This window comes from Leucopleurus acutus, assembly GCF_964270905.1.
Source record: "Leucopleurus acutus genome assembly, chromosome: 4".
NCBI lineage: Eukaryota > Metazoa > Chordata > Mammalia > Artiodactyla > Delphinidae > Leucopleurus > Leucopleurus acutus.
The window spans coordinates 149,705,371-149,849,549 of NC_139146.1; the positions used below are offsets into that span (position 1 = coordinate 149,705,371).

At 41.7% G+C, this 144,179-nt stretch overlaps 3 protein-coding genes and 1 pseudogene across 6 annotated transcripts; 2 read left to right on the forward strand and 2 right to left on the reverse strand.

Annotated features, from left to right (window-relative positions):
- Positions 1-1,250: 1,250 nt before the first annotated feature.
- On the forward strand, positions 1,251-3,012 carry PYURF (PIGY upstream open reading frame; the record flags this gene model as incomplete). The annotated part of the gene is made up of 2 exons (XM_082838092.1): positions 1,251-1,507; positions 2,871-3,012. Exons 1-2 carry the CDS (start codon positions 1,305-1,307, stop codon positions 3,010-3,012), a joined length of 345 nt encoding a protein of 114 aa, XP_082694218.1. The 5' UTR covers positions 1,251-1,304.
- A 96-nt stretch (positions 3,013-3,108) lies between these two features.
- Positions 3,109-5,160, forward strand: PIGY (phosphatidylinositol glycan anchor biosynthesis class Y; the record flags this gene model as incomplete). The annotated part of the gene is made up of 1 exon (XM_082838093.1): positions 3,109-5,160. The coding sequence occupies one exon, from the start codon at positions 3,109-3,111 to the stop codon at positions 3,322-3,324; it is 216 nt and encodes a 71-aa protein (XP_082694219.1). The 3' UTR covers positions 3,325-5,160.
- Positions 5,161-7,651: 2,491 nt separating this feature from the next.
- LOC309961434 (E3 ISG15--protein ligase HERC5-like) lies at positions 7,652-48,576 on the reverse strand. Of its 3 annotated transcripts, none has more exons than XM_082838682.1 (23): positions 48,123-48,576; positions 45,748-45,868; positions 44,997-45,076; positions 42,359-42,580; positions 41,045-41,136; positions 40,653-40,783; positions 39,030-39,175; positions 37,831-37,907; positions 37,001-37,104; positions 35,715-35,774; positions 34,265-34,358; positions 31,351-31,540; positions 29,927-30,081; positions 24,100-24,213; positions 23,044-23,154; positions 21,130-21,300; positions 18,298-18,441; positions 17,216-17,382; positions 12,238-12,304; positions 11,325-11,395; positions 9,156-9,339; positions 8,967-9,069; positions 7,652-7,909 (listed from the first exon to the last, which is right to left on the reverse strand). In XM_082838682.1, the coding sequence occupies exons 1-23, from the start codon at positions 48,388-48,390 to the stop codon at positions 7,704-7,706; spliced, it is 3,078 nt and encodes a 1,025-aa protein (XP_082694808.1). In that variant the 5' UTR covers positions 48,391-48,576; the 3' UTR covers positions 7,652-7,703. The 3 variants fall into 3 exon arrangements, with proteins under 3 accessions (XP_082694808.1, XP_082694807.1, XP_082694809.1); XM_082838681.1 differs by having other exon boundaries at positions 34,262-34,358; XM_082838683.1 differs by lacking the exon at positions 23,044-23,154 and having other exon boundaries at positions 34,262-34,358.
- A 4,433-nt stretch (positions 48,577-53,009) lies between these two features.
- On the reverse strand, positions 53,010-105,469 carry LOC309961166 (putative E3 ubiquitin-protein ligase HERC6; annotated as a pseudogene). The gene is made up of 15 exons (XR_014327193.1): positions 105,398-105,469; positions 103,725-103,800; positions 102,871-103,030; positions 100,995-101,112; positions 91,705-91,818; positions 91,334-91,374; positions 90,922-90,980; positions 88,114-88,156; positions 76,501-76,690; positions 72,713-72,865; positions 68,166-68,277; positions 59,816-59,974; positions 57,596-57,739; positions 55,945-56,110; positions 53,010-53,522 (listed from the first exon to the last, which is right to left on the reverse strand). The product of XR_014327193.1 is annotated as a putative E3 ubiquitin-protein ligase HERC6 (transcript).
- Positions 105,470-144,179: the final 38,710 nt, after the last annotated feature.

Genomic DNA, 144,179 nt, shown 5'->3' on the forward strand with positions numbered 1-144,179 from the left:
CTTTTCAGCATTAGTAAACAAAAAGCATCAAATAACGTAGTGGATTTTTTTTAATAGAGCGAACAAATAAAATAAAAGTTTCTCTACTTTTACACTGCTGAGTGCAAGAGAAATTTGAATATATAATCTTGTATTTGTACCTCTATATTCCTCACTCCCATCCCTATCTCCGAGGAACACAAAGTGTGAAATGATAAAGACCAACAACACAAGAAAAGGTTCAATATTTAGGGAAACAAAGGGAAAAGAATGATGACTAACAAAGAATCTCCTAGTATACTGAACTAGGAAGAACAGAGAAAATAAAAGTAGATAACATTAACAGCATTAATTTGTCCCAGGCACTTTTCTAAATGCTCTTTGCATGCATTAGCACATTTTAATCCCCAGGAGGGAATTTCATGAGGTAGGTACAATTATTAATCTTATTACACAGATAAGGAAACTGAGTAGTTAGGTCATTTGCTGGAGTTATGGAACTAGTAAACTACACACCCCAGAGCCCTAGCACTTATTTACTATACTATAATAAAGAGATAAAACGTGCATCATTTTCTTGGAGAGTCAGAGGCAAACCTGGGGCGAAAAACCCATTGAATGCATCACTCATTTAACTAATAGACGCAGTTATTGAGAGTCCTTGCTGTTTCCAAGCTCATTTATAAAAGCAAATTAGGTGTGCTATTATTATTACGCCATCGAGTTCACGATGAGTCCCACAGGGTAAGAATCTGCACATCTTAGAGGTAAAGAGAACTAAGTCATGCTTTTCAGGTCCTTAAATGTTTTTAAATGAAAGGAGAAGAAGAAAAAAGAAAAAGTCCAAACGATGCTACAGGAACTGTGGTATAGTAAAGATTTACATAAAACAAAGTAATGTTTTTAACATACCCAACAGGACAGTGTGTTTGAAACCTCATTTTGGTGATAACCACGTAGGTCCAAGTGTAACACTGTGTGACTCTGAAGTAGGCCACTGGCTTCCTGGCAACCCTGCGATAGGCTCTGGTGAAAACTCAAGACACCCTGCCCCCCTCCCCGCCTTAAGCACCGGTTTTGTTTGAAACGCAAACGCGCAGGAGAAGCTGCACGCCGCGCTCTCAACTACCGAGCGGTGTCGCAGCAAAAGCAGTCGGGTCCGGAGGGTCCTCGGAACCAAAGCGCTGGCCTCCACCTGTCGGGGGCAGCGTTTCCGGAGCACCGGGGAGGCGGGGCCTGGCCGCTGGGGCCGGACTCCCGGGCAGCGCCTGCAGCGGCGCGGGTGGTCACGGGCGCGCAGTGGCCCGGTCGCGGGCTGCCAGGCCATGCCGCGCGCAGTTTGCGGCCGGCTCGCCTCAGCGCTGCGGGGGACACGCGCACAGCCGCCCGCGGTCGCCCGGAGGTGTGTGCACGCGTCGGTGTCGCGGCCGTCCCCAGACCAGAGCGAGCGGACGCGGAAACCGCCCCGCGCCTTCGACCCAGCGCTGCTGGAGTTCCTGGTGTGCCCGCTCTCCAAGAAGCCGCTCCGGTGAGGTTCGCCCGCGGCGGGTTTTCCGTCGCGGCCTCCCGTCGCGGGGAGGGGGGGCGGGTGGACCGCCGCCGAGCAGCCCTGGCAGGTCACTCCGGGCATGTTCTTGGCTGCCATTCCTTGGCCCCGGGGTCTCCCGCGGCGTGGGGAGGGGAGGCGGGAGGCCGGCGGCGCGCCGAGCCCCAGGCCTCCCAGTCCGAACCGCCGACTCGCCGGCGCGGGCCAGAGCGCGTGTCGGTTCTCCCCTGGCCGCGCCTTAGAATCGCCAGGGCACCTTTTTAAAAATGCAGATTTCCAGGCACCCCAGGGCGGGTCGAATCGTTCGGAAGGCCCGTGGGCGGGGCTTGAGCAATGGCGCATTTTCTTAAAAGGACGCGAAGGGTTTCCCACGGAGAGCCGGGTTTATGAGCTCGTAGGACTCAAGACTAGTCCACGGCGTTCCGATTTTTAAGCCAAGGCGATGAAAAATGCAGTGGCCCCCAGAGTCTTGTGAAAACGCCGTGTACGGCCTTAAGCATGTAAGCGAGGGGTGCCGCCTTTTTTTTGGCTTTCAGTTCTTGACTAGATGGCTTTTGTAAAGGCCTTCTTGACCTTTAAGGTAGAGTCGTTAGGGTGAACACTCTACCGTGCCAGGCTGCTGACTCGGAACCCTGACACCAGGAAACACCGAAATGGCATCAGCCGTAGTCTTGGGGTGGCAGATTGCTAGTAATCTTTATCTTCATCTTTTAAAATTTCTCTTTCAGGGTTTTTCTCATAACGAACATATGACTCACTCAGTTTCCTTAAACCTTGAAATTACCATTTGATCTCCCTTTTAGCTAATTGTGTAAACAGCTCGCTTGCAGATAACGCTGCGTTCCGGAGTTTCCTCATTTCTGCACTCTCATCTCTCTCACACTTCTGTGTGTTTCGAGTTTTCAGTGGTTTCCTTTTAATGGATCAATAAGGCTGCTCTATTAAGCATGTACTATAAAATGAAGAAGTTGCAATTTCCTCTAGGGTCTGTTCCAGTAGTAAATGAAGGGGGATTGTTTGGGAGTTGAAAAAAGTAATGAAGGAAGATTTGGATGGAAAGGGCAAATCTTTTCTGACTGGTATTTTTAAAAACTGGGGCATGGCTTGGGAATAAAATGAAAATGAGAGAAACTGACTAAAATGGGAACAATTAAGAGATTCATTTTCTAAGAGAAATGGTTCGATGACCTATTACTGCTTTTAGAATGAAAAGCAGTCTAATTCTGCTTTTCTGGGATTAACTCTTATGTTAAGAACTGGATAAACGTTACTGTTTATTGAACATCAAGCTCTTCCAAGCATTTTGTTCTCCACGATTCATTTTGTTTTTCTTTCTCCCCCTCAGATATGAAGCATCGACAAATGAATTGATTAACGAAGAGTTAGGAATAGCCTATCCAATTATTGATGGGATTCCTAATATGATACCACAGGCAGCTAGGATGACACGTCAAAGTAAGAAGCAAGAAGAAATGGAGCAGCAGTAGATCATACTTAAAAACGACCACACACACAACTAACTTTTCTAAATACCACCCACCTTTTAAGAAGTCAGAGTGGCGGGTAATAAGTGGAGGAGAAGAATGTTTCTGTCTCTTCCTACGTTGACTGTCCTTATTCCACTGGTCTCGTTAGCAGGGCTGTTATACTCGGCCTCCGTGGAAGACAACTTCCCACAGGGCTGCACTAGCACAGCCAGCCTGTGCTTCTACAGTCTGCTCTTGCCGATCACCATACCCGTTTATGTGTTCTTCCACCTGTGGACTTGGATGGGTATTAAACTCTTCAGGCATAATTAATACAACCAGAACCAAGATGGTATATCCTCGTGATATGCTTGAGTGTCTGCCTCTGAAAGCCCGACTACATGGAAATACTGGACACCCACTGAATTTGCACGAAAGATGCTTTGCCTGGCTTCTGCCAGGGGTTTAGGACTAGGGAGGCTTAAGCTGCAGAGGCTTCTTGATTGTACTTTGGTGCTGCCCTTGTTCTTTGAAGGTTCTTATTTATACTTGGGGTATCAGGAGAAACATTTCAGCAAAGTGTCTCGTTGGAAATTAATAGCCCCAGCCGTCATCTGATGACTTTATTTCTTATCCCATTCATAATTAAAAGTTACTAATTTGAAACCTTATACGTTTATTTTACATTCAGAGTCTGGTAAAGTCACATGTTAAGGATGACTGAAATAATTCCAGAGGCGCTCTGTTGGGGCAGCTGTAGAGAAATGCATTTGAACTAATGTGGTATAAAACTGTAATAAATTGGAAACCACGTCTTTGCCAAAATTCGGAGTTTGTAAAATTACCTTCATTTCTTTGGCATCACATGCTTACATTAATAATAATATATTGGCATTTCCCATAAAACAATTTGTAGTTTTGTGGGGGTTTTATCCCCTTTGGTCACTAGAGTGTGAGTCTAAGGAAGAGAAAATGTAAAATATTCTAAATTTTAAACTTAGAATTTTAGAGAGACACATAATAGCCAAAATAGAATAATTTCCCAGGAAAGTATGTGCCCCTGGAGGTAGAGGTGGGGTTGAAAGATGTGCAAATAGCTGATTATGTCCTATTGAGTTGAGGGCTACGTTTTGAGGTACATTTCAGTTTATTTTCCTGCCACAGGAGACCTATTTATATAGCACTACTGAAGGCATGAGCATTTTACACATTAATAGTTCCTGATTTTCCAGAACTTTCAACAAGATTGATTAGTACAATAACTCTTTCAGAAGTGTAACATAAATATTTCAGTAGTTACCCTTAAGAAACCTCAGAACTGAATATAACCTTAACTGATTCTTAATAGAACCTTAAAGTAGTTTAACAGAACCTTTAGATAGTGATTCTTCCCTTTCAAAAGACAATTAAAACAAGAGGTTGGATGTGTTTCCTGTTGCATTAATTCAATGTATACACTGTAGTACAAGTCATGTTTTAAAAACTATGGCAAGGACTTCCCTGGTGGCACAGTGGTTAAGAATCCGCCGGCCAACGCAGGGGACACGGGTTCGAGCCCTGGTCCGGGAAGATCCCACATGCCGCGGGGCAACTAAACCCGTGCGCCACAACTACTGAAGCCCACCCACTCTAGGGCCTGCGTGCCACAACTACTGAGCCCACGTGCTGCAACTACTGAAGCCTGCATGCCTAGAGGCCGTGCTCCACAAGAGAAGCCACCGCAATGAGACGCCTACGCACCACAACGAAGAGTAGCCCCCGCTCGCTGCAACTAGAGAAGGCCAGTGCGCAGCAATAAAGACCCAATGCAGCCAGAAAAAAAAAAAAAAACCTCCTCTATGGCAATATACAAATAACAAGGAAGACAACAGAGGTATGCATCATTTCCTGAAATGGCATTGTTTTTCTTTTTAATTTGCCCTAAATCTCACTATGGTCAGTGTAAATGAAAGAATTTTGCTGATAAAACAAGCACTGTATTCTGAAATCGACTGTGGCAATGACTGCACGATTCTGTGACTATACTAAATCCATTGAGTTGTACAATGTACATGGCTGAATTATATGTTATGAGACTTGTATATCAATAAAGCTGTTACCAAAAAAACCCCCAGAAAAACAGTATCTGTATGTTCGGCATAAGGTTCAGTGGTTCCAAGTCACTTGCTGGAGTCAAGTGTTAGTCAGAGACACGGACCATAATGGAATACAGGTCTGCTGAATTTTGTCTACCACACGATGCTGCTTCTAGTGGCCCCCTGAGATACGACACGCTTTCTTGGGAATTCTCCAGCAGTTTTCTCACGTTCCTTTCCTAAGTTCCTCACAAGCACATCATCCTCACTTTCTGTCCATTATGGGGATTCCTGCACCAGCTTCCCGTTACAGAATGCCACGCACATCACGACACTGACCTCACCACCTACAGCTGTCGCAGTGTAAACCCACCGTGAGAAATACGGCCTGATTCTTTCACTAACTGGGACTTCTCCCCACTCTTCCTCCCCAATAATTAGCCGACTCCACAGTGGCAGGGACCTCCTGCCTCCCCAGAGCCTCTCAGCAAGACTACCTTGCCTACTGTCCTCACCGCATCACTGTCGGGGACCATCTTTAGCCACCTTGTGAATAAACTCCTTCCCACCAGCTTTCTAAGTGGGGGTTTTCCACCCTGAGGGAGCAAGAAAGGACTGGTCACGACCTACTTTCCCTCTTCATTTTCTTCCATTCCTGCAGAGTGGGCTTTTAAGTAAGGCTCTTTGAACTTCAGACTCTGCATCTGTGACATGGAAGTTGTCACAGACCTGGTGGGAGTTTTACGTGAGGCAGGAAATAAGAAATTACATGGTACAGCCAAGAGCCACAGTAGAGTCTCACTGTGTGTGGAAAGGGGACGGGCGTTTTGTGCCACTTACTGGAATGCTCCATTTGGAAGTGACTGCTATCTTCTGCACCAGCCACTAGGTGGCACTTCCAGCTAACTCCTGGGACCACGGGCAGCTAAGCTCTGGGAAGGAAACTGAAAGAAGACTGTAGTTGGGGAATTCTGAGCTAGGTAGCCATATTCCACAAACTTATTAATTCACTCTCATGGCATCTACTAGACAGGCCTGACAGCTGCAGCGAATCCTGAGAAACGACTGGGAATAACCCAGACAGAGGAGGAGGTGGAACTGAAGACAGGAGGTGAGGAAGCAGGAGGGGTGCAGGTGGGGTGAGCAGAGGGTTCCAGGCAGAAAAAAAAACATGTGTGAAAACACAGGAAGGAGACTGCAGCCTGTTCAGGAAACTGAGCTGGTTGCAAACGACAAGAATGGGGTACACTGTGTATGCAGGGCCGTGGTGGGAGACCAGGAGGCACGTCGGGATGGATTTGGGAACTAGAATAACAGTGTTAATGAGATTGGACGTTATTGCTTGATTTGAAAATTGTTTTGATATATGCAGCTGATACGGCTCTTCTTCCCAGAAAAAGGGAAAGAAAAAGCACATGCAAACTTGCAGAGGTTTCGTGTGTCGTGGACCCCCGGGGTGACACGTGCTCAAATCTGCACCAATACAGTAGCCACCAGTCACACGTAGATACTCAGCACTTGAATTTTCAATCTCATTTTAGCTAAATAGCCATACATTGGACAGCACAGTTCTACACTTTTTCTGCCACTACTACCAACAAAAGTTTTCCCTCTTCAAAATTCTTCAACAGCTAAACCTTAACTACAGCAGGGGTCCATCTTATTCAACGGCGCAGATCTAGATTTCTAGCCTCACGGAAAGTTCTACTGGACAGTGTTGGTCTAGATACAAGGAGACCAGTTGAGAGACAACCGCAGCGATGGGAGAGATGGTGAGAGCCTGAACTAAAGCACTGGCAGTGGGCTTAGAGGGAGATGAGGATTAGAATTGTCAAAACCTGACTGATACTTTTAACGTAGGGAGGGAAGGAGAGGGTGGAAAGGAAGATGGCGGTAGGAGGGATCGGTGGTACCATTCCAAGCTGAGTACAGGAAGATGGCCATCTTCTTCTTGAACATGCTGCGATGAAGGAGCTGAGAGGCATGCAGGTAAACACAGGCCACGCAGAACGATGGCTGCAGTGCTGGACTCTTATCAGTTCCTGTCAGGCAAAGAGAGAGAGAGATCTGGGTACCATCAGCACGGAAGTCATAACTGACTCCATGGCGACGACGAGTACGTGCAGACTGGGAAAAGACGCCCACGCTAGCACTTCAGGCTTTAGGTCGAGGGAGTGTAAGAGAAACATGCAAAGGAAATGAGGAAGCAGCGAAGAAAAAAGAAAGCCTAGCATAGCAGTTCATGAGAGTTTTGAGGAGAAAACAGTTTCAAATGCAATAAATACCTTTAAGATGGAAATGGGCAAGTTTCCATTGAAATTTGCAACAAGGAAGTCATTTGTGACTTTTACTAGAGCAGTGTGAGAGGGAGAGCCACCACGTCAGCCCCTGGACGCACCACCCGGACGTTTATGAGGTAAAAAAATCCCTTCCGTCTCACCTGATGCACTGGGGTTCAGGGTCACCTTGTTTTAACAGCCTAATCTGTATCACTACTAATACATCTTACATGCAAAAACAGCCATTCTAAAAAGGCAGGTAAACACACTGAACAGTCGGCAAGACTTTTATGTTCACTTCTGAGTTAACTTTATTTTTGAAAATATCTCCCGAAAGGGGGAAGCGTGAGAGGTACAGTCAGCCGAACCCTCTGTTGCTGTTGATGGCTACTTGCAGCGCTTCTTCTACTCTTTCCATTGTAGAGTATTTAGGGAGGTAGAGGACACTGAAACACGTCTGTGCCCTTATGGGATCTTTCTCATTCAAATCTTCAGGACAGCGAAATGTTATTTTCATGTTCTTCAAGCCTATTAATTGAATTCTGTCCGTTCCTGTAAGAAACGCTAAAAAAGAAGAATCAAAATGAGTGATCTGCTTCACAGAGACCAAAATTTACAGAGAGAAAAATGTGTTTGTTCAGAGACACTAATTGAGGGCCCCTGTGCAGAGTCCTACATGGGACTGCATTGGGGACCACTGTTAGCACAAAGTCTGACACAGTCACCGCCCTCAAGGAGCTTACAGTCTGGCTGGGAATATCAGATTCTTGAGCAGGAAAAGACAAACAGCAAGAGAGAAATAAAAGGGTGTAAGACAGCAAACAAGGTGGCATGGAGTTAAGTACCTTCTGAGTGTAAATGCTGTGGTTCAGAGCAGGGAGAGAGAATCAGGCTGGGATGACCGGGAAGGCTTCCGAGAGTTCGGAATGAAGTTGAACCTTTAAAGGAGGGAAAGGTTCAGAGAGGCCACAAGGAGGCAGGTGAAGGTTCAAGGAACGGAAGAAGAAAGCTGGAGGTGGGAGGTGCAGAGTAGGCTCCGGAATGTACAGACAAGGGGACTGTTTGGCTGGAACAAAGATCTCCTATAAGCGTTAAGACTGGAGAGTAAGGTTGGGCTTCTGGAGAAGTCTGAATACTTTCCAACACCCATGTTATCCACAGAAGAAAGAATGAGCAGATAAACGTTTCTCAAAAATAAGCTAAGGAAGTCGAGTAAGAAAATGAGAGAGGAAGTCTTTAGACAGGTCTCAGGAAAAGCACCGAGTAGGCATAAAACTGAGCTCAAAGTCTGAAGCTGAGGTAAAGGAGTGGACACAAATGACGGTACACAGCCTGGCTCATCCCACAGGGCCTCGGTAACTGAATGGTGACTCAACTACAGGAGAAGCCTCAATATTTAGCTCAAAGAAAAGAAGAAAAATTTAGAAGCAAGGCAGAATTGAAAATGACAGGAGAAAGACCTATATTCACATTTGTTTTTTGATGTTGGGACAACCTGGCATAAAGGACCTTCCACCGGGCTAGGAGTAGCTCTGACAGCATGATTTGTTGCAAATGGCGCCCATGACACACAAGATTTCCTCACCTCACAGAAAAGACCTCCTCCTGATGCAGTACTCACCAAGGAATTTTTTCTTTTCCTCCGAAGTCAATTTGTGTAAAGCCTTCCAAAACATCACTATGGTGGGATGTGAACTGTCATATCCTTGTTCGTAACGTGCATTCTAGAGAAAATGCAAAAAAAAAAAAAAAAATTCAGGAAACAAACAAACAAAATTGTAATTCAAACCACTTGGCCTTTAAGAGGTACCTTTTCAAATGTTTCCCAGTCGTAATCTGTATTTCCAATAATCACATCCTTGAGTTCTTCCGGATGGAAAAATTCAATAATCTCCTTGTCGCACACTTTGTAAAATCCTCTTTGAAACTCTTCATAAACCGCCTTTACAGAGATGTTGAAGATGTAACTGACATACTTAGAAACATAGTCTCTCCTTTAATGAAACGAAAGATGATTTCAGGTTACTGCACTATCCTGAACAAAACTGGGGGAGGGGGTGAAAAGGATGATAGAAATAAAGTAAGAGACAGTGGCCTTGGGGTCCTCCTGGCAGCTGCTGCAAAACCTTCCCCAAACAAGGGGAAGGCGGCCACCTGTGTTGCCGGTGTGCAGCCCCCTGATTCTCGAAGGAGGGTCTGCAGCGCCACGAGGGGGCTTGAGACATCCACCGGCGTGTTAGTCTTGAATAAAGCACGAGAGCTTTGCAAGTCCAGCTGGGGCGGTGCCCCTTCACAGAGATTCAGGGCTAGCCTGGTGACTGAAGGCCTAAGGTCTGGAATTCTCCTCTTGGAGAAGTGCTGTTGGGATGGCTGGTGTGCCCGGGTAATGGTTCCTGCCACTGCAACAACCGGCTGGGACAAGAAGTGGAGAGCAGCGTGCCTTCTACCCGGGGACTCTGAATTCTGCTGACACAAAGGATGTCCTCCATCTGGTGCTGGACAGATCCTAGGAACTTTACATCTCTCCTGCATGAACCCATGTGAGCAGCTGTCAACCTCTGGGGGATGGGGGGGGGGACTGCCTAGAAATTTGGGGGCCAAAATGAATTAGGCGGCCTTTACTTGGTCTTATCAAAAGGATACCAATAAAATATTCTAAAGCAGAAAAAAAAAAAGAGCTAGAACATCTAATAATGGGGTGCTTACCATGTGCCATGAACTGTTAGAGCTGTTTTTTTCATGTATTGTCTTATTTAATCTTCGTAAAACTCTGCAAGGCAGGTTCTTATGGCATTTTGGTAAAGAGGAAAAGAAACTGAGACACAGTGAAGGTACGAGATTGCTCAAAGTCACACAGTTAAGAGAACTGACAGATAAGAAGAGAAAAATTTTGGAAGAATAAAACCGTCCCTGTTATCTCTGGAGAATGGGCTAGGGAGACAGGGGAAACTTCCTATTTTATACTCTTTTGTATTGTCTGAATCTGTCAGAGTGAGTAATTATTTGTGCTTAAACACAAACAAAGAGGAGATTTATACATCTAGCTATGATGGAGTAGCTTGTAGCAAATGTTCCCAGCGATAAGAACTAGAAAAACCCAGGTAATATACAAAAGCACATCTAGCTCCAGGTTTCCAAATCTAAGTCAAGATTCAAGAGGGCCTTTGGACTAAGAGACAAGGGAAGCTCCCCGAGGCGAGCCCAGCACTTAGCTTGCAGTTTCTGCCTTTGGGCACATTTGCCAATTCTTTCAGGGAAAGGGGCCAGGCATTCAATAATACTATGGACAAATTGGGGTATCGTCATAAAATACACCACAGAGCTAGAAATGTTCCATTTCTTGATCTGAATGCTTCTAATTTTGAACTTGTCTGTATGTTATAATACCAAGTTTTTTAAAATAAAGAATGCTCACTAGATATTTCTTTGCCACTCTGACCAACTATCAGGGGAGCGTTCTATAATCGCAAACTCTATGGCTCTAAATGGCATCCCATAAAGTATTGGGAAGTCAAGATACCACAGTAACATCTAATAATATTAACAAAACTAAGCTCCTGCTGTGGACCAGACACCACTGTGGACAACTCCAGGCACTGGATAAACAACGGTGAGCAAGACAGACCAAGACCCTGCCGTCACGCAGCTCCTCAGAGCTGCGGAAACACCGATAAGGAAACAAGCAAAAATCCTAAAGGTAGGTAACGTGTGACGTGAAAAGGTAAGGGGATAAAGAGAGAGAGCTCAGTGGTATAATCCTAGACAGGAAGATGAGGGAAGGCCTCTCCAAGAAAGCCATTTCCTTCCCAGCCAGCATACGAACCCTAGGAGACACACACATACATACAACATGAACTGACTCTCCGCCTTTTCGTAAAATGATTGAGAAAGGAAAATAATAATTACAAGGAATTTTTAGAGCCCAGTGAAATAAATGCAGTGTATAAACAAAACAAATCCTTCACTTCTTTGTACCTACTTGTTAGCGTGGTCGACAGTTATGTGACTTCCGTTAGGAATTAAGTCTACGTCATTTTTGTCCCAATGCACCTGTAACCACAAATGAACTCAGTATCTCCGAGACAGTCCCGAACAATATACTATCAACAAAAACACTCTGGAGCATACCTCTTTTCCTCAAACCAGCAAGGTGGTAAAAAATTACCACCTTTACCATGCAGAACGAAAGCTAAGTTTCTAAAAGAACTTGAATTATCTATTTTAACTGATCATATTGAATAAATTAATCGGACAGTTGCCATAGCTCAGCATTCACTTTACACACTACAGACCTAGTATGGTAGATTTGCAAAACGTGGCCAGATTCCTCCCATCCTGCTATTTACGCAACGTGATTGTGCAACACCTCCCATCAAGAGGGCGAGTCTATTCGGCTCCCGAGTCCGAGCGTGGCCACGTGAAGTACTTTAGTCCACGGGACCTGACAGGAGCAAAAGCTTGAAGGGCAGCTGGTGTGCCGGGGCTTGCCATCTCCTACTCGCCATGACCCTGCGACCACTCGTGAAGAAGCCTCAGCTAGCCTACTGGAGGATAAAAGGCCACTAGAACAGAGACAGCTGTTCCAGCTGACACCCCCTCAGCCAACCGGCCTGCTAGCCACCAGGTGTGTAAGCAAGGCCACTGTGGGCGAGGCAGCCCGCCAAGTCAGCCCAGCCCAGACACCCACAGGATCGTGTCTGCTGCTTTAACCCACTAAGCTTAGGCGTTGTCTGTTACTTGGTAAGATCTAACTGATACACCCAGCTCATGAAAAATGAGGAAGAACACCTTCTGTACTAGCTTAATTCAGTGTGGTTTTTTATTAAAGGTAAGTATAAAAAAGGTTCATCAGATGAAATAGGAGCTGTGATTTGATTTTTACTGTTACTCACGTTAAAATGGATGTGGAATACTTCTCCAAGGTCATCGCCTTCATCATCCAGAAGGGTCTGCAAGCTCCTGAAGAACAAATGATTTTATTCTTCAGATGTCAATAATCATGATGGCTAGAAACATCATCTAAAACAAATGTCAAGGGCACGCTTATTCCCAAGGTGGGAGGTCAGGTTCAGTTCACAGAACCTGCTTCTGTGTACTGAGACTCTAACTCGGGTCTGACCTCAGCCGAAAGTGTGACATTTGGAGGTTTCTTTGCAATTCTGCAGGCTCCTCACACAATTCCCAGCTCTCTTCCCTCCACCCTACCCGGCTCACCCAGTGACAGCAGGTTCCTAATTCAGAGAAGGATCACTAACATGCTTATTGATTCTGAAATTCATTCACACTGGTGTTACCTTTCTTTAAGCTTTTAATAAACATTACTTACAGAATAATAGATTTCCTTTTAATTATCAGGTATCACTTGAAATTTTTAGGAGTGGGTGGGTCAAAGGGCCTTCTCTATACCTCCTGTCCCAATATCTTCAAGCTTAAGACAGACCTGAAATTTGACCACCTTAACTGTGTCAAGGCATCTGTGAGAACAGAGGTTACATCAGAATGGAGAGCAGCCTGTCTTTATATTTCCACCTTTATAAATACTTTTATTTTTCTTAATTTTTTATTTTTTAGCCAGGCCACGCAGCATGCGGGATCTTAGTTTCCCCGACCAGGGATCGAACCTGAGTGCCCTGCACTGGAAGCGCGGAGTCTTAGCCACTGGACTGCCAGAGAAGTCCCTATAAATACTTTTAAAGTAATACAAGGCATACTATATTATGTGCTCCCTCACTCATTTATTCATTCAACAAACATTTATTAAGTATCTGGTATGGCAGGGATAAGGGACGTAAAGCTGAGAGTAAGACATTATTATTGATTAAATCCTGAGACTTACAGGTAAGATATGCTGATAAAAATCTTACTACAGTGCTGTCAGCTATGTGCAGCTAGGAACGATGTAAATGGTACAGGTACAACTTGGGAGAGCTTGGTTAACTCCTTCTGAAGGGATGCGTGTCATCGGGGAAGACCTCTGGGAGAAGGTGGAATCCAAGTTGATTCCTTTTCCCTGCTGGATTTTTTATTACCATATTGTGCCAAAATGTTGGATCCTTTTTTCTTTTTTTTTTTTGGCCATGCCACGTGCCACATGGCTTGTGAGATCTCAGTTCCCCGACCACGGACTGAACCCAGGCCACGGTGGTGCAAGTGCCAAGTCCTAACCACTGGACCGCCAAGGAATTCTCTAAAATGCTGGATCTTTTATTATGGTATCACGATAAAAACAGACCATGTTTAACTGTGCTTTGGGGGGGTTGAGGGAAAGTAATGGGAACCCAGCTGACAAAACTGGATTCATCATAAACTTGGCTCAAGATACTTTGTCTTTATATGTCCCTGTACAGCTCGTTTGCTTATTTATGGGTATGTTTATGAAGAACACCTGTGAACCTGACTCCCCAAACAAGAACTAAAACATTGCCAGGATCTTATACCTACCTACAGGGGGTACCTCCCTTATCCCATTTTTCTACCACCCCCAAAATGTTATACATGTATCTACAGTTTGAAGAGTATCTTTTCTCTTTGCTAAGGTATCTCTTGATGAACAGAGAACTTCTTTCATCTTATTGCACTTAAATTTATCAATCTTTCCTTTAACGTTGGTATTTTTATGTCTTGCTTGAGAAATCCCAGTGGTGAGAAAGATAACTGTCCATATTTTCATCATCGTTGCATTCAGTATTCAAGTCCCTTATCCACACAGGGTTGATTCTATTATGTGATGTACGGTATCTGTTCTCCTTTTTTTCCCAGGTGCATTAATTGAACAGTACTTCTGTTCCCACTGATCTAATATACTACCTCTAACAAACTTCCATGTGTATAGGGGTCAGGTTCTATGCTCTCCTGTACCATTGGAAAGCTTGCACCAATATCATACTGCCCTAATTAATACAGCTTTCTAATGACTCTTGATATCTGCTAGGCCAAGCTCCCCATCCTTATTCACCTTGCAAATTATTTTTGGCTATTCCTGGCCCCTTGTTCATCCATATACATTTTAAATCAGCCTTTTTTTTTTTTTTTTAAGCCTGCTGGGATTAAAATAGGAGTTTTGTTGAATATAGAGATCAGGGATTCTCAAAGCATAACCAAGACCAACAATTTCTGGGAATCCCTGAGGCCTTTACAGGGGGGGTCCACAAGGTCAAAACTAATTTCATACTACTACTGAGACGTTACTTGTCTCCTTCACATTCTGTCATGAGTACAGAACAGAGTTTTCCAGAGGCTATGTGACAGCTAACAGAATGAGCATGTATTCCTGTATTTAAAACATTTATCACTTTTAATTTCTAATATTATAAATACTGACAAATGTCACCGATATAAGTAAAAGCTCTTTGGGGTCCTCTCTTAATTTTTAAGAGAGTCTTAAGACCTAGAAGTTTGAGAAATGCTAATATGGATTTAGTGGTCTTTATTCAGTTTATGTATATTAAGTTATTTAGTTTATTAAATCTTCTTAGGCATGAGCATTATTTATGTCATTTTCAATGTTTTCAGCAAAACATGACAATCTTATCTACTCCTTTCCAAATTTGGTGCTTTCAATATTTTTGTCCTTATCTTACTAGTTAATAAGTGTAACGATTACTAGTTGGATTCCGGAGCCAGTGTCTGTGTTCCAACCATAGTTCTGTCACTATGGGATCTGGGGCAAGTTACCTAACTTTCTTCCCTTTCAGTTTCCTCATCTGTAAAATAGGGATAATAATAATAACAGAATCATACTACTGTTCTCATTCTTTTAGAAATCCCACAGTATTCCATTGCATAAATATACCAAAAACATTAATTCCCTCACTGAAGAGCATTTAGGTAGTCTACATATTATAAACTATCTAATACAATGTGCGTTAGGAGACATATTTGCACGATTGCCTATTTCTAAATGTGAAATGTCTAGAGGTAGAATTGCTGGGTCAAAGCAGCAAACATGTTTTTTTTTATTCTAAGCACAGTAGTCCCCTCTTAGCCATGGTTTTGCTTTCCAAAGTTTCAGTTATCTGTGGTCTACTGCAGTTTGAAAACATTAAATGGAAAACTGCAGAATAATTCATCAGTTTTAAATTGCAGGCCGTACTGAGTAGTATGATGCAATCTCACACCATCCCTCTTTGTGCGGTAAATCACCCCTCTGTCCAGCGTATCCCACCTGTTGGGCATTCAGTAGCTGCCTCGTGACCACTGTGGCATCACAGTGCTTGCATCCACGCAACCCTTATTTTACTTAATGACGGCCCCAAAGAGCAAGAGTAGTGATGCTGGCAATTCGGATGGGCCCAAGAGAAGCCGTAAACTGTATGTTTTAAGTGAAAAGGTGAAAGTTCTCAACTTAATGAGGAAAGAAAAAATCAGACGCTGAGGTGGCTAGGATCTACAGTATGAAAGAATCTTCTATCTGGGAAACTGTAAAGAAGAAAAAAGAAATCCATGCTGGTTTGCTCTTGCACCTCCAACTGCAAAAGTTATGGCCACAGTGCATGGTAAGTGCTTAGTTAGGATGGAAAAGGCATTAGATTTCCTCAGTAAGACATTCTGAGAGAGGGAAACCACATTCACATAACTTTTATTACAGTATATTATTATAATTGTCCTATTTTATTATTAGTTATTGTTAATCTCACAGTGTGCCAAATTTATAAATAAAGTTTTATCCTAAGTATGTACGTATAGGAAAAGACATGGCATATATAGCATTCGGTACTATCTACGGTTTCAGGCATCCACTGGAGGGCTTGGAACGCATCTCCTGCAGATAAGGGGGAATACTGTACTGCCATACTGCTCTCTGACAAGGAGTTACCAATTTACAATTAATTCCACTCACAATTCTTGATATCAGAGTGAACCTTTTCCCAAATCCTTACTGACACTACGCAGCATCAGTATTTCCAACCACTGTCAATTTGAAGCCCATATTAGCCTCTCACTTTAATATGCATTCCATGATCACTTAATTTATGATTATCCATGATCATCTTAATTTACGAACCATTTCTATTGCTTCTTTTGTAGGTTACTTTCTTGTATCCTCTGTCAATTTTTCTTATGGATGTGCAGGAACACTTTATTCAGCAGGGGTATTAACCCTTTCTATTATATGTTACCAATATGTTTTGTGAGGTGGTGGCTTGTCTTTTAACTTAGAAATAAGTTTTCATTTTAACGATGATGACATAAAACAACTTTTAAAATAAACATCAGGACTTCCCTGGTGGCACAGTGGTTAAGAATCCGCCTGCCAATGCAGGGGACACGGGTTCAAGCCCTGGTCTGGGAAGATCCCACATGCCATGGAGCAACTAAGCCCGTGTGCCACAACTACTGAGCCTGCGTGCCTAGAGCCCGTGCTCTGCAACAAGAGAAGCCGCCATAGTGAGAAGCCCGCACACCGCAACGAAGAGTAGCCCCTGCTCGCTGCAACTAGAGTAAGCCCACGCACAGGGATGAAGACCCAACACAGCCAAAAGTAAATAAATTTAAAAAAAAAAAAAAAAAAAAAACAACTTTGGAAAACATGTCTCTTTAAAATAAATAAGTAAATAAATAAATAAAACAAAATAAATTAAGCATCACTTGCAGGTTTTGCACCAAGGTGTAACCTGTGCTGTCATGACTGTCTCTACTCAAATAAACCAAAGGTTAATGAAAACAGTGAGGACCGACTATACGAAAAACCAACTTTTCTTAATTTGAGAAAGTTAAATTATTATCTAACAATTTGACAAAGTCAGAATCAGTTTAAAACACCCAGAATGCTACTACTGAACACGAAAATACTACTGGAATGTGTGTGTTTAATTATTTATCTAAATATATGTTAGACAGGGTTCTGGAAAAGGAACGACGTTAACTTACTGTCCCAGAACAGGACTGAGTTCTTTCAAGTCTTCTAACGATGGCACTTGGTCCAAAAGTTTCTTAAACAGAGCCAGTGGGAAAGGGATGTTGGCAACATTGCGACTGAACAGGCAGAGTCCACACAGAACCCCAAAGAAGAAATAACTCTTCTTCTCAAATTTAGGCTGAAAAGAGGAAAAAAAAAAACCCTTAACGTATTATGAATTTTTACCAGTACAATGGAATATTTACATTAGGTAAACCATTTCTCCCCTTTCACAAAATCAAATCACAAATTAAAACGAAAAATCTTGAGATAAGAATACTTAGGGTTTATAGTCAATTATTAAGTCAATTTAAATCCCTGCCACAGTTTTGGTTACTGAAAGCATCAATAGTATGGGGGTGAGGAGACAGGAGAGATGTTGTTTAGGCGGAAAAGCTGCAATGAGTAGCAAATGAATCCTAGAGTTCAAATGCACAGCACAGTGAGTATGGATAACAATACTGTATTACAATCATCAAATCTGCTATGGTACTAGATCTTAATTAACCACCACTAAAAAGAAATAATTATGAGATGTGATAAAGGTGCTAATTACCACTACAATGGCAATCATACTATAATATAAATATATCAAATCAACATGTGGTACACCTTAAATTTATACAATGCTATATGTCAAATATATTTCAATAAAAAATAAAAGTATTAACAGGAATAGAAACACATTAGGCTCAGTAATCCTTATAAACAAAGTTTTTGCAATTTCTTTTCATAGGCTGTATCTTCAAATTCATTGGGGAAACAGAACAAAGAATGAGTGCCTAAGAAAGGAAGGGTTCATTTTACCTATACATTCTAGAAATGGTCAATACATACATATCACTTAAATTCTCTTGTGTGGACTTGGGAACCCAGGGCAAGAGGACCCCCATTTTAGAGAAAATAATCACTTTTTTAGAATTAAAAGTTATCTCCACAATTACATCAATAATTCCTCTCCCATAATACAACAGTCTAGACAACCTAATTTCCTATGGTAAATCCCCATACCTTTTCTCTCAGGAAATACCTACACCAAGAAAAGAGGACTTACCTTGACAGGAAACCACATGTAGGAAGCCTCTTCAGGATATGTGAACATCCCATATTCTGGCCGGGTCATTTCTTCAAAGAGACAATGGAAAAACTCTGCTCTGACTCCTCCAGCGTCATATCCAATTTCTCCACTAAATGAAACCTAAAGAAACAGAGCAAATAATGCATCACTTCCAGAGCTCTGTACTGCTACGCATTAAATCTCATTTAATAACTATTTGTGGACCCAAGTATTTGGGAGGTAGTGGGGTAAGCAAATTACTTGTGTTAGCGCATTGAATTTTCTTACTAATTCTAGGAGGCTCATGAGGCTTCAAGAATTTAAATAACTTTCCCAAGGTTATACAGCTGCTAAGACTTTTTTAAAAAATAAATTTATTTATTTTTATTTTTGGCTGTGTTGGGTCTTCGTTGCTGCACACGGGCTTTCTCTAGTTGCGGCGAGTGGGTGCTACTCTTCGTCGTGCTGCGTGGGCCTCTCATTGCGGTGGCTTCTCTTGTTGCGGAGCACGGGCTCTAGAGCGCAGGCTCAGTAGCTGTGGCTCGCGGGCTTAGTTGCTCCACGGCATGTGGGATCTTCCTGCACCAGGGCTTGAACCCGTGTCCCCTGCATCGGCAGGCGGATTCTTAACCACGGCACCACCAGGGAAGTCCCCAGCTGCTGAGACTTAATCCTATGGGTGACAAACCTGAGAGCCTGAAGTCTTCACCACTGAACTGACCTCAACTGGCCTCATTTTTATAATCATCAGGTACATTAAGTATAATGAAAATAAACATAAAGAAATCATAAATATCAGAATTTTCAAAAAAACTGAAAAACCAGAGCACATGTATTTACTGGCTTGGCTGTTGATTCCATAAGGAGGCAGCAATCCCACCTGTTGACACCAATCCCTCCTCAAGATGATTCTATTATAACCCATCTTTGCTCCTTCAATTACTTGCTCTGTTCTCCTTTCTGCCTTTCCTTCTTGGAATCCTTCACTTCAGTTTACAAATATGTTAAGGTCTCCCTTATCCTTAAAAGAGAAAAAAATCTCAACACCACTGTTTCCAGTACAGACAATACTGGCTTCCTCTAATCTAGATTGCCTAATTTTGGGGATTAATGTACACCAACTTCTAAACTCTTTTCTCTACTTAAATGCTTCTCTCCAAGAGGACCAAGAATCTGTGAATCCCCAATTCCAAGGACTTGAGTTTCTCACGTCTCATCCTAATTTCACCCACTCATTTTACACTTCTGGCCACTTCCTCTTTCTTCACACTCTTTTCTCCCTTGCTTTCTCTTATGAAGCACTATTCAAGCTTTCATCTCTCTCTTCTTTTTCGTGCTGCGTTAATACCAGAAATTCCTGCGGCTCTATGCTGGTGCTTCTATCCTTCCTCTTACCCTGCCCCTTTATGTGGGCAAGCTCCTTAACCTCACGAAGTGTGTTTTCCCACGGGATCATCAGAAAGATTAAATGGGATAACGCAGGTAAAGTGTCTCACACAGTCTGGAAAATAGTAGCTGCTTATTCAAATGTTACCTAAATTTTTTAAATGGATGAATGAAATATAAAAGTGGAACTAAAATAACTGAGTGGACTGGCTGGCTGACACAGTTTAGAGTCAAAATGAGTTCACCAGATTTTTTTTTTTTTTTTTTTTTTTTTGCGGTACGCGGGCCTCTCTCTCACTGTTGTGGCCTCTCCCGTTGCGGAGCACAGGCTCCGGACACGCAGGCTCAGCGGCCATGGTTCACGGGCCCAGCCGCTCCGCGGCACGTGGGATCCTCCCGGACCAGGGCACGAACCCGCGTCCCCTGCATCGGCAGGCGGACTCTCAACCACTGCGCCACCAGGGAAGCCTGAGTTCACTAGATTTTTAAAAATTATCTATGTGCAAAAATACACAGAAATGCCAACTCTAACTGCAAACTCCATACTTTTAAAATAGTATCTTGAGTTTGGTCAAGTCAATCATTCTTTAATCTGAGTAGGACAAGTGATAAACTAACGCCTCGAATCAAAAACACTCTAATAAATATTATCAGGAAAATCCTGACTTGTCTTGAGTAATTGGAGAGTCTAGAGCCTGATGGCTGGGCTGAAATCCTGGCTCTGATACTTATCAGTTGTGTCACCCTGGGATAAGTTACCTCATGGTTCTGCACCTCAGTTTCCCCATGTGTAAAAGGAGGGAAAAACAGAACCTTCTACACAGTGTGGGTCAAAGGGTTACAAAAGTGGAAAGCTTTTACAGTAGTTCCTGGCATAAGGAAAACATTCATTAGATCTTCTAGTCATTATTATTCTGTGTCAAATATCTATTAGTAAGACAATTTATATAGTAGCTAAACCGAAGATCGTTATTAATGAATACTCAGGACATGGTGATATCTACAATTATACCCTCAAAAAACTATGTAGTCAATAAAGAGAATGTTCTCTCTTCAACAAAGCAATCTGGGTTCCTGCAGAAGAGCAGAAACAAACTCTCAATTCTCCTCTGGGTCAACCCCATCTCCCTGGAACCTTTAAAAGGTGAGGACCAGCCGGCTTGGTCAAGCCTCATGAGGGGATGCACCTCTTAGGGCTAGTACTGGGCTATCTACCTGATCAGGTTGGGGGGAGGATGACCATTCCACCTGCTGCTCGTTAGCCAGACTGTACTGACAGCTCTCACCTGGAATGCACAGGCAACTGGGGAAAACTAGGGGAACTCCGATACAGATAACCCCAGCGGAAAAGGGCGGTAATTCCCTCTCTGTAAGGCCCCTTATTACATCCTTTTATGTTTTCTGTCTTAGCGGCAAAAACATTAAGTAAGAATTATATTTTACCCATAACTCCCTCCTCAGATCTTCATTCTCAAACTGATTTAGCTGATTCAAAACATCCTCAATCAAGTGACTCCTTCTGACTGTTAGATTAACGGTGGGCAGTAAAGCAAATTCAGACCTTTCTTGTTCCACAATGCCAGCCAAACTCACGAAAGCTCGCCATCTCTTCTCCTGGGAAAAGAAAAATGTTTCACTCCATTTCACCGTTTGCTCTAAGTAGAAATTTACAAAGTAGAATAAACCGGTTCAGTTTACTATCCGCGCGTGCCACAAACATTTATGAAAAGGGCCCTACATACACCCCTGGAGACAGGCTATATATTCAGTATTCACCCCCAGTGAGCAGAAGATACTTGAGACATAGGAAATGAAAAGCTCTGTGGGGCTGATTTGGGTGAGCAGGAAGGTGACCAACCGCGGGCTCCTCTGGACCACTGTATCCTGTAAACACAGCTGTGAACACTTCAGGGACCGAAGCAGTGAGCTGAAACCTAGTATTCTCATCAGGAAGAGAAGTCCAGACGTTTAGAAAAGAAGCCTGCTGCAGGAAAAGCGCAGGATGAAAGACCTCTCTAAAGATATCCTTTTCTAGGAGGAAAACTCAGACAAGAGATTTTAGGGGACAGATAATCTACGAAGTTACCAGGAGAGAGACAGACCCACAGACTGACAGACACACAGACCGTCCACCTGGAACCAAATGGCCATATGGGATCATTAACGTCTATGTCTCTTAGCAAAACAGAGAGAAATCAAATGCCATTTCTATAAAAAAGTTACCGGAAGCTTGTTTAGAATCAAGAGAGAATAGTTACAGGGTTGAAGCAAAGTCAAGTTCTCGGATCTTTTTTCTTTCCATTTTCCTTTGTTGAATAGTTCATTAATGGTCTTACTTGGAACTTATAAATCCATTTCCTAGTTTGTTTTGTTATGGCAACTGCATTAGGTAAAGGTATCTACTTTTATGACATAGATTTGAATATTATTCATGCATATAGATATACAGATGCATGTATCAGCATAGACGTGACAGCAAGCGCTAACGCTTTCGGGCACTTTGGGAGAGGCACTGTTCTAAATGCTTTACCTGTATCAACAAATTTAATCCTTATAATAATGCAGTGAGGTGCATTTTCTGAGGCATTTTGAAGCGTACAGTTTTAAGTTCAAAACCCCTTGCTGGATACGCTGACAAACAGCACCAAGTCAGCTGATGACAGTAAGTACATCTGCAAGGGAAATACTTTTCACAAACCTTTATTATGGCATGATCACAGCCAGCCGTTTCTTTGGCTCTGAATTTCAAGAATCCTCTGTCACCTCTATTCCCACTACTATGTTTTCCCATTAGATTAGACCTTCTTATGTACTGGTGCTAATCCCAGTCAAGCCCACGTCTGCCACGCGTCTTTGAGTACCGTTCAGAAGACTACCGGCGCCAACCTCAAGGCAAAAGCCCTACAGCTAGGCCCAAGCTCTGGCCTTTGCTACTGAGGCCCTAATATGCCTCAAGGCCAACCCAACTCAAATTGTGACAGCCTCTCTAGCCTTCTTTTTTTTTTTTTTTTTGCGGTACGCGGGTCTCCCACTGTTGTGGCCTCTCCCGTTGCGGAGCACAGGCTCCGGACGCGCGGGCCCAGCAGCCATGGCTCACGGGCCCAGCCGCTCCGCGGCATGTGGGATCTTCCCAGACCGGGGCACGAACCCGCGTCCCCTGCATCGGCAGGCGGACTCTCAACCGCTGTACCACCAGGGAAGCCCATAGCCTTCTTCACTAGAGTATAAGCTTCTTGAATGCTATGACCACCACTGGTTTCACCAGTGGGTGGCTCCCTTACCACTCCTCTATTATACACTGGAAAAGGTACTCATCATTTGATTTGCTAATGAAAACAAAGAAATAGGCATGCATACCTGTATTTTTAAAAGTGAGTCTGCATACAGTAGTTTAACTTTCGACAGAATATTAAAGATAAATGGAAAATGACTGAATATGACAGGATAGTGGATGTCCACTGAAGTGTCCTAAAAATGGAAATGACAACAATTTTGATAAATGAAAGGACAGAGAAATCTTACGCCTTACTTCCTAGCCTTAAAGCCCTGATGGTTTCAGGTCTCAGTACTTATAGCCAAAGCAATCCAAAATGCTGGTCAGTAGGGCTCAGATATATAAAATTCTAAGGAAATGTTTTATATCTATCAGTGAAAGGTATATACACCTAGTGTTTTCAGTACTCATTTAATTTCACCATTAATTATAAACTCTGGACATTTTCCCAAAGAGTCTGTTCTGCTGCCACCTGCACTTCTGAAACGTGAAATTAGTTCAGATGCATTCGGTAAGCAGGGGACTGACAGAATGCAGGTGGCTGGTTAGCTCAGACAAGATTCTTCCCAGGCAAAGGATGACGTGCTAGGAGTAGAATTAGAACCTTCAGAGAAAAGGTGAAAAAAATCTCAGATTAGCTGCTGAACTGGCAGCAAGAGCCCTTTAGCTTTATTTTAAGAAAATGAAAAAGGAGTACTTATACCCAGGGAACCCTCCCCAAAGTTACAGCCCTATCCTGCTGGCTCCTGGTGAGTTACCGAGCCTCCTATACCTACCTTAAGAGCAAAGCTCCACTCCCGTAAGTGTTATCTCAGTACCACCGGTCCTCTAATCAGGGTGTGGAGAGATTTCTACCCTTCGGTTTTTGTGCATTTTTCATCTCGCGGCACTGTCCACAGCCGCTTGCCTGGTTGATCTGAGCTATCCCCCCAGGTAGGAAGCACTTTTCTGTCAGTGTTCTGGCTACAAAACTGCATCGGTTTTGAGGGGTCTGCCTTGCTTTTCCCATAAACCCTGCTATTTCTATTGGGCAGCTCTGCAGAGTACAGGAAGTTTTGGAAATTCGTACAAAGTTACAGAACAAGTGCCTGTATTAACTTACCGACGATCAATACCCTCTTTAAATATGCCATACTTACTGCGCCCATTTTCCAGACGGTCCTTCTGTATGCATCTTCATAAAAATTAAGCAAGTGTGTGAGTTCATTTACTTTGAAGATATTTTCAGGCAGCTGACATTTAGTCTGGTTTACCTTAAATAAAACACCACCTGTGAGAAAGTTCTTTATATAAAGACAATTTTGCTTAATGGCTATAAATTAGATTATCAGAATAAACAGCAAGTTAAACATACTTTTAATGACCAGAATTAAGTTCTATCCAATTCCCCCACTGCCAAAGCCCCAAACTTTCAGGAGCATAAAGAATACCTAAGATTTAATAATAGAAATTGATGGTATGATGAAAAACTTCTACTTTTAATCCATAAAGAAGTTTTAAAGAAACTCAAGTGCAAAGAAAAATACAGTGTAATATGAATCCAAACTACTCTGGGGCCCAATACTTCATGTCACGTTCTTTCTTTCTCTCAATTTGCGGGGGGCGGTTGCCGCACTGTGCAGCTTGCAGGATCTTAGTTCCCCGACCAGTGCCACTGCACGGGGATGCTGTTTCATCCCTGTGACTAGGACCCCGCTGATCTCAGCCTTGCACTGTCAAGAGCCTCAGAAGCCTCAGAGTCATGGAGAAAGAGGTGCGTCGTCTTCGTGGATTCTGCTGGAGGTGTGGGGGGGGGGAGCTTGACAAACATTCTGACGCTGCCTGTTAGAGTCCAAGGGCAAAGCAGGATCCCTTCAAGATTTCTTCTGTTGCTGCTTCAGTATTTCTAGGAATTCTCTTTGTAAGTGGCAAGCTCATCACAATACACTTTCCCTGAGCTCTTCAGTAAACTGCTCAATTTTTCAAGACCTGGAATTATTTTTTTGATTGATCTTTCACTTTTATATAAAACCTTTAAAAACAGCCAGGAACAGGCATCACTTTTCAGCAGTAGGGCAGACCTTTTTTTTAAGCAGTTTGATAGATTAGGCACTTTGATTCACTGAAAACAACCATAAATACAGGATAAACTGTAAACCAACATTTTTGGATGGAATAATCAGGTCAAGAACTAAGGGAAGGTGGTACTTCCCTCGAGAGTATCTGCCAAACCTGGTGAACCTGAACTTCAGTTTCAATGGCTGAGGCTGAGAAAAGGAGACAAAGCCCAGACTCTGTTCAAATTAGGGAACCTTGCTTCATAAATCTGGGACCCAAAAGGGCTACCATTAGAGTGAACCAGGGTAACCTAGAAATGAACAAGCTCTTTCCTCCACTCCTGCATCAACCCATCCCCACCCTAACTCCAAGACCATGAGGCAAACTGTAGTTAAAATGGTGCGCGCGCGCGCGCGCGCACACACACACACACACACACACACACACACACACACACACACACACACAGAGTCACAAAATACATGATAATGAAGGAGCCGTGAGGAAGATTCAGCAGAAACTAAAGACAGCAAAAACTGACCTGCAAAGACTTCAGGTACCCAGAAATTATAAATAATGACCAAGAAAAAAAATTTAAAGAACCAATGAGAACTTCCAGAAGTGAAAAACATACTACTAGAAATAAAACTCAAAAGACAGTTTATGTTCTTTTTTTTTTTTTTTTTTTTTGCGGTACGTGGGCCTCTCACTGTTGTGGCCTCTCCCGTTGCCGAGCACAGGCTCCAGATGCGCAGGCTCAGCGGCCATGGCTCACGGGCCCAGCCGCTCCGCGGCATGTGGGATCTTTCCAGACCGGGGCACGAACCCGCGTCCCCTGCATTGGCAGGCGGACTCTCAACCGCTGCGCCACCAGGGAAGCCCAAAATACAGTTTTAATAGCAGACAAAAATCACTGAAAAGCTAATTCATGAACAGGAAGATAGGGCTGAAGAAATCATCCAGAATGGGGTAAAAAGAGACAAACAGATGGAAATTATGACAGGACGATTAAGAGACATGGATGACAGAGCGAGAAGATCTAACATACAAAATAAGTAGAATTTCAGGAGGAGAGAGTCAATACTTGTTTTGAATTAAAACGTGTAACAACTTAGAAATGGAGGGAACATCCTTTTACCTAGAAAGATTATTTTACAAAACCCCATAGTAAAAATGTTATTTAATAGTGATATTCAGAATTTTCCTTTAAAATCACCAACAAGATTAGGCACCTACTATCACTATGACTTCTATTCAACATTCCTCTTGAACAACTAGGGGTAGGAAGGCCTAGCCAGTGCAACAAGGCAAAGGAAAATAATAAAATGCCTAAGAATTGGGAAGAAAAAAACATTATGTTTTTCAAAGATATGATTGTCTGCACAGAAAACACAAAAGTATCTACAGTTAAATTACTAGATATAATGCGAGAATTTAGCAAATTCACTGGCTATTAAAAAAATCAACATTCAGGGACTTCCCTGGCGGTCCAGTGGTTTAAGACTCCGAGCTTCCACTGCATGGGGCCTGGGTTCGATCCCTGGGTGGGGAACTAAGATCCCACACGCTGCACAGTACGGCCAAAAAAAAAAGGAAAAAGAAAACAAATCAATATTCAAAAATCAATGCATTCTTACAATGCATTCCTATAATCAATGCATTTATCTGCTGTTAAACCAACAAGAGATAATATAGTTTTTAAAAGATACCATTTACAAAAACTTAAAAAAAGTTAAATACCCTGGAATAGATTTGACTAAAGATATCCAAGACTTTCATAGTAAAATAACAAAAACTCATTGAAAAACTTAAAAGATAATCTCATAAGTAGAAGAAATAGATACCATGAAGATTCACAACAGTAAAGATATCAATTCTCCCCAAAGTGAAGTACAGATTAAATGCAATTTCAATCAAATTCCCAGTAAGATCTGTGTATGTGTGTGTAGAACCTGAAAAGCCAATTCCAAAATTTATAGGGAAGAACCAAATGCCAAAAAATATCCAAGATTCACTTCAAGAACAAGACAGGAGTGTTTCTTTTAGCAAGTAGAAACAATATAGAGCCACATAAAATGATTAACAGTACAGAAAAGAGCCTGTACGTGAACCCCGCATACAGAAACTTGTTTTATGACAGTTCACATTACCTATCAGTGCAGAAAGGCCAGAATTTCAGTTAAGCGGTGCTAGGTAATTGTTTTCATATGGAAAATAATAAAAATAAATTTTCAGTTGGATTAAACACCAACGTGTGAAAGGCAAAGCTAACCTCAATACTCCCTTTAGACCTTGGCAGGAGTGACCTCTGCCCTCTGACTTAAAGGTCTTTGCTCTGGGCTTCCTCCAGCCAAGCCCCTTCCCACAAGGGGTCTGCAGGGTCAACGGGGCCTGCCTATATGGAGCCCACTCATCACACATCCCCATCTAGACTGAGCTCCAGAACCCAAGACCCGCAGGTCCCTGCCCAGACGGCTCCAAGCCAGCCCCAGGAGCTCCACAGGTTTCTCCCTCCACTTGCCCATTGGGGAGTGGAAGTGTCACAGGTGACACACCCCAAGGCTCCAGGGCCCCAGGGTTGGCTAAGGAATGGCTATTGTGGGAGGTGGGATGCAACACAGAGACGTGGGCTGAGGTGTCCACACACGGCCACGTGACAGCCCTGGTGTGGGAGAAAACCAAGGAAGGAAGAGAAGCGCAGAGGACCTGGGGTGGGAGCGGGGAGGGTCCGTCGGAGCCTCCCCTTTCGCTGCAGAACTCTGTAAGGAGCCAAGGTTTCGAAATTCAAACCTGGCTTCCCCTGTCATGAGGAAGGTTTATTTGTCAAGGTGGGAAGATAGAGTATATTTTATTTCATTTAACACGTTGTTAGCTAGATTTCTAACCTTTTAAACATTAGACATATGGTGTATAAGCCTCTGTTTGAACTCCTCCTCCGGTCCCAGCTATCATCTCTGTTAGAAGACTATCTAGACTATCTAGAGCAGCCCTCGAGGCCAAATCAGGCCCCCTGCTTATTCTGTAAAGTCTCACAGATGCCGGAAATATTTACCATCTGGTCCTTTCCAAAAAGAAGCCCTCCAGATCCCTGATCCGGGTAACAATTTAAAACCTTGAAGGAAAAAAAAGTTTAAAACAAAACACATGGAGTAAAGATCATAAAGGAATAGACTGACAAAATTTTTTTTTTTTTTTTTGGCCATGCCGTGTGGCATGCGCAATCTTAGTTCCCTGACTGGGGATCTAACCCGTGCCCCCTGCATTGGCAGCTGGGAGTCTTAACCCCTGGACCGCCAGGGAAGTCCCCAAATTTTATCTACATTAAAATTAAGAACCTGAATTTCGGACTTCCCTGGCGGTCCAGGGGTTAAGACTCCCCGCTTCCAGTGCAGGGGGCCCAATTCAATCCCTGGTCGGGGCACTAAGATCCCACATGCTGAGGAGTGTGGCCAACAAGTTAAAAAAAAAAAGAAGTGAGTTCATCAAAAACCACCAAGACAAGCTATAAACTGGGACTTGATATTTGCAACACATATAATTGACAAAGGACTAGTATCCAAACTAAAAAGTACTCCTATAACCAATAAGAAAAAATTAAATACATTTAAATTGAGCAAAAGGACAGGTATTCTATAGAAGAGGAAACAAGTATTGCAATTATAGACATGAAAATATGCTCTAATGCATTAGAACCAGGGAAATACAATTAAAATCATAATTTGGGGCTTCCCTGGTGGCCCAGTGGTTAAGAATCCGCCTGCCAATTCAGGGGACACGGGTTTGAGCCCTGGTCCGGGAAGATCCCACATGCCGCGGAGCAGCTAAGCCCATGCGCCACGACTACTGAGCCTGTGCTCTAGAGCCCGTGAGCCACAACTACTGAGCCCACGAGCCACAACTACTGAGCTCGTGTTCCGCAACAAGAGAAGCCACCGCAGTGAGAAGCCCACGCACCGCGGCGAAGAGTAGCCCCTGCTTGCTGTAACTAGAGAAAGCCGTGCGCAGCGATAAAAACCCAACTCGGCAGTCAATCAATCAATAAAGTCATAATCTGGCACGATTTCAATATGGCACTAAAAATATTTTCCCAATTTTAAAGTCAGACACGGGGCAACAGAATTCTCATCATTTCCTGGAGAGGATTTAAATTGGTCCAACCACTTCGGAAGACAGTTTGTCACTACCCATAAAGAACAACACAGGCATATCCTCCAACCTATCAATTCCAGAATTAGGGATGGAAACTAAAAACTAACTCTTGACACATGGTCACCGAGAGATAAGTACAAAAATGTTGACAGTAGCATGTTTTTTCATAGAGGAACCCTCCCCCCAAAAAAGAATTGCAAATAGCACATACTGTATATCCATCAATACCGGAATGGATAATTCTGGTAGAGTCACACTATGGTGTGATAGAGAAGCGAAAATGAAGTACAGACATAAGTATTAATCTGGATGAGTCTAAAAAAACAGAACGTTGTGTAAGCAGCATGTATTCAATTCATATGAAATTTTGGAAACAGCAAAATTAAACAGCATAGTGTCAAGAGATACTCATGGTTATAAAAAAATAAAGAAGCGTAAGTGAATGATTGACTGAAAATCCAGGATCCTGGCTACCTCCGCGAGGTGAGGGTGTATAATCTGTGAGAGACACACAGGCATTTCTAAAGCACTAGAAATGTTTTCTTTTTTAACATGGGTGGTAGTTACACTGATGTCTGTTTTACTACTTTTCTTTAAACTGTATACGGATACTAGACACACTCCTTTATATGCATGACTTAATTCACAAAAAACAACATTTTAAAAATAACAGTACCGACCTCATGTTTCGTAAGAGTCTGCTTAAGTTTCAAGCCAGGTGAAACCAAGGGAATTTTTATTGCAAAATAAAGATGTACGGGTTTCTAGAACAGCACTTACCCTGTGCAGCTTTTTCAACATTTCTAGGAGAGTTTTAATGTGATAGTTATTCTCCGTAGTTCCAGCCCAATAATTCAGCTGAGCAATGACGGCTGTTTTAAACATCTGCACCAGTCTGATGAAAGCAGCTTCTTGCAGAGATGCCCAATATTCCTCTGAGGGATACGAAGGTAAGTAACTGTCAGCATGTAATATTTCTTGGATTCTTAAAGGTAAAAAGTAGTCAGTATTTTCTGAAACTGGTGGAATATTTTCATATATATTGTAGTCATAAAGACACATTTGTAATAAATTTTTCAGTAAATACAATCGGAATTGAAAGTGTAGAATTTAATGTTCTCAAAAAAATGCCTTGACAGTAAGAGAGCCACAGATTGGATCTAATTAATTTGTTGGGGGAAAAAAAAACTAGACAAAATTAATCAGTCACATTTTTTGCCCAGATGAAATAGCATACAGTATTAAAAACCAGATTAAGAACTATTTGTGATTACACGACTCTATTTTGCCCTCTTAGCACGAGTTTTTAACTCTTAAAAACCATCTTTCCACATTGTATAAAAGAAAAATGCTTTAAACCAGCTTTTCATCGCTTACAATGTGACAAAACATAAGAAAGAATGGACTTTCTTGGGCTGAATATGCTATTTGTGTCAAAAACCTCATTAGAATATCATCAAGCCCCTAGACCTAATTTCCAGTGTACTGGAAATACAGGGACAGGAGGAAACAATCAGACAAACCTAGATGTGAGACACTGAACAGGACTACTGACCCACGCTCTTTAAAAAAAAAAAAAAAGCCCGTACGATACTTTTCGGGACAAGTGCAGAAATCTGAATATGGCCTAGATGTGAGGTAATATTATGGAATCACGACTAATCTTATTAGCTGTGGTAACCATGTTGAGGTAATACAGGATTCCATATCCTTAGGAGATGCATGCTGAATATTATGGGTAAAATGTCCCGATATCTCCAACTCACTTCCAAATAGTTCAGCAAAAATAAAATGTAAAAAAAATAAAAATAAATAAAAATAAAAAAATAAAATAAAATAAAATGTAATCTGTACACACACGGCAACATGTTAACTGCTGTTGACTCTCAGGTAGAGAGCATCTGGGATTCACTGTACTAGTCTTTCAACGTCTGTGTATGAAGTTCTTCATAATGAAAAGTAGGGGGCAAAGGACCTCATGACCAAGTCACACAGGTATCATTACAAGAACGCTGAAAAGGGACTAGAACAATCTATCTTGGATGAACACAGTGATTATTGCAGCATGTTAGAATACGCTAAGACTAGGAACTAAGAACCATGAATGTGTTCACGATCACCTAAGCTTTGCCGTAACTTCACTAGGCACGTGTTTCCACTGAGAAGACAGTCATGTGTTTTCAAATGTAAACCATCAATCTTACCCAGGACCTCTGACGACTGGCCACGCATTTTATAAAGAGTCTCTGCGAAAGGAACCACCAGGCTCTCCCAGTTGTTACAATCATGCATCACAGGACATTCCGGGAGAAGGAAGAAAACTCCTAAAGCTTCTTGATGTGGAGAATGAAATGGAAGATTTTTCAACAGAGTATCCCTGAGACATGTGGTTATCTGTGGTCAAAAAGGATCCAGGAAAAGACACTCAGAACATAGCAATTACTGTAATAAAATAAAGTGTGGAACCCGGAGTTTCTTCCCACCATGAAATTGGAGCAATCACGTGGTCTCTCTAAAACCCATGTTCACAACCCATCTCATCTAGCTTCCCCAATACCTAGGTGTGTAAACGTGTGACAAGTAACCTCTCCGTCCAATTGTTGGGGTTCATGAAGGAGATCAAGAAGAAATCACATGTGCAAGATTATACTGGATGGACTCAGAACTAAAAGGCAGCCCTCCCAATGATGGTCCACATTCTTCCCTCCAGTTCCACTAGCACACCTCATTTTTTAAAGAGGATGTGTCAGAATCTCCCAAAGCAAAACAAAAATAAAAAACAAACAAAAACAACGAAAATCCGCATGGTCTCCTGTTACCTTCTCACAGAATCACCTGTCTCATCACAAACTCTCTCCACCAAACTCTAGTTTCTAGCCCTTCCAATCTTCTTAGTTTCCCCAATTCAGAATGCACGTGTTGAAGAAAAATTCAAATGGAATTCTGAATGTTTATGTGTTCTGTGGGCTCAGATAATGGTAATAATTTGCCTAAAAGCCCGTTAAGAAGATAATCTAGTGTTTACAGGGTTCTTATTATTTGTCTAAGTAATTCACATATATAAGTTCATTTATCCTTGTCGTTTCTCTGTAACATAGATGGTATTATTAACCCCGATTCATAAATGAGAACTCCGCACGTTAGGGAAATTAACCTGCTGAGGGTCACAGAGCTAAGTGAGAATCTCTCCTGATCTTTCTGACTCCAAAGCTCAAACTCAATCACTAAATTATGAGATACTAGCTAAATGATATCTCTAAATCTACAAAATCTTACAATTATCTATTTTCACATCAAAACATTCTATTGGGCTCCCACCACGAGGTTCAGTCTTCAGAGTCATATGCACAACTGATGCTGCACGTGCCCCCCTCCTTCCTCTGGGCTCTTCACCATCCACAACCCCAAACCTCCCAGCCCTTTAGAACCACTGTACCGCTCTCAAGCCAGTTACACTGTTTCACAGCTTGTGCCTTGGTGCACACCTTCCTGACTGCCTGGAATGTCCTTCCCCTGTAGGTACCTGGTAAACTCCCCTCCCCCTGGGCACCTTGTTTTGAGCACTCTAAACAGAGCTGACCGTTCACTGCCCAGGCAATGAATCAATTCATTCCTCTAAAAATATTTATTAAACACCCAGTATGTTCTAAGCTGGGAACTAGGGAAGACAACTGACAGCTGCACATAGGTATCCGTCTCCTTCACTAAACCAGGAGCCTCTAAAGACAGGGGTCTCACCACAGTTCCCTACGCACAGCAGTATTCAAATATTTGCTGAATAAATGAAGGAAGGCCAAGTCTGTGAGTCCATGTCACAGAAATCGCAAAACAGAAACATTACGGGTCTTCTGATCCAACTGTCCCATCTGAACCACTGGGAGACTGCTCTGTGATTATGTCGCTTGCACTGTATCTGATACTGTTCTGGCACAGCTAAGGATAATCAGCCTTGGTGATGAACTGGTCCAACCTCTTCCCTTCACAGATGCAGACATGGCTTTCTATTCTTGGTGATCTTTCTACTAACTGCTGCAGAGTCCCGATAAAGGTGCATAATTAAGGATCCATTTTACATCAGACTCCTCATTAGGCAATGGTTCTGCCAAAGTTAACAGTTAAATTTTCCATCTTCCCTTGAGAAAAGAGTGCGCGAGAGAGAACCTGCAGCTAAGATACAGAATGCTGAGTGTGACAGACAGAGCAAGAGACCAGGTGAGGGAGCTGAGAGCAGGAAGAGAACAAGCACGAGACACAGAGCGGGAAAGAATAAGAGCCACAGAAGCAGAAGGAAAGACCACATGGGGGCGGGGGGCCAAGAGGGGTGAAGGAGGGGGAGGGAGCGTGCGCAGAAACGAGCCAGAGACCCAGACAGAAACAGACTGAGAGAGCAACACAGACAGTACCACCCCTAGATCAATCAGTACAGTAGAAGAGGGAAGTAAATTAATAAAGGCTACATATAAAGGAAGCATGCCTGAAGCATCCCCGAGAGGGAAGCCTAAAGATAGTAGTAACAGTGCTGAAACAAAGAAGCAACAATCCCAGCAAGAACAAGAATATTCTAGAACCTACAGAAAAGGAAGTGCAGACCAGGCAGTCCTTGGTGAGGGAGACATTCGTATCAGAAAAAGTGTTTTCCTTTCTATACTTATGTTTAAAATAAAATAAAAATAAATAAAATAAAAATAAATAAATAAATAAAATAAATAAATAAAATGAAAATAAATAAATAAAATAAAAATAAAATAAAAATAAAAATAAATAAAATAAAATGTTGTTCTTATTCTAGTGTACCAGTCTCAACAAATATTTTAATCATCTTCCTAAAGCCCTAAATTGAAAACATTCCCTCTAGGGGAGTGCCTGTACATACACGTGTATGTGTGTGTGGGCACCGATGAACTAGTTAGATTATTTGTAACCTAAGTGCCTCCTCTACCAACTATTTCACCCTAAGTGGGGAAACTCCTGAATGGCAGCTGAGTTTAACTTAATCTATATATACCACAGGGTCTCAAAGAGTATCTGAAAACAAGATATTTCTTCTGAAATTTTGAGTTCTTATAAAAATGTTTCAGTGTATTTTCTTTTTCCAAGTAACAATCTGAAGAATACCACCGTGTTAGTAATCCAGTCCTTTTGGGTTAACTCCATAAAGGTGTCCCTTGCTGCATTTAAGTCCAAATGAAGAGACATCGTTTCTTCAGCTATTCTGTGGAAGGAAGGTAAATGAAAAATGGATGAGTAAGTAAATGAAAACGGACACTTCAAAATTAAATATTTTATTAGATTATTTATCCAGATGAAAAGTTTCTTCTCAAGCTTGCTTCATTTTAATAAAATTACTTTTTTCCCACCTTTTCAATAACTATAAAAATTTGACTGAATACAAACACAACTGAAAATATAGTTGACAAAATGTGATTATTTCTGAAATGTCAAAAAGTATCAAGGCCGCATTAACTATACGTACACTATCAGACTTTACATCAGATACTGTCTTATCTTAAATGAGTAATCAATAAATATTTATTTTCCAGTACAAAAAAAAAATAGCCACAGGAAAAAGGTAAAGGTATTTCTTGTTTTCCAGTTACATGAACTACAAGCAGGGACCAAAAAAGGGGTTTCAGAGCAGTAAATTTTTAGTAATCAAAGAGAAAATTACTAATGAAATGTCTATCTTAACTCAAGAACTACATTTATACTGGACTGAATATACTGTCTAAAATTAGACCCATTCTTTGTGAAATAATACATATATTTAGTGTCTGAAAACAGAAAAAGTTCTTTTAAATAAATATTATACCAATATTTAGGAAAAGAAGTACAAAGTCATTCTTTCATAATACTTAAAAATTCAAAGAAACCTTAGTATCTAGTAATAAGGAAGTAATCAAATAAATTAAGGTACGCCCTTCCCATGGAATACCATGCAACCACTAAAATGATGTTATGGGGAAATACTGAATAATATAAAAATGGAATAAAATGGAAAGATGGGCAAATGTATTAAGCGTGAAGAAATGTATAAAACAATATAATCCCCTTTTTTGTAAAACTACAGATTTGCATAAAAAATATTTATACAAACACTAGCTATTACGCTTAAGTGGTGAATTTTGGCTGATTTCCATTTTCTTTTTGTTTCATGTCTTTTTTTTGACATTTTCTACAGCAAGCATATATGTGCTTTTGTAGGAAAAAAAAAAGGTAATTTTTAAAAAGAGATAAAGACACACATAATTATTTTACCCTCAAACCATTTTCTTTATCATCTATCACAGTTTCTTAAATTGAGATATAATGGACACATAACATTATATTCGTTTCAGGTGTATACGACATAATGCACTGACATATGTACAGCATATGCTGTGAAATGATCACAAGTCTAGTTAATATTCATCACCACACACACTCACACATTTTTTTTCTTGTGATGAGAACTTGTAAGATCTATTCTCTCAGCAACTTTCAACCATACAATACAGTATTATTAACATAGTCACCATGCTATCGATACATAGTGTTTTCAACAGAATTTTATATTTATTATATATATTACCTTTCCCTTAAAAAACTTCCAGCCAGACATGCAGGAGATGAAAATATCTCTCTGATTTCCCTATATTAGGAATAAGATGGTGGTTAAAACAAATCAGAATATGCCTCCTTGTAGCAGGAGACATGACAAATTGTCCTTCAAATTCCTCCCTCCATCTCCCAATTTATTTGCATATTGCCATGGGCATCTGAAAGTCTCATTTGCGGAAATCTCAAAGTTTCAGAGGCAAACATGGGAAATAAAAAGATACGTACTCAGGGAAGCCAGAGGGGAAGGGGATAAGGCTTGACCTAGGATATTTTCTTGGACAAATAAAACACTCCCAACCCACCCAGCTTTCCAAGCCCTACTTATTTCTATTCCACTGGAGTAGAAACAAAAAAAATTACCAGAAATGAAAGGTGGGGATGTATGTTCAGTTGTGTCATAGAAGTACTTGCACAAATAGCTCTTGACCACTTGTGCTCTGCACGATGCAGCTATTTGGTATAACTACTTTCCAGAATTAGGAAGCCATACCTAAAAATGTCTCTAAAAGGAAATGCCTGTATAAATGAGTATAATTTGTACAGATGGTAGGAGTTCTATCATTGAGAGTAAGGTTGCCTAAGCTGTTCAGCTGTGAATAACAGCTCAACAAACAAGAGGCCCTAAAGTCAACGAGGGTTGAGAAACTGTAGACTCTATTTCCTGCTCAGTGTCACAATTAAACATATCAAAGGCCCAGAGAAGTCCTGCAGTAAAGAAAGATGCCCCCATGGAGCTTACATGCTAAATTGTATGTGTCAACTTGGCTAGGCCATGGTACCCAGAGATTTGATCAGACACCAATCTAGATGTCGCTATGAAGGTATTTTTTAGATGAGATTAACATTCAAATCAGAAAACTGTGAGAAAAGCAGATTACCCTCCATAATGTGGGTGGGCCTCATCTAATCAGTTGAAGGCCTTAAGAGAAAAAGTCTAAGGTCTCCAGAGGAAGAGGGAATTCTGCCTCCAGACTACCTTGGGACTCAAGCTGCAATATCAACTCTTCCCTGGGTCTCCAGCCTGCTGTCTTGCCTCAGAGATTTTGTACTTGCCACCCCCTACAATTGCATGAGCCAATTCCTTAAAATCTCTCCCCACCACCATCAAACACATGCTATTGGTTCTGTTTCTCTGCAGATCTCTGACTAATGGACCACTAGCGGACCACAAAATCTCACATCTCTGTAGCGTGCAGAACCAGTTGGGGAAACACTGCTTTAGAGAGGTATATGAGCAGACAGACACTTAGGGTGCACCTTTTTGTATTCTGCCACTGTTTAGTCCCCACATCAGCAATCCATCTCTTTACAGTGCCTTCATTCAAGGTAGGAATTCTCCTCCTCAGATTAACATAGGAATTCTGTAAACAAACAAAATAGTAAAATACAGTAACTTAGACACCACAGAAATAGGTATCCAACTCTTAGGCACGTTCTAGGGATAGAGGGTAATACTAAGCATGGAAAACATAGCTCTGCAAAAATCATCAAGTAAGATTCTACCAAGGAACAATCAATCATTTGTCTGGTTGCCAATTTCTTGTCCAAGGGTGCTTAGATCCAAAGTAAGTTTCTCTGAATGCCCCAACACTGAACACTTTATACGGGTATGATCAGATTAAACTGAACATCAGACAGCTTTGAGTGGAGAGATCCTAAAGGACTGGGTACAGAAGTGGCAGGAACTCAGTTTGCCTTGGTGGAGTAGGATATGGAGGTTACAGACTGAGTATTCATAAGACTATAAACCTCGGGTCTTTTTCAGTATTGGCCGGCAAAGTCACTTCAGAATATCAACCTGCTGGTTCACTAGCACCCTGACCAAAATGCTCTTGGCAAGGAGCCTCCCGAAAGGTAAGCAGAGTCTAAGGAAATCACACGTATTTGACATACACTAAGGGCAAATCTGCTGACTTTTGTGAGTAAATACGTATGTAGTTTAGACAATAAAGGATCGATAATGTCTAACCATTCCCCAAACTCAGCCTGGTAACCTGATGATTTTGGAATTCACCAAATCTAGATTCTAGAACCTTCTGTTTTGCTTAAAATACCAAGTTATAAAACTTCTAGAGATCTATTTTTACCTCTTTTTCCACCCAAAGCAAAAGGCTTTGATCTCCTCCAGCAATCATTATTAACTCCTTTTCTGAGGTATGGCTTTCTGAAAGGGATTTACAAAAAATAAGAGTTTAGAAATCTGATCTCATCTGATACAAATATACACACTCGGCCTAAATAATTTTAGATTCCTCTTAAACTGAGTCCTTTTACCTTTCTGACAGACAAAGACTCAGTACATTTCCTACCGATAAAGCAGAAATACATATCTACTTCAGAGTAAAGTCTAGTTAGCAAACATAGATGATTCGCAAGGTCGGCTGCTATCAGTTTAATACACATAATTAACATAAATGCTTATATATACAACACAGTCAAACAAATATTTGATTAGTTAACTGTTCCCTGGTTTAATTCAGCGCCTCTTACTAAAAACCCTATTTATTATTCTACAACTCAAGATTTAATCAACGACTACTGGCTGTGAAGGATGTAAGTACTTCAAAAGCCTATGCAAGTGGTTATAAGAAATCAGATATAATACTTGCTCTGCTTAAGGAAGTAACCCGACTGTTCATTTCCCCAGAAGAACTGAGAGAATTCTGGTACTTCCGGTCACCACTAAGCTTTCAGAAACAAGTGACCCAAGGGCTCTGAGGCACTTCTACAGTGGAACGTCTCAGAGCGAAGGCTCTAGAGTTACACAGGGCACAGTTCACGTGTCCAGCCACAACCCTTCCCGGGCTAACCTTCCGCCCTCCGAGTCTCTGCACCCTCCAGCAGAAGACAACTGAGAGTACACATCTCCTGGATCTGTTTAAGGGCCGGTGAGCTAGGCAGTTTACACTGCCTGGCATATGTCAGCTGCTCATCATTCTGAGGGTTTTATACGATTATGAGTCAATTTAATCAGGTAATAGGTCCCTTGAAAACTGGAATCAGAGGCTGCATAGGCCTCTGAACCCATATAGTCTATTTTATGTTGTATCGTTTTAAATCCACATTAATCGTAACCTGAAGGGCTAAGGGAAAACTAATGGTTATTTCGACTTGATAAATTAGATTGGCTGTGTTACACTGGTTACAAGTAAACGAATGAAAGCAATGTTTAGAAAACCTCCCTTCACCGTCAGACACTTCTTTTCTTGCCCACATTACACACTTAGAACAATCAGTTTCTCAACCAAGGTATTCGTGCCGAATCCTGTGCTCCTCAAGAACTTACCAAATGTGAGTTCTTCCTTTGATGACAATTTCATGGGACACGGTATCAGCTGATTATGTGTTCCACCGTTCCCCAGTTGTCCTTCTTTTCCAGAACCAAAAGAAAAGACCTTCCCCAAATCAGAAACATAGGCAAGTGTGTGCTGCCTATTAAATGAAAACACATATGGTCCGTTCTCAATTATCCACAATGATTAGAGTATGCAGCAATCCGGTAAACTGAGGAAATTACGCTACTCGGTCAGGGAAACAGCTAACCAACTTCCAGTGGATGATATCAGCCACCTAGAAACTAAGAAACCACTCATGTGTGGCTGAGATGATTTTAGAACCCCTAAGCGTGCTGAAGGCCACGAGGCTGCACCCTGGCAAATGACGTTCCCTTCGTCAGAACAAGCACCACCTCTTGCCTTCTACTCCTTCTTTAGGTCCTGGCTTGAGTCCCCACCTTCTGGAAGCCATCTCTGAGTCCCTCCCCTCCCCATCCTAGAAGATAGCATTAGGTGATCCTCCCCGAGCTCCCACTCTATTTCCCAAAGACCTTTATCATGCTGATGTTCTTACTGATTTGCCTGATGGCCTCTCCTACTATACAGATGTATAAGGAAAGAATCTGGCCTTACTCCGAGGTCTGGCTTTTGTCCTCACTTCCTGGGAGGTAATGTCTAAAGCCTTAGAATTTTCCAAGTGACAGGAGTGTCTCTGTTATTCATGGTAGGCCCGCCCCTAAGACCACACCTAATAGTTTATCCAGGTGGCTCATGGAAGCCCCTCCAGCTGTATGTAAGCCCAACCTCTCGATACACAGAGGCTGGAGGCTGAGTTCAACCACATGGGCAAGAATTCAATCAATCATGACTAAGCAATGAAACCCCAATAACAACCCTGGACTTGGGTGAGCGTCCCTGGTTGGCAATATTCTTCAGTCATGCATCAGGCTGGGAGGAGGTAACACGGCCCATGGCTCCAAGGGGAGTGGACACCAGAAGCTCCTCATTTGGACCCCTTCTAGACTCTGTCTTAGGCATCTCTTCCTTTGACTGGTTCTAACTTGTATCCTCCTCTTGTAATAAAAGTGACCATCAGTGTAGGAGCCTTCAGTGAGTCTTGTGTCTTTCCAGTGAATTCTCCTGTGTTAGCAGGGGTACTGCCTGGTTTGCAGTAAGACATTTCTAAGGTGAGGACTCCTTCCGTAACACATGCTACTCGGAGGAATGTATGTTACGAAAAATCCAAAGTGGTGACAATGTTCCTTTGGTCGATGCAGAGATGGAGTGATGATATCAATGGATAAACCTTTCTAACTCATGTTTGTTCATTTTTTTCCAAATAAATAACTTTTTTTTTAAGATAAAAGTGCATTCGAACAGTTACAAAGGTATTTCACTAAAGGACCAACAGAAAGTAAATATATTTACACATTAAAAAAAACAATGAAAGTAAATATCTATAGTAAAATATTTATTATGATTGTCTAATAATGTAAAATTAAGCATCTTCACCTATCTGAAAATGTCTGATACCTTTATTTCAATCAAAGAAACTCGATGGACATTTTATTAAACTACCTATCTAAATTTACTGTGCATATCTTACCAATTTTCATTGACACTTTACAACTCACCTTCCACAGGCTATCTGGGTCACTCTATTCCCCACGAGTCCAGTTACCAAACAGGGTCTTAACTCATTCTGTGTTGAATTGTGACCGAGTTGCCCATACTTTCCAGCACCAAAAGTAAACACCAGCCCACCCTAAAGAAAGGGAACTTCATATCAGATTCTAGAGAAATATGACACAGAAGTAAACACTCACTGATGCAAAGGCGTCAGTGAAAAACCAATAAAATCACCATCGAAGCAAAGCCCCCCAGCGATCAGGACAGTCCTGCGTGTGGGCAGTGGTGACCTTTCTTCCCTGGGAAACACCAGCTGCCCACATCTCCAGGTTCTAGTGGGTTCTCCACTACCAAGTGCTCTCCTGGGATTACAGTCAGAGAGACAAGGGTAACGCACCTTTGTTAGCAGGGCAGTGTGAGAGCCACCACAAGCGAGAAATTCAACTTTCTGACTGTCCGGCATTTCAATAAGGCAAGGAGAATCTTTATCTAGGCAAGGGAAAGAAGAGTTCAAGTGACCCAAAGGAAATGGTGAATTTCACACTAGAGTTCCACCTACTGATAAAATACCCAGACCACTTCCTCTAGGCCCATCACAACAGCTCCTAACACACTGACAAGAAAGGCTCTGTGTTGGTACATTTAGGTCTAAAAGCAGAGGTGCGCAGTGGTCAAAGGGCCACAGTCGGGGGCCCTCACCTGTGAAAGTGTCACTTTCACTTCCCAGAGCCCCTTCTTCTCTTTTGAACCTGACCTGATTAGCCTTCATTGAAGCATACCTGATATTTCCAAGTCCCATCTAGCATTACCCTTTTAATGAACATAAAGCTTCTTTTTTCTTTCAAAGTCTCTACTACACTGTCCTTCCCTTCCACTACCTCTTCTCTCTTTCACGATTATTTTCTCGTCCAAGCACTTAGAGATTCCCCAAAAATAAGTTCAACTGTCCTTTATTCCTTTTCCTCCTCTGAGTATTTTTCTAACACTGACTTACGGGTTCTCCTGAGTAACTAGCATTGGACCATGTGAGGCAGAAATGCAGTTATCTGATCAGTAACTCTGGGGGGAACGTGTTCATCACCACAGCTAATGAAGCAGCTGAGTTTGCCACACCTGAAATCTCTAACAAGGTGTTTGGGGTAATCAGAAATATTGCCATCTGCTTTGTAGGGGTAGCTCAATAATGAGAATTGTTGTGTTTTCGTGTGTGTGTACAGATGTAATGAATACCTTATGAGACTGGGACAGGTGAGTTTCTAAATAGAATTTTAGTATCCTTTTGTCCTAATGTAATTGGAATAATAGACATTTAAGTGCACAAGTACCTTGAAGGTCACTTCATCCAAACTCATCACTTTACAGAAAAAGAAAATAAGACCTAGAGAAAAGTAAGTGACTTGGGTAGGTCCTGAAATTAGTTAACTTCAAGTGGGAATCAAAGCCCAGGTATTCTGATCCCCAGTCCAATGCTCTTTCCCTTTTTCCTACTTGGCCCTGACACACGTCTCAATTACAGCCATGACCGGCACACTGCGCATGCATGTCGTTTAGACCGATTCTGCCCTGAAGACAGAGAGATAACCGGGGAGATCAGTGCTAATGAAAGTGGGGATCTGAATCATTTTTGCCAGGGAAGTCTGTGGTACATTCATCTCTTATATGACAAATATATATTTGTTTAGAATATGAATTTGAAAATATGTTTCCATACTGTCAGTGTGGCCCAGGCCCAGCTGTCCACAATCATTTCTTCCCCATGAGTAAATGTTTCCCGACATGGATAAGGCCATGCTGTGGGCTTCTCCCGCAGAAATCTGAACCAAGGGGACTCCTGAGAGGTGCTCCACGATCTGCGGTGTAGGGACCGAGGCAAATCCTCTTCCAACTCCAAGCTGGCCGTCTGAGTTCTGTCCCCACGCAAAAAGCTCACCACCTTGACGTAAACAGAGAAAACGCTGTCTTAGTTAAGTTTAAAATGCAGCAGACATCACCCTAGGACATTATGTGCTATCCATACTATACCATCATGATCTCCTCCATTCAAACTGACAAGACTGCCCAGATCCTCTCATGTCTGGGTCAGAAAAACCAGAACCTTCACTTTAGCAATGACAGTTACAATTCCTTACCTCTTACCTCAAAGGGTAGTGCTATGAACTGAATGTCTGTGTCCCCCCAAAACTCCTACGTTGAAATCCTAACCCTCAGTGTGACGGTATTAGGAGGTGAGGCCTTTGGGCGGTGACTAGAATTAGATGAGATGGCGAGGTGGGGGGCACTCATGAATGGGGTTAACGCCCTCACAAATGGGTCCCCAGAGAGCTCCCTCATCCTCTCCACCTGTTAGAAAACTGGCCCTCAGTAGACACCGAACCTGCTGGAACCCTTACTTTGCACTTCTACCTCCAGAACCGTGAGAAATAAATTTCTGTTGTTTAAGCCACCCAGTCTATTTTTGTCATAGCAGCCCGAACGGACAAAGAATAAAGCTATCTGAATATATTATAATCAAATTCAAGAACCACTTATGTTAAAAATCCCACAGGATGGGCCCATGAAAGATAGAAACATTCTACATTTGGGAAAATAAAACCTAAAACTACTTTTCTTTCTTTCCCTCTCCCAAGTGCCTTAAGATGCCAAATAAATACCTTAAAAATACATTGAAAACTGCAGCACAGTGTTTTGAAAGAGTGAGCATCTTCTTCCATTAATTGAATATATGGAACATATTTTTATTTTACTTATTTATTTTAAAAATTTTTATTGGAGTATAGTTGATTCACAATGTTGTGCTAGTTTCAGGTGTACAGCAAAGTGAATCAGTCATACCCATACACATTGGATCATGTTTTTAAAGAAAAGTTCTTAGATATTATCAATAGAGACGACAGTATCTAATGGGGTCTAAAAGAATATATCGGAGATTTAATCTTTACTGAGCAGGACCTGGTGGGAGACAGAGGTTTTCCTTCAAACGTAATTATCACATGCCTATCAGCCACCAGGAATATTATGATACCACTAAGAACGATCAGTAGTTCCCTTTCTTGCTTTCCCAACTTTCATTCTTCCTAGATTGTGATTTACCAATTACAAACCCTGAACAACCCCTTCGCTCCACATCCCTAGATCCTGGGCTTCTTGAAGGCACAGTGTGTCTGTCTCATCTTCACAACCTCAACATGGTAGATACTCAAAATGAAAGATCTGTTCATAAATGGATGAACTCAAACAACCAGTTTTTTCCAATACAAGTTTTATACACTCAAACCTTAGCAGGGCCTTCAGTACAGGTCAAATACTTGATTACTTACTTCCCTTGAATTCCAGCTTTCATTTGGTTTATGTTTATATCTGTCCTACGTATTTAAAACATTTCCTTGATCCTGAATTCCCCCCTCTATCGCCTTCCTGTCTTAATTAGGTCAAGTTTCTTCAGGAAATACTCCATATTCACTACTTCCCTTCCCTACCATTATGGAATCTGATAAGAAACAGGAAGTAATAAAGGGCTGGGGAGAATCTCTGAATTCAAAAGGTAATGTTAAAACACGTCAGAGGCCTGCAAACTGGTCATAAAAGCAGACCCAAGGGATTCTGAGCTCCTATCATGGGAGCTAGAAGAGCACTAGGAAAAGGGAAGAAAGTTCTGGAAAAGGGTGGACCATGCCTGGTCCTGCTTCCAGAGAGGAGATTTTGATTATTCAGAATATTTTCACTGTTTCATATTTGAAAAGTAAACAAACATGGAACTTCTGAAATAAAGCTCTAGGCCCAAGAGGTAGCCCAGGTTCCATGTCACCAAACCAAACTTTCATGCCGCTGTAAATGCTCCGCTTGACCAGAAACACAGCATATGCAGTCAGCCAAGCCCCAAACACCAAGTCGACGCTGCGCTCTACACTGATTTCCTTGTTCCTTGATCTTTCTAAATGTCAGCCACGCAACCTCAGCCAGTCACGCCCGGTTTCCGCGTTGAGGCTTCTGACACTAAACTCGCCCTTGCCCGAAACCCCTCGGGAAGACTGTTCCACTGCTTGTGAAGCCCTGTACACTCTCAATCCATGGGTTCTTTTCCCTTAAATAAAGGACATCAAACTCGTTACCAAATTGTTTTAGTTTTGTCATTTGACAGAAGAAAATGTAGGAATAGTAATTATGAAAACCTGAAGATTTTATAGGTTCAAGAATTCTAATTTTGTATCTCCTTTAGTAGTGCTCTAGACCATATCACATTCAAAACCATACTTCTGTCCTCTTACAAAGTGAAGCACATACATTCTACTAGTTCTATACACACACACATTTGCTCCCTCTAAGAAACAATTAATATTCCAGAAAAGTACCTTTTGAGAGTGCAAGCGAATGATAATCTCCGCATGTGATCTGAATTATATTATTTTTTTCTTGTAAAATGCACTGAAACCTGATGAAAGAAAATGTTTTATATTGATCACATAATGGAAGTCACAACATTGATGTAAGAATTATTAATTGTATTTAATTAGGATTGAAGCTCAAAACATTAAATTTACTGCTTCACATTCAGCACATCTAAAATTATTATAATAATAACATGCTTTAATTAGTGGCTTAAAAAGAAAATAATGTGCATTACAAAACTGTGGTAAGATGATTCTAAGACACTTTTGCAAACAATAATTTTATGATGCAGGAATAATACAAGATGAAAATAACTTCTAATTCACATTATCTACTAGTAAAAAGTCTCACAAATCATTCCATGATAATTCATTTTTTCCCAAGGTTGAAAACTATTTCTGTAAATATAACTTATAGTATTATTATGAGGGTTAAATGAGTTAATGAATGTGCAAGTCCAGTTTGGGGCTATGTGGACTAAGCAATCATTTCCTTTAAATGCCAAAGCAACACATGGTGCATGCAATGGGAGACATAAATTGATTTCTAGTTCATTGATAGAATTCACTTGTCCAGAATTCATCATTTACTTAAGATGTCACTGTATAAAGCAGGCGACAAGGATCATATAAAGTAACATCTTCCAACAAAAATTATGATTGCCTTTTGAGTAAAATTTAAATAGTTTTTAATAAAAGAAAAAACCTTCCTTACCTTGCATGTTTTATGCTATAGTTGTACTCAAATGGTTTTCCATCTGAGGAGAGAACCAGCATGTGCTCTGCTCCTTGGTCCATGGAATGTATCTTCATTTTTTTCCCTAACTTAATGCACTCTGCAGAGCAAATCCAACCAGGAGCTGTCACCATTCTGTTACCCACTATTATTATGCATTTCATCATAATACACTTAAAACACCTGGAAAAAGTTTGCTTTTAGATTCCTGTTCAAGAAGTTCAGAAAGAGAAACTAAATTTGAAGAGCTAGAAATGAAAAAGGCTGTAAGAAAATATACCTTAATTTTTGGACAACACAACTCTTTTTTTTTTTTTTTGGTACGCGGGCCTCTCATTGTTGTGACCTCTCCCGTTGCGGAGCACAGGCTCCGGACGCGCAGGCTCAGCGGCCATGGCTCACGGGCCCAGCCACTCCGCGGCATGTGGGATCTTCCCGGACTGGGGCACGAACCCGTGTCCCCTGCATCGGCAGGTGGACTCCCAACCACTGCGCCACCAGGGAAGCCCCCACAACTAATTTAAAAAGTAAAATATTGTGTATTCTGAGATACACTCTTTCCAAAAACAAAACAAATAACAATAATAAACCCCTCCTGACGCTCCATCTAGAAGCCAAGGCCTATATTCTTAAAAGGAGACATTTGGGGTGGGGGGACGATTTTTAAAAAGGATGTTGTTAAAAGAATTGTTATTGGCATTAGTGCACATTTAGCCCTTTATAAAAGTTAAAGATTTAAAATTGTCCACTATGCCATTTACTCTAATTTGTTCACAAAAAGTAGGATAGATTTGGGACCCTGTTTCAGTTTTCAGTTCTAACGAAAAACATTTATTCATGTAAAAATATCAAAGCACAAACGACTTCATAATAAAAATGCTAAGAGAACCAAAACAGTTTGGTAATAAAGAAGAAATCGCCCAACAGACTAAAGTTTTTTAGAGAGCCAGCATTTCAAATCAGTTGAAAAAAAGGAGGGAGGGTTTATTCAAAAAAGGTATTGGGACATCCTGCTAGCCAGTTTGGAGAAACAAATCAATCTAGATCCCCCTACTTCATTCCTTAAGTCAAAATAATTTCCAAGTGTATCAAAAATTTTAGGTTTAAAAGTAAAATCTTAAAATTTGTATAAAGATGAGAACATTAAAAAAAGAAATTGGATTGTGAATAGCTTTCTAACATAACACAAAATGCATAAGCCTCCGTAAAAGATTGATGAAGTAGACAAAATAACCTTAGCTAAAAGCAAGTCGGGGAAAATTTTACAACATATATGACCGACAAAAGGCTCCTCTAACTCAATATTCAAAAACTCTTCGAAATAAATACGAAAAAGATGACAACTCAATATTTTCTTTTTTGTGTGTGTGGTACGCGGGCCTCTCACTGCTGTGGCCTCTCCCGTTGCGGAGCACAGGCTCCGGACGCGCAGGCTCAGTGGCCATGGCTCACGGGCCCAGCCGCTCCGCGGCATGTGGGATCCTCCCGGACCGGGGCACGAACCCGCGTCTCCTACATCGGCAGGCGGACTCTCAACCACTGCGCCACCAGGGAAGCCCAACAACTCAATTTTTTAAAAAGCCAGGCAAAGATATGAATGAACAGGCAGTTCACCAAAAAGAAATGCGAATGACCCACAGAAAAAAAAACTTCGACTCCGCTCAAGTTAAAAGTAAAACGAACAAAAGTAAAATATCATGTTCTTCACTCAACAGAAGGGCAAATTTTTCAGTTAAGTGTGTGGCCATTTGCTTTCCCGCCCACCTGTAGAATGGGAGCTACAGACACCGGACCTAATCTCTACAGAGTTTACCGAGGAGAAGTGCAACTGAAAGCACTCTTTAAAATACCTGCAAACATCGTCACTGAGAACGAGATAACGCGAAAGAGGTTCTCCAAAAACTCCAAATAGGAGCGGACCGAAAAAGGGGTCAGTGAGAAACACACTTGGAACAGAAACCAACGACAGAGGAGGACTGGCTGAGATTAAGATGCTGCCGGTACACTCCCTCCGTGCGGTTGGCGGACGCAGCCGACTACTCCTCGCCACCACCCCGCCAACCTCCACGCCCACCGGGCTCGGGGCGGGGAGAGCTCAGGGATGCTGCACGAGCCAAGCGCGAAAAGCCCCCGGGCCGAAGCGCGTCTGCGGCCTCCGCCGACCGCTGCGGCGTCGGGTCCCCTTCTGAATGTCCTTCGCGGTGAGAGAAGGACTGCACACCCACAAGTCGGGACACTCTTTAGAGAAGCGTCCCTGCTGGCCCCGACCGCGACTCCGACCCCGGCAGCCCACCGCACTCACACCCCCAGCCCGCGGCGGGAGGGCCGAGCGGGCGCTGCGTCGCCCCACTCACTCGGCTTCCTGGCGCCGTCGCTCCCCGCCGGCAGCTGGTGGACCTCGACGCCGGCGCCGCCGCGCTCCAGCACAGCCAGGCGTTCGCGCGTGCAGCACATCTGGCGCGTCGCCTCGGTCCTCCGGGACAGCGCGCTGCGGAGCGGGTCGGCGCTGGGGAAGAGCCAGAGCTTCGCACCCCGCAGCTCCGCGGGCCGGGACGCGGGGACTAGCCCGGGCGCCAAGCGCGCGCCGCCGCCCCGCGACCTCCTCGATGGCCTCCGCTCCATCACCGTTTTCCCGGGCTCCACGGCAGTGCCTCCGCTCTCCAGACCTTCGGAAGAGACCGAGCTGTGGCGAGGCAAGGAATGGGGGAGACGGCCGCTGCGAGAGCGCCCACGGGCCACGAAGCGTCGCGGTGCGGAGGCGGAACGAGCGCAACGCACGACGGCGTCGAGGACCCGCAGCCTCCCTACCCCGCCCCTGCCCCGACGCCGGGCTTCCAATGTGCTGTTTGGGGGCGGAGCCGGCAGTGTCAGAGAGAATCGAAACTGCCTTTTTTTTTTTTAAGTGGGCGGAATCGAAAAGGAAAAGTTAAAGGGAAACTCTATGACTCACGACTGGCTTGGATGGTGGCCAGAGTAAACAGGAAGCTGGCCGGTGAAGAGGTGGGTGGGCAGGGCTGAGAAGGTGTCCTCGGGCGGGCAGTAGCCACCTGAACTGGACAAGGTGGCCTTCGAAGAAACACTGCAATTCCACTAGGAGGAGCCCTGACACAGACGGACGTGCAGAATTTCCAGAAACTATGGTGGCCCGGAGAGCTGAAAGTTGTTAAGCATTCTGTTGGGGGCTCTGCCGCAGTCTTGTGGTGAAACTAGTGCCGTACCGTACCACGGCCCACGCTGCGATCCCTGCAACCACTGTTCTGCTGTCAATAAATCTTTGCCTTTTCTAGAGTTTCTTAGGAATGGACTCAAACTTGTGCAGTCTTTTGTGTCTGACTTTTTTCACTTAGCATAATGCTTTTGAGATTCATCCTGTAGTGTTTCATCAGTAGTTCCCTCTTTGTTATTGAGTGGTATTCTATTATATGGATATACCACAATTTCTTTATCCATTTACCAATAGGCAGACTTTTCAGTCCTTTCCGGTGTGTGCCCACAGAGAATAGAAGTGCTGTGAACACTGTGAACAAGTCTTTGAGTGGATAAATGTTTTCATTTCTTTGGGGTAAATACCTAAAAATGGAATTGCTGTGTCATATGGTAAGTACATGAATATCATTTTAAGAAACTACCAAACTTTTCTAAAGTGCTATACTATTTTGCATTCCATCCAGCAGTTTATGGGAGTCCAGTCCCTCTGTATCCTTGCTGACATTTGGTTTGGTCAGTCTTTTTAATTTTAGCAATTCAGGTAGTCTAGAGTACTATCTTATCGCAGTTTTAATTTCCATTTCCCTAACAATTAATGATATTTAGCATTTTTTCAGGTGCTTATTAGTGCTGATCTCTGTCTCTTATTTGGTGGTCTGTTCATATCTTTTGCCCATTTATTCGATTGCTTATTATCTAAGGGTTTTTTATATGTATAACAGAGTTCTTTTTTAATATTTATTTATTATTTTATTTGGCTGTGCTGGGTCTTAGTTGCTGCACATGGGATCTTCCTTGCAGCTTGCAGGATCTTCAGTTGCAGCATGTGGGATCTAGTTCCCTGACCAGGGATCAAACCAGGGCCCCCTGCATTGGGAGCGTGGAGTCTTAACCACTGGACCATCAGGGAAGTCCCTGTAATATAACTCTTTATGTTACATATAAAGTCCTTTATTAGACATATGTTTTGAAATGTTTCCTACCAGTCTGTGGCTTGCCTTTTGATTTTATTAAAAATGTCATTTGAACTAACACAATATTGTAAAGCAACTATACTTCAATTTAAAAAAAGCTATGATAAAACTAAAACAAAAAAATAAAATTACATGAAAAAATGTCATTTGAAGAGCTTAAGTTTTAATTTTGATGCAGTTTATTCATTTTTTCTTCTTTATCCATTTTTGTTTTTCTCTTACATAGTTCATGCCTTTTTTGTCTTACTTAAGAAACCTTTGCTTGACCCAAGGTAACAAAGATTTTCTTATATGTTATCTTCTAGAAGTTTTATAGCTTTAGGTCTTTGTTACATTTCAAATGAATTATTCTTTATGATGTGAGGTAAGGGAAGAGGTTCATTTTTTTATTCTTATGGATTTCCAACTGTTCCAGTTTGGAACAGTTCCACTGAATTGCCTTGGCGTCTTTGTCAAAACTGTTGGCTATATGTGATTTGATTTACTTCTGGACTTTTTATTGTGTTCCATTATCTGTATGTTCATTTTTAAAAAAAATAAATTTATTTATTTTTGACAGTGTTGGGTCTTTGTTGCTGCATGCAGCCTTTCTCTAGTTGCGACGAGCGGGGGCTACTCTTCGTTGTGGTGTGTGAGCTTCTCATTGCGGTGGCTTCTCTTATTGAGGAGCATGGGCTCTAGGTGCGTGGGCTTCAGTAGTGGTGGCACGCGGGCTTCAGTAGTTGTGGTTTGCGGGCTCTAGAGCGCAGGCTCAGTAGTCGTGGTGCACGGGTTTAGTTGCTCCGTGGCATGTGGGATCTTCCCAGACCAGGGCTCGAACCCATGTACTCCGCATTGGCAGGTGGATTCTTAACCACTGCACCACCAGGGAAGTCCTGTATGTCCATTTTTACTCCAGTACCACACTGCCTTGATTACTGTAGATTCTAATTAAGTCTCAAAATCGGTTCACTCAACTGTTCCACCATGGTCCTTCTTCAATGTTGTTTTGCCTATTTTAGGTCCTTTGCATTTCCATATACACTTTAAGATCAGTTTATCAATTTCTACAAAACAGACTGCAAGGATTTTGAAATTGCACTAAATTAGATCAGTTTCAGAAGAACTGACATGCTGATAATATTGATTCTTCTGTCCATGAGCATGTCTCTCTCCATTAATTTAAAGCTTCTTTAATCTCATTCAGCAATATTTTCAAGTTTTCAGGGAACAGTCGAACATATTTTATTAAATTTATCCTTAGTATTTCTTATTTTTTGATGATATTGCAAATGGTACTTTAAAAAAATTCAGTGTATGATTGTTGTGAGTATATATAAATGCAATTAATTTTTACATTGACCTTGAATCCTGACACCTTTCTATATTTACTTAATAGTTCTAGTAGTTTTTTTGTATGGATCCCTTTGAATAGCCTACGGATACCCATGTAATTTATAAATAAGATAGCTTTACTGTTTCCTTTCTAATCATTATGCCCTTTCTGTTTTTTACTTTGCCTTATTGTATGGACTAAGTACATCTAGTACAATGTTGAACAGAAGCGATGACAAACATCTTGGCCTTGTTCCCAATTTTAGTAGGAAAGCATTTGGTCTTTCACCATTAAGTATGAAGTAATCAGGTTGAGGAAGTTCCTAGTTTTCCAAGAGTATTCATCCTGCATGAGTGGCTATTCATCCTGCACGAGTGGCTGTTGAATTTTGTCAGTATTATTCTACCTCTATTGAGGTAATGATGTGATTGTTTTTTCTATTATAGTGAAATATAATGGATTTTCAAATGCATTTCTGGACTAAATCCCAGTTGGTCACAAGGTAGTATCCTTTTTATATTTTATTGGGTGTTTGACACGTTAAAACTTTGTAGAAGATTTTTGTATCTGTTCATATGAGAGATACATGTAGTTTTCTTTGCCTGTAATGTCTTTATCTGGTTTTGGTATTAGGGTAACGCTGGCAACAGAGAATTAATTGGGAAGTGTTCTCACTACCTTTATTTTCCGAAAGAGTATATAAAGAATTGGTACTATCTCTTCTTCATATGTTTAGTACAGTTCACCCATTTGCACAGAAAAAGTAATGTTGGAGTTGAAAGGCCTGAAAAACACAACCCAAAAGTCAGGGGCCTAAGGATCCCTAAGATTTAGAAGTTACCTTTTCCCTTAAAATTCAAATAGAATACATCTGGGCCTTCATTGCATTTATTGTAGAAACTAGATCTATCCAAAATAGCTATGGGGATTTGCCGGGGGCTTATGTTTCTACTAACCACCTTACCTTCTAGTGTCCTTGGTTCAGTCTCTATGTCTGTTCTGTCTGTCCTCAGATGCCTGCCCTCTTTCCACATCAGCACCCCAGTAGGAACTTCACCCCACAGCTTCCTTTCCCAAAGTACCACTGACACAAGGCTTCTGTGTGTGGTTTGGGATGACAATAGGCATTTATAGAATAGCTTACAGTTTAAAATTTAATATGAGATGGAAATGGCCCACAAAATTCATTTCCACCATACTTATATCTCTCCTTTAATTCATTCTATACCATGATGCTGAAAACATATTTCATGTTCTTCATTTTTGTCCAACTGTAATTCAATGGGAGTTCCTTGTTGGGCTTAGCCTTTAACCAAAATAAAGAATGCTTCTTGGAACACAGCAATGAGCATAAGTCATTATTCATTAAATTAATAAATCCCTTAACATTTAGATTTTTCAAATAGATTGTTTGGCTAAAATCAAAACTCTGGAGACATTCCGGAATATAAAAATATATATCTATGTGCCTCAAAAACATGTTGAATTAGTTTATAGTTTTATTTTTTTGAACTTCAGCATGTCTTTCATATTTGCAGACAGTGTTTATTAGATGTACAATTTTTTTTTTTTTTTTAAGGCGGGCCTCTCACTGTTGTGGCCTCTCCTGCTGCGGATCACAGGCTCCGGACGCGCAGGCTCAGAGGCCATGGGTCACGGGCCCAGCCGCTCCACGGCATGTGGGATCCTCCCGGACCGGGGCACGAACCCGCGTCCCCTGCATCGGCAGGCGGATTCTCAACCACTGCGCCACCAGGGAAGCCCCCTAGATGTACAGTTTTTTAAAAATATCTGTTAGCTTTTAACATTTAGTATATTTTTAAATGATAATTATTGTTCAGGAAATAATTCAGTAAAAAGCAAGCATTCTCACAGCAAGTTTAAGGATCAGGAAATGTTGATTCATTAAAAATGTTATCCTTGATTCATCATGTTATTGTTTATCCCAGCATTTGTCAACTTATTCTAACTAAAATCCGTCAACACTTTGTACTAAGAAGAACAGAAGGATCGAAGGGTGAGAGAACCTGGGATCTGAGCCTCTCAAAGGTCACTATCACTCTGTGACCGTGGGTGACATAAATCCTTTGTTGCTGTTGATGGCTACTTGAAGCGCTTCCTCCATTCTTTCCATAGTAGAATATTTAGGGAGGTCCAGAATATTATGACATGTCAGTGATATTGAGAAATCTCTTTCACTGAAAGTTTCAGGACAGCGAAATAGGATTCCCACCTTCCGTATGCTTTTTACATGCAGCCTTTCATTTCCTATAAGAAAAACTAAAAAGAAATAAACTTTGGTTAAGAGAGTTCATAGGAAGAGCAAAACTTAAAATGAAAAGGAAGAAATCAGTCACTTCACTCAACAAATATGTATTGGGTCCCCTTGTGCAAAGAGAACTACATGGGACCATGTGGAGTGAAAAAAAATCATGACATTTGGTCTTGGTCCTTGATCTAGTGAGTTCATGATCTAGTTGAGGGGAAATTATATACCTGAAAATATAACAGCAAGATACAAGGAAGTTTAGTTTAGCTCAGCTAGGAAGTATGAGGAGCTAACTCAAGGCAGGGAGAGAGGCTGGGGTGACAGGGAAGCTTCAGAGGTCACAGCTGGCTAGTCAGTTCTCAAGGAGATGAGCTGGGTGACCATTCTAGGCAAGGGGGAAAGCCCAAGAAAAAGCCAGGGGTAGGAAAATGTAAGTGAACTCACTGAACGTACAGCCAACAGAGCCACTGGACTGGGCTTCCCTGGTAGCGCAGTGGTTAAGAAACCACCTGCCAATGCAGAGGACACAGGTTCGAGCCCTGGTCAGGGAAGATCCCACATGCCACGGAACAACTAAGCCTGTGCACCACAACTACAGATCCTGCACTCTAGAGCCCACGAGCCACAACTACTGAGCCCGTGTGCCACAACTACTGAAGCCCATGTGCCTAGAGCCCATGCTCCACAACAAGAGAAGCCACCACAATGAGGAGCCCGTGCACTGCAACGAAGAGTAGCCCTTGCTCGCCACAACTAGAGAAAGCCCGCGCGCAGCAACGAAGACCCAACACAGCCAAAAATAAATAAATTAAATAAATAAATAAATAGAAAAGAACCACTGGACTGAAGCAAAAGTTTCCCATTAAGAGAGAAGATTGGGGTTTCCCTGGTGGCGCAGTGGTTGAGAGTCCGCCTGCCGATGTGGGGGACACAGGTTCGTGCCCCGGTCTGGGAAGATCCCACGTGCCGCGGAGCGACTGGGCCCGTGAGCCATGGCCGTTGGGCCTGCGCGTCCGGAGCCTGTGCTCCGCAACGAGAGAGGCCACAACAATAAGGGGCCCGTGTACCGCAAAAAACCAAAAAAACAAAAAAAAAACATTAAATCTAAACTATAATCTGGCTTTCATTAGTACTCACAGAAAATCGTATGCCAAGTACTTCTTTAATGTCATCAGCTTCATCATTTAGAACTTCTTATTTGGTTTAAAACATTATATTTATTATTCTTGTAAAATTTCAAAAGAAATAAATGGAAAAAGTTGTGGACAACTTAGAAATGTATAAAATGCCATGTAAATTTCTTCTTCTCCACCTACTCACTCCCTCTTCCCGGAATTAACCTCTATTTATGGTTTAATTGGTAGACCCACTGCTAACACAGACACTGCTGCCCGTGGTGGAAATTATAAGAAGGAGCCCCTTCCTCTAGACCAGTCATTCTCAACCAGGGGTGGTTTTGTCCCCCAGGGAACATCTGGCAAAATCTGGAGACATCTTTGGTTGTTACGACTGAAGGGAGTTTTGCTACTGGCATCTAGTGGGTAGCAACCCCATAGGCTGCTAAACATTCCTACGATGTCCAGGTCAGCGCTCCACAACAAAGAATTATCCAGCCCAAAATATCAGTATTGCCAAGGTTGAAAAACCCTGCTCTACACTGTCAGAGCACATGGTGTAAATCTAGCCAGTTTATTCTTCCGCTAACAGTACATGAGAAGAGAATACTTCCCCCCCATCTGCTGCCAACTCTACATTTTATAAGAAACTTTTAACAGTTGTCAATCTGTAAGCAGAAAAATATCTCATTTGCATTTGCATTTTCTTGATTACTAGAGAGGTTGAGCATATTTTCATTTTATTATTATATATACACACACATATAGCCATATCTATATCTATAGCCATATCTATATCTATAGCTATGTCTATGCATCAGAGATATTAATCCTTTGTCTGTCGTATGTGTTGCCAGTATTTTCCTCACAGGATATAGTTTGCCTTTTAACTTAGAACAAGCATTTTTCAAACCTTAAAAAATAAAGTTGATGACATGCTGATTTATTCAAATAAATGAAATGATTAACTAGGATTTATTTAAAACAAATATAGCATGCATGATTCTCATTAAGAATATCATGTACTATCCAAAGCAACTGTTTCCATCTGGATAAATTCAAGAGACCAGGCCAGAGCTCCGTTTATTGTGCTGGTTGATAATTAAGGGGCATTTGGCTTTTCTCCATTTCTAAATGTTTACTTGATTACAAGTCATGCCAAAATTCAAATTCATCTAAAGAGTGTGCACAATTATTGAAACTGAAGACCTTGTCTGTGTGTATAACATTATTTATATTTAAACTACTGAGACTGACTCCATATATAGTCCTAGAAAAGCAATTATATTTACTTACTTCCCCAAAAGAGGACTGAGTTCTTCTAAATCTTCTAATGGTGGCTCTTGGTCCAGAAGTTTCTTAAACAGACCCAGTGGGAAAGGGAGGTTGACAACGTTAAAATTGTACAATAGAGTCCACACAGCATCCCAAAGAGGAAATATCTCTTCTTCTCAAATTTAGGGGGGAAAAGGAGAAGGAAAAAAATCCTTAATGTATTATAAATAATCAATAATCCAAAGGGATAATTAGATTAGTAAAAAAAAGGTTTGCTTCCCTTTTCTAAAAGTCAGAAATTAGAAACAAAATGGGCTTCAGGAAAATCAAAATTTGAGGTTCTTACACAGGCTATAATACAAAGTAAATTCCTTCCATAAGTTAAAATACAAATTTTAACAGTTCAGGACACTGAATAAATGAATTTGCATTTTGTGACTAATAGCACATCTGGAATATGAAAAAACATGCTCAGATAGCCTTATAAACCAAGGTTTTCACTATTTAATTTTACAGTCTTTGTCTTCAAATTCATGTACAAAAATGACACCAGGAAGAAAGGGTACACTTTATCTACACCTGCAGTGGGCACCGGGCATGTCAGGTGTGTGTCAGAGGAGTGTTCCCCTGTGATGCAGCCTCGACCTAGACGTGCTTACAGGGATAAGCATATGGGTCAGGGAAGGTGACCGATGCCGTTGACTGTGAGGGTCTGTGGAAAGGAAGGAAAAAGTCCTGATGAAATCTCTTAAATTTGTATAGTGCCCTAAAGTTTTCATGGTGCTTCACACTTTGATATACCTTGTTTTAATCTCACAACAGCTCTGGAAAGCAGGCAGAACAGAAATTATGACAGCTGTTTTATAGGTGAGGAAACTGAAAACTCAGGCTAAATTACACAGCCATCAGCACTCAAGACTAGAACTCTGGGCTTCTAATCCCACATGACTGCTTCCTTCCCTATCCTACCATGTTTCCCAACAACTATTACACTTAAAATCAGCAGCCTATAATTTCAAAAAATTGCTGAAGTTCCTGGTGTTTTAGTCTTATCGCTTCATCTACATATATAAAAAGTTTCAAGAGGAAAGAGACTGTGTTACACACTAACTTGAATCTTCTACAATATTTAATACAATGTGAGAACCTCAAGAAACAGTCAGCAAAAGCTTGTTGATTGATAAAAATCCTACCACTGGCACACCTTGGCCATTCCTATCTTTTAGAGGTTCATTCTTTCTCAGAAAGATACAAAACACGGCTTCCCTGGTGGCGCAGTGGTTGAGAGTCCACCTGCCGATGCAGGGGATACGGGTTCGTGCCCCGGTCCGGGAAGATCCCACATGCCGCGGAGCGGCTGGGCCCGTGAGCCATGGCCGCTGAGCCTGCGCGTCTGGAGCCTGTGCTTCGCCACAGGAGAGGCCACAGCAGTGAGAGGCCCGCGTACCGCAAAAAAAAAAAAAAAAAAAAAAATACATGTTCTGATCTGGGCCTGAGATTCTGCTTTTCTAACAGCTCCAGGTAACGCTGGAGTTCTGCGCTGTGCAGAGTGTTTTGAGTAGCAAGGCTTTATGTGACCTAATTTCACATTAGTATATGTTGTGTTCCTGTTACAGTATATGGTATATTTTTCTGTTCTGAAAAACCATAAGAAAACAAATAAAAAACTTACATTGACAGGAAACCGCACGTAGGAACCCTCTTCAGGATATATGAACATCCCATATTCTTTCTTGGTCACATCTTCAAACATACGGTGGAAGAACTCGGACTTCACCCCTTCTCCCACAGAACGAATTCCTTTAATAAATTCAACCTGAGGAAAGAGAACACAGTCCCAGGTCCAGATTTAAAATATAATGCCTTGACCTTTACGGAAAAGTTTCAAACCTGCCATCACCAGGATTCCCAGAATCTGCTCTCCTTACCTGACTGTACTCTGCTCTCCCTCAATCTGCTTCTGAGCAGCAGATGCCATGAACCTATTTACTGTCAGATTACTGTATAGTGAGTGCATGGGTCCCTTCCACGGCTACGTGAACCAAGTGAAGCGGGATTCCGGCGAGGCTCAGCATTCTCCGGTTATGTTGACCAGTGTCTTGAACCAAATTTTGATGTGCTTCAAACCCCTGGGCCACTAAGTTCCTCAATTCTTCTATCTTGTTTATCTTCCTCTCATCATTCAGGCTTTAAAACTTGGGCTCCAGTCAACAATTATTTGGTTTCTCCTGCCTCTCGCCTCATGAGGACTTCAGATAAACAGCCCTCCCCATCAGCCTGGGCATGGCACCTTTGTGGGAACCTTCAGAGCTGGCTGCCCAGAATGCTCTTGTGGGCGTCAATAAGAACAAGTCCCTCGTTTCTAAAGTCTGCCTCTGGGCTTTGTAGTTGAGTGCTGTCCTGGGTTTCCTACTACCTCTCTAACTACTCCTTCCATCCTTCCCTTTCTGTCTGTTTCTTTTTATCTTTTTAATACAAGTCTCAGCAAGCTTCACTGAGAGTTCTCTTTCTCTCCTGTTTGCCTAGAAGATCTTACTTACTGGCACTGCGATCAAGCAACTCCTCGGCCACTGGCCGCCATCTCCAAGGCTCTGCCTCGCATGCCACCCAGAGATCCCAAAATAAAGTAAACTTGCTTCTGATTTTCCTACTTCTGCTCATTTCCACTAGCAAGTCCGCCTTTGCCACGGTCAGGACCTGCTCATAAAGGGCCTTGACAACCTTGCCTTGTTCAGAGGCTATAGTGTGATTGGATTTGTCTTGAAGTTTGCCTTCTTACCTCTTTGTCATCTCCTGCAGGCAGAATCATTTTCTATTGATTTCCTCATAAGGAAGATTTGAAGGAAACTAGGTACAGAGGGAGACAACAACTAGAGAGTCTGGCTTATAAAATAGTTTCTGTGTTTTCCATTAGAGTCCCCTGCTGGGGAGCATACCTCTCCTCTCTGAGGCCCACCCTCAGGTTCTGACTTCTCTGAGAACTTAACTCTTCCCCTCATGGCTGATATTAGGAAAAGTCCCTCCCTTCTAGACAGATGCCAGCCCTCACCTACAAAGTTAGTCATTATTCTGTGGGCAAACAATCTGAGGTACCGCACAGTGAAAACCCTACAGATGCCCACAAAGGGTGAAGTGAAGGATGCCGAGAACTGGAACCAATATACTGGAAAGTCTACGACTAAAACTAGAGCCAAAAGGTAGGATAAGTACCTGTTGCACCTGCTGCTTGCTGATTGCAGTCACAGCCCCAGTTCTTCACCCCTCCTTGACCCAGGTCTCGTGTGTGTGACTCTGCAGTTCCCCTCATTAAAGAGGCTGAGTATATCTTGCCAGCCCTTGACCTGAGTTCAGCCTTGTGACTTGCTTTGACTAAAGCAATGTTTGTCATGTGACTGGGCTTCCTGTCTTGTACCTCTGACAATGCTGTGAGAACATGTCTGCGGGTCCCAGGAAGAAGATGGAAGACGTAGGAACCAGGGCCCCGGGCCAAACTGCCGCAGCCGGGCCTAGCCTAGATCAGCAAATCCGTAGCTAACTCGCAGACATGTACACAAGTATAGACAAAACCTGCAAAGCCACCCAGATGAGCTCAACTTAGATTAGCAGACCCTCAGCTGAATCGCAGATCTATACAATTATTATTTTAAGTCACTGTGCTTGGGATGGTTCATTAAGCAGCATTTCTGTAGCCATAGGTAACTAATAGTTAACTCATAACCCCAGTGTTCGGTTAAACACCCCATAGCTTTTCTCTGAAGGGGAAGCAAGGAATCCTGGAAACCATTAGGCTGATAACTCTAGTTGCAAACACAGGCTCTTCCTGTGCTACGTTGTATAAACGTTTCCCTCCCACATTGGTAAAAATACCCAAGGAGGCTTTTTACTGCATCACTAATATTTTCCGGAGGTCAGTGACTTCAGCTTGGCTCAACTGACGCAGAGCATCTTCAACTAGGTGACTCTGTCTGACTCCAAGCGTAAATGGAGGGGATTCCTCCTTTCCTCGCAGAATTATTTGCCCAAAATCCATGCAGTCTATCCCTTCTGATTCCTAGAAAAAGAAATATTTTAGGAATCCTCATAGGAATACTAGGAATTGTTTACTATTTCAAATAAACATAGTTTATATAGCACACATTTATGCCTACCATTGCTATATACACTCATATTGTAATTATTTAAGGAAAAGAACATCGTATCTATATTATGGGAGATAAAGAGATGGCAGGATCTGTGGCATCTAGGAATTGTATATAGGGGATTACTCACCATGGATGTACAGCTAAGTAGTCTCAGATCACTTATCATAGGAAACATAATCCTTACAGGCAACAGTGGTATTAAACATGCTGAAGCATTCATCCGGTGTCATCCACTTCGCAGTCTTGCCACCATAATCCTCAAAAATATAAGGGCAGTGGAGGAGCTCAGACGTGTCAGCTGTAGCAAGAAGACTAGAGGAAAGGCTTTCCCAGAGAAAATCCACTCCTCTACTTCAAATACCTGGGATCCATCTACTGAATTTGCATGGGAACTCCCTAAAAAGATGTCACTGGTGGCCTCATTTTGTAGCTAGCATTCTTCTTGGCCACGCAATACAGTTCTTCCATGTAGCTTTTCTGAATTCTCAACATTTCCTTACCAATTTAGTCCCATAATCTTGCTTCTGCTGAACTCCCTTGGATTAGAAATCAGGTGCTGGACTTGCTGTCCTTGCTTTGACCTCGACACTCCTCTAGGACTTCTGCTTTATCCCAAGGACAGTAAAGGAGTATTTAGTATTTATAAACCAATGCAACCCTCTTGGGGCCTGTCCTGCAATAGTGACAGCAAGACAGGTGGATAACAGCTGTGCTATCCCAGGTTTCCAGGCTGAGTGTGGTTGCCCATATAAGCCCTCTACCAGCATCTGAGACAAGTGTGCCTGTGGCTCTAGGCTTGGGAAAGCCCTGCCCCAGACCTCTGCCACCACTAAGTACCAGGAATGTGATATATGATGCTCCTAGATTCTTCTGCTTGTTCCTTAAGATGTTTGTTGTAAAGAAATTCCAGGTTTGCAGGGAAATGCAAAAGTGCCATTTCTGGTCCTTCCTGGTGGTAGGTCTTCTCTTCCTTTGGTCCAGGAGTCTGCAGCTCTGGGATGCGTCGTGATTCTGACTGCCGAGCAACGTGTCCTGTGGCTCTGAGTGACAGGGAGTGTCCAGCAAAGCCCTCCACTGACTATAGCAGGGAGAGGTGTATGTGGCCTGTTGTAGGCCCCCCTTCTGTCACCTAGCCAAGAACTGGACTGGAAACCTGCAGCTTAACCTATTTTCCAGTTCCTCTACTCCCATTCTCCATGTACTGGTTTCCCCTCTCTACATTTATGCATTTGAATTGGTAATACAGTTCGGAGCTTACAATTTTGACTACATCCATCATCTCTCCCTTGGAAGACAGGATTCTGTCGTATGCTTTCTAACTTCACCCTTGACAATGACAACCAGAGTTTTCTTGTCCTCAAATCTTCCCTAATGCTTCATAATATGCAACCTGCCTGGGTCCACTGTCCACTCAACCCTCATTAACACAGTAGATGTCCACTCAACCCTCATTAACACAGTAGATGTCCACTCAACCCTCATTAACACAGTAGATAGGTTAGATAGAGCGCTGCAGCAGAAGAAAGTACCAAGTAGGGAAGGACTTGTTTAAAGGACACTTACGGGGCAGTTAGGCTTCTCAAGGAAAGACAATCTATTTTCTCTCATTACCAGGGATGTTAGGAAAATTTTTAAAAGGGGTAGCTGGGAAACAAAAGAGGAGATGATTCAGTCAAATCTCCTTGTAAACATGCTGATGACAGACACTAATAACCTCAACTAAAGGAAGAGTCCTCATCTACAGAACGCTTTTAGCAGGATGGACCTTGCCCATCTAGGTTGCTTATTATAAAGGAACATGGAATTTATAGATTTATGGGGCATGGCTCACTGGAAAATGTCATGTAAGCTATATAATTAATAGGGTAAATAAAGGAAACGTTTGATAACTGAAATGGCTCATTTTGTGCATGGGATGTCCCAGACCTCTCCATGGCTCACCATGTGAGTCTTTAAAGTACAAATATCATAGATAAACAGATACAAACCTTTCCTGAGGAATGGCCTAGAAAACAAGCCTCAGCAATAAAGAAAATGTTTGGGAAATCTTCAGCATAATGTCTGGGGGTAGGGGCTGGGATGAGGATTATAGATACATAACTAAAAGCTCAGGCTGACGGCGATAAGAGACACAAAACAGCACGCAAATGTTGTGTCGAACAATACAACTACGAGAGAAGCAGCAGAAGGGAGAGTAAGTGGGAAGCAGAATACACTCACTGAATAAAGAAGATGTGGCACATACATACAATGGAATATTACTCAGCCATAAAAAGAAACGAAACTGAGCTACCTGTAATGAGGTGGATGGACCTAGAGTCTGTCGTACAGAGTGAAGTAAGTCAGAAAGAGAAAGACAAATACCGTATGCTAACACATATATACGGACTTTAAGAAAAAAAAATGTCATGAAGAACCTAGGGGTAAGACAGGAATAAAGACACAGACCTACTACAGAACGGACTTGAGGATATGGGGAGGGGGAAGGGTAAGCTGGGACAAAGCGAGAGAGAGGCATGGACATATATACACTACCAAATGTAAGGTAGATAGCTAGTGGGAAGCAGCCGCATAGCACAGGGAGATCAGCTCAGTGCTTTGTGACCACCTAGAGGGGTGGGATAGGGAGGGTGGGAGGGAGATGCAAGAGGGAAGAGATATGGGGACATATGTATATGTATAACTGATTCACTTTGTTATAAAGCAGAAACTAACACACCATTGTAAAGCAATTATACTCCAATAAAGATGTAAAACAAACAAAAGAATAAACTCACTGAATGACTCACAGGCACTATCCGGGAAGAAAAGATACCACTTGCGGCTTACAAATCAAGTTCCAAGACTCTTAAGCAAATATGAAAATCGAAAGACTAACACTAAGAACAGAGTAGTAACTAAAACTAGATTGAGGAAGAGAATGAAGGGAGTGGGAAAGAACAGTTACTAGATAATTTCAGTATTCCTCATAGTAGAAGAACAATGAATATTAGCTAAAGAGTATGAGGATTCAGGGACTTTCCCGGTGGTCCAGCAGTTAAGAATCCACCTTCCAATGCCGGGGACGCGGGTTTGAGCCCTCTTCGGGGAACTGGGATTCCCACATGCCGCGGGGCATCTAAGCCTGCGTGCTGCAACTACTGAGCCCATGCACCACAACTAGAGAGCCCACGTCCTGCAACTACAGAGCCCACGCACTCTGGAGCCCGCGCCACAACTACAGAGCCCACCTGCTCTGCAGCCTGCACGCCACAACTTGAGAGAAGCCCGCAGGCCACAACTAGACAGAAGCCCACGCGCTGCAACGAAGAGCCCACATGCCGCAACTAAGACCTGACGCGGCCATAACTAAACAAATAAATAAAAAGAGTATAGGATTCAGGCATTATGTAATAATAAGAAACATAATTAAAATTAAACTGAAATGTCATGATTAAGCCATCACATCTGGAAAAGATCACAAAGCTTAGCAACACTGCATCGGTGAGAGTGTGTGAAAGAGGCTTTTCATACGTTGCTGGTGGCAACATAAGTTGGTACAACCACTACATACAGTCATTTGGCAACATTTAATTATTAAAGGAAAAAGATTAAGCATCATTCTACCTTCATATATGACTGATACTTTTCAGGGTAACTAAATGGCCCTGATTGACAAGGAAAAGTTCTTTACAGAATTCCAGTTAATAATTTTGGAAGGAATGATAAGATCAGAAATATCACCATTTTTCAAACTTTAACAATGCAATGGATGAAATTATTCATTAAAGGTTGGTGGAATGCATGTATCTTTTCAAATTCAACTATATTCACAGAAGTGGAATTTCTGGGTCATATGGCAATCTCCCAATTCATCCCATCCCCACCTTTCTCCCTTGGTATCCATATGTTTGTTCTCTACCTCTGTGTCTTTTTTTTGCTTTGTAAATAAGATCGTCTATACCACTTTTTTCAGATTCCACATATATGCATTAATATACGATATTTCTTTTTCTCTTTCTCACTTACTTCACTCTGTATGACAGTCTCTAGGTCCATCCATGTCTCTACAAATGACCCAATTTCAGTCCTTTTTATGGCTGAGTAATACTCCATTGTACATATGTACCACATCTTCTTCATCCATTCCTCTGTTGATGGACATTTACGTTGCTTCCATGCCCTGGCTACTGTGAATAGTGCTGCAATGAACACTGGGGTGCATGTGTCTTTTTGAATTCTGGTTTTCTCTGGATATATGCCCAGTAGTGGGACTGCTGGGTCATATGGTAGTTCTATTTTTAGTTTTTTAAGGAATCTCCATACTGTTCTCCATAGTGGCTGTATCAATTTACACTCCCACCAACAACGCATGAGGGTTCCCTTTTCTCCACAGCCTCTCCAGCATTTACTGTTTGTAGATTTTTTTGATTATGGTCATTCTGACTGGTGTGAGATGATACCTCATTGTAGTTTTGATTTGCATTTCTCTAATAATTAGTGACATTGAGCAGCTTTTCATGTGTTTGTCAGCCATCTGTAGGTCTTCTTTGGAGAAATGTCTATTTAGGTCTTCCACCCATTTTTTGATTGGGTTTTCTTTTTTTTGATATTGAGCTGCATGAGCTGTTTGTGTATTTTGGAGATTAATCCTTTGTCAGTTGTTTTGTTTGCAAATATTTTCTCCCATTCTGAGGGCTGTCTTTTCATCTTGTTTATGGTTTCCTTTGCTGTGCAAAAGCTTTTAAGTTTAATTAGGTCCCATTTATTTATTTTTGTTTTTATTCTCATTACTCTAGGAGGTGGTCAAAAAATATCTTGCTGTGATTTATGTCAAAGAGTGTTCTTCCTATGTTTTCCTCTAAGAGTTTTATAGTGTCTGGCCTTACATTTAGGTCTTTAATTCACTTTGCGTTTATTTTTGTGTATGGTGTTAGGGAGTGTTCTAATTTCATTCTTTTACATATAGTTGTCCAGTTTTCCCAGCACTACTTATTAAAGAGACTGTCTTTTCTCCATTGTATACTCTTGCCTCCTTTGTCATAAATTAACTGACCATAAGTGTGTGAGTTTATTTCTGAGCTCTCTATTTGGTTCCATTGATCTATGTGTCTGTTTTTGTGCCAGTACCATACTGGTTTGATTACTGTAGCTTTGTAGAATAGTCTGAAGTCAGGAAGCATGATTCCTCCAGCTCTGTTCTTCTTTCTCAAGATTGTTTGGGCTATTAGGGGTCTTTTGTGTTTCCATACAAATTTTAAAATTACTTGTTTTAGTTCTGTGGAAAATGCCATTGGTATTTTGATAAGGGTTGCATTAAATCTGTAGATTGCCTTGGTTAGTATGGTCATTTTAACAATATTGATTTTCTTCCAATCCAAGAACACAGTGTATCTTTCCATCTGTTTGTGACATCTTTGATTTCTTTCATCAACGTCTTACACTTTTCAGAGTATAGGTATTTTGCTTCCTTAGGTAGGTTTATTCCTAGCTTTTTATTCTTTTTGATGTAAAGGGGATTGTTCCCTTAATTTCTCTTTCTGATAGCTCATTGTTAGTGTATAAAAATGCAACAGATTACTGTATATTAATTTTGTATCCTGCAACCTTACTGAATTCATTGATGAGCTCTAATAGTTTTTTGGTGGCATCTTTAGGATTTTCTACGTATAGCATCATGTCATGCGCAAACAGTGACAGTTTTACTTATTCCTTTCCAAAGGAATTTGGATTCCTTTTATTTCTTTTTCTTCTCTGATGGCTGCTGCTGGGACTTCCAAAATGATATTGAATAAAAGTAGTGAGAGTGGGCATCCTTGCCTTGTTCCTGTTCTTAAAGAGAATGCATTCAGCTTTTCACCACTGGGTATGATGTTAGCTGTCGGTTTTTCATATATGGCCTTTATTAAGTTGAGGTGGGTTCCCTCTATGCCCACTTTCTGGAGAGTTTTTATGATAAATGGATGTCGAATTTTATCAAAAGCTCTTTCTGCATCTATTGAGATGACCAGATGGCTTTTATTCTTCAATTTGTTAATGTGGTATATCACACTGATTAATTTGTGTATACTGAAAAATCCTTGCATCCCTGGGATAAATCCCACTTGATCGTGGTGTATGATTCTTTTAATATATTGTTGGATTTGGTTTGCTAGTATTTTGTTGAGGATTTTTGCATGTATGTTCATCAGTGATATTGGCCTGTAATTTTCTTTTTTTTGTGGTATCTTTGTCTGGTTTTGGTATCAAGGTGATGATGGCTTCATAGAATAAGTTCAGAAGTGTTCCTTACTCTGCAATTTTTTGGAGTAGTTTGAGAAGAACAGGTGTTAACTCTTCTCATAGCAGCATTATTTACAATTGCCAATATATGAAAGCAACCTGTGTCCATCAATGGATGAATGGATAAGAAAGATGTGGTATATATATACAAAGGAATACTACTGAGCCATAAAAAAGAATGAAATCTTGCCATTTGCAGCAACATGGATGGACTTGGAGGGCATTATGCTAAGTGAAGGAAGTCAGACAGAGAAAGACAAATACTGAATGATAGCACTTATATATGGAATCTAAAAAATACAACAAACTAGTTAATAAAACAGAAAAGAAGCAGACTCACAGATAGAGAGAACAAACTAGTGGTTACCAGTGGGGAGAGGGAAGCAGGGAGGGGTAATATAGCGGTAGGGGAGTAAAGGGCACAAATCATTAGATATAAAATAAGCTACAAGCATATACTGTACAACATGGGGAATATAGCCAATAGCTTATAAGAACTATAAATAAAGTATAACCTTTAAAAATTGTGAATCATTATATTGTATGCCTGTAACTTAAATAATATTGTACACCAACTGTGATTTAATTATTTATAAAAAGGTTGATGGGAAATATTACAGTGGAAGAATGTGTTCACTACCTGAACCCACTGATTAATCTCAGCACGAACAAAAGTGAAGCAACCAGAAACAATGTACTGAAGTATGGCGAGGTGAAAAGAAATTGGGCCTGGGATTTGCTTTAAAATATTATACTTTAGCAAAAATAGTAACAATTACAAAAATAACAAAAATGATAAATGAAGAAAGTATGGCAAAATGTTAACGATGGCTGAAAATTTGTGCTGTGGTTTAATACAGCATTATCTATATTTTGTATATGTTTGAACATTTTACATAATAAAAAAGTAAGACATACATACCAGCATTTTTATATGGGAATCAGCTTGCAATAATTTTTTTTTTTTTTTTTTTTTTTTTTTGGTACGCGGGCCCCTCACTGCTGTGGCCTCACCCGCTGCAGAGCACAGGCTCCGGACGCGCAGGCTCAGCGGCCATGGCTCACGGGCCCAGCCGCTCCGTGACATGTGGGATCCTCCCAGACCGGGGCACGAACCCGTGTCCCCTGCATCGGCAGGCGGACTCTCAATCACTGCGCCACCAGGGAAGCCCAGCTTGCAATAATTTAATTTTGGAGAGCAAATTAAAGACAAATGGAGGGCTTCCCTGGTGGCGCAGTGGTTGAGAGTCCACCTGCTGATGCAGGGGACATGGGTTCGTGCCCCGGTCCAGGAAGATCCCACATGCTGCAGAGCGGCTGGGCCCGTGAGCCATGGCTGCTGAGCCTGCCTGTCTGGAGCCTGTGCTCCGCAACGTGAGAGGCCACAACAGTGAAAGGCCCACACACCGCCAAAAACAAAAAACAAAAAACAAAAGCAAAAACAAAAAAAACACAAAAGACAAATGGAAAATCACTGAAAATAATGGGACTGAGGTTTTCTGTAGGTAGCTAATAATTAAAAAGAGATAACAGTTTTGATAATCAAAAGAAAAGGAAAACTTCATGCATTCCTTTACCTCACCACCTTAAATTATTTACTTCCACACTTTTAGAATTTGTAAGAATCTATATTAACTAGAAACAAATTTCTAGGAAAATGCATTTGTTTTGTGACTGAAAGGTGTTTAAGTTTTCCATGATCATCTACTTTAGCAAATTCAGCACTGCAATGAGGAAATTTTCAAATATTAATTTATCAAAAAAGATACCTACCTAGCTACTAATGTGTTCCCCCTTTAAAGTATGAAAAACTTCAGAAAGTAAAAATGATATTCTTACCAGGTTTTTATCCCTACAGATCACCCTTCTTCCTCTTCATAAAAGTTCAACAAAATGGATAGTTCATTTATGTTGAAAGTATTTCTGGTAGTTGACAATTAGCTTTGTTTACCTTAAAGAGAATATGACCTGTGATTTTCATTTTCTATCAATAAGTGATTTCATCTATTTTTATATATGGCTAGCATATAGATAATTAGAATAGAGCTCTATAAACCCAATGCATTGGTCAATGATGAAATAGAGTTCTAGAAAACTTCCATGTTTTGATCCATAATTTCTCCAATTTTTACAAATATTGTAAAAGATGTAAAACATTGCCAGTGGAGATTAGTAAACCAATTCCCAGGGCACAGGTTCACTAGAAACAATTTCTAGATATTGAGGATAAAAGCACAAAACAATCTAAGGTACTTTTGACAAATTCATCCCTTTCTCTATGAATTAATGAATATTAATTTAGCACACACTATTTATCAGTCATGAGACAAAACATATGCTAACAGTTGTCCTGGTTTATACATCGCTTACTGTCTAGAAGAGTAGTCAGCAAACTCTTAAATTCAGATAGTAAATATTTTGAGCTTGGGATCATACAGTTTCTGGTGCAACTATTCAACCCTGCCATTTTGTAGCACGAAACACCCTTAGACAATAAGTAAATAAGTGAGTACGGATGTGCCTCAATAAAATTTTCTTTATAAAAACAGGAGGCAGGCTTCCCTGGTGGCGCAGTAGTTGAGAGTCCGCCTGCCAATGCAGGGGACGTGGGTTCGTGCCCCAGTCCGGGAAGATCCCACATGCCGCGGAGCGGCTGGGCCCGTGAGCCATAGCCACTGAGCCTGCGCGTCTGGAGCCTGTGCTCCACAACGGGAGAGGCCACAACAGTGAGAGACCCGCGTACAGAAAAAGAAAAACAAACAAACAGGAGGCTGCCCATGGGCATAGATTGCCAACCCATGATCTAGTAGGTAAAAACAAGTAATCAGGCACCTAGGATACAGTTTTGATTGGAGAAGGACTTAAGGCACTCAAGAAGGCTTACCAGAAGAAGCAATGCTAGAAAATCAATGTTATAAATAAGCCTCCATCACATCCAATTAATCCAGATTAATCCAAGAGATAGAAGGCAGGAAATAAGAAATCTACAAATGTAAATTAAGGAAATAAAAAGCAGATATATAGGAGAGAAGATCAACAAATTAAAAGGTTGGGTCTCACAAAAAACCTTCCTGGTAAGACTGAACCAAAAAAAAAAAAAGATATATATAACTAATATCAAGAATGGAAAACATGATGAAACTACAAATTGTAATGTCCACTTTTTCTAAACAAAAGGAGTCCATTACCAAACATCTTTTTAAGTCTTCATAAAGTTTCTTACTTTTTAAATCTCCAATTATTTTATCAAACATTTCCCTTTTACTTTTAAAAATATTTGACTCCTCAGGATTCTTATTTGTCTTCTTAAAACTCTAACTGGCCATTCACAAAAGCATCAAAAACAATGAAATACTTAGGAAAAAATTTAACCAAGGAGGTGAAAGATCTGTACACTGAAAGCTATAAGATTATGATGAAAGAAATTGAAGAAAACACAAATAAATGAAAAGATATCCAATGTTCATGGATTGGGAGAGCATTGTTAAAATGTCCATACTACCTAAAGCCATCTATAAACACAATGCAATCTCTCTCACAATTCTAATGGCATTTTTCACAAAATAGAAAAAAACAATCCTAAAATCTGTATGAGACCACAAAAGACCCTGAATAAACAAATCAATCCTGAAAAGAAGAACAAAGCTGGAAGTATCACATGTCCTGATTTACAGCTATACTACAAAGCTATAATAATCAAAACAGTATGGTACCGGCAGAAAAACAAACAAATAGACCTATGGAACAGAAACAAGAGCCCAGAAATAAACTCTTACATATTTGATTGACTAGTATTTGACAATGGAGCCAAGAATACTCTCTGTGGAAAGAATAATCTCTTCCATAAATGCAACTGGGATAACTGGATAACCACATGCAGAAGAATGAAATTGAACCCCAATCTTACACCACTCAGAAAAATTATCTTGAAATGGATTAAAGACTTAAGCAGAAGACCTAAATCCATAAAACTCCTAGAAGAAAACATCAGGGGAAAGCTCCTTGACATTGGTCTTGGCAATGATTTTTTTTGATATGACACCAAAAGCACAAACAACAAAAACAATAATTAATAAATGAGACTACATCAAACTGAAAAGTTTCTGCACAGCAAAAGAAGCAATCAACAAAATGAAAAGGCAACCTATGGAATGGGAGAAACAATTTGCAAACCATATATTTGATAAAGGATTGATATCCAAAATATATACATAAGTCATATAACAGGGAAAAAAATCAAACAATCCAATTAAAAAATGGGCAGAGGAACTGAACAGATATTTTTTCAAAGAAGACACACAGATGGCTAACAAGTACATGAAAAGGTGCTCAACATCACGAATCATCAGGGAAGTGCAAATCAAATCCACAATATGGTATCACCTCATACCTGTTAGAATGGCTATCATTAAAAAGACAAAAGATAAGTGCTGGTGAGGATGTGGAGAAAAGGGAACCTTTGTGCACTGTTAGTGGGAATGTAAATTGGTGCAGCCACTATGGGAAACAGTATGGAGCTTCCTTAAAAAATTAAAACTAGAACTACCATATGATCCAGCAATCCCACTTTTGAGTATATATCCAAAGGAAATGAAATCACAATCTCCAAGAGATATCTACAGCCCATGTTCATTGCAGCATTATTTAGAATAGCCAAGACAGGGAAACAACCTAAGTGTCCATGGACAGATGAATGGATAAGGAAGATATGGTGTACACACACACACTGGAATATTATTCAGCCATGAGAAACAAGGAAATCCTGCCATTTGCAACAACATGGACGGAACGTGAGGACATTATGCTAAGTGAAATAAGTCAAACAGAGAAAGACAAATACAGTAGGTTATCACTTATACATGGAATCTAAAAAAGTTAAACTCATGGAAACAGAGTAGATTGGTAGTTTCCAGAGTTGGGGGGGGGGTGGGGAAAATGGAGAAATGTTGGTCAAAGGGTACAAACTTCCAGTTATAAGATGAATAAGTTCTGCAGATCTAATGTACAGCGTGGTGATTATATTGTAGTTAACAATACTGTACTATATAGTTGAAAGTTGCTAAGAGAGTAGATCTTAAGTGTTCTCACCACAGTAAAAAATGGTAACTATATGAGGTGATGGAGGTATTAACTAAAGCTATGGTGGTAATCATTTTATAATGTCTAAGCATTTTATAATACATAAGTGTATCAAATCAACACGTTGTACACCTTAAACTTACACAATGTTCTATATCAGTTATATATCAGTAAAGATGGGAATAAATACACTACTTTAGAAATATCAGTGCATTATTACTTCTGAAAAGCACTAACTTTTTTTTTAAATAAATGTATTTATTTATTTGGGGCTGTGTTGGGTCTTCGTTGCTGCGCACGGGCTTTTCTCTAGTTGCAGTGAGCAGGGGCTACTCTTCGTTGCGGTGCACGGGCTTCTCATTGAGGTGGTGTCTCTTGTGGAGCACAGGCTCTAGGCACGTGGGCTTCAGTAGTTGTGGCACGTGGGCTCAGTAGTTGTGGCTCGTGGGCTCTAGAGCCCAGGCTCAGTAGTTGTGGCGCACGGGCTTAGTTGCTCCATGGCATGTGGGATCTTCCTGGATCAGGGATCAAACCCGTGTCCCCTGCATTGGCAGGTGGATTCTAAACCACTGCGCCACCAGGGAAGTCCCAGCACTAACTTTTGTACATAATATTTTCTCCTATCGAGATTGATATTTTGTGGTGAAATTTGCTTTGATTGCCAATTGAGCAATTTATATTTATAAAAGCATCTTACTTTAGCTAATTGTTTTTCAACTGAACAATATCAATTTAATTATTTTATTTAAAATGCTCTGGCTGGGGCTTCCCTGGTGGCGCAGTGGTTGGGAGTCCGCCTGCCGATGCAGGGGACGCGGGTTCGTGCCCCGGTCCAGGAGGATCCCACATGCCACGGAGCGAGCGGCTGGGCCCGTGAGCCATGGTCGCTGGGCCTGCGTGTCCGGAGCCTGTGCTCCGCAACGGGAGAGGCCACAGCAGTGACAGGCCCGCGTACCGCAAAAAAAAAAAAAAAAAAAAAAATGCTCTGGCTCCTCCCTATCCTCCAATAACCATTAGGTTTATTAGTAGCTTTAGGTTACTTCTGGATTATGTTCTATTATGAAAATGCTGAATCATTCTCCTACCTGAGTATTTGTGCCTCTAATATATTATATATAATATGTAACATATTCCACCAGAGTTTATCCAGTTAGCAAAACAAGCAAAATTCTGAATTATTAAGGGCTAAATAAAATATTTTCGTTCTTGATGTGCAAAATAAAACAAAACAAGCCTCCAAATGACTAACAACTAAGGGATCTTGATTTAGTTAAATGGCATATACATTCCTTTAAATGAACCCTTACCTTATACACTTCTTTCATCACTTCTAGAAGAGCTTTAACATTGTGGTGACTGAATGGTTTCAGTCCAACAAAACAGGTGAGAGGCGATGGCAGTTTTAAGCATCTGGACCAGTGTGTTGAGAGAGGATGCTTGCAAAGATGCCCAACACTGCTCTGAGGGGTGTAACATCAGCCATGATAAATATGCGCCCCCCAAAAAAACTCCCTCAGCTTCTAAGTTCTTTAATGTAAAAAATAGATCATATTTTCCATTTCTGATGGCATAACCCATAAAATATCTTTGAGAAGGATAACATCCTGGACAACATTTATTACTCACAGATCTGGAGAAAAATTTTTTTTCCCTGATTAAGTATCTTTGGAATTAAAAGCTCAAATTCAGGTTTCTGAAAAAATTTGTTGATAGTTCATATTTATGCTTGATTACTTGATTGACTTCATGATTTTCAAACTGAAACTTCCATAGTGTATCTATAAAGTCTGAAAACATACATAGGTGAATAAACAAATACAAACGCACACACATACACACACACACATACACTCAAAACATATAATGTCATCAAGGACATTTTTAATCTGTAAAAAATAAAATAATATTATTTATGTTTTCAGACTGTATGAGCGCCTTGTATAGATGGATATATTTTTAAATTAGCTCAGCAACAATATTTTAATATCACTGAGGTTACAAACTGAATTTTTGTACCTTTAAAAGACAATTCTCAAAAACAAATATATCAAGTGTTAAAATATATTTTCAAACTAATGTAACTAAAATAGTATGACCCAGATGCATGAACGGCAGATTAATTTAGCAGAGACTTCACAAATGGACCCAAATACACATGAGACTTTAGTATATGATGAAGGTGGCATTGCATATGAGTGGGGAATGAAACAGATCATTTAATAAATGTGTGACAACTGGAAACTGATCTGAAAAAAATGAAGTTTAATCAAGATAAACTCCATATAGTTCAAAGATTTAAACATAAAAATGAAACAATGTGGGGGAGGGATAAATTGGGAGATTGGGATTGACTTATACACACTACTATATATAAAATAGATAACTAATAAGGACCTACTGGATAGCACAGGGAACTGTACTCAGTACTCTGAATGACCTGTATTGGAAAAGAATCTAAAAAAAAGTGGATATATGTATATATATATATATAACTGATTCACTTTGCTGTACAGCAGAAACTAACACAACATTATAAATCAGCTATACTCCAATAAAAATCAACTTAAAAAAATGAAACAATAAAAATTCTAATAGGAGCATGGGAAATCTTTAAATTTCATCATGAGGTAAATTTTTTGAGGTATGACCCAAATTCAGAAACCATAAAAGAAAATGTTAATATAGTAGGCTGCATAAAAATGTTTAAAAATAATTATGCATTGCAAAAATACAACAAAATAAAAAAATTTTAGTAACCTAAAGAAAAAAATTGCAACTCATACTATGGATAAAGAATTGTCATATATGTAGAGCTGATTCATTTTTCTGTATAGCAGAAACTAACACAACATTGTAAAGCAACTATATGCCAATAAAAATTAATTTAAAAAAATAAAATAAATAAGTGATATGGGTGTGGTAAAAAAAAAAAGAATTGTCTTAGTAGTTTAAAAGCTTCTAAATAAAAAAGAAAGATACTAACAACAAATAGAAAACTAGGTAAGGGGAGAACTGATAGTTTCTAGAATATGATGTACAAATGGAACTGAATATAGGAAAACCAGCACAACTTCATTCATAATGAGAAAATTCAAATTAAGAGATCCTTGGGGACTTCCCTGGTGGCGTAGTGTGGTTAAGAATCCACCTGCCAATGCAAGGGACACAGGTTTGATCCCTGGTCTTGGAAGATCCCATATGCTGCGGAGCAACTAAGCCCGTGTGCCACAACTACTGAGCCTGTGCTCTAGAGCCCATGAGCCACAACTACTGAGCCTGCGTGCCACAGCTACTGAAGCCCACACGCCTAGGGCCCGTGCACCGCAACAAAGAGTAGACCCTGCTCGCCGCAACTAGAGAAAGCCCACGGGCAGCAATGAAGACACAATGCAGCAAAAGAAAATAAATTTTTTTTAAAAAAAAAAGAGAGATTCTTCTTTTCAGAACGGTATAGACCAAAGTTTGGTTCACACTGTGGAGAAGTGTGTGGGCTGATGCTCTCATATTTATTGATTAAGTGTAAACTGGTACATCTTCTGTCAGAGCTATGTTGCCCAATTCCAAGGGTGACAATGTGAATCGTAACCACTTAAAGCTGGACAACATGGTGGCCCTGATTTCTGTGGAGGGTCATTTGGCAAAATCTCTCAAGATTTAAAACGCACATACAATTTGACCCAGTAATTCTGCTTTCTGGACATTTCCCTGCCCGTGTAAATTTATGTATGTACAAAGAAATGCATGTTAGAACTGTTATAATAGCAAAAATTTATGTATATCCTCCCAATAGAATACTACTCAACCATTAAATGGAATGAGGCTGTTGTATAGGTCCTGTAACATAATGATCTCCAAGATATACGGTTCAGTGAAAAAAGCAAGTTGCCAAAGAATGTATGCTACCATTTTTAAAAAGAATTATTATTTCTATATGTTTTTATATAGAGAGAATATCTTTCAAAGGCTACACAAGAAACTCTACTCTGTAACTGCTTTCTGGGAGGGGAACTAGGTAGCTTATGATTCACCATACGTTTCACCTTCACACCTTTTAAGCTTTGGACCTTGAACATTAGCTCAAAGTTGTAAAAGGATATCCCATGGCATTGAATAAAATAAAAAACAAGAACACAAAGTTAAACATTTTTTTCCTCACCTCTGGTCAAAATGTCTAAAGTTTTAAAACAACATAGAGTTTTAAAGTATGGATTTATCTTGACTGGATACTCTATGGTTATTAAATTCTGATGTCAAGGCCATGACCAAGTCTGAGAATTACACATGCTTTGTGATGATAGAGTAATGATCATAATAGCTTTGAAACCGAGCAGGACCCTGTGGGGCGCTCCCAGGTACAAAAGGCTTTCCCGTGCCTCCTGTTTCTTGATTGTAGGAAAAAGGCTTCAACCTCCGAGACCTTCCCTGGGTTCCAAAGGGCAGATTCACACTGTTGCTAATTAGGAAGTGAGGGAATGCAGAAAGGAAGGAAAGCCAGTCCGGAAACAATAGTGCAGTGATGGGGCAGGGTCCTGGTTCCTCCTCAAGGGATATACAAGACAGTCTGACACATATCCCTGACTGCTTCTACAGGAACTAAGACCCCAACCCAGGTGGAAGATGGTAACTTCAGGCTGACCATAAGCACTTGAACCCCAGACTGGTTTCAACCAGAAAGCTGATGACTGAGATTCCCAGAGCACCATCCTGTTACCTCACCACCAACCAGTCAGAAGAAAGTCACACCCTCTGCAGCCCTCCCTGAAAATTTGCCTTTAGAAACTCTTCCCTGAGACCCATCAGGGAGTTCAGGTCTTCTGAGCATAAACTGCCCGTTCTCCTTGTTTGGCACTTGAAATAAACCTTCCTCTGCCCCAAACTCCAATGCTTCGGTTTGTTTGGCCTCACTGTGTGTCAGGCACACAAACTCGGATTTGACGATAGCTTTAGGCTAATCTTTTCAATAATGCACATACCACATATTCAAACATTTGTGTAGTATTTTGCAGTCTATCTAAAATTTGCTACAACTTCTACTTCACACAGTGACTCTCTATTGAGAATACAGATAAAGTGACATAAAGGTAATCACACTTACTCAGGACTTGTGAAGATTGGCCAGTCATGTCATGAACAGCCTCTGCGAACGGGACCATCAGAGTCATCCAGTGCTTAGGATCACGCATGACAGGACACCCTGGGAGCAGAAGGAAGACCGATAAAGCTTCTTGGTGTGGAGAACGATATGGAAGAGCTCTGAGCAGAGGATCCCTGAGACGTGTTGTTATCTGTGGTTGAAACAGGATCAGGGAGAGGCCCAGGATATATTAGACACAGAGTATTACAAGAAAGAAGCTATGGGACCAGAGGTGTCATGTCCACTATGTTCCAAATGGAATAATCATTTAGTTTTCCCGAAACTTACTATTCAAACTCCATCACTCCTTGTTTCCCAAATGCCCCTGAAGTAGTATGTGAGAACCATCCACCCTATTTTATGTTGGGGTGAATGAAAGAAATAAAGTGAAATCACACGCCGGGACATACTGAATGAATCATAACGAACGGTTGCTCAATCAGAAGGGATCCCTATCTAGATCTATCTGACCTAAAATTCTACCGTGGCAGAGAAAATGCCATACGTTCACCTCGCCAACCCTATGTCATCTTCCTCCGGGGCTCGCAGGCAGATGGCATCGCCCAGCCTCCCCTGCAGTTAGGTGGGCCCATGCGACCGGGTTCTAGCTAACAGAATGTGAGGGAAGGCGATGTGTGACACTTCCAGGCTTGGCCCCTAAAGCCTCCCATGTGACCTTTCATACCCTCTTTCCCCCTCTGCCAACCAACACAAAAGACCTGCTGGAGAATTTCGTGGCCTTGGGGCCTAGAATGACAGAAAGGAGCCTGAGTCAGCCCGGAATGAACCTGGGCAGAGGGGGGGAAGGGTAGTAGAATTTGCCACCCCCAGATATGCCACTCCAACAGGAGGGTTATTTTAAGCTGAAGGCAAGTGAGAAAAAGCAGACGTAGAATGAGCTCTCTGGCCTCTCCCACCTACCTGAAAACAGAACATAAATTCCCCTTGTGAAGGTGCCCTCCTGCCCCAGCTTCCCGTACCAGGAAGGGGATAACAACCTGACTAGCAGAGATGAGCTGGCGCTGAGGAAGGCTCTACACCGCAAACCTCACTAACTAGCCCTTAGCTACCATTGCTTTCTTCGTGTATTTTCCTTCCCACCATTTGCCAACCCAGAAGCTCAAAGTCCGTATCTTTTGTCTTCTCGCTTCTCTACAAAATTACTGTTCTTCACTAAGGTGCTTTAGAAGCCCAAGTTCTAACCAGTCCTTAAAGTTACTCATCACTGAGTATTTCCATGTATAAGTGGGATGCACATGTTAATAAACCTGTTTTTCTCTTGTTCATCTGTCTTTTCTCAGTGTAATCTGTGAGGCCCCAGCCAATGAAACTAAGGTAAGGAGAGGAAAAGTAATTTTTTTCCTTCCCTACAGGTGCCTCCTATCGCAACCCTCTTTGGACTTTGGTGTGAGAAAAAAAAAAAAAAAATCTTCACTGTGTGAATCGGCCATTGAGATTTGGAAGTTGTCTGGAGAAGCTTATGTTTGGAGGAGGTAATCAAGAGGATGCTGACCCTCAAGCTGGACCTGGGCAATCAGATGGTCCTCACCCACTCCCGTTGTTAGACCTGCGCGGTCTCCTAGGAGTTTCGACTCGCCCAGGAAACAACAAGAGTCGGAAGCCGATGCAAAACGCAAGAGGTTTATTGAAGGCCGGTGCACCGGGGTTCCTTGGTCCTCACGTAGGAGATCGAAGAAGGAACCCTTCTGGGCGCGAATATGTCAGTTTTATAGGTTCCCACGTCCCCGTATGTAAATTATAGATTTGGTTGTGTTCTCCTGCTGATTGGTGCCGGCTTAGGCTCGGACCAGAGAGGGAACTTGTCCCCAGCTGCCTGATTGGTCTTTGACAGACACCTTTTTAACATTTTGTTATCTCCCTCCTTCTCGGAAGGGGGCCGGACATCCTGGAAATTCACCCATTGTCTAAGAAGCCCCTATTGTCTGGAGAGTTCTTAATCATTAGCTGGAACAATGTCCCTCGAGTCCCACATTCCCCCCTTTTTCTTGTGACTATTGATTCCAATCATGGAATCTCAACCTTCTGTTCGTAAACTTTGGTACTGTTGTCTTAACATTAGAACTTGTACAGTACTGATACGTTCTCTAATAAATGCTATCAAGCGATTTAGAACACATGGTCCAAAAGTTAAAATCAACAATAAAACAATAAGAGGTCCCAACAGAGTAGAGATTAAGGTGGTAAACCAGGGGGACTTATCAAACCATGATTGAAACCATCCTTTTTCGTTTTCTCTCTCCCTTTGCCTTTTATCTAAGCGTTCCCTTAGTTTATCCATGGTTTTGGTAATGGTTCCTGAATGATCAATATAAAAGCAACATTCTTCTTTTAGAGCAGCGCATAATCCCCCTTCTTTAAGAAACAGCAAATCTAGGCCTCTTCTATTCTGCAACACCATTTCTGAAAGTGAGGTGAGTGATTCCTTTAGTTGAGTTATGGAACTTTCTAATGCTCGAAGGTCGATGTTTACAGCCTGTTCTTAAACTTGCATAATACTGGGGTTGTTGTATGAGGGCTGTGGTTCCTGTTCCTATCCCGGCAGATATTCCTAGTCCTAGAAGGACAGCCAATGTGAGGGTTACAGGTTCTCTTTTGTTTTTTGTACATATTCATCTAAAAAGGATGAGTCTGAATGGTAGATAAGTCTAGGGACTAATTGCACTAACACACAAAAGTCAGCTGAAGTATTAAGAACTTCTAAAGAGACACAAGGGGTGAGCCCCATGTTACATGCCCACCATCCATCTTGAGGAGGTACAAGATATCCTGAGCCTGAAGGGAGGCTAAAATCATGACAAAGGTGTCTATGGGACTGGGGAGGTGTTCCTATACAAGTACCATTTCCAGAAACTGAGGACAGGGTTAATTTACTGGTCCCTTCTTGCTTCCATCGACATTGGTCTGAGGAGGTAGAATTAGTATAGTTGGAGCTATATCCTATAGCATCATAATAAGGGGGAGGGGCAGCATAGCAAAGCCAACATGATTTTGTAGCCTCTGGGTTTGTAGCATTGAGAACCGTAAAGGCTGCCTGCACCAAAGAAAGCATCCTATCCTGAGGAGTCCCAGGCTTAACTGTGGGTTCTTTGGATCCAGAGGTTTCATTAGTCTCATTCTTTGTTGACGTAGCTGAAGGGGCCGGGGGAAGCAAAGGGGGGCCAAGTACGGGATTTGGGCCTATTGATATAGGAGGAGGAGTCTCAATCTTTAGCTTAAGGGTCATTAATATTCCTAAATCATATCCCCTCATGTAAAATCTAACGCCCCAAGAATGACCATTTATCCATTTTTTATCTCTCTTTCCGGGATTACTAAAGGAAATTTTAAGGGGATGAGACCATCCTGAACATTTACTCCGGTGTCCGGTATCCTCATTATGAGAATAATTAGCCGTTACAGTAATAAAATCCCAAGTTGAGGTGGGTTTCCAATTAGTATCCCCAGTAGTTTCACATCCCCAGCTTTTGCAATAAAAGTTTTCAGTTCCACCACATTTATAATTCAGAGATCGAGGGCGGTGGAACCCGGGGCATACGTAGAAAGTGAGGATACCAAGCATCATTCTTTTGCCTGCATTTTTGCAACCCGGCCCAAACCAATCAGTTTCCGAAACTTTGGAAGGGGCAGTGTTCATATCATGAGAATCTTCTGTACCCCAATAAGGTGTTCCTATTGCCAATTTACAAACATCAGGAAAAAGATCTGGCCACCAAGTCCAGGGGGGTGCAGTATGACTAATGGACCAGGTTACATCTCCAGTCTGAGAAATTACCTGCCAAGTTAAACGTTGGGGGAGGTGAGGGCTAAAATCACTTACAGTCAGTAAAGGTAGTAAAACCAAAATTATAAGTCTTAGGTTCGTAGAAGCTTGAGTTTGAGCAGGTTGTCAGTCCTTTGGGCCCGCCATCCTGATGATGCCGTCGCTGGTGCAGCCTTCACATGTGAAGCATGGATCCAGGCAGCGATGCCGTCCACTTTTATGGCCGTTGGGGTGGTGAGGACGACGGTGTATGGTCCTTTCCATCGAGGTTCCAACGTCTGGGTTCGATGCCGATGGACGTATATGGAGTCTCCGACTTGGAAAGGATGAGTTTCTCCCGGTGTTCCCGGTTGGTAGGCCTCGGCGAGTTGGGACCATATTTCTTTCTGGACCAATTGGAGTCCCAGTAGCCTAGCATATAAGTCAGTGTTATTTTGACAATCAGGTTTTATTTCTTTTCCTAAAGTGAGGAGGGGAGGCGGGGCACCATATAATATTTCAAAAGGAGTAAGATGGTATCGGGAAGGTGTATTTCTAACCCGGAATAGGGCCAAAGGAAGGAGAACCGTCCAATCGGTACCGCCAGTCTCCAAGGACAATTTAGTTAGGGTCTCTTTTAGAGTCCTATTCATTCTTTCTACCTGACCTGAACTTTGGGGTCTATAGGCACAATGTAATTTCCAATCAGTCCCCAAATATCTGGCCACATCCTGACTTACCTGGGCGACGAAGGCTGGACCATTATCAGACCCTATTACCTTTGGTGCTCCAAATCGAGGAAAAATTTCTTCTGAAATCTTCTTGGCTACTACAGCAGCTGTTTCTTTCTTTGTTGGGAAAGCCTCTATCCATCCTGAAAAAGTGTCTACAAAAACTAAAAGGTATTTATTACCGTACCTTCCAGGACGCACTTCGGTAAAGTCCACCTCCCAGTAAGTTCCTGGGCGGTCCCCCCTGAGTCTCTTTCCAGTTTCAAGTTTCCCTTTGTGAGTATTTACCTGTTGACATGGGACGCATTCCTGCACAATTTGTCCAGCTAATTTTGTCATTCCAGGGGTTTCGTACCCGGCTTTTTGTAACAAGGCTACCATCTTTTTAGTCCCCAAATGTGTCCATCTGTGCATCTGTTGTAACATGGATTCTGCTTGCTGAGGGGACAAAGTTCCTTTTGTTGTGGCCGGGATGATTTCTTCATCGCGGCCTGGTTTTTCAGGAACTTTATCTGACAGTCCTAGAATGACTTCTCCCGATGCTATTTCTCGGGCCACTTGGTCAGCCATATTATTTCCCCTAATTATTGGGGTATTTCCTTTTTGATGTCCAGGGCAGTGGATGATACTGACTTTAGTAGGAAGCATGAGTACAGTCAACAAAGCCATGATTTCGTCTTTGTTTTTAATTTCTTTGCCACCTGAAGTTAGTAGCCCTCTCTGTTGGTAAATGGCACCGTGGATATGAGCGGTAGCAAACGCATATCTACTGTCTGTGTAGATGTTTACTTTTTTATTCTCTGCCATCTCTAATGCCCTCGTCAGGGCAATTAATTCAGCTCGTTGGGCTGAGGTCCCTTGTGGTAGCGCCGCTGCCCATATGACTTGTTTTCCGTCTACCACGGCTGCCCCAGTTCGACGCTTACCTTCCTCCAGGAAACTGCTCCCATCCGTGAACCAGGTGAAATCAGCATCAGGGAGGGGCAGGTCCATCAGATCTGGCCTACTGCCGTGTGCTGCGGCCAGTACTTCCTGACAATCATGTATGATGGTGGAGCCTTCCAAGTCAGGATCAGGTAGCAAGGTGGCTGGATTGAGTCCTGTGGCTGGAGCAAACTTGATGCGATCTGAGTTTAGCAACAGGGTTTGGTAATGGGTCATCCTGGCATTAGTTAGCCACCTATCCGGTGGTTGACGGACTACATTTTCCAGGGCATGAGGAGCTGTTATCGTTAGATTTTGTCCTAAAGTTAGTTTGTCAGCATCTTTGACTAGAACGGCCACTGCAGCGATTATCTTTAAACAGGTGGGCCATCCTGATGCCACAGGGTCCAATTTTTTGACAAATAAGCAACTGGGCGATTCCAGGGACCCAATTTCTGAGTCAATACTCCTTTTGCAATGCCCTTATATTCGGCCACATATAAATGAAAAGGTTTGATTACATCTGGCAGTCCTAGGGCTGGAGCTGAAAGTAAAGCTCGTTTGATTTGGTCAAAAGCCCGTTGTTCCTTATCGCCCCAAACGAAAGGAGTGCTGTTTTTGGTTAGGGGGTACAATGGGGCCGCCAGCTCAGCAAACCCTGGAATCCATAGTCTACAGAATCTGGCCGTCCCCAAAAATTCTCTAACCTGCCTGGCGCTTTTGGGAGCCGGAATTTGGGCCACCGTATCCTTTCTGCTCTCCGTGAGCCATTTTTGTCCCCCTTTTAATAGATACCCCAGGTAACTGACCTGTTGTTGGCATATTTGTGCTTTCTTGGCTGAGGCTCTATATCCCAGGGTTCCAAGTTCCGTTAACAGTTTTTCAGTACCCTTGATACAATCTTCTTGGGTCTCAGCAGCTAATAAAATATCATCAACGTATTGGAGTAATGTTACCTGGGGATTTGATTCTCTATATAATGCCAAATCCTGATGGAGGGCTTTATCAAAGATGGTCGGGGAGTTCTTAAATCCCTGAGGTAGCCGTGTCCATGTCAGCTGACCAGACATTCCCGATGTTGGATCTTTCCATTCGAAGGCAAAGTAGGGTTGGCTCAGGGGAGAGAGTCTTAAACAGAAAAAAGCATCTTTAAGGTCCAAAATAGTATACCACGTATATTGAGGTGGAAGAGTGCTCAGGAGGTTGTAAGGGTTTGGAACTGTGGGGTGGAGGTCTGCCACCCGTTTGTTTACCTCTCGTAGATCCTGCACCGGCCGATAATCATTTGTTCCTGGTTTCTTTACCGGCAGGAGAGGGGTGTTCCATGCTGATTGACATCTTATTAAGATGCCCAAGTCTAGTAGCCTCTGTATATGGGGAGGGATACCGTCTTTGGCTTCTCTACTCATGGGGTATTGACGGACCGTTATTGGGGTGGCAGTTGCCTTGAGTTCCACTAGCACCGGGGGCCGATTTTTGGCCATCCCCATACCGGCAGTTTCTGCCCAGGCTTGAGGGAACCGAGTTACCCAATCTGTAACATTAACTCGTGAGGATGAAGGCTGCTCGTATAATTTATATTCATCTTCTAATTTCATAGTCAATATTTGAAGTAACCTTCCTTTATTATCAGTTATGGTGGGACCTTCTGGCTGAAAGTGGATTTGAGCCCCTACTTTGGAGAGTAAATCTCTTCCCAGCAAAGGATAGGGGCATTCCGGAATAATAAAAAATGAATGGGTTACTCGTCCAATCCCAAGATCTACTGTCCTTCGTGTGGTCCATGAATATTGTTTATTCCCAGTGGCTCCTTGTACCCATGACCTTTTAGCTGAGATAGGACCTTTTGAGTGGAGAAGGACGGAGTGCTGGGCTCCGGTATCCACCAAAAATTGAACAGGTTCCCCCTCCACTTTAAGAGTTACCCGGGGCTCGGGGAGAGGGTTCGAGCCCTGACTTTTCTAGTCTTCTTCTTCCAATGTTAAGATTTTGTTTCTGGTTGGCCTTCCTCCACTCTTTTTCTTAGGGCATTCTTTCGCCCAATGTCCTTTTTCTTTACAGTAGGCACATTGGTCCTTGTCTAATGGCCGCCTTCTGTCTGCCGTTCGCCCTTTCTGCCTATTCCTATCCCCTATATTTCTTCCTCCAACCACAGTGGCCAGTATCTTACTTAAATTCCTCTCCTGTCTCTTATCCCGTCTTATTTCACGGCTTCCTGCTCTTTCTGCTTTCTTTCTTCCTTCTCTTCCTCTGTTTCTCTTTTGTTATATACTTTATCTGCCTCTTTTACTAACTCCTGAAGCGAAAATCCCTGCAAGCCATCTAGCCTCCGTAATTTCTTCTTAATATCAGGGGCCGCTTGATCTATGAAAGCCATTGCTATAGTAGCCCTATGTCCCTCCGAAGTTGGATCATAAGGGGTAAAGCGTCTAAAGGCTTCCATTAAACGTTCCAGGAACACAGTTGGAGATTCCTGGGGCCCCTGAGTGACTTCCCTTACCTTAGCCAAATTAGTGGGCCGTCTGGCCGCTCCATGGAGACCCGCCACCAGAGCCTGGTGATACATTTTCAGGCGCTCCCTACCTTCCGGGGCATTGAAATCCCAGTTTGGCCTGACGAGTGGGAAACCAGCATCAATCTCGTTAGGCAGCTGGGTAGGTTGCCCACTGGCGCCTAATACATTTTTTTTCTGGCTTCTAAAAGAACCCGTTGCCTCTCCTCAGTCGTTAGGAGAGTCTGAAGCAGCTGCTGACAATCATCCCATGTGGGCTGGTGGGAGAAAACAAGAGATTCTATTAAAGCGGTAAGGGCCTGTGGATTTTCGGAAAAAGTTGGGTTATGCATTTTCCAATTATAAAGATCTGCAGAGGAAAAGGGCCAATATTGGAGAGGTCTATTCCCTTGGCCGTCGGGGGGGTCATATTCTCTAAGAGGTAGGGCAGTGGAGTCCAGGGAGATAGCCCTCCGGCTCCTAGTGCCCGCTGAGGGACCCCTTTTTTCTTCCATCATGGATGGTTCCCTTGGTGCCGAGGGCAGTGGAGCTGGGGGTCCTCTAGGTGGTAGGGGATTTGGGGCCGGAGGATAAGGGGGTGGGGAATCCAAAAGAAGCAAATCTGACTGCGGGTCAGGATAAATCGCCTTCGGTGGATCCGGGGCGTCGGGTAGCTTCTCCGTGTTGGGGTTTTTCTTTAAGGCTAATATCTCCGACGCTGCTGATGTGTGCGCGGACGTACCTGTTGAGGAAACAAAGGGCCGGACCCACGGAGGTGGGGAGAGAATTAAATCTTCCCAGACCAAGACATATGGTACTTGGTCTGGATGTCCGTGAGGATCTATATTAAATATCTTAGACTTCAGCAGCTTAATCTTGTCTAATAAAAAGGATCCTTCGGGGGGCCATCCTATCTGAAATGTTGGCCATTCAGAGGCACACAAAGTCTGCCACTTTCCTTTCTTTACCTCTACCGAAAAATTATGGGCTCTGGCCCGAACTTTGGTCCAATGGCTTAGGGTAAGGGAAAGAAGAGTCGTCATAGTTTGTCCCATTGTGGTCCGTCAGAGAAGAAGAATAGACCACAATACAGAAACAGTTAAAAACTCCACGAAACACATATACGCATGGGCCACCGCGAGCTCGCTTCAAAACCGAAACCTCTTCAGATGGCAGTTATCACCAAGGGAACTGCCGAAACCGAGTGAAGGGGAGACAGAGTTTGCCTCTCCTTCCAGATGGGCCACCAGGGCGTCCCCTAGGGCTCATGGACGCCGGCTATTAGCACGTCTGCCTAGCCAGAGGTCCGATACAGATTCCATAATAAGCCGATTCTTACGGCTTTCCTCCGATAATGGCCCACAAAGAACAAGGGACAAACAGACAATCAAGCTGGAGCTTACCTGGTACCTCCAACTCCCGATGTTCTTGTGGTCCGGGGCGAGTGGAATCCCGGACGAGCCCCCAAATGTTAGACCTGCGCGGTCTCCTAGGAGTTTCGACTCGCCCAGGAAACAACAAGAGTCGGAAGCCGATGCAAAACGCAAGAGGTTTATTGAAGGCCGGTGCACCGGGGTTCCTTGGTCCTCACGCAGGAGGTCGAAGAAGGAACCCTTTTGGGGGCGAATATGTCAGTTTTATAGGTTCCCACTTCCCCGTATGTAAATTATAGATTTGGTTGTGTTCTCCTGCTGATTGGTCCCGGCTTAGGCTCGGACCAGAGAGGGAACTTGTCCCCAGCTGCCTGATTGGTCTTTGACAGACACCTTTTTTACATTTTGTTATCTCCCTCCTTCTCGGAAGGGGGCCGGACATCCTGGAAATTCACCCATTGTCTAAGAAGCCCCTATTGTCTGGAGAGTTCTTAATCATTAGCTGGAACAATGTCCCTCGAGTCCCACACCGTCTGTTTGGAAGGCCTGCTCTGCCCACTGTTCCCATAGTGGGAGCTGTTCCAAGGATGCAGCCTTGAGAGAGTAAGGTGTTGCTGAGACTATGTGGACAGTATATGTGACTGAACCCAGCAGTTAATGCCTCTATATGAACTTCAGGATTCGGGTGGGCGGGTGCAGATCTACTCATCTTGCGGCCACCCAAGACAAGCCTTGTAAGTTCCCTTGCTTATTAAACCTGCTACCTTCCAATCTGGAGGCGCTGCCTCTTTCTTCAGTCCTTCCTTGTCCTCTGAGCACAGGGGCCGGTTTCTGAACCAACAGCTTATGTATTCTCTCTAACAGATCTTAGATACTCTTAACTGTGAGTATCTGCCTCCACATGTCCTAAGGATTAAGTAAGATGATACATGCAACGATAAACTGTGAAGTACTGTATACTAGTATTACACTGATGTTCTTACAACTTGTTTCTTCATATATCCAGAAGAACATGACTTCTGCGGAATGCTAGTAGGTGTACATGGGAAAATAGTGTCACAAAGTCAAATAACTTTGAGAAAAATAGGGTCAAAAAAGCTAGATTTATTTCAGTATATGACATCATAGAGTCTTTGATTTACTTACGTGCATCACGACTCCATAACAGTATGCGGTGTTCCTAAAGCTGCTTCACTAAGAACCCCTCTTCATAGAGCATTCTGTGAAACTAACGTTTCTTAGAACTCACACTGGGAATAGCACCCCAAGTGATCTCCCACATAACCTAAATATTTATTTTAAAAATATACCTGATCACATACACTATTCTTATTTTTTCATCTTGAAAATAAAAATAGGGACTTCCTTGGTGGTCCCATGGGTAAGACTAAGCGCTCCCAATGCAGGGGGCCCAGGTTTGATCCCTGTTCAGGGAACTGGATCCCACATGCCGCAACTAAGACCCGACGCAGACAAATAAAATATAAATAAATAAATAAACATTTTAAAAAGTAAATAAATAAAAAGTTTCTACTGCATATTAAGGAACACTCTCCCCCCTTTCCCTTCCAAATGTAGGGACCCCAAACGGTATAAAGATGATTTTCAACTGAAGACGTCAGAGATTCAGCTGTTGTGGAAAGAAGCCTTCAGAGCTTTTCTCATCTAACTAAAGGCAGAGGCTTCGAAGAGTGAAGCAGCTATAAATCCTCTCGTGGGTGGGCAGGCGAGCGAGCTTCACTGCCAGGAAAAAGACCCCGCACTTGCACTTGGATGAGAAATTGCAGAAACAAACGTTATCACAAGCTATCCTATCTTCCATGTGTCCCCCTAAATGCCCATCTGTCTCCCAATGGAAATTGTTTCATTTAGTTCTCCCCCTTCCCTAAAGTTGGTATATAAACCCTCATTCTTAGCTGCTCTTCACAAGTAGAACTTCTCTTTTCTGTTAATCTGTCTATTCTTAATCGGTAGGTCCCAAAACATATGAATCCCAAACTAGTACTCTTTTCATAAGTTATACCTCTCAAGCACTGTTTTTCTCATATTGAAAATAAAAACACTGTATCTACTGTACATTTAAGCATGCACAGCGCCTAATACAGTGTCTGGCATATAGTAACCTCATAACAAACACTAGCCCCTCCCCTATCACACTTCCATCTCACTCAACTCCTAACAAAAGTAAACTCTAATCATATCAGTTCCTGTAAAGAAATTCTATTGATCTATTTGTCAAGTGAATATTGGTTGTTACCAAAGAAGAAATCCATTCTTTTTTTGTTAACTTCTCGCCACTTCTAAGTCCACATCAATGGAAATAGTTTCTCCAGATTCTCTTTGGATGCAAGAAATGCAAAAAAAACACATAAACAGATGTAAAGGAATATTCCTAACTTCATATACCATTAGGTATAATTTTATTTTACTACATATCATATATTATCTTTTTTCTTAAAGCTTGCATTCTTTCAGAATAATCAATTTACTTGGCACAAAAAAAAAGTTATAAAATCTATGTTCTCCTAATAGAGAATAGGTAACAATTATCTCAAGTTTGGGCTGCAAGAATAGCAAAAGTTTACATGCTGCGTCTGAGTGCTGAAACCATTTACCCTCACACTCAGCCTGCGCACTGAGAACAGAAACTCCCTAACCCCACCTATCTTACCATCTATATTTATATTACTTTGGGATTCCACTGTTTCATTAGCATGACTTTACTATTCCAAGACACCCTTGCCCAAGCAAATGGCTTGATTGTTCATTTTAGGAACTTCCTGAAAAGACCCATTAACTCTACCACGGAAAGCAATCAACAGTTTACGCCCTAAAATTCCTCGCATCTCTTGTCTCAAAATCCTTGCCTTGGGCTTCCCTGGTGGCGCAGTGGTTGAGAGTCCGCCTGCCGATGCAGGGGACACGGGTTCGTGCCCGGTCCGGGAGGATCCCACATGCCGCAGAGCGGCTGGGCCCGTGAGCCATGGCCGCTGAGCCTGCGCGTCCGGAGCCTGTGCTCCGCAACGGGAGAGGCCACAGCAGTGAGAGGCCCGCGTACCACAAAAAAAAAAAAAAAAAATCATCCTTTCCTTGCTGTTTCCAACCGTCCCGGATTGTAGTATCTTTCCTCAATCCTGATGAAGTCCCCAATCCTCCCCTCCCACACTGAAAGACCTGCTTTAATCCAAACTGTTGATTTAAAAAAATTCAGACCTGGCCATTCTCCTCAGAAATACTACCAAGGCTTTCTTTGTCTAGGTGTGGCGTTTCCCTGGGTTGTGTTGGTAATATTTGAGGAGCTTGCACTCTGTAGGACGATTTGTCTTTATAATGTACTATTAAATATTTCATGCTTGCTAGATTAACCAATCAATTGTAATACTAGGCCTAAAACACTTATGCAAGTACCAAAACAGAGTACTGTAAATTTCCCTGTAAAATAAATTCTCCTTTGCAGCCTTTGGCGTCTTAAGATCAAACCTTCAGGTTTATCACTCCTGGGAAGGGGACATGGAGACACTTTAGAAAGATAATTTTCTTAGTGTAGAAAAGATTCTCCTCTAGGTAATGAGAATTAGCTTGAGGCTACAGTGGGGAAGAAACAGGATACATTACATGGTAGAGTCCCCTCCTTTCTAGGCTAGAAGGATGGCAAGAAGAGGATGGCAAATGGGAGAGAAAGCCGGCAGAGGGAAGCAGTGTCTTGGTTTCTCATCTCCTGCCTTTGGCCGGGATGTGTAGAGATGAATAGGGATGCCTCTGGGGACTCTAGAATGATAACTGCCTCGTGAGCTGCGGTGGGCAGGCATGACACTCATCTTCCCTGGGCTTCTCTGGTTCCCAGGTGAAGCTGTTGGACCCAACAGTTCCTCCAGTCTCCCTGAGGAATGGCTGGGAATGCAGCTGGGTTAAGAACCAAAGGGACAATGGCGGGGGGGGGGGGGGGGGGGGGGAGGGCAGGTTACTTAGAGGCAAGAAGTACCTGCAACAGGGGTTAAGCGAATAGTGAGTACCGCCTAGCGGCGGATGTGTACAGCTATCTTCTGAGGCCAAGTCAACAAGGGAGGGACAGGACCTGACCTAGCGAAGGAGGACAGAGACGAGTGACACCAGCTGCGGACAGACCTGCAGGGCACCGTCCTCCGGAGAAGACAGAGGGCAGCCTAAGGGCCCCTTTATGCTACTATTCCCCCTCCCCTCCCTCGTTACTGCTAAAGTAATTAAACAAGGAGGCCATTGCACTGCAGTGGTTCTAGTGCCATGGTGGCCTATAGAAGCAACCCAAAATCTAAGCCTGTAAATGCCTCAAAGTTATGAATCAAAAGCTAAGGGCGACCAATCACAAAAAGCCCAGTAGGCTTTGAGTTATAGCCAGTCAAATAGCTTCCTTTCTTCGTTTCTGTACCTTCTCCGTATGTCTCTCCCTGAGCTCCTCTCGCCGGTGCACTCTTAGGCAATTCTGAATTGGTGCTGCGTGATTCAAATTGATGTTCGTTCAAACAAACTTACAATTTTTAATATGCCTCACTTTATCTTTCAGTAGTTCCCAGGTGCAGTATTGGAGCGCATAGAGGGAGGCGAAGAAACAGAAGACCAAACATTGAGCGATTTAAGAGAGGAATTGTTTAAACTACTGAATCAGACCAAGTGTCAAACCAAGTAGGAGAGAAGTTAGATTCTCCTCTGTGGTAGTAAGACTAGTTAAAGATAAAATAAATAGAATCTGTTTTCCTTACTGATCTCAAAATAAGAGCTTCAGAGCACAGGCCTGGCCTCTAAGTACAAAAGCAATGTTAGAATGAACTGATCGTTCCTAGATGCAAAGATTCTGAAAAAAACACCATTCCTGCCAATCAGACAGCAGAGAAGGGCAGGGCAGAGGCAGTGAACAATGTAAATTAGAAATTACAACTTGCAGTGGTCCAATAGGAAACTACTTTACAAAAATGGGAGAATTCTGTAACAACCTATGGAGTTTTCAATGTTGGATTCTTTTTTGTTCATAGATAACAAAATGCACATATTAAAATGACTGAGTCGAAACATTTCATTTTAAATATCCCCCAGTGTCTTAAATAAAGTTAAGTCTCATGTAAATGTTACCTTTTCTTTAAAAACTTGCAGTCAGACAAGCAGGAGATGAAAATATCACTCTAATTTCCCTGCAAACATAATAAGACAAGGTTAAGTCACAACATACTATAAGCATGTCCCTTTTATCTTACCGAATACTGTATGTAACTGATGACGTGGAACCATTGTTAACGAAAATAACTGCTCTCTTAAGAGTCTTCCAAATTCTGGGTATACTTTGTGCATGTGACTGCTAAATCTCACCAAAACCCTTCATAGTTGATTTGATCAAGTCATCTAGATTTAAATAAAACGCATCCTTCTGAAAACAGAAACTTCTGGAGCTCCAGAGAATAAACTATGAAGCTATAAAAACAGTCTGCCCTGGGGAAGGCTTTGTGGCACAGAAAGCATTTTTGATTCACTCCTGCATCTTCCTCACCTATCAAAGTGCCTGGCATATTGTACATCCTCAATATACCTCTGTTAAAGAAATGATGAATGAATGAATAAAATGACTTCTTCAAACTGAGAGATGGCAGAAGAGAATCATGATTAAAATGCAAATGCCTTCGTGACAAAGCCAAATCCTCTCTCTTCTGTCTAGGATAAAATGACCAAGGCTTCAGAACCAAATAAAAGTGGTTGCTCCTTTTTTGGGGGGCTGTGCCACACGGCCTGCAGGGTCTTAGTTCCCCAAACAGGGATCGAACCTGGGCCCCCAGCAGTGAAAGCGCAGAGGCCTAACCCCTGGACCGCCAGGAAATTCCCAGTTTCTACTTCGTCAGACAGAGCCACCTCTCAGTCACTTACTTCCTGCTCTGCACTTCCTCTTGCCACTGCCATCCATTTTTCTGTCAGCGACTGGTTAATTCGGCTTATTTCTGGCAGGGTTTTCCTGGAAACGCTGGTGGAACTAGTATCCTCCTAGGAAGAAAGAAAAGAATGATCAGGAAAATACACACACATTAAGTAGTGAGTAAAACACAGGTGGGAGACGGGTCCCCATCCTCTCAGACAGTGGGGTTTTGTGGGAGGAGCCAGAGCATCAGACTGGCCTGGCTCTTCCATTTTCTAGCCTTGGCCACTTTGCTTGGTCCAAGCCTTAGCTTTGTTATTTAAAAAATGAGATAACACAAAAGAACTGAAGACAGGGACTCAAACAGATACTGTATGTCAATATTCATTGCAGCATTATCCACAATAGCCAAAAAGATGGGAACAACCCACGTCCAGCAACAGCATCAACAGATGAATATGGTACATCCATACAATGGAATATTACTCGGCCATGAAAAGGAAGGAAGTTCTGACACATGCTGCAACATGGATGAACTGTGAAAACGCTATGCGGAGTGAAATAAGCCTGATACAAAAGGACAAATATTGTACAATTCCACTTATATGAAACAGGCTAATTCATAGACAGAAAGGGTATTAGAGGTTACCTGGGGTTACAGGTAGTGGGGAATGGGGAGTTGTTATTTAATGGTTCAAAGTTTCTGCTTGGGGAGAAAAAAGAGTTTCTGCTTGGGGTAATGAAAACAGTTTTAGAGGTAGATAGCGGTGAAGGTTTTACCACAATTAAAAAATGAGATTAAAAGATATTAGGTATACAAAGCCTTTGGATTATAGTAAGTACTCAGTAAACACTAGTTTCTTTCTGCCCTTTAATCATCCACAGGTTTTTGCTTTTATATCCGTGGTTTTCAAACTGATAACAGGATCACCTAGTGGTCTTGTTAAAGCCTAGACTGCTGGGCCCATCTCCACAGTTTTCGATTCAACAGGTCAGGCATGGAGCTCAAGAATCTGCATCTAGCAAATTCCCAGGTGATGCTGAGGCTGCCGATCTGGGGACCACATTTTTGAGAACCATCGTTCTACATAATATTTGAAACCAAATGGCTCAACCAGAGGTGTCAGAAATCACTGTCTGGAGAGAAAAACCTGTCTTTAATATATTTTTCCAAGGACATTAGCGCTCTGCTCTGTAATATACCTCTGCTTCCACTAACTTATAGTAAATCAGGGAATTCTGCATCACTTTTGTTTAATGCTTAGCTAAAGACCTTTTGAAAAAGATGTATTACCGTGACTCCCAAAGTTCCCTTCCACTGTCTTGATCTGAGTCCTGGGTGTTCCCTGGAGTTCAACCATGAGGAAGCTTTTTTCCCTCCACCATCCCAGGGACCTTAGGACGATGAGGCGCTCCCTACTGGCATTTACAGACCATTTCTTCTACTTTCTTCTTCAAAATCCCAGCTCCTCTGAAGCACATAACAACAGACTATATCACCTGCCAAAGTCCTAGTCACGACCCTTTAATCACTGGAAACTCTAGCACCTTGCTGCCTGTCTTCCTCAGCACATCCACGCCTGTCATCATTCTTCCTGTCCTTCTTGGCAACTTCGTGCTTCGTGAACCCAGTTTATTTCCCCTCTTGGTCTCTCAGTTCTTTATCTTGTCTCCACTCTCTTCCTCTGCTCCACTGCAGCCACCCAGGCCCTGGGTCGGGGCTTCTAAACTGCTCCGCCTGGCATTTTGCGTCCGACAATTCTCTGTTGTGAGTGGCTGTCTTGCGCGTTGCAGGATGTTTAGCAGTAGCCCTGGCCTCTACCCACCTGATGCCAGTAGCAGCCACCCCGACATACATGCCCCTCCCTCAGGACAACCTCAGCTGAGCACAGACATTGCCAGGTGTTTCCAGGGGCGCAAAACCACTCCTAGTTGAAAACTATTGCCCTAGATAAAGGTGATATTCTGTACTTTATAATCACCAGTCATTGTTCCAGGGACTTCCCTGGTGGTGCAGTGGTTAAGAATCCGCCTGCCAATGCAGGGGACACGGGTTCGAACCCTGGTCCAGGAAGATCCCCCATGCCGCAGAGCGACTAAGCCCGTGTAACACAACTACTGAGCCTGCGCTCTAGAGCTCGTGCTCCGCAACAAGAGAAGCCACCTCAGTGAGAACCCTGTAGAGAAAGCCCACATGCAGCAACAAAGACCCAACACAGCCAAACAAACAGACAAAAATTGTTCCACCTTCTAAATTTCCATTAGAAACATTCTCCTCTCTGATCATCATACACCATCCTTCTAATTCACTGACTTCAGAGTGGAACTCCCAGGCTAACATTCTTTGATGCTGGAATGAGTTAAGACTTGGGGGCTGTTGGGATGAAATGAATGAATTATGCATGCAAGAAGGACATGAATTTGAGGGGGGCAGTGGCAGAACGTTATGGACTGAGTGTTTTCCCCCCAAATTCATATATTGGAATCCTAACCCCCAATGTGATGGTATTAGGAGGTAGGGCCTTTGGAAAGTGATTGGGTCATGAGGGTGGAGCCCTCAGGAATGGAACTAGTGCCCTTTATAACAGACCCCAGAGAGCTCTTTCACCCCTGTTCCTTCTGCCACATGAGGATACAGTGAGAAGACAGCCATCTGTAAACCAGGAAGCAGGCCCTTGCCAGACATCAAATCTGCCATCATCTTTTTTTTTTTTTTTTTTGGCCACACTGTGCAGCTTGCGGGATCTTAGTTCCCAGACCAGACCAGGGATCGAGCCCCGGGCCACAGCAGTGAAAGTGTCAAGTCCTAACCACTGGACCACCAAGGAATTCCCAAATGTTCTGTCATCTTAATCCCAGACTTCCCAGCCTCCAAAACTGTGAGAAATAAACTTCTGTTTATAAACCACTCAATCTACGGTATTTTGTTATAGCAGCCCGAAGAGACGAAGACACTTTAGAGTGGAATCCACTCCAACATTCTTTGAGGCCACTGGACTCTCCAATCCATCAACCCTATTGTTTGTTCATTATCTATCCTACCCAGCTTAGGTTCTATGGTCAGCAGCGTAATCAGTCCTTTGCAAATACCTCCAAGTCTTCTGTCCCTTTCCTATTGTACTTACCTAGCAAAAGTCCACCTGTAGTTAACCTCCAATCTGAATTACTCCAAAGGAATCCAAGCAGCTTAACATCAATGGAGAAAAACAAACAACTGTGCCGACTGATTTCACCTTATGCCCCACGACCACAGATTTCAAATGGTTACTCTATACTGTCTCGTAATCTCCCACGATGTTCACTGTCTCACTCTGAGTCACTATTGCACACTTTCCGTTTATTCCTAAACCTGTAGCAATCTTCCTCTGCTTCACTAAGTTTCAAATAAGGACCGTGCCTTGTGCATCACTGAGAAAACTGAAACAATCAGGGAAGAACTAATCACCTTCCCACAAGCAACCTACCCTCACCTCCACTGTTCCTCATCTGAACAGAATAAAAATTTCTGCCCAAAGCCCTACGTGCCACACTGGACCCTTGGCCCTGCTTCCTGGCTCCTATTCTGGGACAGTATTACCTCTACAATTATTCCCTCTTTCTCGTGCATCATCACTTTCTCCTCCTGAACGGGACCATTCTCACTGGCATACAAACATACCTTAATATCACCCATCCAAACAACAACAGAACTTCTCTAAGTGGGAAACACAAGAGAAGAGAAGGACCTACAAAAACAAACCCAAAACAATTAAGAAAATTGTACTAGGAACATACATATCGATAATTACCTTAAATGTGAATGGATTAAATGCTCCAACCAAAAGACACAGGCTTGCTGAATGGATACAAAAACAAGACCCATATATATGCTGTCTACAAGAGACCTACTGCAGACCTAGGGACACATACAGGCTGAAAGTGAGGGGATGGAAAAAGATATTCCATGCAAATGGAAATCAAAAGAAAGCTGGAGTAGCAATACTCATATCAGACAAAATAGACTTTAAAATAAAGAATGCTACAAGAGACAAGGAAGTACACTACATAATCATCAAGGGATCAATCCAAGAAGAAGATATAACAATTATAAATATATATGCACGCAACATAGGAGCACCTCAATATATAAGGCAACTGCTAACAGCTACAAAAGAGGAAATAGACAGTAACACAATAATAGTGGAAGACTTTAACACCTCACTTATGCCAATGGACAGATCATCGAAAATGAAAATAAATAAGGAAACAGAAGCTTTAAATGACACAATAGACCAGATAGATTTAATTGATATTTATGGGACATTCCACCCAAAAACAACAGATTACACATTCTTCTCAAGTGCGCACAGAAATTCTCCAGGATAGATCACAACTTGGGTCACAAATCAAGCCTCAGTAACTTTAAGAAAATTGAAATCATATCAAGCATCTTTTCTGACCCCAACGCTAAGAGATTAGAAATGAATTACAGGGAAAAAAACGTAAAAAACACAAACACGTGGAGGCTAAACAATACGTTACTAAATAACCAAGAGATCACTGAAGAAATCAAAGAGGAAATCAAAAAATACCTAGAGACAAACGACAATGAAACACGATGATCCAAAACCTATGGGATGAAGCAAAAGCAGTTCTAAGAGGGAAGTTTATAGCTATACAAGTCTACCTAAAGAAACAAGAAACATCTCAAATAAACAATCTAACCTTACACCTAAAGGAACTAGAGAAAGAAGAACAAACAAAACCCAAAGTTAGCAGAAGGAAAGAAATCATAAAGATCAGAGCAGAAATAAATGAAATAGCAACAAAGAAAACAATAGCAAAGATCAATAAAACTAAAAGCTGGTTCTTTGAGAAGATAAAAAAATGTATAAACCATCAGCCAGACTCATCAAGAAAAAGAGGGAGAGGACTCAAATTAATAAAATTAGAAATAAAAAAGGAGAAGTTACAACAGACACTGCTGAAATACAAAGCATCCTAAGAGACTAGTACAAGGAACTCTATGCCAATAAAATGGACAACATGGAAGAAATGGACAAATTCTTAGAAAGGTATAGCCTTCCAAGACTGAACCAGGAAGAAACAGAAAATATGAACAGACCAATCACAAGTAATGAAATTGAAACTGTGATTAAAAATCTTCCAACAAACAAAAGTCCAGAACCACATGGCTTGACAGGTGAATTCTATCAAACATTTAGAGAAGAGCTAACACGCATCCTTCTCAAACTCTTCCAAAAAACTGCGGAGGAAGGAACACTCTCAAACTCATTCTCTGAGGCCACCATCACCCTGATACCAAAACCAGACAAAGATACTACAAAAAAAGAAAGTTACAGAAAAAAATCACTGATGAATATAGATGCAACAATCCTCAACAAAATACTAGCAAACAGAATCCAACAACACATTAAAAGGATCATACACCAGGATCAAGTGGGATTTATCCCAGGGATGGATGTATTCTTCAGTATATGCAAATCAATCAATGTGATACACCATATTAACAAATTGAAGAAAAAAACCATATGATCATCTCAATAGATGCAGAAAAGGCTTTTGACAAAATTCAAGACCCATTTATGATAAAAACTCTTCAGAACGTGGGCATAGATGGAACCTACCTCAACATAATAAAGGCCATATATGACAAACCCACAGCAAACATCATTCTCAATGGTGAAAAGCTGAAAGCATTTCCTCTAAGATCAGGAACAAGATAAGGATGTCCACTCTTGCCACTATTATTCAACATAGTTTTGGAAGTCCTAGCCATGACAATCAGAGAAGAAAAAGAAATAAAAGGAATCCAAATTGGAAAAGAAGAAGTAAAACTGTCACTGTTTGCAGATGACATGACACTATACATAGAAAATCCTAAAGATGCCACCAGAAAACTACTAGAGCTAATCAATGAATTTGGTAAAGCTGCAGGATACAAAATAATGTACAGAAATCTCTTGCATTCCTATACACTAATGATGAGAAATCTGAAAGAGAAATTAAGGAAACACTCCCATTTACCATTGCAACAAAAAGAATAAAATACCTAGGAATAAACCTACCTAGGGAGACAAAAGACCTGTATGCAGAAAACTATAAGACACTGATGAAAGAAATTAAAGATGATACAAACAGATGGAGAGATATACCATGTTCCTGGATTGGAAGAATCAACGTTGTGAAAATGACTACTACCCAAAGCAATCTACAGATTCAATGCAATCCCTATCAAACTACCAATGGCATTTTTCACAGAAGTAGAACAAAAAATTTCACAATTTGTATGGAAACACAAAAGACCCTGAATATCCAAAGCAGTCCTGAGAAAGGAAAATGGAGCTGGAGGAATCAGGCTCCCTGACTTCAGACTATACTACAAAGCTACAGTAATCAAGACAGTATGGTACTGGCACAAAAACAGAAATATAGATCAATGGAACAGGATAGAAAGTCCAGAGATAAATCCACGCACATATGGTCACCTTATCTTTGATAAAGGAGGCAAGAATATACAGTGGAGAAAAGACAGCCTCTTCGAAAAGTGGTGCTGGGAAAACGGGACAGGTACATGTAAAAGTATGAAATTAGAACACTCCCTAACACCATACAGAAAAATAAACTCAAAATGGATTAAAGACCTAATTGTAAGGCCAGACACTATAAAACTCTTAGAGGAAAACATAGGTAGAACACTCTATGACATAAATCACAGCAAGATCCTTTTTGACCCACCTCCTAGAGAAATGGAAATAAAAATAAACAAATGGGACCTAATGAAACTTCAAAGCTTTTGCACAGCAAAGGAAATCATAAACAAGACCAAAAGACAACCCTCAGAATGGGAGAAAATATTTGCAAATGAAGCAACTGCCAAAGCAGTCTTGAGGGAAAAAAACGGAGCTGGAGGAATCAGACTCCCTGACTTCAGACTATACTACAAAGCTACAGTAATCAAGACAATATGGTACTGGCACAAAAACAGAAACATAGCTCAATGGAACAAGATAGAAAGCCCAGAGATAAACCCACGCACCTATGGTCAACTAATCTATGACAAAGGAGGCAAGGATATACAATGGAGAAAGGACAGTCTCTTCAATAAGTGTGCTGGACACCTACATGTAAAAGAATGAAATTAGAACACTCCCTAACACCATACACAAAAATAAACTCAAAATGGATTAGAGACCTAAATGTATGACCGGACACTATAAAACTCTTATAGAGGAAACCATACATAGGAAGAACACTCTGTGACATAAATCACCACAAGATCTTTTTTGATCCACCTCCTAGAGTAATGGAAATAAAAACAAAAATAAACAAATGGGACCTAATGAAACTTAAAAGCTTTTGCACAGCAAAGGAAACCGTAAACAAGACAAAAAGACAACCCTCAGAATAGGAGAAAATATTTGCAAATAAATCAACAGACAAGAGATTAATCCAAAATATATGAACAGCTCATGCAGCTCAATATTAAAAAAACAAACAACTCAATCCAAAAATGGGCAGAAGACCTAATAGACATTTCTCCAAAGAAGACATACAGATGGCCAAGAAGCACATGAAAAGCTGCTCAACATCACTAATCATTAGAGAAATGCAGATCAAAACTACAATGAGGTATCACCTCACACCTTTTAGAATGGGCATCATCAGAAAATCTACAAACAACAAATGCTGGAGAGGGTGTGGAGAAAAGGGAACCCTCTTGCACTGTTGGTGGGAATGTAAATTGATCCAGCCACTATGGAGAACAGTATGGAGGTTCCTTAAAAAACTAAAAATAGAATTACCATATGATCCAGTAATCCCACTACTGGGCACATACCCAGAGAAAAACATAATTCAAAAAGACACATGCACCCCAATGTTCACTGCAGCACTGTTTACAATAGCCAAGTCACAGAAGCAACCTAAATGCCCATCGACAGATGAATGGATAAAGAAGATGTGGTACATATATACAATGGAATATTACTCAGCCATAAAAAGGAACATAATTCGGTCATTTGTTGAGACGTGGATGAATCTAGAGACTGTCATACAGAGTGAAGTAAGTCAGAAAGAGAAAAACAAATATCATATATTAACGCATATATGTGGAACCTAGAAAAATGGTACAGATGAACCGGTTTGCAGGGCAGAAATAGAGACACAGATGTAGAGAAAACGTATGGACACCAAGGGACAAAAGCGGCAGGGGATGGGAGTGGCGGTGTGATGAATTGGGAAACTGGGATTGACATGTATACACTGATGTGTATAAAATGGATGACTAATAAGAACCTGCTGTATAAAAAAAGAATTAAGAGAGATATTTAAAAAAAAAGAATGCAAAGAAGCTTTAGGAAAAGCTTTACCAGTTTGGTTGGTGCACATTTTCCTTTTTATGTTTGCAAAAGCCTGATGCATGATAAACATATATGATCAATTAAGTCTAAAAAAAAAAAAATACAAATAGGGCTTCCCTGGTGGCACAGTGGTTGAGAGTCCGCCTGCCGATGCAGGGGACACGGGTTCGTGCCCCGATCCGGGAGGATCCCACATGCCGTGGAGCGGCTGGGCCCGTGAGCCATGGCCGCTGAACCTGCGCGTCCGGAGCCTGTGCTCCGCAACGAGAAAGGCCACAGCGGTGAGAGGCCTGCGTACCGCAAAAAAGGAAAAAAAAAAAAAAAGTCAAGTTCTTCTGATGCTATTCAGAGAAATGCCAACACATGTCAGATTTCTGTAAGTTATTACATCTAAGTTTTCTTTTTAACTTTAAATGCATTAAAATGAACCCCAGTGCATTAAACTCAACAGGTATCATTCTTTTTTTTTTAAATATCTTTATTGGAGTATAATTGCTTTACAGTGGTGTGTTAGTTTCTGCCTTATAAAAAAGTGAATCAGCTATACATATACATATATTCTCTCCTCTCTCTTGTGTCTCCTTCCCATCCTCTCTATCCCACCCCTCTATGTGGTCGCAAAGCACCGAGCTGATCTACCTGTGCTATGTGGCTGCTTCCCACTAGCTATCTATTTTACATTTGGTAGTATATATTACTCCATGCCACTCTCTCACTTCGTCCCAGCTTACCCTTCCCCCTCCCCGGTCCTCAAGTCCATTCTCTACATCTGCGTCTTTATTCCCGTCTTGTCCCTAGGTTCTTCAGAACCTTTTTTTTTTTTTTCCAGATTCCACATATATATGTGTGTTAACATACGGTATTTGTTTTTCTCTTTCTGACTTACTTCACTCTGTATGACAGACTCGAGGAACAGGTATCATTCTTATTCAAAAAATTACTTCCTGATGACACATAGGAGATCCAGGAAGACGTTTTTTACCTTCTGATAATGCCAGGGAGTGGTAGCATCCACGGGAGACTTGTATAATTTTCATACCAGTCAGAGTTTCTATCTTCCTATAATAAAAATGATACAAAATCTATTAATCCTTCTTCAGATTGGGTCACCAAGTGGACTACAGATATTTTAACTTATTTTCTTGTATTTCTGTACTATTGGGTTGGCCAAAAAGTTCGTTCGGGGGTTTCCATAACATCTTATGGAAAAACCCGAACGAACTTTTTATTCCAAAGCCTTCAAGCTATTTTAACATGTCATCAACATGTACAAAGGTGCAGGGCAGAATCCAGAACAATATATAATTCAAAAGTGAATTGGGCCTTTTCACACATTGTATAATGTACTAACTTTTATGCTATACTTATCAACCTAAAAGAAAACTAAATTTCTTCACACACATATAGTCCAGGGCTTTAGAATTTATAGAGCACTGTCACCTACAACACCTATCTCACCCTGTGAGATAAAGATACCACTAGGTTGATTCCTATTAAATTGCCACTTTTGTGGATCAAAAACATAACTATCGGCAATTTCACACGGCTCAACCTAGGAAAACTCAAAGAGGTGAACTCGTATCAGTTGTAGAACAGACTCAAACCTTGGGCTTTTCATTCCAAGTTCAGTGCTCATTCCCCCAAGCCACAGCAATCTCTTTTTTTTTTTTTGGTTTTTTTTTGCGGTACGCGGGCCTCTCACTGTTGTGGCCTCTCCCGTTGCGGAGCACAGGCTCCGGACGCGCAGGCCCAGCAGCCATGGCTCACGGGCCCAGCCGCTCCGCGGCATGTGGGATCCTTCCGGACCGGGGCACGAACCTGTGTCCCCTGCATCGGCAGGCGGACTCCCAACCACTGCGCCACCAGGGAAGCCCCTACAGCAATCTCTTATACAATTTAATGAGCAGAGAAAGTAACAAAGGTAACTTCCTAGCATTAAAAAACATGCTTTTGAAAATTTCCAATGCACGTAATTCATGCACACACAGTTCAGACTGCTTGTCATATCATTTGGCCTAGGAAGCTGTGTGTGAGGATGTGATTTTTTACCCCGATTTTACTAAGGAAAATATTAGGATCCAGTGGCTTATGACAAGCCAAAAGGTTATGTTGGGAGGAAAACCTTTCCTCTTCCAACTTGTGTCCCGTGATTGGGGACCTGCAAATTAACTGAGTATATACAGATTAACAGGAGAAAAGGCAAAGTTTATCTACATGTACAGACAGGAGCTCCCGTAATGGAAAATTTGTACGATAGCCTGAGTAGAGGTGTACATATATTAACTTAGCAAAAGGGATTTATTTAGGGCTTCAGTGGGAGAGGATGGAAGGTTCAATTGGGTTTTTGATGCTGATCGGGCGCTTTGTCTTTACAACAGCTGAATTCATAGGAAACTCCCTCAAAGGACGGTTAATGGCAGCTGTATTTACAACAGGTAAAACTAAATCTTACCTGTTTTAGTCAGGTAAGATGTCTCTCTGTGAACTTTCTGTAGCTCAAAGATTTTCGCTTTAAAATAATCTTTACACCAACTCTGGAGGTCCAAGCGGGTCCCACAGTTATTTCCAGTACCTAAGATTAAAATCACAGGGTCACAGGTTCTCACTTCATGCTGCCCTGCTCTTTCATAGACTCTAATTAAATAACAGCTGGTGTTATACCTTGTCTTCCCCCCTCCTTCCCTCACTACACTGTAACCTGTGAGGTTAGGGACTGTGTTTGTTATAGTCATCTTTGGACCCTGGCATCTTGCATGGTGCCTGTCCCATGAAACTCAAAAATACTGAATGAATAAATGAATGAATTAAAATACGTACTTAGGCATAAAATTTATTTCCTTAAATTCTCCAATTCCCAGCTGTCCTTCAGAACCAGATCCCCACGCGAAGACCCTTCCTTTGTGACAGCCAGCCAGGGAATGCTCCTTTCCACAGCTCACCGGACCAACATGTGGCGTCTCCAATGCCGGAATTCGTTCTTTAGGAACAAAATCAAAACCAAACCTCCCATAAGATTGTTCATATAATACCAAGTTTAACAAAGTACTTTTCTTCAAAAGGAAGGGTCACTGGGATTTCCCATCTCTTCCAATGGCTTTTCAATCAAGGCCTAAGGTCCACCTTAAAGGTGTGAAGGAAACAGGCTCAGTGTGTGGCACTGTCCTTATGGGAATACGGCTGCTATTTAAAAGGGTGGGCACGTGGAGGAGGGAACCTGTAAGGACTTGCTGCCCTAACATTTCTCTACGAGGGTGGAGTCAAAACCCAGCCAGATAAAGGAGAGAAGATGGGATCACCCCTCCTCCATTCCTCTGACTTTCCAGCCCTGAAGAGTGAGAACAGTGCATCCTTTGCTAAGGGCAGGGAGCCTGCCTGAGTGTGAGAGGCAGATGCCAGAGGCACTCACAGTGAAGAGTGCAGTAGCATGCCTCCCAATGGGCCAGATGTGCCCACAGATGAAAACCTGAGCACATTTCCCTACAAGACAATCCAAGCTGTTCTCCCAAAGCGTTTGTCTCTGAATTATCGGAGGTTTGAAGTTAAGCACATCATTACCGGTAAAGTTTTTCTTAACACTTAAGTTTTCTTTTTTAATCTTGTGATCTTATCCTTTTCAATGATTTACTTTGCAAACTATGCAACGATAAAAAAATTCCCAAAGATTCATATACTCATGGAGGTGGAAACTGGTACCTTCTTCCTGGAGAAGAATTTGGCTTTAAGTGTCACGTTGTCCCTAATTTCCACCTGAAGGGGATCAGAATATGCCACCCCAAAATACGCCACTTTGGCCTAAGGATGACTTTGAGATGAAGGCAACTGAGAATCAACAGATGCAGAAAGAGTTCTCTGCCTTCCCCTTATCAACTTAAAAGCATAAATTTGTGAAGTTGGCATGAATTTCTCCTGTGAAGGTGCACCCCCCTTCCATACCAGGAAGAAAAGAATGCCTCTTATCACCAGAGCTGGCACTGAGATGAGTCTGCATAAACAGCCCTTAGTAAAGTAACACTTATCTTCCATTAGTTTCCCTCATATACTTCTTTTTTTTTTTTAAGATGTTCATTACTTTTATCTTTTTTTTTTTTTTTTTTTTTTTTTTTTTCCGGTACGCGGGCCTCTCACTGTTGTGGCCTCTCCCGCTGCGGAGCACAAGCTCCGGACGCACAGGCTCAGCGGCCATGGCTCACGGGCCCAGCTGCTCCACAGCATGTGGGATCTTCCCGGACCGGGGCACGAACCCGTGTCCCCTGCATCAGCAGGCGGACTCTCAACCACTGCGCCACCAGGGAAGCCCTATCTTTTTTTTTTTAAGTTGTTTTATTTTTGGCTGCGTTGGGTCTTCATTGCTGCACACGGGCTTTCTCTAGTTGCGGCGAGCAGGGGCTACTCTTCGTTGCAGTGCGCGGGCTTCTCATTGCCGTGCCTTCTCTTGCTGCGGAGCATGGGCTCTAGGTGCGTGGGCTCAGTAGTTGTGGCGCACGGGCTTAGCTGCTCCGCGGCATGTGGGATCTTCCCGGACCAGGACTCGAACCCGTGTCCCCTGCACTGGCAGGTGGACTCTCAACCACTGTGCCACCAGGGAAACCCCTCCCTAATATATTTCAAAGACACTTCTCCACAATTGATCATCCCTCAAAACCCAAACCCCCTGTTCTTTGTTAAATGGCATATAAGCTCCTAAGGCTAACCACTTCTTGAGTTTCACTTTTCTGTGAACTCCTGTGCACATAAAATATTTATAAAGTTGGAAGGTTTTTTCTCGTTAATCTGTCTTTGTCAGTTTAGTTCACAGGCCCTCAGTATAAGAACTAAGAGGGTAGAGGAGAAGTTTTTCCTCCAGACACATCTTTTGGAATTTATTTTAAGTAATCAGAAATTTGGTCAAATATTTACTTACAATAATGTCAATCATACTATTATTTATAAAAGGCCCTGATGAGATAAAAACAAACTTCCACAAGAGGAGAATAACTGAATTGTACTGTCAGAACCTGGAACGTTACACAACAATTTAAAATTTATTTTAAAAAATATATAATAAAAGGGCAATATGTTCATGATATTATGTTTGACGAAAACGCAATTTACAGAGTTAAATTCTGCATATATAAAACTGTATAATGACATGATTTTATAAAGATTAAATGTATAATAGGAAAAAAAGGCCAAAAAATGCATCAAAATATTAGTTGTCTTCGGGTGTTAGAATCATAAGCGATTTCTTTCCCTGTGTCTCTATTGATATAATAATCAGTAATAGCAAAATGCTATTATACATGTTTTTAATCTGAAGAAAAAAGACGCCCTAGGGTATTTCTGAGGGAGTTTCAGGTGTCCAAACCACAAACCACGTTTGCAAGGTCACTCTGTTCCAGACAGATTCGCAGAGGTAAGGACTGGTGCCAAAAGGCATCTCCGTCCAAGGGAACGCTGCGCAGTTTAGCGCAACTTTCAGTTTCGTTTTGAAGACGGAACAACTGGAAACCGAAACAAAGCCGAGGCGCCTCGGGAAAACGAAACGGGAGGCGTTGCGCTCAGGCTGCGGGAGGCGTTGCGCTCAGGCTGCGCGGGGCTCCGTTCTCCCGTCTCCGGCGGCCCGCGACCCAGCAGAAGTACGGGCCGCTCCCGCCCCCAGCCGCCTGCCCGAATCTGTGCGCTCTGCCAGCTGCGGCACCCAAAGGCTAGGGACGGGCGCGCGCTGACTTCCCAGGAAACGGGAGGCTGGGTGAGCCGCGCCCTCGCTGGCGTCCCCCTGACGTCCAGCTCGCCCCCCGCGAACGGCTTTCGGGTGTCGAACCTGAGCGCCAAGTGTTGAGGAGCAGAGGGACCCCGGAGGAAGAGCGCCTCAATGTGCATCCTAGCTAAGCCACTTGAGAGCGCTGTGACTCTGGGCAAGTTACTTCCCGATTCTGTGCCTCGGCTACCACGTCTGTGAAATGTGGACAGTAATACAGCGAATCTAATGATAATAAATTGTGTTAGAATAATGCCTAGAGTACTTAATAAAAGCATCTGCGTGCCAGCCCTTTTTTAGACGGTTTTTGGCACTGGAAATACAAAATCCTCATGGTGCTTACATTCTCCTATTTATAAACAGATAAATAAATATTTTGTATGATGTCAAGTGGCAACGTGAAGAAAAATAAAACAGTAAAGGAATGCAGGGCGAGGGCAGAAGGAACTAGCATTTTTTTTTTTTTTTTTTTTTTGCGGTACGCGGGCCTCTCACTGCTGTGGCCTCTGCCGTTGCGGAGCACAGGCTCCGGACGCGCAGGCTCAGCGGCCATGGTTCACGGGCCCAGCCGCTCCGCGGCATGTGGGATCTTCCCGGACCGGGGCATGAACCCGTGTCCCCTGCATCGGCAGGCGGACTCTCAACCACTGTGCCACCAGGGAAGCCCGGAACTAGCATTTTTTGGTAAGATATCAGGGAAGACCTCTCTGATGAAGTGACATTTGAGCTGAGAGCCAATGGGACCCGGGAAATGAGGGAATGAGTCATTCTCATATCTAAGCGCGCAGGGTGAAGTGGAGCATTTGGAGGCTTTTGAGAAGAGAAGTGATATGATCTGACTTTAGTGTTAAAAGAATTATTCTGGCTGCCGTGTAGAAAATAACAGAACAAAGACGGAAGCAGAAAAGCCAGTTAGGGGAAGCTGCTGGAAGAGCCCAGGATAGAAGGATGGCTGAGTCCAGGACTGAGGTGATATCCTAGAGGGGGAGAGAGAAGAAATGATCACATTCAACATGTTTTAAAAGTCAGAGTCCACAGATTGGCTGATGAATTGGAAGTGGGAGGAAAGAAGGAAAGGGATTAGGATTACTCCGAGGTTGGCCTGAGCAACTGGGGTGAAAGGTGGTACCCTTTACTGGAGTGGGAACCCCGAGAGAGCCACCAGTTTGGGGCTGATGGATCAGCAGTCCTGTCTGGTGATAACTGTGAGACGCTTATTATACAAGGAGGCAATAAGATCAATCATTCTGGAGTTGGGGAGAGACAATGAGGTAGTCATCAAACTGGGAATCGTCAGTGTAGAGATGATACTTAAAGCCAGAAGACTGAATGAGATCACCTACAGGGTAAGTGTGTTAAGCATGTAACAGAGGACTGATCTTAGGAGGAGAACCAGGAAGGGCGGTGTGCATAAGCAAGTGAAGAATAAGGGAATGATTAACTCTTGTCAGTTGCTTGTGGAGCAAGGTTGAGTGTTGATCTTTAGGTTTGGCCAAATGGAGGTTATTGGTGACTGACAGCATTAGCCATCACCAGCATTTTTGTTTTATTTCTCTTATTATAGCATCCATTTATATACTCTCAGCTCACCTCTCCTTACTACTATATTTTAAGTAAAGACAAGAATAAGTGTCATTTGCTTTTCTACCTCAAGAAGGTTTAGCTCGTGGTAGAGGCTAATAAGTATGTATTGGACAAATGGGTTGATGAGTGGTGAGTAGATGAGTATCAGTCATACTTCTGGTTCCATTTCATTAGGTACCATAGGTAACCTTTTTCTGAATACTAATTTCCTAAATGTTTTTCACTTTCCAAGGCATAAGACACCGAGCCCTCACATTAAGTTATTTCTTTAACATGAAATCTGCTGGAGAACTAAACTGTAAATGTACTGTATCAGTTTGTGTCCCCACCACCTAGCACAGAGTGTGTCACATAAAAAGAACTCAATAAATGTTAGTGAGAGAGTGAATAAATTAAAGAAATTGAGAACATTTGAGAAAGATGTAATCCTCGATTCATCTGTGTTCATGCGCTTGGAAATAGTAGCTCCCAGTTACTGAATGTCTACCATGTGTTGACTATTGTATGTAAAATTTCTAATTTAATTCTTTCAACAGCTTTTCTCAGTTAAGGTTCTTTTGGCTGCAAGTGACAGAAAATATGACCTCAGCTCGCTTAAGCAAAAGGGAAATTTACTGGTAGATTGCATTATTATTATTCAGAAATGTTTGCTGCCCCTCTCCACCCTATGGCATGAAGCTTGAGTATGTGAATTTGTTCTGGCCAATGGCATGCAAGCAGGAAGCATCCTCCAGGGAGATGGTTTAGGAGCTAGTACTTATTTTCCCTACTACTCCCTTTTCCCTCTATTACAACTGGTGATTTTCCAAACAGAGCTTGCTCCATCATCCTGGGTCCCAGATCAAAAACAACCTAGCAGAGTTGCAGCCATCCTGTGTAACTAAGTGAGAAATAAATCTCTGTTGTTGTAAGCCCCTGAGCTTTGGGGTGCTTGGTATCACACAGCATAACTTAGCCTCTTCTGACAGTCACATAACTGAAAAGTCCATCGTCATGGCTGATTTTGGGAAGTGCTGTCAACAAGGGCTTATACAATGTCCGAGTGACTCCACTTCTCTGTATCTCTTCCTTCTGCCTCTTGCTAACGGGACTTCATCTTCAGGCTCCAAGCAGTGTAACTGCACAATTCCAGAATCTCCTCTGAAGTGGCAAGAGGGTTACAGCAGCTCTAACCTTTATATCCAGCTCTCAGCTTCACAGCCTGCGGACAATCTGCTCACAAACAAAAGCCATGGTGTTTAGCCATGATGCTCTCAATGGCCCAATCTGGGTCACGTGTCCACTCCTGAGCCCATCAGATCTGCCTGCAAGAACCTCTCATGAGCACACGTTCTGAGAGTGCGGAGTAAGCAGATTCCCCAGTGAAAGCTGGGCATGTTGCTGGAAGAAGTGGGGGATGGATGCCAAGGAGATAAGCAACAAGGATCCTCTCTCTACATCCATCACGGAAACGAAGCAGTATTATCATTCCCATTCTGTAGGTAAGGAATCAAGGCTCAGAGAGTTTTGCTAACTTGTTTGACGATACGTGCATATAAGTGGCAGGATTTTAACATTGACTAATTTGACTAGAAAGCCTATTTAATTTCTACTATAACATACCTGTTGACCTTTAACAAATAAAATGCCATATATTCCTCCAGCAAAGGTGGGTTTGTTTGGGATCAGCGAAGAATTGCACTCTGGGGTCTGCAATCATGGTGAGCCATGTGCAAATCCCCCCATGGCAAGAGAAGGAGAACACTTTTATAGAGGGAAAAGGAAGTTGGGAGGACCGTAGTAAGCTAAGAGTCCATGGCTTTTCATTGGCTGAGTCCTTGCCAGAGAAGTCCTTTTTCTTCCTGCTGGGCTCTGCTATTGTCCAGAGCTTGAGAGCTCCCCCTTCTGGTATCGCAAGTCCATTTAATTGAGGTTTGCTATAATAATTTTTGCACACTTTTGAGTCCCTGACCTCTCCTCTCGGGCCCCCTTTGGGTTAATGGCGCATCCTCACAACCCTTCCATCTAGATAATTCCAATTCATCGTATATTCTCTCCCCATTGCAAAATCCTCCCCGAATCAATTAGTTGCTGAAGGATGTAAGCTCATATCAGAGTCATATTTTCTATCCACTTTATATCTCCACCACTCCTACCCTGGCTCAGTTCTTTTGCAATAACATCTCACATGTCAGTATCTCCAATATCTGGCATCTCTAATCAATCTTTTACTTTCTCCTAAGAGTTATCTGCAGAAAACACAGTTCTGATCATGTCACTTAACTGTTCTAATCGTTGTTGGCCTATTGCTACAGAAATAGTACACACAAAATCCTTTGTGTATAATTTAAGGCCCTCCATGATCTGCTTGTTTGATGTTTCCAGCTGCATTTCAGCAGCAATTACAGACATATCTTGTTCTCTCTCTCTCTCTCTGTCTACTGTCACAACAAACAACTTGCCTTTTCCTCCCTGATTTTTTCCAAATCCATCCCTTTGTTCACTTGAGAAGAGGAATTTCCTCCTCTCCATTTGTTTACAGAAATAGTATGTCTTAAATGCTTCATCTCTGTGAAGTTCTTCTTGGACTCCACAACATCAATTACCCCCTTCTGGGCTCCCACAACAAATGATGACCTCAGTACATACACACTCCCATGATTTCACTCTGTATGGCTATGTTATTTCACCTTTGCCCAACCTTTGCCTCCTTCTCCACCCTCTTTCCACCAAACAGCACTGACTCAGAGTGACGTGAGAAGGATGTTAGGAAGGGGATGAGAGAGAGGATGAGCTTACAAAAGGTCATCATGGAACACATGGGGTTGAGGGAAGCAGAATAAACCAGGTAGGAGGAGGGGAAATGGGCCTGAGGTCAATCCTTGAGAATCAGCTGGAAGGACATCTGAGAAGAGGGAAGGGTATCGCATTTCCGTTGCTATCCTCTGCCATCGTCTTCCTAGACCCACTTCTGCTTAACCCCCAATGCTTCTGAGTTCAAAGCCCATCTCCATGCTACTTAGCCAGGACAGCCCTTAGACGGGACAGATAAATGGAAAATGGACTGCACCCCATGTATTAGCTTGGTTTATGATCACACTCTAGCTGCCATCCCAGCTACCCCCAGAAGGCTCCCTGGAAAATGTCATCCAGTGACTCTTCACAAATAGACAAGACAATTAGGAGAGTCAGTACTAGTCAGGGGGAGAAGAAACCGCCTGCTCAAACCCCAACCTTTCAGGCTCCTTAGAGATAAGAGGTAGTAGTTTTGAATTTTATCTCTAGGTGGCAGTATTAGCCAACCTGATCCTCTACTCTTGGGCAACACGTTCATCTATTTTTTATGGTTGGCAAATTAATAACGGTTGACGTCTCTTTTCTACAGGTAATCTTATAAATATCCACAAGGGTGTTTATAATTTTCTTTCCCATGCTCATTGTAAGGTGTTGGTATTTAAATTACTTAGAAAAAAAATGACAAAACCCTACTCTCACGTATATCACTGCCATAATGCCTTACATCGTAACACTGCGTTTATCTGGAGTCTACCTGCAATCTCAGAGCTCCAAAACATAGTCCTGAACTGGAAAGAAAGAGGAAAAGTGCCTCTGAATCCTAGAAATCGTTGCCACTCAAGCCGGGGTATTCTAAACATGTTACGCGATAACAAATTGAGGACTGCCCGAGGTTTGTCTTTAAAACACTGCTTAACTTAATTGGTTAACCTATGAGAACCAGTGAAGCTTTCCTTGTAAGTTAGGATTAGTTTCGCCTGCATATAATTAAAATGCCAAATAACAGTGATGTAACAAGATACAAGTTTATTTCTCTCACACATAAAAAGTCCTGAGATATGCAGCCAAGGGCTCCTGTGGCACTCCATGGTTTTTCAGGGACTCAGGCACCTTCTATGCGTTTCATCTGCGAACCCAACTTCCACCTTCAAGGTCGCCTCATGTTCCAAGGTGACTGCTGGAGTTCTAGCTATCACAACTCTATTCTAAGCAGCTGGAAAGTAGGAATGAGACTGCTATCCCCCAAATCCCATGCAAGACTTCTGCATACATCTGATTAACCAAAACTTGTTTATAAGTAGATGCATAAGATGCTGGAAAATGTAGTTTTTAGCTGAGCATCTTACAACTCCAAATAAAATTGGCATTTTGTTACCAAGGAGGAAGGAGAGGATTATTAGGTGGCAGTGAGCAGTCTCTCTACAACCAGCAAGGAATTTGAGATGTTTGGTCCAAACATATACAGCAGACAAGGCAGCTTCATGGGTGTGTGACCAGTGTTGTACACTGAGAGGGTCCTGCTCTCAGAAGGCCCTGCACTTAGTTTAATGTTCTGTCTTAAAATTTTTAACAACTTTACCTTTGAACTTGTGTTTTATAAGTGCAGTCTGATGTAACACTGGAATATGCAAGTGAGCAGGGGAGATACATGCAATATGTCTGCTATTTCTTGCCACCCTGTTCACATATAGTGTTCAAGATGCCCCATGAGCACAAAATCCCATTGGGTCCATGATGTGTGGGAGTTCAATGAGACTCAAAGCTAGTATAAGGTAAGCATGTTACATCTACGACTGAGTAATAAGTAGGGACACTGATAGCCCCTAAAGGCCACACTTTCTTTTTGAACAAGAACTGGGCTTCCAACACAGAAGGAAGGCAATGGCATTCGAAGAAACACAAAGGCGCAAGAAACCCTACCACACCATTCCTCAGTCCCATTAGTTCTCAGAGTTAGGCAACCACTTATGCTGAAAATGCTGATATAGAAAGAAAAGGAGTCACTGTGGAGAACAGTATGGAAGTTCCTTAAAAAACTAAAAATAGAGCTACCATATGATCCTGCAATCCACTCCTGTGCATGTATCTGGAGAAAACCATAATTTGAAAAGGTACATGTATACCCCAGTGTTCACTGCAGCACTGTTTACAATAGCCAAGACATGGAAGCAACCTAAATGTCCATCAACAGAGGAATGGATAAAGAAGATGTTTTATACACACAAACACACACACACACTCACCCACACTCACCCACACACACACAGTGTAATATTACTCAGCCATGAAAAATGAAATAATGCCATTTGCAGCAACATGGATGGATCTAGAGATTATCATATTAAGTGAAGTAAGCCAGACAGAGAAAGACAACTATTATATGATATTGCTTATGTATGGAATCTAAAAAAAAAACATACAAATGAACTTATTTCCAAAACAGAAAGAAACTCACAACATAGAAAACAAACTTATGGTTACTAAAGGGGAAAGGGGTGTGAGGAGAGGGATAAATTAGGAGTTTGGGATTAACATATACATACTACTATATATAAAATAGATAACCAACAAGGACCTACTGTATAGCACAGGGAATTATATTCAATATTTTATAATAATCTATAAGGGAAAATATTCTGAAAAAATATATATGTATGCATATATATATACACATATATATGTATGTATAACTGAATCGCTGTGCTGTAAACCTGAAATTAACACAGTACTGTAAATCAATTATACTTCAATAAAAAATTTTTTTAATTAAAAAAATGTGAAAAGTCCAACAAAATTTGATTTTCCCCATAATGAATACTTTCATACTTTCACTGAAATATCAAATATTATATTCTTTCAAAACTTAAAAAAAAAGGTTTCCTGTATAATTTTGAGGGTCACTTTGTTAAGCTGGTTAAGTTGTGAATATGTTAAGCTTCCATCTAGTCTCAAGAGTGGTAGAGGAGGAAGTCTATTATTTTTAGAGATTCTCAGTGACTAATTTTTTCATTTATAGCCCTAATTTATTTAGATAAACTTCAGCTCATAAAGTCTTCCCTGGGATTTGAGGGTTCACTTGAAAGCTAAGTAACTGGGGAAACTAATAAATTAAGAAAAGAGTCAATGTGGGGAAAGTGAAACTGCATTATTTAATGAAGAGTTTAAATTATGAAAGAAAAGAAAAGATAGGGCAACCCATAATTCCTTTTCCTTCCAGTCCTTCCTTATCATTAGGCCAAAATTAGAGTGTTGGTAGAACACGTGGGAATCAAGAAGTGGAACAAAACAGTTGAGTTAATTTGGGGCAGTGTTTCCACTATTCTGATAAGGATGAAACACACTTATAAATAAGAGCTACAAAATATAAAGTGCATAATTTTTATGATTTTGCATACAAGTTAAATGTTTGTATTTGCATTTAAAACTGGTGTTGCACAATGTAAAGGTGAATGGTAGAATTCATGCTAATAATTTAAAATTATATATATATATTTTTGAATAACATTAAGCAAATAAAAACACCATGACAAATTGAAAAAGACTGTGGAAGATGACCTCACCAACACCAAACAAACAACCAAGCAATAATGTGGAAGACTAATCACCAAGATGTGGATGTTAGAATGTTTACTATTATTCTTCACCAAACAAACAACTACAAAAGGAAAATGTCAGCAAATTTCTTCCAGCAAGCTGAGACACTGGGAGTGTCTGCACAGACCAAGAGAGCAACCTCGTCGGTTTCAGCAAAAACCACTAGGTTTGGGCTTCCCTGGTGGTGCAGTGGTTGAGAGTCCACCTGCCGATGCAGGGGACACGGGTTCGTGCCCCGGTCCAGGAAGATCCCACATGCCGCGGAGCGGCTGGGCCCGTGAGCCATGGCCGCTGAGCCTTAAATTTATAAAGCAAATCTTAACAGACATAAAAGGAAAAATTGACAGTAACACAACAATAGTAGGGGACTTTAATACCCCACTTACATCAATGCACATATCATCCAGATATAAAATCAATAATGAAATACAGGCCTTAAATGACACATTAAACCAAATGGACTTAATTGATATATAGAACATTCCATCCAAAAACAGCAGAATACACATTCTTTGTGAGTGCACATGGAACATTCTCCAGGATAGATCACATACTAGGCTATAAAACAAGTCTCGGTAAATTTAAGGAAATTGAAATCATATCAAGCATCTTTTCCGACCACAGATTATGAGACTAGAAATCAACTACTAGGAAAAAACTGAAAAAAACACAAACTCATGGAGTCTAAGCAAGAAGCTACTAAACAACCAATGGATCACTGAAGAAATCGAGGAAAAAACTTAAAAATACCTGGAGACAAAAGGAGACAAATACACAATGATCCAAAAACTATGGGACACAGCAAAAGCGGTCCTAAGAGGAAAGTTTAAAGTGATATAAGCCTACCTCAGGAAACAAGAAAAAAATCTCAAAGAAACAACCTAACCTTACATCTAAAGGAATTAGAAAAAGAAGAACAAACAAAACCCAAAGTTAGTAGAAGGAAAGAAATCATAAATTTCAGAGCAGAGGGACTTCATGGTGATCCAGTGGTTAACACTCCATGCTCCCAATGAAGGGTGCCCAGGGTCGATCCCTGGTCAGGGAACTAGATCCCACATGTCACAACTAAAAGATCCCACATGCCACAATTAAAACAATTAAAAGAATAAAATACCTGAGAATAAACCTACCAAAGGAGGCAAAAGACCTGTGCTCAGAAAACTATAAAGCACTGATGAAAGAAATCAAAGATGAATCAATATTGTGAAAATGACTATACTACACAAAGCAATCTACAGATTTAATGCAATCTCTATCAAATTACCAATGGCATTTTCCATAGAACTAGAAAAAAAATTTTACAATTTGTATGGAAACACAAAAAACCCCGAATAGCCAAAGCAGTCCTGAGAAAGAAAAATGGAGCCGGAGCAATCAGGCTCGCAGACTTCAGACTACACTAAAAAGCTACAGTAATCAAGGCAGTATGGTACTGGCACAAAAACAGAAATATAGATCACTGGAACAGGATAGAAAACCCAGAGATAAACCCACGCACCTATGGTCACCTAATCTATGACAAAGGAGGCAAAAATACACAATGCAGAAAATACAGGCTCTTCAGTAAGTGGTGCTGGGAAAACTGAACAGCTACATGTAAAAGAATGAAATTAGAACACTCCCTAACACCATAAACAAAAATAAACTCAAAATGGATTAAAAACCAAAATGTAAGACTAGACACTATAAAACTCTTAGAGGAAAACATAGGAAGAACACTCTTTGACATAAATCACAGCAAGATCTTTTTTGACCCACCTCCTAGAGTAATGGAAATAAAAACAAAAATAAGCAAATGGGTGCTCACTTCAGCAGCACATACACTAAAATTGGAATGATACAGAGAAGATTAGCATGGCCCCTGCACAAGGATGACATGCAAATTCGTGAATCGTTCCATATTTTTAAAGCTGGGACAAAGTGAGAGAGTAGCACTGACATATACACACTACCAAATATAAAATAAATAGCTAGTGGGAAGCAGCTGCATCACATAGGGAGATCATCTCAGTGCTCTGTGACCAGCTAGAGGGATGGGATAGGGAGGATGGGAGGGAGACGCAAGAGGGAAGGGATATGGGGATATATGTATACATATAGCTGATTCACTTTGTTATACAGCAGAAACTAACACAGCATTGTAAAGCAATTATACTCCAATAAAGGTGTTAAAAAATAAAAAAGATTTTAAAAAATGGTGAGTAAAACTGCTATTGCCTTACCACAAATCAAGGTGATAATACCCAACTGTACTAGTTTTTATCACTGTGTTTTTGATGAAGCAATAAAAGTAATAAAGTTTTAAGTTTCTACCCTTAAGTAAATTAAAAAAAAAATTCTGTGTCATAAAATGATAAGTACAATTAAAAACATTTCTTGGATACCCAAGTTTGAAGACTGTCTTGAGGAACAGCAATTAAGCAACGGTATGATGTGCAAACTGAATTAACTACTTTATTCATGGAATATTTTTACTTGAAAGAAGAACTGACTTATAAACCATGGTTATTCAAAATCAGGCTTGTGGCAGATATTGTTTTGAAAATAAACAAAGTGAGACTGTCACTTCAGGGAAAACCATGGACAGTATTTGTTGTCAGTGATAAAATTAGAGTTTCAAGCAAAAATTAGAATATTGGAAAAACTGTGAGCTTGGTACCTTCTCAATAAAGATTTTTCTGATGAGATAAAAATAAATAAATAAATAAATAAACAAATGGGACCTACTGAAACTTAAAACCTTTTGCACAGCAAAGGAAACCATAAACAAGACAAAAAGACAACCCTCAGAATGGGAGAAAATATTTTCAAATGAAGCGGCTGACAAAGGATTAATCTCCAAAATATACAAGCAGCTCATACAGCTCAATATCAAGAAAACAAACAACCCAATCAAAGAAAGGGTGGAAGACCTACATAGACATTTCTCCAAAGAAGACATACAGATGGCCAACAAACACGTGAAAAGATGTTCACCATCACTAATTATTAGAGAAATGAAAGTCAAAACTACAGTGAGGTATCATTTCACACCAGTCAGAATGGCCATCATCAAAAAATATAAATGTGGGAGAGGGTGTGGAGAAAAGGGAACCCTCATACACTGCTGGTGGGAATGTAAGTTGATTCAGCCACTAAGGAAAACAGTATGGAGGTTCCTTAAAAAACTAAAAATAGAACTACCATATGACCCAACGATCCCACTACTGGGCATATACGCAGAGAAAAGCATAATTCAAAAAAACACATGCACCCCAATGTTCATAGCAGCACTATTTACAATAGCCAGGACATGGAAGCAACCTAAATGTCCATCGACATTTAGGAATGGGTAAAGAAGATTTGGTACATATATACAATGGAGTATTACTCAGCCGTAAAAAGGAACGAAATTGGATCATTTGTAGAGATGTGGATGGACCTAGAGACTGTCATACAGAGTGAAGTAAGTCAGAAAGAGATAAGCAAATATCGTATAATAACGCATATATGTGGAATCCAGAAAAATGGTGTAGATGATATTATTTGTAAAGCAGAAATAGAGACACAAATGTAGACAACAAATGTATGGATACCAAGGGGGAAAGGGGTGGGGTGGGAGGAATTGGGAGACTGGGATTCACACATAAACATTATTGATACTATGTATAAAATAGACAACTGATGGGAACATACTGCATAACACAGGGAACTCTACCTAATGTGCTGTGGTAACCTAAATGGGAGGGAAGTCCAAAAGGGAGGGGATATCTGTATGTGTATGGCTGATTCATTTTGTTGTGCAGTGGAGGCTAACACAACATTGTAAAGCAACCATATGCCAATAAAAATTAATAAAAAATAAAATAAAAGTTCCCGCATGCTGCCATTAAAGATCCCACATGCTGCACCTAAGACCCAGTGCAGCCAAATAAATAAATAAATAAATATTTAAAAAGAAAAGGTCAGAGCAGAAATAAATGAAATAGAGACTTAAAAAAATAGAAAAGGTCAATGAAACTAAGAACTAGTTCTTTTAAAAGATAAAAAAAAATTGTTAAACCTTTAGCCAGAATCCTCAAAAAAAAAAGATTTCAATAAAATCAAATGAAAAAGAAGTTACAACCAACATCACAGAAATACAAAGGATCGTAAGAGATTATGATGAACAATTATATGCCAATAAAATGGATAACCTAGAAGAAATGGACAAATTCCTAGAAATGTACAGTCTCCCAAGAACTAACCAGGAAGAAATACAAAGTATAAAAAGACCAATTACCAGCAGTGCAATTGAATCAGTAATTTAAAAACTCCGAACAAACAGAAGTCGAGGACCAGATGCCCTCACAGGTGAATTCTACCAAACATTTAGAGAAGAGTTAACACCTACCCTTTTCAAACTATTCCAAAAAATTGCAGAGGAAGGAATACTTCTGAACTCATGCTATGAAGCCAGTAGCACCCTGATATCAAAACCAGACAAAGATACCACAAAAAAAGAAAATTACAGGCCAACATGACTGATGAACCTAGATGCAAAAATCTTCAACAAAAACAATACATTAAAAGGATTATAGGAATTCCCTGGTGGTCCAGTGTTTAGGACTCGTCATTTTCACTGCCGTGGCCCAGGTTCAATCCTTGGTCAGGGAACTAAGATCCTGCAAGCCAGGTGGCATGGCCAAAATAAAATAAAATAAAAATAAAAGGATTATACACCATGATCAAGTGGGATTTATCCCAGGGATATAAGGATGGTTCAATATCTGCAAATCAATCAATGTGATACATCAAATTAACAAGTTGAAGAATAACAACCATATGATCATCTCCACAGAGCAGAAAAAGCTTATGACAAAATTCAACATCCATTTATGATTAAAAAAAAACTCTCAACGAAGAGTTGGGAACTCATCTCATCATAATAAAGGCCATATATGATAAGCCCACAGCTAACAACATACTTAATGGTGAAAAGCTGAAAGCTTTTCCTCTAAGATCAGGAACAGGACAAGGATGCCCACTCTCATCACTTTTATTCAGCTTAGTATTGGAAGTCCTAGCCACAGCAATTGGAGAAGAAAAAGAAATAAAAGGAATCCAAAATGAAAAGGAAGAAGTAAAACTGTCACTGCCTGGAGATGAATGATTCTATAGAAAATCCTAATGGCACCACCAAAAAACTACAAAAGCTCATCAATGAATTTGGTAAAGCTTCAGGATACAAAATTAATATACAGAAATCTCTTGCATTTCTACACACTAACAATGAACTATCAGAAAGAGAAATTAAGAAAATAATCCCATTTACCATCACATCAAAAAGAATAAAATACCTAAGAATAAATCTTAGCTAAGGAGGTAAAAGACCTGTACTCAGAAAACCATAAGACACTGATGAAACAAATTAAAGACAATACAAACAAATGGAAAGTTATACTGTGTCCATGGATTGGAAGAGTTAATATTGTTAAAATTACTATACTACCCAAGGCAATTTATAGATTAAATACGATCCCTATCAAAATATTAGTGGCATTTTTCACAGAACTAGAATAAATAATTCTAAAATTTGTGTGGAAACAAAGAAGATGTGTAATAGCCAAAGCAATCTTGAGAAAGAAGAACAGAGCTGGAGGGGTCATGCTCCCTGACTTCAGACTGTACTACAAAGCTACAGTAATCAAAACAGCATGGTACTGGGATGAAAACAGATAAATCAATGGAGCAGAATAGAGAGCCCAGAAATAAATCCACACACTTATGGTCAATTAATCTACGACAAAGGAGGCAAGAATATACAACGGAGAAGAGACAGTCTCTTCAATAAGTGGTGCCAGGAAAACTGGACAGCTACATGTACAGGATGAAATTAGAACATTTTCTAACACTATATATATACAAAAATAAACTCAAAATGGATTAAAGACCTAAATGTAAGGTGAGAAACCATAAAAATCCTAGAAGAAAACATAGGAAGAACACTCTTTTTTTTTGTAAATTAATTAATGATTGATTGATTGATTGATTTTTGGCTGCGTTGGGTCTTCATTGCTTTGCGTGGGCTTCCTCTAGTTGTGGTGAGTGGGGGCTATTCCTCGTTGCGGTGTGCGGGCTTCTCATTGTTGTGGCTTCTCTTGTTGTGGATCACGGGCTCTAGGCACGCGGGCTTCAGTAGTTGAGGCACATGGGCTCAGTAGTTGTGGCTCGCAGGCTCTAGAGCACAGGCTCAGTAGTTGTGGCACACGAGCTTAGTTGCTCCGAGGCATGTGGGATCTTCCCAGGCCAGGGCTCAAACCCATGTCCCCTGCATTGGCAGGCAGATTCTTAACCACTGCACCACCAGGGAAGTTCCGGATGAACACTCTTTGACATAAATTGTAGCAATATTTTTTTGGATCTGTCTCCTAAGGTAAATAAACAAATGGGACCTATTTGAATTAAAAGTTTTTGCACAGCAAAGGAAACCATGAACAAAACAAAAAGACAACCTACCGAATGGAAGAAGATATTTGTAAATGATATATCTGATATATTTGCAAATGAAAATCTGATAGTATTCAAAATATACAAACACATACAACGCAATATCAAAAAAACAACCTGATTAAAAAATGGGCAGAGGGACTTCCCTGGTGGCACAGTGGTTAAGAATCCGCCTGCCAATACAGGGACACAGGTTCGAGCCCTGGTCTGGGAAGATCCCACATGCCGCGGGGCAACTAAGCCCATGTGCCACAACTACTGAACCTGAACTCTCGAGCCTGTGAGCCACAACTACTGAGCCCGTGTGCCACAACTACTGAAGCCCGCATGGGCCTAGAGCCCATGCTTCTCAACAAGAGAAGCCACCGCAAGAAGAAGCCCGCGCACCGCAACGAAGAGTAGCCCCCACTTGCCGCAACTAGAGAAATCCCATGAGCAGCAATGAAGACCCAACACAGCCAAAAATAAATAAATAAATTTATTAAAAAAAGAATGTGCAGAGGATCTGAACAGATATTTTTCCAAGAAGACATAGAGATGGCTAACACACACACACAAAGATGCTCAAAATCACTAATCATCAGGGGAATGCAAACCAAAACCACAATGAGCTATCACCTCACACTTGTCAGAATGGCCATTATCCAAAAGACAACAAATAGTCAGAGTTGGAGAGAATGTGGAGAAAAGGGATGTCTTGTGCACTGCTGGTGGGAATGTAAATTGGTACAGCCACGATGGAAAGCAGTATGGAGATATCTCAAAAAATTAAAAAGCGGGAATTCCCTGGCATTCCAGTGGTTAGGACTCCATGCTTCCACTGCAAGGGGCATGGGCTTGATCCCTGGTGGGGGAACTAAGACTCCATAAGCAAGTGGCACAGCCAAAAAAAATTTAATTAAAATAAATTAAAAATAGAACTACCATATGATCCAACATATCTACTCCTGGATATTTATCCAAATAAAACAAAAGCACTAATTCCAAAAGATATATGTACCCCTGTGTTCACTGCAGCATTCTTTATAACAGCCAAGATATGGAATCAACCACAGTACCCATCAATAGATGAATGGATCAAGAAGATGCGTTACACTGGAATACAATAGAATATTACTCAACCATTCAAAAGAATGAAATCTTGATATCTGTGACAAGACGGATGGACCTGGAGGATATTATGCTACATGAAATAAGACAGAGAAAGAAAAATGCTGCATGATTTCACTTATATGTGGAATCAAAAAAACAGAACAAAACAAAACAAATGAACAAACATAACAAAGCAGAAATAGAGATAGATACAGAGAACAAACAGGTGGTTACTAGAGGGGAAGGTGGTTGGAGGAGGAAAGAAATAGGCGAGAGAGATTATGACGTACAAACTTCCAGCTGCAAAATAAATGAGTCTTGGGTACGAAATGTGCAAGGGACTATAGTCAGTAACTATGTAATATCTTTGTACAGGGACATACTATAACTAGTCTTATTGTGGTGATCTGTTTGAAATGTATAGAAACATCAAATCACTACGTTGTATTAACAGGAACTAACATAGTAGTGTAGGTCAACTGTACTTCAAAAACAAACAAATAAACAATCTCATAGTAAAAGAGATCAGGGCTTCCCTGGTGGCGCAGGGGTTGGGAGTCCGCCTGCCCATGCAGGGGACGAGGGTTCGTGCCCCGGTCCGGGAAGATCCCACATGCCGCAGAGTGGCTGGGCCCTTGAGCCATGGCCGCTGAGCCTGCACGTCCGGAACCTGTGCTCCACAACGGGAGAGGCCACAACAGTGAGAGGCCTGCGTACCACAAAAAAAAAAAAAAAGAGAGATCAGATTTGTGGTTACCAGAGGCAGGGAGTAGTCAGGGAGAACTGGATGAAGGCAGTCAAAAGGTACAAATTTCCAGTTATAAGATAAATAAGTACTAGGAATGTACTTATTTACAACATGTACAACATGATAAATATAATGAACACTGCTGTACATTATATATGAAAATTCTTAAGAGTAAATCCTAAGAGTTCTCAGCACAAGAAAAACAATTTTTTTAATTAAAAAATTATTTTTCTATTTCTTTAATTTGTATCTATATGAGATAATGGTTGTTCTCTAAACTTATTGTGATAATCACTTCATGATGTATGTAAATCAAATCATTATGCTGGGGGCTTCCCTGGTGGCGCAGTAGTTAAGAATCCACCTGCCAATGCAGGGGACACGGGTTCGAGCGCTGGTCCGGGAAGATCCCACATGCTGTGGAGCAACTAAGCCCGTGCACCACAACTACTGAGCCTGCGCTCTAGAGCCCGCGAGCCACAACTACTGAAGCCTGCATGCCTAGAGCCCGTGCTCCGGCACAAGAGAAGCCACCGCAATGAGAAGAATAGCCCCTGCTCGCCACAACTAGAGAAAGCCCACGTGCAGCAATGAAGACCCAATGCAGCCAAAAATAAATAAATAAATTAAAAAAAATAGTTTAAAAATAGAGATTTAAAAATAATCATTATGCTGTACACCTTAAACATATACAGTGTTGTATGTCAATGATCTCTCAATAAAACTGGAAGAAACAATGAATACATACATTTTTTAAAAAGAGATATGTAACCACTGTTGCCCACCTTGTGATCAGAGCTCAGTTTACTTAAAATATTTTCCCCCATGCCCTTGGCATCAGAGGTAGGTTTGTATCTCCTTAGGTTGCTACATCAGAAGCTGAGGATTATTTCTTCTAAGACCCACAAGTTTGAAGCAGGTGCCTAGTTATTATTTACGCATCACTTTCTTCTCTTTTAGGAGTAGTGATATGAATTAAAATATTCTTGTGGTGGATGAGTTGACAATACAATGGTATAACTTTGCTTTCTTATTGCAACACTTCCAGTAATAAACACGCTGACACTTCTCATTTTCTCAACTCCCAAGTAGAACTTTAAAATATTTCCTTCCAAATTTCACACTCCATCGAAAAGAAATTGTTTCCTACCTAATGAAAAAAAAAAAAAACCCACTCTCTAGTTAAGGAAGTATTCGTTATAAGTGGCTGATAAAGTCCTAAAAGGGGGGCGGACTCCCTACATTGTTCTTGTGTTCACTTTCCATTCATTCATTTAATTTCCATTTACTGAGTACCCCACTTATACAATGCACCACTTGAGAAACTTCATGGAATTTGTGCCCCAGGATGATTAACTGTCACAGACCAGATGAGACATGTACATTAGTAACTATAATAAAGGGTATATATGAAGAGAATCATGGTTGGGAGCAAAGAGAGGGTTATAGGCACTCAGAGAGGGAAAGGATCTTTTTGGCCAAGGAAGTCAGGGTGAGTTTCACGGAGGATGTTGCCACTGCATAGTACCATAAAGAATGTGGAGAATTTCAGCTTACAGAAATGGATGCAAAGGAATCTGAAGTGGAGACTTGGCATGAACAAAGAGACACAGGTAAGGGGAAATACGTAGAGTGGTTTCCTAAATAACAGTCAAGTTTTAAAGTCAAAAATGCCAGAGATCTTTAAACCCATCTGTCTGAGGAGTTTGACTAGGCCAATTTGCCTGGGGCCTGGAATGGATATGGAAGTACAGGTAACCAGGTAGAAAGACAGGAGACCACGGCAGGCTTGGGAGGCCAGGCCCTCAAAATGAATTCTACTAAGCAATGGGGAACCATTGAAAGGAATGGAACACAGGAGCACCAAGATTTCAGCCAAATGTGTGACCTGATTATTTTATATTTAAATCTAGAGAAATTACTCCAATGTCAATTTAGGTTAACAAGAATTTGCCACGCACTGACCACAAATACCAGGTCCTAGGTTACATGCTCTGGAGTTCAGGCGTTTGAATATTTACCTTTCTGATTTCCTACCTTAATGTAATTTGATAAATCATAAAATGAAATACAATGTAGGTATAGATATACAATAGCCATTCAATTTTAAAGTGGCCTGTAGAGGTTGGGGGATAGAAGTAGAAGAGATTTAAGAGAAAGAAAACAGAACACCTTTGGAGTGAGTGTCATGTGTCAGACGCTGCTATGAGCTTTACACATTATCTCATCAATGCAGCATGAATATTAGACAGTTTGGGAGGAGTGAGGGTGGGAAGGTGAGATACAGAGATGAGGCAAGTACAGAAAGAGAGCTGATGCCTCAGTCTTTTTTTTAAATATTTATTTATTTGGTTGCAGCAGGTCTTAGTTGCAGCTCACTGGCTCCTTAGTTGTAGCACGTGGGCTCCTTAGTTGTGGCAGGTGGGCTCCTTAGTTGTGGCAGGCAGGCTCCTTAGTTGTGGCATGCAAACTCTTAGTTGTGGCATGCATGTGGGATCTAGTTGCCTAACCAGAGATTGAACCCGGGGCCCCTGAATTGGGAGCACGGAGTCTTATCCACTGCGCCACCAGGGAAGTCCCTGATGCCTCAGTCTTACCAATGAGGTTAAACTCCTATAAATTCCTTTCCAGTTACCTCCTGTACGTTTCGTTTTATTTCCACCACTTAGGCTCAGATGAGTTTGTGAACGTTTCTGAAGCTCAGTCCCCTCATCTGAAAATCACAAGAGCCTTATGTAAGATCCCTAGCAGACTGCTTGCTACCTTAGTAGGTGTTTAATCAATGACCATTCCTTTTTCCTCTTCTATTAATGGAAAGAGGTCAAACAGGTCTCTGTTTAACCCGAGGGTTTCTTTTAGTAAATGGATGAATCAGGAAAAAGTAGGGGGTATGACGGAAGTACATGCAAAGTCAATGGGATAACAATCTTAGCAATCACGTGGCACAAAAATGCCGCTAATCACAGGGTAAAGGAGGCAAGAGAGCATAGATAATCTGTACATCCCATCAAAACGATTACCTCCCTCAGATTCAGGGGGCCCGTCCCAAGAATGTCATCAGTCCTGTTTGACTATCTGAAGGCTGATTGTAAGAGAAGACATACTCATACTAGATAGAGTTAGTCAGTTCCTGAGTATGAAGCTTCCATCATATTCTCAGCTCTGGACTAGGCACTCGGAAGGATTTACAGAGGATAAGGAATCTCATCTGCAACAGAACACGTACACATATAAAACAGAGAAAAACAAGGAGAAGCTAGAATTAAGAACTAAAAGGGGTATTACTGACACCTGTGGTAGGAATTCAGAGGAAAAGAGGAGGCCACACCTGGCCAGTGGAGTCAGGAAAGAAGAATGACCTTGCAGGGATGCTGGAGAGAGAAGGTAGGGCAGATTCTAGACAGAAAAAGAAACAAGGTCAAAAGCAGGTAGCGGGCTTCCATGGTGGCGCAGTGGTTGAGCGTCTGCCTGCTAATGCAGGGGACACAGGTTCGAGCCCTGGTCTGGGAGGATCCCACATGCCGCGGAGCAACTGAGCCCGTGAGCCACAGCTACTGAGCCTGTGCGTCTGGAGCCTGTGCTCCGTAACAAGAGAGGCCACGATAGTGAGAGGCCCGTGCACCCTGATGAAGAGTGGACCCCGCTTGCCACAACTAGAGAAAGCCCTCACACAGAAACGAAGACCCAACACAGCAAACATTAATTAATTAATAAACTCCTACCCCCAACATCTTAAAAAAAAAAAAAGCAAGTAGCTAACGATGAACCTGGTGTGTTTAGGGGACGGTGAGTCTGTGCGTATTTGTGGGAGGAGAGGAAAACAAGTTTCAGCAGAAAGCATGGGCCAAACACAGAGGCCCTGAAAGTCTACACTGAATGTAGTAAACTTGGAGGTGTTTGAGCAACCACAAGAGGTGAGAAAACAGTACTTTTATTTTTTATTTTACTTTTTTGGCCAAGCCACATCTGGGATCTTAGTTCCCCAACCAGGGATCAAACTCATGCTCCCTGCATTGGAAGCACGAAGTCTTAACCACTGGACCACCAGGGAAGTCCTGAGAAAACAGTACTTTTAAAAGAGCCTCCTCAGGGCATCAACCCTACAGTTCAAGGCTTCCCAACCTGCTCTGCCCCCTGTTTTTGTACGGCCTGTGAGCTGAGAATGAATTTTACATTTTTAAATGATTGGGGGGGAAAAAATCTAAGGAAGAATAATATTTTGTGACATATGAAAATTATATGAAATTAAATCAACTATATTTCAATTAAAATTTTTAAAAAATTAAAATTAAGTAAAATAGTAATTATAACTTAAGAAAATTTAACTTAAATCTGATCAAGCTTCTGGATTAAGTAAAACAGATTAGATAAAACACAAAAAAGGAAATTATATGAAATTCAAATTTCAGTGTCTATTAATAAAGTTTTATTGGAACATCATCACTCTAACTTGTTTGCTTATTGTCTGTGGCTGCTTTTGTGTTCCAGTGGCAGAGTGTGACAGAGACTGTATAGCTTGAAAAGGCTACGACACTGTCTAGCCATAGCCGAAACTGTTTGCAAACCCCTGGTTTAGACTGACACTGGGGAAACAGGGATAAGAGAGAGCATCAGGGTGGGGACTAGGACAAGGTGCGTGAGGCACTCTCTTTGGCCACAACATTTAAGGGGAAGGGGTGCCGAAAACACTCAGCCAATCAAATAATATTTTAATGCAGTATTTTTAAAAATCAAAAATAATGACAAAGACCCATGACGGAGCAGAAGCAAGAATAACTACAATCCTGCAGTCTGTGGAATGAAAACCATTGATAAAGGTTTATCAATTTTGTTTATCTTCCGTGCGCACAGAAATCTCTTTCATTCCTACACACTAACAACGAAAGATCAGAAAGAGAAATTAAGGAAACACTCCCATTCACCACTGCAACAAAAAGAATAAAATACCTAGGAATAAACCTACCTAGGGAGACAAAAGACCTGTACTCAGAAAACTATAGGACACTGAAAAAAAGAAATCAAAGATGACACAAACAGATGGAGAGATAGACCATGTTCTTGGATTGGAAGAATCAATATTGTGAAAATGACTCTTCTACCCAAAGCAATCTACAGATTCAATGCAATCCCTATGAAATTACCAATGGCATTTTTCATAGAAATAGAACAAAAAATTCTTAAAATTTGTATGGAGACACAAAAGACCCCAAATAGACAAGGCAATATTGAGGGATAAAACAGAGCTGGAGGAATCAGACTCCCTGACTTCAGACTATACTACAAAGCTACAGTAATCAAGACAATATGGTACTGGCACAAAAAACAGAAATGTAGATAAATGGAACAGGATAGAAAGCCCAGAGATAAACCCACGCACCTATGGTCAACTAATCTATGACAAAGGAGGCAAGGATATACAATGGAGAAAAGACAACCTCTTCAATAAGTGATGCTGGAAAAACTGGACAGCTACATGTAAAAGAATGAAACTAGAACACTTCCTAACACCATACACAAAAATAAACTCAAAATGGATTACAGACCTAAATGTAAGACCGGACACTATATAACTCTTAGAGGAAAACAGTCTTTGACATAAATCACAGCAAGATCTTTTTTGATCCACCTCCCAGAGTAATGGAAATAAAACCAAAAATAAACAAATGGGACCTAATGAAACTTAAAAGCTTTTGCACAGCAAAGGAAACTATAAACAAGAGAAAAAGACAACCCTCAGAATGGGAGAAAATACTTGCAAATGAGTCAACGGACAAAGGATTAATCTCTAAAATGTATAAACAGCTCTTGCAGCTCAATATCAAATAAACAAACAGCTCAATCCAAAAATGGGCAGAAGACCTAAATAGACATTTCTCCAAAGAAGATATACAGATGGCCAAGAGGCACATGAAAAGCTGCTCAACATCACTAATTATTAGAGAAATGCAAATCAAAACTACAATGAGGTATCACCTCACACCTTTTAGAATGGGCATCATCAGAAAATCTACAAACAATAAATGCTGGAGAGGGTGTGGAGAAAAGGGAACCCTCTTGCACTGTTGCTGGGAATGTAAATTGATACGGCCACTATGGAGAGCAGTACGGAGGTTCCTTAAAAAACTAAAACTAGAATTACCATATGACCCAGCAATCCCACTACTGGGCATATACCCAGAGACAACTATAATTCAAAAAGACACATGCACCCCAATGTTCATTGCAGCACTATTTACACCAGCCAGGTCATGGAAGCAACCTAAATGCCCATCAACAGACGAATGGATAAAGAAGATGTGGTACATATATACAATGGAATATTACTCAGCCATAAAAAGGAACGAAATTGGGTCATTTGTAGAGATGTGGATGGATCTAGAGACTCTCATGCAGAGTGACGTAAGTCAGAAAGAGAAAAACAAATACCGCATGTTAATGCATATATGTGGAATCTAGAAAAATGGTACAGATGAACTGGTTTGCAAGGTAGAAATAGAGACACAGATGTGGAGAACAAACGTATGGACACCAAGGGGGGAAAATTGGGGGGTTGAGGGGAGTGGGATGAATTGGGACATTGGGATTGATGTATATACACCAATATGTATAAAATAGACTAATAAAAACTAATAAAAAACCAATATGTATAAAATAGACTAATAAAAACCTGCTGTATAAAAAATAAAACTCAAAAAAAAAATGTTAATCTCATCCAAAAACAGCCTCGCAGAAATGCCTAGATTAACATTTGATCAACATCTGGGCACCGTGGCCCAGCCAAGTTGACACATAAATTTAAACATCACACAAGATAATAAAATTAATTTACAATCTTAAAAAAGAAAACAAAATGACTCACGACGAACAAAATAACAATATTTATATAAAGATAGGATCAATAACAGTGGTGCATTGTGCCACATCAGAGACTCAGGCAGAAGGAAAATTAGTAAGTATTGAGAGAGCTGGTGCCCCCTTAAACTTTTTTTTTTTTTTTTTTTTTTTTGCGATACGCGGGCCTCTCACTGTTGTGGTCTCTCCCGTTGCGGAGCACAGGCTCCGGACGCGCAGGCCCAGCAGCCGTGGCTCACGGGTCCAGCCGCTCCGCAGCATGTGGGATCTTCCCAGACTGGGGCACGAACCCGTGTCCCCTGCATCGGCAGGCGGACTCTCAACCACTGCGCCACCAGGGGAGCCCCCCCCTTAAACTTTACATGGGAAGCAAGTGCTTCCCTCATCCCTAACCTTGGCCCTGGCGTCACGGTGATATTCTGGAGAGGGTCGGGATGGTTAGGGACGAAACAGGGTGGCAGAACGTATGGAGACTTAGGAGTAGATTTCAGATCTTAGGTCTCAGATCTCCACTTTAAAGAAGAGAATTTCACCCATTTCACCCAAAGTTAAAGCCAAAACTTATAAGGCTCTACAATCCAGCCACCAGCCCCTCAACTCTCCAATACTATTCCTAACTGCTTCCTTGCTGGCTTCCCTGAAACCACTGGGATTCCTTACAGTCCCTTCACAATGCCAAGCACGCATCATCGCAGAATCTTTGCACCCTCGGTCCCTCTGCCTGGAGTCCTTGTCCCTGACATGCACGGGGCTCGTGTCTCGCCTCCTTCGAGACTTTGCTCACGTGTCACCTTCTCAGAGTGGCCTCTCCTGACCACACTTTTTAAGGCTAGACCCACCCTTTCACCCCAACCCCTCCCTGCTTTATTTTTTACATTGCATCTCTCGGCCTCTAAATATTATAGAATATAACGATTTTCTGGGTTTACGGTGTCCTCGTCTCCTGTGCAATTGCCCGCTCCACAAAAGCAGGATTTCTGTCTGCTTTGCTGCTGAGGATGCTCAGTGCGTAGGTGAGAACGGGCACCGCATCCCTACCCAATGGCTGACTGAACAGATCCAGTAGAATGCACGGTGCAAAGGGAAAGGAGGATTGCTCTCTTTTACGTCTAGGGCATTACTGCTACTAACAGTGAGTAAAGAAACTTCTCCCTTAAACGGAAAGGACACTGTCCAAAATGTGAAAATTCTCACAGCTGCTCCCCTTGACCTGTTGATGGGTCTTCCTGTACACTCAGTTTTCCTTCCTCTTGAAATTCTTTATTTCCTGCAAAATCCTAAGTTAACTGCTCTCTTCTTTCAAGGGTAACTTTAATCACAACAGCCAACTCTAGAGACACAGAAAAGGCAATCGGTTATTTGTCTGTTTAGCTGTAAAACTGTCTTTTCTTCTTTGACATTTTCCTTGATTCTGTTATCACGCGTGCCTTTCTGTTCAGGGCTGGGGCAATCCGTCTGCAATCCAGTACCCGCTTGCTGATTCTGCCAAGAATGAGTCATAAGTCAGTCGGCTTGCTCACTTACACCTGATAACCCTCCTTCTCAGAGTCCCTGCTTCTTTTAGGCTGGTATGCAAAGTATCAGCTAGTTGCCTGGCGATCCCCAGGCAGCTGAAAGCCCTGTGGGTAGGGGAGACACGAAGAAGGAAGGAGTAAGCTGAACTTGACTCGAAGGTTTCCGTCCTTAGTCTTAAAGAAACAAAGGTTTTTTTTCCTAACTGCAACCTGTCCAAAGAACCTATCTTCCCATCACCCCGCATACTATAGCTATGCTGATAGTTATTAAAATTGGAACATCAAATTTATTTTTATACAGAGGGAGTAATCAATACATGTACTTTTCTAATACGGCCTTCAATGCTACCCCAAATTTCTTAGCTATTGATTTTTTTCCCTCTCCTACCCTAAAATATATGTCTTTTCTAATAGTTACCTGTCCATTTAATAGCAATAAGAGTACATCAATTGCCTAGGTCAGGTGTCAGTAAACTTCTGTGTATTGAGGGGCCAGATAGTAGATGTTTTAGGCCTTGCAGGACATACACAGGTCCTATGATGGAAGGAAGTACGGCACCCTTGAGAAAAAACATTAGAGGGACTGAAGAGAGCTAAGACGTGCAATGAGAGCTAACATTTGTGGAGCACCTATTAGTAAGATCTAAGCACTTTACATTGGTCCGCACAACAGTCCCAAGTGAAAGATACTACTATTATTCCCGTTTCAGAGATGAAAAAACTGAGGCACCGAGAAGGAACCATTCCAAGGTTACAGAGTTAGTAAGTGGCAGAGCAGAAATAAGATTAGTTTGGAGAAGTAGGATAGGACCAGACATGCAGTGACGCGCAGGCCTAGTTAAATTTTTTTATTTTTATGATAAGAGAGAAAAGAAGTCACTGAAGTGTTATTGAAGGAGGAAAGCTGTGTGTGTGTGTGTGTGTGTGTGTGTGTGGTAACGTGAATGTATTTGCATTTCAAAACAATCACTTGAACTGTAGCATGAGAACTAGTTGAAAGGATGGGAAGAGTGGCTACTGAGAAACCAGGTAGGACGTAAATGCTGTTGTCTGGGCAAGAGCAAGACGTGATGGTAGCAAGACTGGGGAGATGGCCCTGGAGGAGGACAGAGTGGATGTGTCTGAGATACACGTTGGAGAGAAAGTGGGTGAGAAGTGATAAGAAGGTAAGAAGAGTCACGTGTCAAGGATGATCCACAGGTGCCTGGCTTGTGTAACTGGACGGATGATGGTGCCATTCTCTGACGCAGAGAACACATGAAGAGTAGCCAACCTGGGCTTGGGAAAGAAGGCCATGAATTTGAGGTATTTTGAGACATCTCCACTTGGCGATGTTAAGAAGTTAGTTGTATTTGTGGGTCTGGAGCTCAGAGAGGTCTGTGCCAGAGAGCTGAATTTGGCAGCCGTCTGTGACAAGCAGGAAACATGGAAATGGATGAGAGCAAGTAAGGAAAGTGAGGAGTGAGAAGACTGCCTAACATGTAGTGAGGAAACCCGAGTTTGCCTTGGCCTGGATTCAGCTCTTCACACCTCTTTTCCCTTACTGATACACACCCCCGCTTCTGAAAGAGCAAAACACGTCCAACCGTTAATCAGGAGGAGAAACATCTCAAGAAAACTTAGACGGAGAACACCCGGAAAGCACCTTGCCAAAGAGCATCCCCAGAAGCTTGGAAGAATTACTTCAGCTTCTGCAGGAGCTTGTGGTACAGATATGGAATAACCTGAGCATTCAGAGAGGTGGACTCTTTTTTCAAGTTATGATTCCCAGAGCTATTATTTCATCCATAGCCTGCTACGCATTGCACATTCACCAAGGAAAAATACACATCTGGCCCTTACACCATCTATTCGTGCTATTATTAAAATAGCTCTGGTGCAGACACTTATCTATCATGAGAATTTTCATGAGATAAAAATCTGAACTTTAAAAAAGAGCAAAACAAACTCTTAGTTCATAAGCCAGTGAGGATGAATGTTTCCATCTAAGTTCATTAGTGAAGTTTCTTTCTCGTTCTGATAGGGAGTTGTGAAGTAACTGAGAAATGCGGTGATGAATAAGGGAGGGGAGCTGGATCAGCCATGCCAGTATTTCTGGACTGTTCAGTCAGCAGTACCAATAGAGCAAATCATTATAACTCCAGTTTTGTGACAATCTGGTCACGTCTGTTAAGAGTGTAGGTAGGGTTTCCCTGGTGGTGTAGTGGTTAAGAATCCGCCTGCCAATGCAGGGGACACGGGTTCGAACCCTGCGCCACCGGGGAAACCCCCAACACCATTTTTTGAGACTAACTCCTTACTACCGATCAACCACAAGCTCCTAGATTCGTCAAAATTATTCCACCAAGGTGGAGGCCACTGTCCCCGGCGTGGTCAACATACATCTGCAAGCCTCTGACACCTACCTCGCTCTGGGCTTCTATTTCAACTACGACGATGTGGCTCCGGAGGGCTTGGGCCGCTTTTTCCGTGAATAGGCTGAGGAGAAGTGCGAGGGCCTAAGCGTCTCTTGAAAATGCAAAACCAGCATGGCGGCTGTGCCCTCTTCCAGGACGTGCAGAAGCCGTCTCAAGATGAATGGGGTAAAACCCAGGACGCTGTGGAGGCTGCCATTCTCGGGGAGAAGAACCTGCACCAGGCCCTTTCCCACCTGCAGGCCCTGGGTTCTGCCCCTGCAGATCCCACCTCCGTGACTTCCTGGAGAGCCGCTTCCTAGAAGAGCATGTAAAGCTCATCAAGCAACGCCTTCCCTAGTGGCGCAGTGGTTGAGCGTCCGCCTGCCGAGGCAGGGGACATGGGTTCGTGCCCCGGTGCAGGAGGATCCCACGTGCCGCGGAGCGACTGGGTCCGTGAGCCATAACCGCCGAGCCTATGCATCCGGAGCCTGTGCTCCGCAACGGGCGAGACCACAACAGTGAGAGGCCCGCTTACCGCAAAAAAAAAAAAAAAGAAGAAGAAGATGGGCAAGCACCTCTGCAGGCTGGCTGGTCCCCAGGCTGGGCTGGGCCAGTATCTTTGAAAGGCTCACCCTCAAGCACGAATAGGCGCTTCCAGAGCCCCTCTGGTGTCAGGGCTTCTGCCTGAAGCCCCTCTCTGCAGCCACTAGACAGCTTTTTAAACACCCTGGAGCCCTCTCCCAAGTCTTGGACCAAATAGAATCAATAAAGCTTTTTGCAGGAAAAAAAAAAAAGCAGGATTTGAAGTTTTATAATACTCTGCTCACAATTTTTAAAAAATATATGAAAAGAATCTTGAATGAAATCACCAAAAATTAAAATCGTTTTATGAAGGGCGTAAAACAATGGATGGCAATCCTTCTTATTTTCCAAGTTTTCTGTAATGTATGATCACATTTAATTGAAAATACTCTATTCAGTAGTGTTATGTCAAATACTTAAATATGTTTCATTTTTTTGATTTAAAAAATTCGTTTAGTTATTTATTTTGGCCATGCCTAGCGGCTTGGAGGATCTTAGTTCCCTGACCAGGGATCAAACCCATGCCCCCCGCAGTGGAAGTGCAGAGTCCTAACCACTGGACCACCAGGGTTTCATTTATTTTAATTACAATTTAAATATATTATTTTAAAATGCAATAAAAGTTGTACCTTATGGAGGGCTGAAATTTTTCTACATCTTCATCTGGATGGAGGTTACCTGAGTGTATACCTAATAAAAATACTTGTGTTATTTATGACTGACACAAGTTATGCATATTTATATATGTATATCTGTTACACCTCAGTAAAAGAGTTTTTTAAATTGTAATCCACAACACGTTATCTAAGGTATAGCGGATAAATGAGGCTGACTGTAATTCTTTCTATATTTACCTTCATTTTATCAATACGACACAGTATGATATTCCTGATTTTTAACCTCAAAGACAAAAAAATCTTAGAGCATTCCTACCTATCATTGTCTGTTTACTGGAAAACCCTTGTCTCTGGATATAGTACCAAGCTGTCTTGATTGACAAATTGGAAGTGAGGACAACAGGATGGTAGGTAATCCCTCAACCCATAAGATTTCTAGTAATAATAATAGAAATAAAGAGAGAAAACACAGATTGAGACTGGGGATGAACTGCTATTTGAAAGCATAAGAAAAATGATCTCTATTTATATTACCACTTGTCATTTTCTTGGTACTTTTTATTCGGAAATTCCTCACAGTGGGAACCTATAGGACACAGACACAAAATGTAGTAAGGTCAAATCTTTGTCAGAAGTGGTGCTGGGAAAACTGGACAGCTACGTGTAAAAGAATGAAACTAGAACATTCTCTAACACTATACACAAAAATAAACTCAAAATGGATTAAAGACCTAAATGTAAGACCAGACACTATAAAACTCTTAAAGGAAAACATAGGCAGAACACTCTTTGACATAAATTGCAGCAGTATCTTTTTTAACCCACCTCCTAGAGTAATGAAAATAAAAACAAAAATAAACAAAAGGGACCTAATTAAGCTCAAAAACTTTTGCACAGCAAAGGAAACCATAAACAAAACAAAAAGACAACCCACAGAATGGGAAAAAATATTTGCAAACAAAACGACCGACAAGGGATTAACCTCCAAAATATACAAACAGCTCATGCAGCTCAATGTCAAAAAAACAAACAACCCAATCAAAAAATGGGCAGATGACCTCAATAGACATTTCTCCAAAGAAAGATATACAGATGGCCAAAAAGGACATGAAAAGATGCTCAACATCACTAACTATTAGAGAAGTTCAAATCAAAACTACAATGAGGTAACCTCACACCACTCAGAACGGCCATCATCAAAAAGTCTACAAACAGTAAATGCTGGAGATGGTTCGGAGAAAAGGGAACAATTCTACACTGTTGGTGGGAATGTAAATTGGTATAGCCACTGTGGAGAACAGTATAGAGATTCCTAAAAAACTAAAAATAGAGCTATCATATGATCCAGCAATCCCACTCCTGGGCATATATCCAGAGAAAACCAAAATTTGAGAAGATACATGAACCACAATGTTCACTGCAGCACTATTTACAATAACCAAGACATGGAAGCAACATAAATGTCCATCAACAGAGGAATGGATAAGGAAGATCTGGTACATATGTATAATGAATATTACTCAGCCATAAAAAAGAATGAAATAACGCCATTTTCAGCAGCATGGATGGACATAGAGATTATCATACTAAGTGAAGTAAGTCAGACAGAGAAAGACAAATATATGATATCACTTATACGTGGAATCTAAAAAAATGATACAAATGAAGTTATTTATAAAACAGAAACAGACTCACAGACATAGAAAACAAACTTATGCTTTCCAAAGGGGAATGGTCAGGGGAGGGATAAATTCAGAGTTTGGGATTAACATATATATGCTACTATACATAAAATAGATAATCAACAAGGCACGGGGAACTCTACTCAATAATCTGTAATAAACTATATGTCAAAAAGAATCTAAAAAAGAATGGATATATGTATATGTATAACTGAATCACTTTGCTGTACACCTGAAAATAATACAACATTGTAAATCAACTATACTCTAATATAAACTAAAAATTAAATTTTAAAAATCTTTGTCAGAAATTAGCAATCAGAGCCAGAGCTAGAACATGAGAGTTTTCGAAACACAGTCCTGAGATTCAGATGTGCTTCTTTAAAAGGTCAGATCCCGAGAATATCAGTCTTCTCAGTGGAAGCTGTCTTTTTGTTAAAGTTGGTGTCCATTTAAATGTAAATTTTTGAGTTATTACTAGAAAGAGTATGTCTAATATCTCAGACTGTAGGTAGCGATCTCTCCCCAGAGCTACCTGATTGGAGATACTTCCTGATGAACAGGGATATGCTAATTCAAACAAATTGTAAATTTCAGGAACTGTTTTCAGGAACAGCCTAGCTTACTCTCTGTGACCTGGAACAATGCCCATTTGGAGATGTCGGCATAAAATGAGAAGTATTATATCACTTTCCCCTGTACCTCTGGCTCGTGTATGCACATAACTTTTTCACTATAAGCCTGTAAAGAAGGTCACTTACTTTCCCGTGTTTCTCATTCTTCATGATTATCACATAAGATGTTTGAAAATATTAAGTCATAATATTATTTGAAGACTCTAAATGCCAAGTGCCCAAATTTACCCTATTTCTTTTTTTCACCAGCCTTATTAAGATATTATTGACATATAAGCTTAAGATATACAACATGATGATTTGATACCTGTATAAATTGCAAAATGTTTATCATACTAAGGTTGGTTAACCCTTCTGTACCCTCCCATAATTTCCATTTTTTTGTGTGTGATCCCTGATTTTTTATTTTTTGAATTATTTTATTTTATTTTTTTAAATTTTTTGCTAGCAGAGTTGCAGTCCTTTCAGGAGGCTCCAGCAGAGAATCTGTTCCCTTGCCTTTTCAGCTTCAGAAAAGAGCTTACTGGAATCAAGCGCTAGGATGGACTCCCCTGTCTCAGCTTGGATTGTATGCACACCTATGAACAAATCATTGCACCCAGGAGAAACTGTTACTCTTCCAAGGCTGGCATGGCTAATGTTTCTACTTCTGGAACCAGGGAGTAGTTTTAACTCCATCTGAACCACATAATGTAATACTTGAAGGGACTAGTTCTCCAGCGCAAACAAGGAAGATGAGGTGCTTTTAGCAGTAGTAGGACTAAGCACTGGTCATGCAAAAACAAGCAAACAAAAAACCAGTTGTCAGATTCACAGAGATTCAGAGAAAACACATTCACATTTTTGCTCTACAGTCAACCAGGCTGCTCGATCCAAGGGTTACTGAGTACTGAGCACTGGGTGCTGCGAAAGATGCAAAGATAAGCGAGACAAAGCCCTACTCTCTAGGAGCAATTGTCCAAAGCTTTGCTTTCAAACTTTAGTGGGAATAAGGTTCCTTAGGGAACTTGTTTAAAAGGCAGGTTCTGGGCTCTCTTCCAGACTTGTTAAATGAATTTTTGGCCCTGGGGTCTGAGCATCGTCATTGTCTTAAAGCAGGTGATTCTAATACAGGTGATCTCTGAACAATACTTTGAGAAACACGTGTATAGGAGGTGTCAGCACACACACATACACACACAAAATGAGGATACAAGGAAGAAGTGGAAATTCTCGAGCGTTTCAGATTGTGTGCTCCAAGGGTAAAGCAAGCAGGGCTTAGCCTCAGCTGTGAGAGATGAATGAAGATTTGGTGGCCATAAAGAGACACATTTTGGTTTTTAATAAGCAGAGGAAAGAGCAAGGCATTCTAAGCGAAGCAGTGTGAGTCAAAGCACAGACCCCTAGGGCCCTCAGTCATCCTTTTTAGAGAGTGGTCTGAATAGGATAAAAATTGCATTCTTGGTAGTAGGCTATAAAAATAACTTAATGCCACCGAATTTGTATACTTAGAAATGGTTAAATGGTAAATTTTGTTATGTATATTTTACTTTTTTTTTTTTTTTAAGTAACTTAAGACCTATTGGTGGAGGGATTCTATCTCTATGATAGAAATTCGGCTTGCGTCTGGAAGCCCTGATGGTTGGAATCCTCTCAACACTTAAAACACAGCAAATGATCATGGCCTTTTTTTTGTTTTTAAGTATTAATTTATTTATTTGGCTGCGCCAGGTCTTAGTTGCGGCATGCAGGTTCTTCAATGCAGCATGTGGGATCTAGTTCCCTGACCAGGGATCGAACCCAGACCCCCTGCACTGGGAGCACGGAGTCTTAACTGCTGGGCCACCAGGGAAGTCCCCAGGGTCATGGTCTTTATCAGCAGGAATGTTGTGCAAATATTTGCTCCCTGCTTAGGCTCAGTCATCAGAAAGGATGGGGGGCCCTGGCACTGGGGCAGGATTCTGGAGGCTCCTGCTCTGCCAGCTGCAGACCTTCTGGCAGAGGTCCCGGGGGAGGGGCAGGGCATCCAGGGCAGTGAAAGGCACTTGGGGGTTCAGGGAAGCCACTGCGTTACCAACTGAAGTGGAAGTGTTTCAATATTTTCAGAACTGGTCTGACTGTATCAGTGTAAACTGGCTGAACACCAACAATATTCCTGGGTGTTTGGGGCATTGTGTTCTATTTCCAGCACCTGTTTAGCTGCAGGAAAGCTTAAAAAGAAGGCTGGATTTGTCTTTTCCTAGCATATCTTACCGAAATGGATCCTCCTCTACAGCTTCACTTTTCCTCTTCTCCAACCTTTCTACCTGCAGTGATCCCCACACACACACTCCCAGGCGCCCAGTTCCCAAGAGTAGACCTCAACACCAACACCTGAGTGTGTTTCAGGTGCTTCCCAAGTCCCCAGATCAGTCCTTCAGCGTCTCCCTTACACACCTACCCAAGCTCTTCCCTTATATCAACTTGCCTGACACCCCACCCAAGAAACAGACCTGATAAATCAAGATGAAGACTTGTACTTCTAAGGATGACCTGTGAAGGCCTCTGTTGTCCAGAGTGGTAGACACACCCCTGTTGCCGTAATTTCCAGGAGAATGGTTGCTGGGGTTAGGAGCTATTTTTGAGAATAGAGTCGTGTGACATTGCTCATCTCTTAAAGCACATCGTGAGGATTTCCACTCGCAGATGACATTTAGTACAGCCGCCCCTCAAATATCTTTGCCCAAAGGAGGCAGGATGACTAAGTAAAATAACATTCACCAAGAATCCCAGAACTCCATGTGACTGCAACCTCATTTTACATGATCTCAAATGTGTCAGTACGTGTTCTGTCTCTAACCCCTTTCCTTTCCCACACTCTCTCTTAGGCAATGAAACAATGGAATTAAAAAGGTGAAGTAGGGCTTCCCTGGTGGCGCAGTGGTTGAGAGTCTGCCTGCCGATGCAGGGGACACGGGTTCGTGCCCCGGTCCGGGAAGATCCCACATGCCGCGGAGCGGCTGGGCCCGTGAGCCGTGGCCACTGAGCCTGCGCGTCCAGAGCCTGTGCTCCACAACAGGAGAGGCCACAACAGTGAGAGGCCCGTGTACCACCAAAAAAAAAAAAAAAAAAAAAAAAGGTGAAGTAACCAGATGCAATCAGGTATCCTGAATTGGATCTTGGAACAGAAAAAGGATATTAGTGGGAAAACTGGTAAAATGCAAATAGATTTCTGTAGTTAATAGTACTGTACCAATGTTAATTTTTTAGCTTTGACAAACATAGTATGTTATATAAGATACTAACATTAAGGGGAAGCTGGGCGAAGTGTACATAGGAACTCTCTGTACTATCTTTGCAACCTTTTTGTCAATCTAAAATTATTCCAAAATAAATTTTTTTTAATAAATTTATTTATTTTATTTATTTATTTTTGGCTGCATTGGGTCTTCGTTGCTGCGCACTGTCTTTCTCTAGTTGCAGGGAGCGGGGGCTACTCTTCGTTGCAGTGTGCGGGCTTCTGACTGCGGTGGCTTTTCTTGTTGCAGAGCACGGATTCTAGGCGCACAGGCTCAGTAGTTGTGGCTCGCGGGCTCTAGAGCACAGGCTCGGTAGTTGTGGCGCACGGGCTTACTTGCTCCGTGGCATGTGGGATCTTCCCGGACCAGGGTTTGAACCCGTGTCCCCCGCATTGGCAGGCGGATTCTTAACCACTGCGCCACCAGGGAAGCTCCCAAAATAAGTTTATTTTTAAGAAAGGTCAAGAAGGAAGAGAATCTAGTCCATAATTAGATTCTATTCAAAGAATGACTGCATTCCAATGATACCACTAACACCCTCGGTGTAAAATCTTCCTCCAGGTCATTCAAAGCAAGGCAAACTGGCATTCTGGTGTTTTAGCAACAGTCCACAATGCATAATTGTTAAAAACATTACACACAAAAAGAAGTCCAAAAAACAATCAGAACAAAACACTAAAACATTTTAAAGAAAATATGTTTATATTGATTTAGATTACAGATATGAAGAGAAAAATTAACCCCAATAGTTGATTTACTTTTGAGAATACCTGTGGATTTCATCAAACTGTTGCTTGAAGTACCTCCAGGAATGAGATCAGGGAAAGGAGGGGAAATGTATACATTTGACTCTATATACTTTTTTTTTTTTTCCTTTTTGCGGTACATGGGCCTCTCACCACTGTGGCCTCTCCCGCTGTGGAGCACAGGCTCCGGACGCGCAGGCTCAGCGGCCATGGCTCACGGGCCCAGCCGCTCTGCGGCATGTGGGATCTTCTCGGACCGGGGCACGAACCCCTGTCCCCTGGATCGGCAGGCGGACTCTCAACCACTGTGCCACCAGGGAAGCCCGACTCTATATACTTTTGTACTGCATGACTTTGAATTTTCATTTGCATTTTTTTACAATGAAAATGTATTATTTTTATAATTGTTTAAACAAAGATTTTTTCTTTCCAGTAGCAGGTTATGTATCATGTGGAAGAGATAGCTATATTTGAAATGGAACACCAGCAACAATTATAACTATAAAATAAGAGAAATGCAGTAATCAAAAAGAAAGCAAAAGAGGGAAGGAAGCTTGCTAGAGAACACATCCAAGACGTTCATGGTGCTTATTACATATAAGATGGATTTTTTCACTTCTGTATTTTGTTTTCTATGATCAATATGTGTTTTTTCATAATTAGTAATATTTTTTAAATTAAAATTACAACCTATACATACATGTATTTATCAAAATTTTGGTACATGTATTATGACACATGCTCCTATGTGGCTCTTTACACCTGAGTAAATGGCAAATTTCATAATATGCATCATAAACTAGCTTCAGAAAAAATTCCTATATCAAAAAAAAAAAAATAGGCCTCAAGACCTTGGCCATTGATGCCTAATTGGTTTAGTTTCCTTTTCAAAGTTATTTAGAAAAAATATTTAGCTGTGTACAAGGGCTGCTTTCCAAAATTCTAGAAGTAATGCTCAGGGAGATGCTGTTTGGATATTACTGTGAAGTGTTTGAAACCAAACATTTGCGAAGTATTTTCGAAAGAAGAACTTCAAACCTCTGGTTTTCTCTCCCTGTGGTTTCTGTTCTCGTCTCCCCTTGAACATCCTTGAGGCACCGCAAACAAAACAAGCCCCAAGTCACATCCAACCTCTTAGCTCTTTCCCAGTCCCAAAATTCTCCTCCTCCAACCTCGCCCTGGAATAGACAGCTAGTGGGAAGCAGCCGCATAGCACAAGGGAGATCAGCTCAGTGCTCTGTAACCACCTAGAGGGGTGGGATAGGGAGGGTGGGAGGGAGACACAAGAGGGAGGGGATATGGGGATATATGTATACGTATAGCTGATTCACTTTGTCATACAGCAGAAACTAGCACACCATTGTAAAGCAATTATACTCCAATAAAGATGTTTAAAAAAAAATTTATGTTGTATATATTTCAAATATTAATAAAGCAGTTTCATTGGGAAAAAAAAAGGGCTTGATTCTCTCCAAAAATAACTGATTCTCTCCAGCTAGATCTGGAGGGGATTTTGCTTCCCCCACCCTAGGAAAGCACTGGAGCAAGCGGGTCGCATTCTCAGAGGTAAGGGGAAAATAAACGCCAGGCGGAGGAGGAAGCTCTCAGGGAAAGCGGTGTGGCAGCACTAACTAGACCCCTGGAGCAGAGGAGAGAGAGATTAGCAGCTGAAGTGAGTGTAAACTTTGGAAGGATATTTAAAGGGGATTTTTAGGAAAGTCTGCCTTGGAATGTGCTGCATCCCCCAGCCCTACCCCAGCACAGCACTCCACCCTTAGTCCCAAAGTCTCTAAAAAACCTGAGTCCTCCATTTATTGGCTGTATGGCCCTGGGCAAATCAATGTACCTCTCTGTTTATTGATCTCCTCATCTGTAAAACGGGGATATGATTGCACCTACTTTATAAGGGTTGTTGTCAGGATGACCTGAATTAATCCTATTCCATAACTCAGACAACACCTGACTACACTGTAAGAGCTACATAGCTATGTATGAGTCAGCTACTGTTTTTCTGGGCCCTCATAGTTCAACTAAAGCTGCTTTTAAGGTACCCTGAGCAGACTGGCTCAAAAGTAACCCTGTAGGGCTTCCCTGGTGGCGCAGTGGTTGGGAGTCCACCTGCCGATGCAGGGGACACGGGTTCGTGCCCCGGTCCGGGAAGATCCCACATGCCGCGGAGCGGCTGGGCCCGTGAGCCATGGCCGCTGAGCCTGCGCGTCTGGAGCCTGTGCTCCGCAACGGGAGAGGCCACAACAGTGAGAGGCCCACGTACCGCAAAAAAAAAAAAAAAAAAGTAACCCTGTAGAATTTGAGCTACTATTTCAAGCTGGGTGACACAGCCTACCCAGTCTCCTGACCACTCCTTGCTCCCAACCTTAAGCAGCACCAAGTGCTGCTGCTCTATCTTTTATTGATTGATTTATTTTAAAGTCTTTATTGAATTTGTTACAATATTGCTTCTGTTCTGTGTTTTGGTTTTTTGGCCATGAGGCATGTGGGATCTCAGCTCCCCGACCAGGGATCGGATCGAACCCACACCCCCTGCATTGGAAGGTGAAGTCTTAACCACTGGACAACCAAGGAAGTCCCGCTCCATCTTTTAAAGTGTCTCCATCCTCTCCTCTCCAATGCCTTAAGTGATTCATTGACTCTTGCTTAGATGGCTGCAATAGCTACCAACTTGTTCTTCCTTTTCTCAGGACCTTCTAGCCTTGATGTCCTTCAAAATGGTGCTAGAGATTCTCTAGAATACAGATCTGTACGCATCACTCCCCAGCTTAAACCCCTTTGAGCATGTCAGCAGTCACTGTTTTCGACTCAACCTCTGATCCTTAAGTCCTGCTATTTTCCACCCACCTACGTCATCATTGTCAGTAAACTTTTTTTTTTTTTTTTTTTTTTGCAGTATGCGGGCCTCTCACTGTTGTGGCCTCTCCCATTGCGGAGCACAGGCTCTGGACGCGCAGGCTCAGCGGTCATGGCTCACGGGCCCAGCCGCTCCGCGGCATGTGGGATCTTCCCAGACCAGGGCACGAACCCGTGTCCCCTGCATCGGCAGGCGGACTCTCAACCACTGCGCCACCGGGGAAGCCCGTCAGTAAACATTTTGCACTAGCATGACTCCAGGCTTTTCCATGTGTTCTCTCTTTTGTACGGATTGATCTTCCTATTATTCTTTAACTAATAAGTTGCTATTTACTTTCAAGACACTAATAAAAAATTTCCCTTCTGTGTATCATCTTTCTCAGCAGCCCTAGGCAAAACTCGTCATTTCTTCGTCTCTGCTTCCATTTCACTTGGTACATCGCCCTGCCTTTGCACTTAGCCGGTTGTGCTGGAATTGTTTGTTTATGGTCCTGTCTTTCTCAGTGGAATGTGATCCTCTCAGTGACAGAGACGGTGACTAATTCCTTGTTGGCCAGAACCGTGCCCACATGCCTGGCACATCAAAGATGTTTAATAACAGTGTGATGAGTGGACGAATGAATAAATGAGTGGATCAGGTGACATCTACATTGGTAGGAGAGTAAATACAGTTTAAAAAAAAAAAAGAGCAAGTAGTATACAGGATCCACCAATAGCCTTGTGACTTTGGGTACATTTCTTATTCCTTGTGCCTCAGTTTCCTCATCTACAAAATGGCAACAATAAACCTTCATGGTTGTGTGCTGATTAAATTCATTAATAAACGTAAAGTGCTTAGAAGAGTGCCTGCCATATAGTAAGCACTCTATGTGCATTAGCTGCTGTTGTGTTTTTTTTCGTTTATGGAGAGAGAATTATTGTAAACTCCGTGAGAGAGAGGCCCTATGTCCTGACTTATCATTTAATTCCTAACATCTGC

Excerpts from the sequence above, each read along its gene's own strand:
- LOC309961434 (XM_082838681.1), bottom strand. The coding sequence starts at position 48,390 with ATGGAGCGGAGGCCATCGAGGAGGTCGCGGGGCGGCGGCGCGCGCTTG. Across the intron at positions 42,581-44,996 it reads TTCGCTTGCACTCTCAAAAG|GTGGTGAGCTTTTTGCGTGG; the intron begins GTACTTTTCTGG and ends GTTTACGTCAAG. Across the intron at positions 35,775-37,000 it reads CAGTGGCAGAATACAAAAAG|GGAAATCAGAGAGATATTTT; the intron begins GTGCACCCTAAG and ends TTCCTAATATAG.